This window comes from Arvicola amphibius, chromosome 9, assembly GCF_903992535.2.
Source record: "Arvicola amphibius chromosome 9, mArvAmp1.2, whole genome shotgun sequence".
Taxonomy (NCBI): Eukaryota; Metazoa; Chordata; class Mammalia; order Rodentia; family Cricetidae; genus Arvicola; species Arvicola amphibius.
Genome location: NC_052055.2, coordinates 115,236,079 through 115,357,974, shown reverse-complemented (window position 1 = coordinate 115,357,974; position 121,896 = coordinate 115,236,079). Strand labels below are relative to the sequence as shown.

The 121,896-nt window shown below is 48.0% G+C and overlaps 4 protein-coding genes across 12 annotated transcripts; 2 read left to right on the top strand and 2 right to left on the bottom strand.

Annotated features, from left to right (window-relative positions):
• Nucleotides 1–563: 563 nt before the first annotated feature.
• On the bottom strand, nucleotides 564–34,098 carry Ggt1 (gamma-glutamyltransferase 1). 7 transcript variants are annotated; one of them, XM_038342256.1, is made up of 16 exons: nucleotides 33,996–34,098; nucleotides 32,430–32,550; nucleotides 31,931–32,142; nucleotides 12,369–12,499; nucleotides 11,715–11,879; nucleotides 10,057–10,187; nucleotides 9,817–9,903; nucleotides 6,877–7,069; nucleotides 6,451–6,608; nucleotides 5,173–5,322; nucleotides 4,524–4,660; nucleotides 2,334–2,521; nucleotides 1,976–2,103; nucleotides 1,762–1,874; nucleotides 1,524–1,637; nucleotides 564–862 (listed from the first exon to the last, which is right to left on the bottom strand). In XM_038342256.1, the coding sequence occupies exons 5-16, from the start codon at nucleotides 11,873–11,875 to the stop codon at nucleotides 716–718; spliced, it is 1,707 nt and encodes a 568-aa protein (XP_038198184.1). In that variant the 5' UTR covers nucleotides 11,876–11,879; nucleotides 12,369–12,499; nucleotides 31,931–32,142; nucleotides 32,430–32,550; nucleotides 33,996–34,098; the 3' UTR covers nucleotides 564–715. The 7 variants fall into 7 exon arrangements, with proteins under 7 accessions (XP_038198184.1, XP_038198185.1, XP_038198183.1 ...); XM_038342257.1 differs by lacking the exon at nucleotides 31,931–32,142; XM_038342255.1 differs by lacking the exons at nucleotides 31,931–32,142; nucleotides 32,430–32,550.
• Nucleotides 25,345–33,665, top strand: Lrrc75b (leucine rich repeat containing 75B). The gene is made up of 4 exons (XM_038342261.1): nucleotides 25,345–25,521; nucleotides 28,347–28,475; nucleotides 29,746–29,846; nucleotides 31,667–33,665. The coding sequence occupies exons 1-4, from the start codon at nucleotides 25,345–25,347 to the stop codon at nucleotides 32,190–32,192; spliced, it is 933 nt and encodes a 310-aa protein (XP_038198189.1). The 3' UTR covers nucleotides 32,193–33,665.
• A 17,225-nt stretch (nucleotides 34,099–51,323) lies between the features above and the next one.
• Snrpd3 (small nuclear ribonucleoprotein D3 polypeptide) lies at nucleotides 51,324–67,859 on the bottom strand. The gene is made up of 4 exons (XM_038341671.2): nucleotides 67,703–67,859; nucleotides 66,447–66,593; nucleotides 53,945–54,137; nucleotides 51,324–51,530 (listed from the first exon to the last, which is right to left on the bottom strand). Exons 2-4 carry the CDS (start codon nucleotides 66,570–66,572, stop codon nucleotides 51,469–51,471), a joined length of 381 nt encoding a protein of 126 aa, XP_038197599.1. The 5' UTR covers nucleotides 66,573–66,593; nucleotides 67,703–67,859; the 3' UTR covers nucleotides 51,324–51,468.
• A 31-nt stretch (nucleotides 67,860–67,890) lies between these two features.
• Gucd1 (guanylyl cyclase domain containing 1) lies at nucleotides 67,891–79,285 on the top strand. Of its 3 annotated transcripts, none has more exons than XM_038341669.1 (6): nucleotides 67,891–68,100; nucleotides 75,835–75,919; nucleotides 76,612–76,777; nucleotides 77,870–77,961; nucleotides 78,157–78,398; nucleotides 78,961–79,285. In XM_038341669.1, exons 2-6 carry the CDS (start codon nucleotides 75,909–75,911, stop codon nucleotides 79,050–79,052), a joined length of 603 nt encoding a protein of 200 aa, XP_038197597.1. In that variant the 5' UTR covers nucleotides 67,891–68,100; nucleotides 75,835–75,908; the 3' UTR covers nucleotides 79,053–79,285. The 3 variants fall into 3 exon arrangements, with proteins under 3 accessions (XP_038197597.1, XP_038197596.1, XP_038197598.1); XM_038341668.1 differs by lacking the exon at nucleotides 67,891–68,100 and adding an exon at nucleotides 68,438–68,670; XM_038341670.1 differs by lacking the exon at nucleotides 67,891–68,100 and adding an exon at nucleotides 69,662–69,683.
• Nucleotides 79,286–121,896: the final 42,611 nt, after the last annotated feature.

Below are 121,896 nucleotides of genomic sequence, written 5' to 3'. Positions count from 1 at the left end.
TGCCTTGGTTCTCTGGTTCATCACAGCAATAGTAGCCCTGACTAAGACAAGGAGGGACATCATGCCTAACTGTGCTCCTCCGGGCCCACCCACTTTGAGCTGTGTTTTCCTTGTGGATCTGTGAGTTTCCAAGAACTTGCTGACCTGCTATTCCTTGAGAACTGGGCCTCTTGCAAGACAAGCATGGGTTTCACTCTGGGTCTGTGCTTGGGAAGTGACCTCAGCTATGGCCCTGGCCAAGCTGCCTTAGTTCTGCTCCCCTTCGGTTTTACCTCTGAAAGTGTTGGGCAACGAGAGCCCACACCGACCCTGGATGTGAAGCCATCTCATGGTTCCCACGCAGCTAAGGGGTTGCTTTATCCCAGTTAACGGCATGGTCGGGGCGCCCTCTAGTGGCTGCTACTGGGAAATGTTACTGCCTAGGATAATTTAGGATGAGGATTCCCAACTCCCAAGCACACTGGGTTAAAGGTTAAAGGTTGAGGTAGTAGGTTTTAGGATTCTGCCTAATCATTCTCCCAGCCAGATGGCTTCATTGCATAAGAAGACACTAAAGGCCAAGATATGGAAAGTCCAACCAGCAAGACTTCCCGGAGCTTGGCAGTTGGCCACATTTATTGTGCTGCTCTGTCTCACTCAGGGGCAGCACGTCTTCCAAAGTTCAACTCTTGTTCCTGATCAATATCTCGTCTCTGGTCTTGCCTCTTCTGAGCTCTCAGTAGCCAGCTGGCTCCCCGCCCTTCCTGGAGTCTGAGGCAGCTGCCCAACCATTGGCTGTTCGGACGACGGCCTGAACCACAGCAATGAAGGTGGGCGTGACCTCCATGTAGTGGTTCCGAGTCTTCAGGCCTTCAGTCACCACCTGGGGGTAAGAGGGCCAAAAGAGTCTCAACAAGGCCATGGATGTGGCCAAAACTAGACCTGTATGGTCATGGGCCTCATAAGCCCAGTTAGTGCTACTTCCAGTCAAGTGACCAGGAAGAACTGGAGAGAGGCCCCTGGGCTTCTAAGGTGCAGCACAGTTACCTCTGCCTCAGTCCAAAATGGTGATCCTTCCCTCCAGGAATCTCAGAATGAGACTGAGAGCTGTCTCCTCCGTCTCATATTCCTCTCTAGTGCTGGGATTAAAGGCGTGCACCACCACTGCCCAGTTGCTACAGCAGACTAGTGAGCTACTGGGATTAAAGGTGTGTGCGACCACTGCCTGGTCTGTGAGGCTGACCAGTGGGGCTGTTTAACTCTCTAAACTTCAGGCAGGCTTTATTTATTAAAACACAAATAAAGTATCACTACAGTAAGGTCTCCTGGGACAGGCTGTTGGGCTGTCACTGAGCAAGGGCTCAAGATGACCCACGCTGAGGGCCTGGGGACCATATGCCTTGGACAGGGGATAGTAGCCACTCTGCTCTGGTGACTCAGAAGAGGCCAAGTCCCCAGTCAAGGATGTCCTCTAATCCCACAACATGATTCTGTTTCCTCAGCTCTTGGCCCACCTAACGTCATCTCTATAGTAATCCGCCTACCTGATCAATGTCCTTCTCTGTTGTTGTGGTGTTGGGCAAAAGCTGGTTGTGCAGCCGGGGCTCCTCTACGGCTCTCTTCACGTCATAGCCAAACCACAGGTTGTTGATGATGGCCTGCAGGGAGACGGTGCCAGGAAGTCAGCACAGCCCCAGAACAAGGGCAGCCAGGAGGTCAGCACAGCCCCAGAACAAGGGCAGGGAGAGGGGGGGCAGGAAGGGCTGGGCCCGAGGCATATACCAGTGCGGTGGATGTAGTGATCTGTGTGCCTCCGGAGGCGCCCACCACCATCTGCACCTTGCCGTCCTTATCCACGATGATTGACGGACACATGGATGAAAGTGGCTGCTTCCCTGTGGTCCATAGGCGGAGACAGAGAGGCTGGTCGGTTGTCAGTCAGGGCACCAGCCCCCTCCCAACTCAAGTCCTTTATCCCAGGATTCCCACCCTGCACCTGGCTTGATGAAGTTGGCTGGTGAGGGGGACACCCCGAACTGGTTGACGAATTGGGGTGAGCTGAAGTCATCCATCTCATCATTAAACAGGATACCACTGACCCGAGAAAGGATCTTGGAGCCAAAACTGAAGATAGGGCCAGATTAGATAACCATAGACATACAACCCAGCCATTTCCCACCTGGTGCCCACCCACACCAGGCCAAGAATACTCCCTAGGAGGCCAACCCCAGGCATGCTATCAAGGGGGAGCCTCTGTTTCCCAACATGAAAGAGGGAGGCCCTGATAGGAAATAAAGATAGCCCCAACCTGCTGCCATTGTCCCAGTACTGCCCAGCAGCTGCACAGCCCCTACTAGAGATTGATGGTGCTGGTGGCAGACACAGCGCTGCCATCCTCCGAAACCACGGACAGGTGAGCAGTGCCGCCATCATCAGGAATGTAGAATTCGGGCTCGTAGTATTCGGTTGGATGAGTGGTTCCATCAGAAATCCGGGCCCGAAGCTGAGACGCATAGAACTCTGAGCTCATGTTGCGGATCACCTGCCGAGACCCCAGAGCTGGCCTGAGGAGGTTAGGAGGAAGGAGGGTGGAGGGAGTACATACAACAGGGTTGTCCCGGCAAGCCTCGAGAAGCCCCAGCCGTGGACCTGACCGCAACTTACCTCTATGCACCCGGGACAGCACCTCCTAAATCCTGTCTGACACCCTCTCCCTAACCTCCAGGTGTCTGCCCATTCCTCAAGCCTCTGAACTCTCGTCATGATCTTATATGATTTGTGCAATTATGTATGGGACTTGTGCCACATGCTCAGAGCTGAGGAATCAACAGGGAAGAGACCCACGGGTAGCAGGCAGGGAGAGTCCTGGAAATGAGAGGCCAGAAGACAGCGATGGAAAGGAGGAAGCTAAAGGCATTTTTGGTGCAAGTAGTACCTTAAAAGACCCCAGAATGAAACCTAAAAGGTCAGTGCAAAGACCCTGGGTAGCATAAAATAATGGATACAGGGTGTTGGCTGGAATGCGCCCATTCTGTAAGGTCTCATTGGTCTATAAAGTGCGACATTGGTCTTTAGACGCTTGGGGTAGAGGAGTAAGCAGGTTGGGGAACATTTCCATAGGGTCCCTCTGGTGGCCATAGAAAATACTGTGGACAACCAGACTGAAGAGAAAGATGCCACTGTGGGTGGGAGAAAAAGAATAGAGGATGTCCTTGAGTCTTTGACCTGAGTTGCCATTAGCTGGGAAATGCCAGAGGAGCAGATGCAGGGGGCAGCTAAGGACTTGCTTGCTTTGGGACACACAGCCATGACACACTGGAGAACATGGCTTGGGGAGATGGGCCCATGAACAGTTTCATATGTGAAATTTACAGGCAAAGACACAAACACAGCATGGGCACACGATGGCCAATGAAGCTTAGTAGCAAGAGAAGACGGGGAGGAAGAGGAAATGAAGGGGCTGCCAGGAAGAAAGGGACCCTTGGACCTGTAAGGTTTAGGCTAAAGGCCAATCAGGTCATTCCCCTGCAGCAGCCTTTCCCTGTCTCCCTAGCCTCGCAACTATTAACAAATCCCATATTAAGATTCTGTCTGTAGGGCTGGAGAGATGGCTCAGAGGTTAAGAGCATTGCCTGCTCTTCCAAAGGTCCTGAGTTCAATTCCCAGCAACCACATGGTGGCTCACAACCATCTATAATGGGGTCTGGTGCCCTCTTTCTGGCCTGCAGGCATACACACAGACAGAATATTGTAAACTAAATAAATAATTTTTTTAAAAAAAAGATTTTGTCTGTACATCTGTAACAGGCTCCCCAGGTATCCAGACTCCAGGAATAAGATGCTAAACCCCAGACTACATTCAGTTAAGGCTGTCCTGGCAGCTTTCTCTAGCTCCACCCACTAGCTGACTCCACGGTCCCTGTTGCTATAGTGCAAGGCCAGACACCCTACCTGCCTGTGAATCTGTAACTCTAAGGCACTCCCCAGGTCCCCAGGTTCCAGAATGGCAGGTGCCGTTCTCACTCCTCCAGTGAAAATGTACAGAGCCCAGGCAGACAGACTCTGGAACATCCTAGGGCTACCGGTATAATGGATCCATCTTAACTAACTGCACCCCTCCTCCACCTCCACCACATCATCTAAGTCCTCTCTTCCTCACCATGCAAGGTACCCTGTCCCCCTCCCCCACAACCCTAAGACATTCTTGTCCGGGCAGGTCTCTCGCATCCCACCATGCTCTCACTGGCATCAAATAAATCTTATGGCCTCACAGGTCATGGTGGCACAAGCATTGAATTCCAGTGCTCAGAAGGGGATAGCAACACACCAATTATCCATTCTCAAGTCTGCTTTCCTCAGTTTCCCCTGCACTATGAGCTCCATAAAATGGAGGTCAGGGTATAGGGTAACAAGTCTACCCTGAAATTAAACTTAGTTGTATTAATGGTTCAGAAAGCATGCATGAATCTGGAGATGGGGTGCCTTTCACCGCCCACCCAACCCCCTTTGGCAGGTCTCCCACCCACTGTGGGGTAACCCCTTACCTGAGACACATCGACAAACTTTGGGTCGCCAAGCATGGTCCTCTTGGCATAGGCAAACCGAAAGGCCTCCACAATACGGTGGTAGGTCAGTGCCTTCTCTTCAGGGGTTGCCACGCTCTTCGGAGAGAAGTTGTATCCTGAGTGGTACCCAAGCACACATTGGCAGGCAGTTGGGGCCTGGAGGGGCTCAGGGGGCTAATGCATCTCTGAGCTATGTTCCCTACACTCTGCCTTTGGAAAACAAAGACGCAGTAACCAACAGCAGTGGGCATTTGAGAAAGATGCAGCTAAGACAAGGGTATGCCAACATGGATGTGAGAGGCGCAGCTCGAGGGTCCCAAGGTCTGTAGGTTTCTGGAAGACCACTTAGACTAGCCAGAAATGCACTCTGGACAAGGCCTCTACCACCCTCTTCTTCTTCCTGAACATTTTCCCCTCTTCCAGCTACTGTTGCCCCCTCCCACCCGCTATGGGGAGCCCTGCTACCCAACACTGCCTCCAGGAGGCCACAGCCATGAGGCAGGGTGGACCCTCTGCCAGTTCACTGATGGAAAGATACAGGGCAAAGAGACCCGACAAATGCGGAGCACCAGCAGAGTGTTCCTGGAGAGTGTTCCTGCTCCTTAGCCGGGCTAGAGAGAGAGCTCACCTTTGAGGATGTTCAAGATGAGAACCAGCACCGGCCCACTGAGTGGGGCACTGGGCACATAGAGTGTCGAGTCCCCAAGGCTGATGCTAATCGGGTTCTCAATCAGCTCAGCACGGTAGTCATTCAGGTCCTCGACCGTCATAATGCCTCCTGCATGAGACAGCAGTTCAGTGGATGCGCAGTGGCACTGTCCCATGGCTGGGGACAGTTCAGTGGATATGCGGTGGCACTGTCCCATGGCTGGGGACAGCAGCTCAGTGGATGTGTGGTGGCACTGTCCCATGGCTGGGGACAGTTCAGTGGATATGCGGTAGCACTGTCCCATGACCAGGGACAGCAATTCAGTGGATGTGTAGTGGCATTGTACCATGGTTAGGGACAGGGCCATACCATGTGGGACTTGGTTTACCACTGGGCAGAATACAGGACGAAACCAAGAAATATGGTCAAGGGTATACTGTGGGGTTAGGGCTGTTTAAAAAAGGAATTTGGTCACCGCTGAGTAGAATGGCAGGTTTGGACCATAGTGAGGAGATGGTCTATACCATCAGAAGGGACCACGGGGCCATTACACTGGTCACCCTGACCATCCCTGGGAGCCCTAGACACCAATGGTGCTTCCACCTATGCCAGGCCCCACAACAGCCTCCTGATCTACCTTCTTCCGTCTCTACAGTCAGAGGGTCTTTCCCAAGCGTAGACTCTCTGCTCCTGTCCTCCTCCTTCTAGGGGGCCCTCCCTCACTAATGAACGAGCGGATGGAAGAAGATGCCAGATACTCTGAGGAACTGGTTCTAAGTAGGACTTGCGGCAGTAAATGTCAACATGTTAATTCCCCCACTTCATGAAACAGGACAAAAATAACACGGACAAGGCCACAGCCCAGCCCTCAGGCTGCCCCACCCAACGCCCCTAAGACCCTTCCTGGAAATTCTTCCTCAGACCCTGTAACCCTCCTTGAGTCAACACTTCTGTCTTCCCCTTAGCCCACACACTCTCGGCTTCATGGCCATTGCAGCTCATTTCTCACAGGTCCTCCTCCCAAAGCCTCAGTCTCTACCTCCCCTCAGCCCCAAGGGCTACTATGCCCCTCCTCTCACTCAAGTTTCCTGTGCAGCCTGGCTGCTAGGGATGAGCCAGGCGCTATGGATCCACACTGACCCTCCCCTGCCAAGTGCTCCCTGAGGGCGCAGAGGCCAACCTAGGCAGGAAGCACCTCAGAGCCTAGGCCCTACTCAGCGTTCCTGCCCACGGAGTTCCTCACTCAAGCACACTCACCAGCCTCCTGGATGTCCTTCACAATCTGGGCTGTGAGGCTCCCATTGTAGAAGGCCTGGGCGCCTTCCTTGGCCAGGATCTCCAAAGTATCGGCTAGCCTCGGCATCACCACTATCTCTCCTTCCCGAAGCACCTTCCCTTGACGGCAGAACACCTCGCTGGGGCAGAGAGGACACATGTAAGACAGCAGATGCCCGTCAGACCTCACGCCGAGCCCAGGGGGGCTATTCTCTCACTTGCCGTTTCTAGGGTTCCATCTTGCTCGGGCCACAGTCAACACTGTGACTTCTGAACCAGACTCTCAATGTGTCTTATACACACACAGTGAGAATTTTAACAACTTAACCCCACTGAATGGCAGGCTCCTGAAAGCAGAGCACACAGCTCCCCCAACCTCTCCCAGATTGGGCTACTTAGACTGCTCACCACAAGGCAGGTGTCTGCTCAATGATTTCCCGTTTACTGGCCAGGGCCATTCCCAAGCCCTTGCCCACAGGGAAGCCATGGCGGGCTAGCTCAATGCTTGGCTGGAAGAGGCGAGCCCAGGGTAGTCGCCCATGCCGTAGGTGTGCCAGCTGGTAGCCACGAATTTCACCAGGAACTGCCACTGAAAGGCCACCTAGGAACCAGGGATGAAGGGATCAGAGTTTGAAAGACAGAGGGAGACAGAGACAGAGAGACAGACAGACAGAGAGATTGGTCACTCGGACCATAATCCCTACTACTAGGAGGCAGAGGCAGACAGATTTCTGTGAGTTCAAGCCTGATCTACAGAACTAGTTCCTAGAGCAACACAAAGAAACCTGTCTCAAAAAAAAAAAAAAATTCAAAAAGGAAAATGGGGCTGGAAAGATGGCTCAGGGGTTAAGAGTACTGCCTGCTCTTCCAAAAGTTCTGAGTTCAACTCCAGTAACTACATGGTGGCTCACAACCATCTATAATGAGATCTGGTGCCCTATTCTGGCCTACAGACATACATGCAGGCAGAACACTGCATACATAATAAGTAAATCTTCAAAAAATAAATAAACAAATAAATAAATTAAATAAAAAAGGAAAATGAGTAAAGGGCCGGTGTGTAGATACTCTGTGGTAGAGTGCCTATCTGATTCTGGTTTGTGGTAGAGTGCCTATCTGATTCACATTTTAAAAAGCACCACCACCACCACCACCACCACCACCACCACCACCACCAGCACCAGCACCAGCAGCAGCACCAGCACCAGCACCAGCACCAGCACCAGCAGCAGCACCAGCACCAGCACCAGCAGCAGCAGCACCAGCAGCAGCACCAGCACCAGCAGCAGCAGCACCAGCAGCAGCACCAGCACCAGCACCAGCACCACCACCAGCAGCAGCAGCAGCAGCAGCAGCAGCAGCAGCAACAGCATCCCAGGCACTTTCCAAGGCTCCACCACTGTGCTAACATCCCCTTTCTAGGCAAAGTGAAATCTACGATCATAGCTGAGCTCCACAGGCAAGAAGTGTTGGTTAAACACTTCTTACAGGGTACAGAATGGGGAGCAGGTGACTATGCACTAAGGTCTGCTGCCCCAGATGAGTGGATGTGTCTTCCATGGGTCTATGGTTGTACTTGGGAAAACTGGACCCTCAGTCCTGTACTCAGTTCTCCCAGCCACCTGGAACTTGTCCTGGCTATGAGTAACATGGATCATCTCTGTTTCGCAGCCCGGCTTTAGGAATAGTAACCAGCACTGTAAGAGGTTTCCGTGACCCTGGTTAAACAGCAAATTCTAAGCGTCCATAAGCGTTCTCATACCCAAGAGATTTCATTGCTATACATCCTGAGTTTCTCAAGAACTGTGAAGCCAAAGATAGTTGTGAGGGGAGGAATCCAAAGAGGCCACGCAGAGGGCATCGCCCAAGAACCTTCTTCCTGGGTGCCACACCTGCCCCCACTCCTCCACCTTCTTATTCTGAAATCTACTCCAGCCCTTCTGAGTAGTAACTCCAACACTGGCTCCCACTCACCTCCCTGAGAAGTTTGAGAGTCTTCTTCCCACTTAAGCCTGCTTAGAAGAGAGAAACTCTGCTGGGTGCTGGTGGCGCATGCCTTTAATCCTAGCACTCTGGAGGCAGAGGCAGGTGGATCTCTGTGAGTTCAAGGCCAGCCTGGTCTACAAAGTGAGTTCCAGGACAGCCAGGGCTACACGGAGAAACCCTGTCACAAAAAAACAAAGGAAGGAAGGAAGGAAGGAGGGAGGGAAGGAAGGAAGGAAGGAAGGAAGGAAGGAAGGAAGGAAGGAAGGAAGGAAGGAAGAAAAGAGACTCCACCTCTACTCAAGAGAGTTGCTTCCACAAAATGACAAACAACTGAATGAATTGAATATCTACTATTAAAAACACAGGATTGCAACAGCTCAGGTCCCATCCCAGGTTCACCATCAACTAGTTGTGTGATCTCACCTGGTTTGCTTGACCTCCCTGGGCTTTACCAACCTACCTGCAGGAAAGGATAAGCATGGCATCTTCTCTCCAGCCCCAGGGGTACAGTGAAGATACAAGAGCCTCCACAACAAAAACCACCTGGCAAGGGGGCAATCCCAGTGACCCCTGGGAAGCGTGAGTAATCTCTCGGCATCCAAGAAGCCCCCAAGAATGCCGAAAAGCATGGATGCCTGCATCCCTTATACAAAGTACCCTCCTGTGTATTTGATTGCCTGGCGATTACTCATAGTCGATAATGCCCATGGAAAGGCTATGTAACTAGCTGCCTACTTAACCACATAGGGGTGTTGATAAGGAATAAGCTCTGAATGTGTTCAGTATAGAAGTAATTTTGTTGCTGGGTGGTGGTGGCACATGCCTTTAATCCCAGCACTTGGGAGGCAGAGGCAGGCGGATCTCTGTGAGTTCAAGACCAGCCTGGTCTACAAGAGGTGGTTCTAGGACAGACTTCAAAGCTACAAAGAAACCCTGTCTTGAAAAAACAAACAAACAAAAAAGAAGAAGTAATTGGGTTTTTACAAAGAGATTTGTCTGTGTGTGAATACTTGACCTGAATGTACCATGGCCTGGTGCATGACTGGGAATCAAGAAAGCGCATCAGATTCCCCTGGACTGAAGTTTACAGCCAGTGCGAGCCACCATGTGGGTACCAGGAATCAAACCCAGCTCCTCTGTGACACCAAGGGTCCACTGTGATTATCCTCTCCATGTGCACACACATAGGTGGCCCAGTGTAGAACGGAGAAGAAATGAAAGAACCTACCCCTACCCTCACGATGGTGACTAACCAATCGTTATAGGAGGGTGTCGCGGGTACCAGAGCTGTCCCCAGGCCTCAGACAGGTCCGTGTGCCCTGTGAGTGCGTACCCACGCCTGTGGCCCGCATGACGGCTTACCTTCTTCAGAGTCTTTCGAGCTGTTGAACATGTTGGTAGTGGCCAGCCTGGGAGCCACCTCACGGGCATTGATAACTTCAGCTTTCCCTATAAGAAGAAAGACATCGCCAGGCTGGGTTATCCCCAACCCCTCCTGTTAAGGGAGCCCAGCGGTCACCCAGCTATGATGCTCTAGTCCAAGTCACTCTGACTTAAGAGGGATGGACTGAGTCACCCACCCTTCTCACCCTGGATACTCACGTGTGGTGCTGTTGTAGATGGTGAAGAACAGGCCGCCTCCGATGCCCATACTGTGGGCATTAATGAGTCCCATACACAGCAGGCTTGCGATAGCTGAATCCACCACGGAGCCACCCTCCTGTAGTATGTCCCTATGGGTGGCACATAGGAAGGTGAGAACCTGAGGGCTTCCCAATCTTTCAGGACCACCCTGCCACCCTCTCTGGTCACCCTGCCCAAAGGATGACCAAAGAAGAACGAGCCTACACTAGGTCTTTCTGTTTTGAGACAGGCTCTCACAATGCCTCACACTCACTATGCTAGCCCAAGCTGGCCTCAAACCTCAGCCTCCTGAGAGGAGAGCCCAGCTGCCAAGTTTAGCTGGCCCAGTTTTTTTGCTTCCTTGCTTGTTTGCCTATTTTAATTTTTACTGAGACAGGGTTTTATTCTGAGGGCTGAGATGACAGGTAAAATTTTTGGCTTCTGGGTTTTTGAGACAGGGTTTCTCTGTGTAACCGCCCTGGTTGTCCTGGAACTCACTCTGTAGACCGGCTGGCCTCGAACTCACAGAGATCCACCTGCCTCTGCCTCCCGAGTGCTGGGATTAAAAGGCATGCGCTGCCACCACCCAGTGGCTTTTTTTCAGATTTGTTTTATCTTAGAAAGAGAGAGAGAGTGGGGGAGCGCAGGAACCCATAGAGGTCAGAGGAGGCTATCAGATCCCTTGGACTGAAGTCACAGGCAGCTGTGAGCTGCCTGATACGGGCGCAGGGGAACTAGACACTGGCTCTTTGAAAGAGCAGCACACACTCTGAATCATTGATCTACCTCTCTAGCTCCAAAGTTGGTTTTTGTTTTGTTTTGTTTTGTTCTTTTGAGAGACAGGCTCTCACTATGTAGCTCTGGAACTCACTATGTAAACCATGCTGGCCTCAAACTTGCAGAGATCCACCTGCCTCTGCCACCCAAGATTTAATCCTCCCAGGATTAAAGGCGTGTGCTACCTTGCCTAGCAAAGATTTGGTTTTTGAAGATGTAGGTTTTTTTTTTTTTCCAAGCAAACAAATATACATGATTTAATTGGAAAAAGAGGCTATTTTTATTAATAACATGTTTTTTTCTGGTTATGTCTCTAAATGGGAATTTTTACATATAATGAGGTAAAAGTCTAAAATGGGAGGAGGCTAGGGAGATGGTTTGATGACTGCTCTTCCAGAGGACCTGGGTACAATTCTCAACCCCAAGGCCGCACATCTCAGCTCACAGTTGTCTGTACTCCAGTTCCAGGGGATCCAATGCTCTCTTCTGACCTCCAAGAGCACCAGGCGTGTAAGCGGTGCATAAGCATACACTCAGGCAAAATGCTTCTACGCATAAGTATTTTTAATAAAACACACACAAAAAAAATCTAAAATGGGAATGAAATGGCAGCATTTTTCAGAGACAAAACTGAGAAGAGGACCCCAAGTTGGCTGTGGGAAAATTAATTGCCTGCCTCAGAGCTACCGTCCCTTTTCCCCTAGACAGAGGCTACCAAGAGAGTCCAAGGAAAGGCTGGGCAGCTTCCTGTCCATCAGACACTCTTGGCCTAGTTACAGATGGGGAACCCCAGTCTTGTCCAAGCCCACTAGCCACGGTCTTCCAGTGCGCCTCGCCCTAGAGCCGGCAGACTTACTTACCGTCCAATCTCTGAGCAGCGCTTGGCGTCTGTGGCCACGGCTGCCCTGGAGTACACATGGTCGGGCTTCCTAGATGTGTAGGGCAGCCAGATGCAGAGGGCAATGATGACAAATACCAGAACCACGGCCACCAGACCCAGCACCACGAACCGATTCTTCATGGCTCTGTTTCCCAGAGAGTAGTAGGGTCAGGTTCAGCGCCTTGGGAAGTCCCAGACCATCCCCCACAGGGCAGTCTAAAGTCAAACCTCAGGGACACAGCCCTGTGCCTCCTTGTAGCCTTCTAGAACATGCATGGTCTGTCCAGCCCTCAGACCTTTGGCCAGGCTATTCCTTCTGCCGGAAGCTCTGGATCCCACCTCTGCTATTGCAAATCCTATTTCTCTTCAGAGCTCATCCCTGCATGGACTTCATTCCCAGCACAGACCCTCCCAAGGAGACCTTCCAGACTCCACAGGCCTTGGATAACTGCCTACAGAAGCCAAGATGCTCCTGCCCTGAGATAAACTCCAAAAAGGAGAGGATTCACCCCATTCCTTCTGGGTCCCCTGCCCTAGCTGAGAGCCTGGCCCTGTCCACGGACCCCTAGAGTGGCCTTCCAAGGAGACCCAACAGTGCCCTGAAGTAAGTAGTGCTCCACAGGTCAGGACTCACCGTCCAGTAGGAGCTCCACACCTTCCCTAGGTGAAAAACAGCTGTGTAGACAGGCGAGAACTCCCCAACACACTGCAGAAAACTACGGTCAGTCTTCTGAGACTGCTGCAGCAGGCCACCTCTTCGGACTCCTAAAAGTCACAAAGTTATGCCTGAAATGGGCCCTGCACTTCCTGGAGGACTTGATGTGATGATCTCCTTCTGCCTCTAGCTGGTTCTCTGCCTCCCTTGAACTCTGGAGCCAAAGAGTCCTCCAGCTGCTTGCATGTACGCATGACTTCGCTCAAGCGCTACCCCGGGAAAGGGTCACGGGACAGGGCAGGGAGGTGGCTGGGCATTCATGTGTAAGCCCAGGATTTGGAAGTAAGAGCGGCACGTGAACAAAGGGATCCAAGGGTCCAGGCCCTTCCCGAGGCTGGAGCTGGTATTCACCTGCTGCGGGGCTCCTTTGTACGGCACGGCCCTCACTCCCTTGATCGCAGGGGTGTTTTGGAATGAGAACACATGTGAGCTGTTAAACTGAGCCTAATGGCTAACACCTGTAACACTAGCGCCCTGGAAGCGGAGGTGGCAGAATTGCCGGGGATTTGAGCCCAGCATAGGTTACCTAGTGAGTTTGAGGCTAGCCTGTGCTACAGCATGAGATATTATCTCCCCCAAAAAGCAGGGTGTTGGGAGAGGGCTGGAGGGATGGCTCAGTGATTAAGAGCACACACTGGCTCCTCTTCCAGAAAACCTGGGTTCCATTCCCAGCTACCGCATGGCAGTTCACTCTGATGCCGTCTTTAGGTCTCTGTGGGTACCAGGCATGCTGATAACACGTAGACAAACACGCAAGCAAAACACTCATGCGCAGAAAACAAAGTAAATAAATCTTTTAAAAAAAGTAAATAAATCTTTAAAAAAAATTGGTGTGCTTCCTAGCTATTTCCCCTGGGGATTTCCTTCCAGACACACAGAGAAGGAAAGTCCCAGCCTTACTCTGAGGCTAGGGGGAGGAAGGTAACCCCACAAGAAGAAGAAACGCACTGACAAAGTACGGGGTGCTCTTCTCCCAGGCTCCATTTCCTCCAAAGGGTGGCATCTACCAGAGAGCCTTTTCATGAAGTCCTGGGCTACCTCCCACTCTGGATATCTCTCTCTCTCTCTCTCTCTCTCTCTCTCTCTCTCTCTCTCTCTCTCTCTCTCTCTCTCTCTCTCTCTCTCTGTCTGTCCTTTTTTGCCCTTGAGTTCAGAATCAGACAGAGTATCCCATGGTCCAGGGATGGAGTTCTTGCCCCGTCCCCATACCTGAGAAGAAAATTACCAACTCCATAATAGGAGAGCTCCCGCCCTCCTCCCCCATTCCACCACACACACACATGCACACTTGGAGGGTTGAGTAACAGGATTTGATGCCTCATCTTATGTGGGAAAGCAGTTTTGCAACTCTTGAGACAGAGGGATGCCACCCTAAGTCCCCCGTACCGTCCCTTGTAGCTCTCCCTGCCTGAATCCAGGCATGGATCTGACCTGAGGTCACAGTCTCATTCCTATAATTCCTCTGGCCAGCTTGGTCCTCCAGAGGCAGCCGGAGGGTTCCTCCTATCCATCGTGGCAAGCAGGCCCTGTCCCTGTTGTCCAAGGGACAGTCTCAGCCCTTCTCTAGACCTGCTAGCTTTCTGGGCACATACCCTGAGCTCTGGGGTGAGCCTAGGTCAGGGTCGAGGATTCTTGGTGAGAAAGCCACATTGGGGGTTTCAAGGGGTCTTAGAAGCCAGGCCAGTAACACGTGGCATCATTTATTGCTGGTACAGAACACTCCCATCTATGCAGTAGGGTGGTGAACGGCCATGGCCAGTGCTCCACTCTGTGACCTCATGCAGGTCTGATCTAATTGGGGCATCTCGGGCTTTGTTTCTCCCAGGTTTGGAGCTGTAAACTAAAAGTAGTCTCAGGGCCCTGAGGTGAGCCTTCCGTGATTACATTATTACATGCTTCACCCTTGCGTGTCCACCCACCCATCCCTCTGTCCACTGAACAGCCCTAGAAGGGCACCCGGCAGGATTCCCTCTTCCAAAGAGTCTGGGGAAGGAAGTGGGCAGCCCTGACTCCTGACCATGTCCCTTCCTCATGGGACAGTGTGACAGGGAAGGCTGGCCCTGCCTCCTCTAAGCAGATGTCCCAGTCCAAGCGGAAGACACCCTGCTGGAAGCCTGGGCTTTTATTTCCCACCCTTCCACCCCAAGTTTTCTCAAAGATCCACTAAAGGAATGTGGAAGGCCAGAAGCCCCAGCTCTATTCAAATCAGTGTTGGGAGGGAAACTGAGGCACTGCTCCTCAAACCCAGAACCCTCCCTCTCTGTAACTCTGCTGGATTTCCCAGAGGCCCTGGAGGCAATGGGGACCCAAGAAAGAGGTCCTCCTTCCTCAGAAGATGGTTCTGGGATGGGGAGGAAGAGGTAAAAGGATCCACCCAGGACGTCTTGGCCATAGAACTGACTGCTCCCCCTCCCCCAGAAGCAGCCAGAACCAAGCCTGTCAGCCATGCAGAATAGCTCAGTGCTCCCAATGCTGACTTGATATCAGGATCTGAGGTTGGGCATCTCCTGAGGGCAGAGGTAGAAAAGGGTCACTAGTAGTCCAGGACCCGTGTGCTTACCAAATCCCAAGGGGCCAGAGGTCAGCTAAGGGGTGCCCAGCATCCCAGAAGGGCAGCTGGAGGCTTCTGAGTAGAGTGTGGAGTAGGGAGTCCTCTGTAAGAGGTCCAGCCAGGCCGGGAGAATGGTCAATATTGACAGCAAGACAGCAAGGAGGCGCAGCCTAGGCTTGTCACCAGGTGACTAAAGTTCACACAGCCCCAGGAGGGCCCTGGGCAGGGAGGTAGGAGGTACTAAGAGCTTGGGAAAGGGGCTCCCCTTTCTCGGATTCGGTTCCCTCCAAAGGGCAGAGGCCACCGGTGAGCCCTTCCAGAAATCCCGTCAAGACCCTCTGTGACTGTAGAGACAGACACAATGTCCTTGAAATTTTCCTGAGGCAGTGGAATAGGGGTGCCCCTTGGCACTAGACCATAGCCCAGATCTAAGAGGTCTTGCTGTACTTTACTGGTCAGTGACAGAGGTGTGTTCCTGGAAAAGAGCCTAAGGCCTCAGCGTCCAGACCGGTTCAACTACCAATAAGGAACATTAGCTCTACAGGCTCAATCAATAACAGGAACAACCTAGAAAGACAGGGCCTAGAGAAGGCCCAACCTGTTCTAAAGTCACACAACTCAGAGGGCAATCCTGCCACTGATTCCTGCCCCAAATTGCTGCATGTCCCTGACAAGCTCACCAATGAAGTTCCAACTAGACCCAGTTGTAGGTCTGTCTCAAGGGCATCCTAATCCCTCCTGGTCCTCATTGGCCAAGAGGAATAATCCCCTGACTCCAGCACTCAGTGTGGTGGACTCCCTATATCCATTAGTATACAAATCATATACCTAGAGATGCTGGTGGCTGCCATGCTGCTGGTGCTACCCCTCCAGAACTCCCCACATCACACACATGCATCCTGTACATATACATACCACACACGTGCACACATGCACACACACTAATACACACATAATGAACACACACCTACTGCACACACATATACATTACACACCAGCACACACACACACATCACACATACACCCTGAGCTGAATCTAGGCCGAGTAAAGTAGATTCCCAAGATGCAGCAGAGAAGTAGGTACAAGAAAGACAGACCAACAGCCAGACCGGAACGTCTCTGCTAATCTTGCTGGTCCACTGGAGTCTGTGGGCTGCTATGAAGTCTCAAGGCCACAGGAGTCAAACACACCCACCCACAAGAAATGAAGTTTAATAGCGGCGCATGCCTTTAACCTCAGCACGGGGCGGGGTGTGGGGGGCAGAGTCAGACTGGTCTTTGTGAGTTCATGGTCAGCCAGAGCTATGTAGAGAGATGTCTCCAAAAGAAAGAAAGAAAACAAAAGAAAATAAACAGAAGTTTAGCCGACAGCAATTTGCCTGGGAGGTCTGCAGGTCACACATGGGTCAGGACACCCCATTCCACTCTGTATGTTTATAAGGACATCTGGGTACAAGAACACAGATCTCTTTGGCCTCCCAGGCCTGTCTGTTCTCTGACAGGACACTTACTTCTCCCAAATCTAAAGCTGGAATCTGCCTGAAGTTTGCTGCCCAAACTGGTGTGGACAGCAGAGGATCAGAAAACACACTTACACACATGCCTATATCCCATTACACACTCCTATACCCCTTACACACACACACACACACACACACACACACACACACACCTATACTCTTCCAATGACTTGAAAAGTACTGCTTGCTGGGAACCTGATGAAAGAGCTTAAAACGCCTAGGCACAGACCTAGAGGTGACAGAGTAAATGGTTCATTGCACAACGGTCCCTGCCCCACCCCCAGCCCAAGCCCAGAGAGGGTCAGGCAGGACTGGAGGGCGCTGTGCGTGTGGAAGGCTGACCATCATTCCTGTCCGGACTGTCAGCCCTTCCTGGGTCTCAGCTACTTCACTCTTAATCCCAAATCCGTTTCTGGGGAACCAAGGCCCAAAGTCTTCTTCTGAGGAGTCTGCAAACCCACCCCAACACCCTTAACAACCACCCTACATCTGCAGAAGAACGAGAGGAAAGCCTGGGCAGGCCCCCTCAAGCCCGTCTGTCAGGTAAGAAATAGGGCTCTGCCTACCTGTGTGAGCCCACAGGGACCAGGGCACGGGAGCCTGCTGCCCCGTTATCCAGAAGTGTGGTACACTCCTGCTGCGCAGGTGGCTACAGGGAGGTTCTGAGAGGATCACCAGAGCCCCCAGAGTGGCATGGGAGAGCCATGGGACAGAACCAAGTCTTCATACATGCTTGAGGGGGTCCCCAAGTCTATTTTGCCCCACCTACGGTGTCCAGCAGCTCAGAGAGGGTGAGGAGGGCTTTGTGGGGGTCACACAGCAGCTGTGGCACAGCCAGACATGTGCTGCATTCAGTCCCAGTTCCACACGGTCCCACAGCAGCGGAAGACTAAGTCCCCATCCCCAGCTGTGACCCAGCTCCTCCCTTCCCTCTCCCAGCAAGCCTGGGTTGGGAGGAGGTTTTAAAGGTACAGGAGCTACTCCAGGTAGAGAGAGGGTTGGCTCCAAATCCAGTCCCTGAGGCCATGTGACCTGAAAGGGCTGTGGACAGCTCGGAGCCTGGGAGGCTCCCAAGGAGAAATCTGAGCCCAAGGGACAGGTAGACATTAAAGAAGAGAAGGGACAGCTGTGGCTTCTGTGTTCAAGTAGGGGTCACATAGAGCTGGGGTTATAACTGAAGTCCTCTGAGACCCTGCCAGATCTAAGGAGTCTTACCAGAAGGAGGCTGACCCTCTGGACCATCTGGGCCCCCGAGCGGGGGAGGGGCTGCTACTCCAAGTATTTTGGTTAACTGGATTGGAGGAAGTCTCACCACCAAGAGTCTTTCCTAATCCCTCAGTTTTCTAGGTAAAGGCAATCTGGCCAATGGGGGGTGGGGCACTTGGCAGGGGAAGTGGGGGACGGTCCATTTAAGCCCTTATAATCTCTCATTGAATGAGATGGGGTTCGTTTCCAACAGAAAGGGAAATCCCAAACCTCAAGGCCCTGGGATCTCACATTCTATAGCCTGTCCAATTTTCTTCTGTTGTCCCTCAGTTTACCCTCATTCAGTCAACTCCTTTCCCGCCATCTACTCCACATCCCTCTGAACTCTTCTTCTAAGAGGCCCCCAACCTGCTTGGGAAGAACCCAGTGCTCTCTGGATCTACACAGTGGCTCTGTAGATAATGGTGCTCCCTCTGAGCCTGACAATTGGGAGACAAGGGGAGTTCCGTAGTCCCGTAGGCCCATGGCAAAGGAGAGAAGGGACTTCTGACAGCTGTTCTTTAGGCTTCACAAGCACTTCATAGCACATACATGTATACCTGTATACCACACACACACACACACACACACACACACACACACACTACACTGATAAATGTTGGGGCTGAAAAGATGGCTCATCTTAACAGCACTGACTGACTACCCTTTCTTCTGAGGACCCACGTTCGATTCCCAGCACTAACATGGTGGCTTGCAACCATCTCTAACTCCAGTTCCAGGGGACTCTGACTCCCTCGGGCACATAGACACACACACACACACACACACACAAAACATAAAATAAAACAGAATATTTTTATTATTACTTATGTATACATGTGTATGTCTGTGTATGAGAAAGTCAGAGGGGTGTCAGTTCCCCTGAAGCTGGAGTTACAGGCAGTGTGAGCTGCCTGTTGTGGGTGTTGGGAATTGAATTTGAATTCTTAGCAAGAACAGTATGTGCTCTTACCTGAGACACTGAGATGTCTCTTTAGCTCCAAAATAATAATTTAAAAGGTTTTAAAACAAGCAAGCAAACAAACAGAAAAGGCCTGGGACTGGAGAGATAGTTCCATGGTTAAGACAGAGGCTGCTCTTCCAGAGGACCCAGGTTTGATTCCCATCACCCACATGGTGGTCCCATAACTGTAACTCTAGTCCCAGGGGATCCGACTCTCTCTCTATTCTGGTCTCTAGGAGCACCAGGCACACAAGCAGTCCGCAGGCATACATGCAAGCAAAGCACCATACACAGGAAATAAAATTAAAAAACAAACCAAACAGTGCTTTTAGCCAGGTAGGGAGGCCGGGGCCTCGGAGGGACGGACACTAGGATGGAAGCCCCAGGAAAGGATCAGGGTTAGGGTTGAGACTGGATTGACGCAGGAGGAAACCGCGAGTCTGGAGGTGGACTTAGAGTCTTCCTGCAGAGGCTCTGTGGATGGTGTGGAGACTCTTGACCTCCCGTACCCCCACACTGAACTCTAAGGTGTCAGGGCCGGAAAGAGGAGCAGCCAAGCCTACAAGCCTAGACCTTGGAAGCCAGGCCAGTCTGGACTTTGAGAGCCCTGGGAGGCTGGTGAATATATCACCATGCTGGGTAACCCATTAACCCCGGATTGCTCATTAAGACCCTTGTGGGTGCCTCTTTACTCCTTGGCTAGTTCTAGGGAACTAACTGGGCAGAGGGCAGCCATGAGAAGGGAGTGTTGGTGGGGGTACGGGTGAGGGCTCACTGACCTGTGCTCTTGGTGTACTGGTCCCCGCAGGAGGCTTTGCATGCCAGGGTAGCCTGCGGGTGTCATGCCACCATCCCCGTGCCTTTCATCTTAAAATTATTCCTTCTGTGTTGGTACCATCAGTCCATGCCTCAGGGGCCTTGGCCAGACTGGAGACTTCGGAACACAGGTAGGGAGAGACTCAGGAGTTTTTCCAGTTCCCCTGGGCAGTCTCCGTTTACCCTCTCCAGAGGATATTTTAGAGAATTGGGTTCAAAGTGGCCCCCCCAAGGCACATCCTGTTTCAAAAGGATCATCTTCTGCCACCCCATCTGAGAAAACCAAGTACATTAACTTGTGTTGTCAGTACAGGAAACCAAATGTTGGGGTTTGCAGTTCAGTGGACCGGGGAGGGGTTCTGCCCACGCCCATCCAGCAGTACAGAAACCTATCAAGGAAAGGCTGTGCCAACCACTTCCTGAAACTGGCATCTCACTGCGGCCTCCAACCACGCCCCATGTCACTGTTAGGTCCAGAAGGCTGATCACACCTGAATGCCAGGAAGCTCTGGGCAGTTAGTGAGCCCCCGGTGGGTAAGGGTTATTACAGCTGAGGTCAATAGTCTAAGCAGCAGACTCACTGTGAGTAAGCAAAACGGGTGGACCCAGATGTAAGCAGCACTTGCCCACACTCTAGAACTCCTGAGACAGGATTGCCCTCCGCGCCCCGGAAGCCGAGAACCCTGATACCATCTGGGACATTTTATGCCCCCACTTAGTAAACTGACGGAATGAAACCAGGTTCAGACCTCACACATCGTAACAACTTAATCAACTTTAGGATCATCACAGAATCTGAAAGCCTGACTTTCCAGAACCCTAGAAATGTCAGCCTGCACATCCGCCCCACTGGGGAGCTCATCATCTCCGAGAGTGGTTGGCGAGTTCTCTCCAGGTCAAGCCCTAGCTTGTCTCTTGTGATACCTTCTACAGACTACAAGAGTCAGCTCATTTTGGATGGGTCTGGTCGCAGACCCTTCTTATCATCTGAGGCCACAGATCAGAGAGGCAGGGGACACCCGTGCCCTGTGCCTACCTGGCTATAACCTCTCAGAAACACACAGACCACACTGGCTGGATCGAGGAGTCCTCAAATGGGCTCCTGTCATCCCACGGGCTGAGGAGGCAAGCTTCTGTGCTCCCCTCCCCAAGCCTGGCTTTCTGGTACCACCCAGCACTCACCTTTGATGTGAGCGGAATCTGAGCCAAGTGTGTGGTTCTCCAGAAACGTCAGCTTGTTAATACCAGGGAGCATTCAGTAGCAGTACCGGCCTGGCACCTGGTAGGTCAAGTCCAGCTCCAAATTCCAAGGGTAGAACCACAGAGACATGGGTCCTCAAGTCTCCCTGATTCAAACCTGACCTCACTGGGAGCTGGTATGGGGACCTGGGAAGCCTTTCCCTTTCTGGCCTCAGTTTCCCCTCCAGAGAGGATAGGAAACTAGAAGAGACAGACTTCAGGAGACTCAGGAGCTCTCCCAAGCCTCAGTCTTGGCCTGGCTGTGGTACTCAGATCTGAAGCCCCTTCTGTTCTGCCTGATGAACGGTTCAGATGCAAGGCACCAAGTGCCCCCTAGGGTTGTCCCACCCTCCCTGCTCAGGTGGCACTTATTGTATCACCTGGTAATTTTCTGTGGTGTCTGGAATCTCCAGGGAGTTGGGAGAGAAGCCCTGTCCTATCCAGGTCCTGGCCCTCCCATCCTATGCTGGAAAACCAACTCACTTCTGTCCCACAGTCTCCTGGACCACAAGCCAAGTACTCCTGTTCACCAGCAATCCCCTGTGACTTTGCTGACACCCAAACTGCCCCACACTTTCCATACAGACCATGCTCTGCTTACCCAGGTTCCCAGAGCTCCCTTCCTGGGCGGCAGTTCCTCTGCCTCTCTTACCTCTTGGATGCTGAGCTATTATTATATTATTCCTACAGAATCCAAGTCTGAGCCGCGGGCTGGGTCAGATGCCCAAGGTCAACATGCCTAAACCTGAGCAAGCAACTGCCCTCCTCAGACCTCTACCAGCCACAAAAGTCAGAGTCCAGCCCCTCAGAGGCCTTCGCTGGTCCCTTCCAATTGGAGCTATCTGTGACCTCCTCCAAGCCACACCTAATACCCTCCCCCCCACCGTCTCCTATGGGCCACTCCTATCACCTGGTGACACCCAGTCATAGGTTATAATGTTGCTGTCTCTCTAATGGAACTCCAGGGCTGTTCCTCTCCCACTGGAAAACTCTTCAAAGGCCCCCTTTGCCCTGCAGAGAAATTCTTGCTTTGCTCGTGCCTGCCCTGCCTTCTCTCTGCACTCAATGCTCCTGCCAGGTCATTTTACAGGCTACTACCTTGGCCCATTCTTCCTGCAGAGCCCCTACCTCAGCACTACCTTCCGGCATCTTTATTTGTGCTCAGCCCTGTTGGGTAAGCCGCCACTCCTGCTTCCTCTGCCATAGTCTGGGCAGCATTCACAGCACCCAGCCATCGATTCGGGAGGGATTGACGCTAGCTGAGGGGTGCATGGGTGGGCTCATTGTAAAGCCGTTAAGAGGCGCTAGCTAGGTGTGGCTCAAAGGTAGAAGGATGGCCGAGCATGCAAAAGACCCTGGGATCAACTATCAGCACCAAAAGAAGAAAGAATGCTACAGAGGATTCATGACTTAGAACATAAAAGCACACTTATGCAGCGCTGCCCCATGCCGGCCCCTTTTACTCATGTCTCTAATCTTAAAATGCCTTTGTAATTTCACAGACAAGGAAACTGGGGTTTGTGGAGGTTTCTGTGGCATGTTCTTCTCCCCGCCACCAAGTTCATCCCCACCAGGGAGCTCAGGGTATGCCCTTATTTAGAAACAGAGTCTTCTCAAGGTAATTGGTTAAGATGAGATCATACTGGATTCAGGTAGGCCCTAAGTGCAGTAATTAGTGGTCTTACAAAAATGGCCGTTCGAGCAGCTGCACAGGGAAGAGAGCCCTGTTTAGACGGAAGCTGAGGTCGGACAAGCCACACAGCCGTAAGGGCTGCCAGACAGCTCAGGAGAAGAGGCAAAGAGGGATCTGGCCCCATAGTCTTCAAAGGAGCATGGCTCTGCTAACATTTGGATTCCAAGCTTCCAGTCCCAGAACTTGGCTGCTTTAAGCCACTGAACTTGGTGCAACTGGTTGTAGCAACCGCAGGAAAGTAATATTCCGCCCTACGTTGTATATGGCTACACATTCAGCAAAGAGCCACCAGGGAATCTGAATCAGATATTGCCTCCTTTACCTCTGTGGCAATCCCTGCTGAAAGCAGAGAACCTGATAGCGTAAGCTCAGGGAAACTGTCTCCTTCTTCCCAGTGAAGGTTATGAGACCATTCTGTGTCCAGTTGGGGTGGCTCAGATCTGTAATCCCAGTACTTTAGAGGTGGACAGAGGAAGGTCAGGAGTTCAAGGCCCTCCTCAGTTGACGTGACTGAGACCAGCCTAGGCTAGTAAAACTGAAAAACCAAACACACCACAATCATAGTGTCCTTTATCCTGGTTACCAGGAAGCTCAGCTCAGGATGCTATGATTTCTTGCTGAGATAACAGCCTAGAGTTGGCTCTCTCTCTCTCTCTCTCTCTCTCTCTCTCTCTCTCTCTCTCTCTCTCTCTCTCTCTGTGTGTGTGTGTGTGTGTGTGTGTGTGTGTGTGCTTTCTCATTGGGTGGATGGAAAAAGAGCCCAAAGGTGGGGCTGGTTCAGTTCCATGCCCTTCTGTAGCCCTCCACCCTACTTGCTGGGTCACCCAGACCTTGGGTTCCTGTCTACTCCCAGTGGGTTACCACAGGTGTAGTTAAGGGCTTAGCGCAACCATGGTGTAACTGTTGCCAATACTTATCTTCAGGCGGCTCCCTGTTAGAGCCACACACGTCCTCATCAAGGCCTGGAGTCTGACAGTGTCCTCCTCCTCAGACTCACTGCCTCTCATTTTTTAATACCCCCATGGACTTTCATCATTCCTAGTGATGGAGATGGCAGCATTAGTTAGTCTGCCTCGCCATGAGATTTCCACAAACCTGCTGCCCAGGACAACTCCAGGAGAAGAGAGAGCCAGCAGCCTTTAGTTCAGTAAACATGGAGACTGGCGACATCCCCACTCCATAGGGGACAGCTCTGTCTATGGGGGCTCTTGTCTAAGTCAGAGTAAGCCAGAAAATAGTGCCCAAGAGACAACTCACTAGACACCCAGAGGGCAAGCAAAGGAAAGCACACCCTGGCATCCGGGGCCAGATACCAAACTCCCTCTTTTTCTGGAAAAAGTTCTTTAGGAATCTCTCGGCTAGGGAGGGTCATGGAGGAGGGGTTGGGGGGCAATTCTCTACCTGCTACAGGTACTAAGGCACTGCCCAGTATTCCTTTCAAATGTGGTACTCAACCCACCTTCCTTTCTCCTCCCCCCTGGCTCCCACCTTCATCTTCTCATACTCCAAGGTATGATACTTAGCCCTGGCTGAGCCTCCGGAAACAACGTGGTCAGGATCTGGGAGGCGTCCAGGTCTGTCTCTAGCCCCAAGGGTGCAGGGAGGAAGAGAGAGGGAGAAAGCTTACCTGGCCCCCAGATCTGGGCAATGAGTCTGAGAAGTCCCTGGGACACTTGGGCTGCTGGTCAAAGCACTGGCTTTTACACACTGTCAATTCAGCAACAGCCTTGGCTCTAGGGGAGGGCAGGCTGGGTAGTCGTGCAGGTTTGCCAGGGAGGAAACCTGTCGTGCCAAGGTGGCCCTAGGACAATACTGCTTCAGAGGAGGGGATGGGAGGCTGCTGGGGAAGAGGAAACCTAGGAGTTAGTAAAAGAGGTGACCGGGTGTCAGCAAGTGGTCAAGTAACTCCCATTCTGCTGACTTCTGGCTTGTCTTTGGGGTCTCCCTCCACCTCCAGCTTCTGATCAAGCAACGCTTGACCCCAAGGAAGGAAGAATCCTGGCAGGCATCCTTACTAAAGGCCCTGGAATGGGTCTCCCTGCACTTGTTTCAACTAGGCTTGCACGCTCGCCCAGCCGGGCATCCCAGACTCAGGCTGGACACGTTCCTTAATTAGGGGTGGGGGCGGAGTCTAGAATGCAGAGCCATAAATGCCCCCCTCCTACGTATATATAATGTGAGCTGCTAAGAACTGGATCTAGGTAGGGCCGCCAGGCTTCCGACAGAATCTATTAAGGAACCCCCCCTCTAGAACTAGAGCCAGGGACCCCCAGCACGCACCACCATCCCCTTTTGTTGGGTAGAAAAAGTACAACTAGGAACATATGACAGGGCCTAGAGCTGGGCTTAGCCTGTTCATCGCTCAGGCATGAGGGTCAGAGGAAGCCTACTATGCTCAACCTGCCCAGGCCTGTCTCTGTCCCCCTCAAAGCAGGAAATGTCATTCGAGATTTGCCAAGGCTGGAAACATCCACACAGGGTGGACAGATACACTTGCTCACAGGGGATTCCTGAAGGCGGGTGCTGGGATTGCCTAAAGCACCCTCACCCGCCTCAAGCACTCTATACAGCCGGTCACCATTCCCCCGAGTCAGTCAGCACTGATTGAGAGGTGCCAAATGCCACCTCGTCCCCAGCATTTCCCCTGGCTGCCTCAGAGAAGAACTTCTACGCCAGGTCCTTTGCGGGCGGGGCCCTGGACAGGGAAACCTCTGCCAAAGAGGAGTGATCCTGGGCTCCACGCTGGCGGCCAGTGCCTGGGCGCGCAGCCGTAGACCCGGCGCTGCCCACTCCGCGCATCCCGGGCGGGGCGCGGCCACAGATAGCCCGCCTCCCTTCCACCGTCTCGGCGCCCGCCCGCAGCAGCCATGGGGGCGCGGCTGGGGCGACGGGCAAGGGCAGCGGCCGGCTCGGATGCCCCTGCGGCAGAGGGCTCCGGGCCCGCGCCCTACGAGCGCCGGGTGCGCTGGCTGCGAGAGATCCAGTCCACGCTCCGTGAGCGGCGACCGGAGCGCGCTCGGCAGCTGCTGCGCCTCCTGCGCCAGGCGAGAGGAGCGGGATGGACCGGGTTTGGGGAGGGGGGTCAGGGCGGAGCCGGGGCTACGAGCTTTAAGGGCGGATGGGTTCCTAGCGCGCACAGTGGGTTTTGCAGATGTTTAGGTTCTTGCATGGTGGAGGGTGGGCGCAGATGAAAGGGAGGGCCAGGTGGGGCTGGGGGATTGCTTGTCAAAGATGGGGCTGGCACGTTGGGGCACTGGGATTTGAAGTCTGGTGTGTTGTGTGTGTTGAGGGACCACCAGCCTGGAGCTAAGAGCCTGCATTTGGACCTCCTCAAGAGTTGGAGTGGTGAGGGTAGGGGCATCTCATGTGGAAGGACAATGGGAAGAGCGCAGCTCCCCATCCTGCAGGAAGAAAGGAAGCACCGAATCAGAGAGAAAGGGTCCTGGGAGGCACAGACATCATGACCACCCAGACAAAGCCACGGCTCACACACCACCCATTCTAACAGGCAGCTTGAACCCCTAAGAATACACAACCACATTTGTACATGACAATACCACATCTGGGCCCCTGGGAGACACATTTGCTACCCTAGCCAGAGATCCTGAGTCCGGAGTTGCCCTAGGTGACAGGGATGCCTATTCCAGCACTTCCCCTGAGCGCATCACTTTCCATTCAGCCTCCTCGCCCCCTGCAGTAGCTGCTGCCCCCACCGTGAAGCTAAGATGCTTAGAGCTGGAGAAACCGAGAGAGGCCATGAGCCAGGACCCAGACGGAAAACTGAGAGACGGTGTCTAGGGACGTCACTTAGAGAGGACTGAGCTCTATATATCTTATCACAAGAAAGGGAGGAAGGAGGGAAGGAAGGAAGGAAGGAAGGAAGGAAGGAAGGAAGGAAGGAAGGAAGGAACCATAAACTAGGCATGGTGGTCCAGGCCTGTATTCCCAGCACTTGGGAGATGGAGGCAGGAGATCAGGAGTTCAAGGTCAACCTTAGCTACATAGCAAGTTCAGAACCAACCTATACTGAGAGGAGAGGATGAGGAAAGAGAGAGGGAGGGGGGGGAGAGAGGGAAAGAGGAGAGAGAGAGAGAGAGAGAGAGAGAGAGAGAGAGAGAGAGAGAGAGTATCTCGGAGACAATCCAGGGCCAGACACTTCCAATCCCACTCTTCTGCCACTACTGAGTGTCCTCTCTGTAGACTCAGCAGTCTGGTAAAGTAGGGCTGTCACTTTAAGAGACACTGAGCAGGCCAGTGGAAGGTAGGCTGCTGCCTGGGGCTCTGTCTGGGTCTGTCCAGACTCCAAGCCTCCTTCCTTCTGGATCCTCCCACTAGCTGGCATCTGTGGCTTGAACCATATTGAAAATACAAACAGGAGAGCAACTGCCAAGCAACACCCAGCCAGGCATATTGCCTAGAAATACAGATCACTATCTGGGATGGTGGAGCCTAAGGCACCGGCTTGCGGTTTCCCTGGAAGCATCTGGGAGTGAACCAACCTCAGAGAGCAACCTAGTCCCCTCCTTGTATCCTAGAAGTTGAGATCTGAGGCGTATCCAGGACTCTATCCTGTCCCATAACCTGCAGGAACTCTGTAATTGCGACCCATTGCGTTCCTGCTGCCCGGTCTGACTTCCTGTGTGCTCGGGACAGCACCAGGCATATCCTTCCCTGGCTAAGGGGTTAGAGGATGGCACATGGAGGTCAGGTGCTTGTAGGCCACCTGCATGTCCTCTAAAACACCCTTTGTGTGCATGCCTTTAATCTCAGTATACAGGAGGCTGAGACAGGTAGGTCTCCGAGTCCCAAACCAGCCTGGAATGTATAGCAAGTTCCCGGCCAGTCGGGCCTGTACAGTAAGGCCCTGCCTTGAAAAATAAAAGCAAATCAAGATGCTCAGCCTTCCATCAGACCTGTAGGCATAGACTGGAGAAGGCTGAGGGATGAAGGGCCAGGGCCCTGACCACGAGGTCTGGTTGAAGAAAAGAAGCCCGGGAAGTTGGGGAGGGTGTGGTGGCCAAGACCAGAGAGTCATGACTCTGCAGATTCTGTAGTTTCTGGTGGCACAGCTTAGTGCCACCCTCACCAACAGAACGAGGGGTAAAGATCACGTGTGTTTCACAGAGTGACCTGGCTAGGTCAGGAATGCATGTGGAAGGCTGGGAATCCTGAGCAAAGGTGACTAGGTATGAGGTCTGAACCTTGACAGCAGCAATGGGAGAACAGGGATCCACTTAATGAACTGGGATAGTGGGAAAGGATGCTAGGTGAGTCCTACAGGGCTGGACAGGGTATGGGCCCCCTCTGCACTCTGGAAAGGGACATAAGGCCAGCAAATGAGCAAGCTGAGTTTGAGCTGCTTTGGGGAATGTGATCTGGGGAAGAGGCTGACTCCCAGAGGAAAAAGATTTCAAGAGACCTCAGGGATAGGAGGGACACAAGGGACACAAGGGACCCAAAGGGAATGCTAGAAACATTGGCATTCAAGGCTATTAGAGGAGTAAGATATCACAAGACATGACACACCCAACAACTAGCCTTAGTGACCCAATTATCACACACACATACATACACACAAATACATATACATATATACACATACACACATATGCATATATACACATACATACACACATATATAAACATACACATCATGCACCCCCACACACATACACACGCCTCGAGGCCTTACTGTGCCCCTCCCCTCTCTAGACAGTTGACTGCCACCATATGTTGAGAAATTCCAGGAAACTGGAGGAGAGGGGATGGCTAGAAACTTGGGAACCAGCGAGGGGTGTGTCTTATGGCTGGCTGGGAGAAGGAAAGCCCTAACTCCTGTCTTACTCAACCAATACTTCACCACCCCTAGGACCTGGGCCTTGAAGGGAACCTCCTCACTGACATCCTCTACAGGAACGTGGCTTTGCTTAACCTGGTGGACCCCATCTCCCATGACTTGCTGGTGAACCTGGCCCGGGACCTGCAGTGCCCCAAGAAGGTGAGGTCAGCAGGCATAGGCCTGGGGGAACTTGGGTTCTCATGCTCGCTTAGGCCTGAGGCTAGTCTTCAAGAGTAGCTTCAGGAGCAGGTCTGAGCTGTTTTGTTGAGTCCTAAATCCGGGCTCTTAGGGAGACCTGTTTCCCACTGGTAGTGCTGCGTGCCCCACCTGAGCAGAAGACCCATAGGAACACAGAATACAGCCTGTCTTGATGCATCCACTATCAGCACCATATATCTTTGTTCCCGGGTCAGAAGAGACATGCCATCAGCTGAAGCCCCTGGTCTCTATCTTACTTGGACACCTTTGGGGGTTGGGTGTTCACTCGATCTCTTCCACTGCTACTTGGGTCACAAACAAGTCCTGTGTCGTGCTAAGTTGGAGCCTGCCACCTGCAGCCTCTACCTCCTTGGTCCCTGTTCTGACAACACCTACAGATGTCCCACTGTGAGCATGAACACAGCACTGGCCTGTAATATCTGTGGTCAGCCATGAGTCCCCAAGAATCTTAAACACTATGAACCACCCCCAACATGAAATAAGGGGTCCACTGTCAGCTCTGAGACCTACATCGGTGCTCAGCATGCTAGCCCACAGCCATCCCAGTAGCCACTTAACTGACTCTGTGTGTGTGTGTGTGTGTGTGTGTGTTTGTTGCAAGCTCTGGGGGCTACCTATAGTATAAGACTGTTCTAGGTAATGGCGCATGCTCAGTGCCAGCTGTGTGGAAAGCACACCTTGTGTGCCCCAAGCTGGGCCTCTTTAGGGATACAATTAGGGCCAAGAGAGAACCGTGTGGTCCACTAAAACATTAAGCCCCGGCCCTGTCAGCCCAGACCCAGGCCCCATGGGCACAGCACAGCTTGGAGAATGAGGGGGAGAACGTGCTGACCTGGCTCGTTCCTATTCTCTGGGACTGGCGTCTCTGGAATAGGGCTCCCTCAAGGGGCTTGGTCTGGCCTCTTCCTTGTGGCAAGTCCCCTGTGGGTGTTGAGGGTGGCAAGCTGCTGGTTGATAGCTTGAGCTACTGGCCTTAGGCCTGAGGACCAGGAACAAGGGCCCATTGTCTGGGCTTCCTCCCTCCCTCCGGGCACTGCGGGCCTCAGACTAGCCTGTCCAATTCCCAACAGGCAGCCTTTCTTGGCTGGGTGCCAGGTTTACAGCCGGGGCGGAATGGAGGGGGTTCAGTTTCATCCTCATTATGACGTGTGTGTGTGTGTGTGTGTGTGTGTGTGTGTGTGTGTGTGTGTCCTCGCCCCCATCCCTGTAGGACCATGAGCCCTGGAAGTCCTCGGATAAGATCTGTCGGCAGCTCATCTACCACCTCACTCCTCACTCCAAGAGAAAGCCCCACCGGAAAACCCAGAACAGGTAAGGAGAGCCCACACAGCCCTTGCAGTCTTTCAGGGCCTCTTTTCTGAAAGCTAAGTGTGCAGAAATCTCATTCTGTGGCTCCCTTGCTGTCATTCTACATTAAGGCTCCAGCCCTGACAACCACCGTGGTCCACAGCCCCAGATGCCCCACTGCCAAGCTGCATGCTCACAGGAGCTGCTTTCCATTTTTTTCCAGGACAGTGACACTTCCTGCCATTCCCTGGCCCCTTTATCCCCTGTCCCTTTTCAGGACCTGTGCTTCTCTTCGTCCCAGGTACTCAGGTAAAATCTTCATAAGGACAGACTCTGAGCCTCCCATTTCACACGGAGTTAGGAGAGGGAAAGGAACGTGCCCAAGGCCGTTTCCTCCCTGGTTACCCTGCAGCCCTTTGGGAGCTCATCCGCTCCAGGCTTCCTGATGCAGAGACCTCCTCGGCCTTGATAGCGTTCTCTGTGTGTGGTCCCCTTTTAGGGACCTTGATAGCGTGCTCTGTGTGTGGTCCCAGCCCAGAACCAAAGGTCTAGAACCACAGCAGGGAGTTGACCCGACCTCTATCCCCCACCCTGTTTTGTTCTTATGCCTGTGACCCAAGGTGAACCTGGAACCCACAAGACTGCTTCCTGCTCTAGCAGATGGGGCCCTGGTGATGCTCTCTCTGACCTTAGTAACCTGCCACCCAAAGCAGTCCTGTCTTCCTATAGGGCTGTGGGTAAAGGGTAGGGGAGAAAGCAAAAGTGTGCCCCGGGGCCCTGGAGGGCCCTCCCCCCCAGTCTCTAAGTGCCTCTTTCAGCTTAACTCAGGGAGGCCTCTCCTAGCAATCCCTTAGCCCACTTATCTCCTTCCTCCCCCTTCACTATCCTGGGCCTGTCCCATCTCAGGGCCCCTACACTGAGAGGACCAGAATGATCCCATATCCACTCATGGCGAAGGTTTTCATTATCCTAAAGGATGCTGCTTCTAGAGCAGCACAGGAAAGAGGGTGTAGGTCTGGGGAGCTAGAGAAATGGATTGTTCTGCAGTTAAAAGCACCAACTGGTCTCCCAAGTGACCCGGGTTCAATTTCCAGCACCCACAGGACAGTTCACAACTGTCTGTAACTTCAGTTCTAGAGGACCCAACACCCTCACACAGACATACATGCAGGCAACACACCAATGTACATAAAGTAAAATAAATCTTAAAATAAAAGTTACAAAAGTATAGGCTCAGGGATCAGAGCACCATGGTTTAGAGCCCTGGTCTCCACTTAGCAATGCACAGCCAAGGGGTCTTTTTCACTTCTTAGTTCCCTTGTAGAATGGGCCATCACTTATACACCCTTGAACTGTCATGAAAATAAATAATATTAACAGACACAAGAAGCACAACAATAATAGTCTGCATATAGACCCTTGATCATGTATGCAATCCTCACCACAACCCAAACTGAGCTCAGGAAGATTCCCAGCCTTTAGCCACCAACTTAAAAAAGGTTTCCTATTTTTATTCTTTAAGTGTATGAGGACTTTCCCTGCATGCACGTATGGGCACTGGGCATATACTTTGTGCCTGAAAGGGCCAGAGGGTGTAACTTGTAACTACAGTCACAGACAGTTGTTAAGCCATGACATGGGTCTTCTGAACTTGGGTCTTCTGAAGGAGCAGCAAATACTCTTAACAGCTGAGCCATCTCTCTAATCTCAGAAGTGGCATTTTAAGCCAGGCTTTGCCAGGTCGGAGGACCTAGGTTGCCCTTGGTGGGCAGTGGTCTATGGCTGCTGGGGTTCTGCCTGGGCCTGGGCTCTGGCTCAGTGCACCCACCTGCATCCTCTCATAGCTTCAAGAGCGGCCTCCAGAAGACTCTGCTGGCAGGGGAGACCGTGGACCTTTCTGGTATCCCGCTGTCCGCCCGGGATGTGCAGCACATAACCCGCTACCTGAGCAGCCACGGTGTTGAGCTGGTGGTCTTAGACCTGAGCTTCACGGAGCTGAGCGATGAGCTGCTGCACCTGTTGCTACCCAGCCTCTGGGCTCTGCCCCGCCTCACCCAGCTGCTGCTCAATGGCAACCGACTGACGCGGGCTGCTGCGCGCGAACTCACGGAGGCTATCAAGGACACCGCCAAGTTCCCCGTGTTGGCCTGGGTCGATCTGGGTAACAATGTGGACGTGTCTTCACTTCCCCAGCCCCTGCTGGTTGGCCTGCGGCGGCGACTCAGTCAGCACACCTCACTCCCCACCATCTATGAGGGTCTGGACTTCGAGCCTGGGGGCGGCACGGCTGGGAACACAGAGGCTGTCTCCACCTGGGGCTCTGCAGCGAATGAGCCGGGACTAGAGCCACAGAGTTGTTGTGCTAGGTGACTAACTGGTCTGCTTCATTGGTACTGACTGAAGTCTTTTAAGAATGAGGTCCTGGGGGCTCACAACGTCCCACAGAGAGACAGTACAAATACACAACTTGGGGTGAAGTGGGTGGAAGAAGGGTTTCATGGGAGACAGGCCAGCCAGCCCAGGCTAGGGCTCCACCACACCCAGCAAAGAGGGGACCCAGCACCCTCAGCCCAGACCTTCCAGGAAAGGATGCTATCGATCCCTTACCTCAGGCTTCTTCCACTGCAGACTTCAGACTGCTGAGCTCCAGGCTTACTGCAGAGGTAGGAAAACCCCACCCGCCTGGAGTGGGTGGATCACAGCCATGCTGATGTCCCTTTAGCGCTCACTGGCAGGGCGCCATGGAAACCAAGGTGTAGTGGTCATGGATTCATGGTGTGGACTCAAGGGTGCGAGGAGGCATGATGTTGGCTCAGCATTTGAGCTCTCTACGTTTGGGGGCTTCAGGGGAGCAGGCTGGGAGTCACAGACGGGCAGAGCTCTACACAGAGCCCCACAGCAAGTACAATCAGGGCCCCTCGGTGTGCGCTGGGCTAGGGACAGGGCTTCACAGAGCAAAGGCAAGGCCTCAGGGGTTCTGAGGGGGTGACTCTGGGTTTGTCTCCCGCATGGTACAGCACTGCCCACTCTCCCCAGCTCTAGTCTCTAGACTTCCTATATAGGGTAAGGAGATCTGGCTGACTCTCAGAGATGAGCTGTCGTGTTTCCTCTAGTTCTGGGGTCACACAGCATGTAAGGGGTGGAGGTGGGTCCAGCTAGCATCAGGAGTTCTCAGGGGGGCAGAACAGACCTAAGGGTCTCTCTATAGAGAGTTGCTATCTTCCTTTCTCAAATCCCTCAAGGGGATTCTCAACTAGAAACCTAATGTCTGACTGCTCTCACTACCCTGTTTAGGAGACTAGAGGTTTTAGCTCAAGCAGCAGAGAGGCAGAGCATGTGGGGAAGGGACTCAGAGAAGCCCTGGGTGGGGAAACCAGTGGCCTAAGGCCTCTGTGTAGAGCCAAGACTGTCTGGTGGCAGTGGAGGGCAACCTCAGCTTTAAGGTAAAGGCTTGGGGTTGGAGGCTCACCCTGGACCCATGTGCCCAGAGCCCACTTACTCCCCCACCTTACTGTCTGTCTCCAAGTGGACTATGGACAGTATTTAGCCCCCCCCAAAAAATCACCAGTTCCAGCACATCCCCAGATCAGTGGCCAAGAAGGGAGAGGGAGGGATTACATCAGCTCCCAGGCCTGGGACAGAGGTCCGAGGAGGAAAAGGATTTCATCTCATGCTCCACAGCTTTAGACACTGCTTACCAAGGGGCAGTGAGGAGAGCGCAGGGCCTCAGGCTTCATCTGCACTCTCGGCTTCTTTGGGCCTGGGACCCAACATCCCCCTCTCTGTTAAACAAAGCTTGCTGCCCTGGATCCTGGCACTCAGTGCTTCATCTAGAGGTACTACTCAGGCCTCCGCCCCTCCCACCCCCTGTCCCCCCGCTCCCCTCGTCACACTTGTTTTACAGACATGGCTTGGAGTTATAGAACTTTCCCTGTGCCTTACACACCCAGGACAAGGGTTTGGGCTTCCTGGAGCCAGGCAAAGCCAAGTGGGGAGTCTGGGTCAGCGGGGAAGAAAGGGAGGGCCAGCTTTGGGCCTAGTAGACTGATAGCCCCGTCACATGCTCAGGCAGCTGAGTTCTCCCTGTAATTCCTTGCTGTACGAAATAGGTGCTCAGGGGCTCCCCTGGCCTTCCTACTCTGCCCACAGCTGGTCTGAAGCCAGCCCACGAACCTTTAGGTATCACTGCGCAGTGAGATTCCTCCTAGGATGATGTGTGAGGGTCGGAGTCAGGTGTCCCCGGCAGCTTCCAGGCAAGTCCAGGTGGCAGCAGATGCCTTTTGGAGGCATGTGATACAATAGCTGAGCCAGATCCTGAGAGAGCTTAGGAGCTGTGGGCAAAGTTGGCCTTGCTGCGACGCGAATGGTCCTGGCTCGTCATGGAGTTCTCATGATTACCAGCGGCGAGATTCCATGGGCAGGGACAGAGATTTCCAGAAGTGAGGGAGGGCTGTGTCTTGTTTTTGTGTGACTGTAACAGAACATCACATCCTGGTAACTTATAAACAACAGGAGTTTACTTAGCTCATGGTTCCAAAGGCTGAGGAGTCAGATGGAAGGGCTGCATCTGGCCAGGGCTTTCTTGCTGTGTCATTGTATGGATCACAGACCAAGAGAGCGTGAAAGGAGCCCCAGTGTGACAATAAGAACTTCCCTGAATGAGGGCAGAGTCCTGCTGACCTAATCACTCTTTAAATCACATCTTCTCCCTGGTGGGCTTCAATGCATGCACTCTGAGGGAGGCGTTCAAGCCTGTAGTATGCTTCACTCAGTGGCGTGGTGGTGAGGAGAGCATCGGCCAGGAGAGAAGGAAGCAGGTGGGGCCTTGCTCTGGTGCCCACTTGGAGACATACAAACCCACCCATGGTCCAGACCCATCACTTCTATCAGGGTGGTCCATTTGGGAACTAAGTACAAACTCCTCCTTGTCCTACTGAAGCGAGGAAGGAATGGAGGTTTGAAAAGAGCCTGCCATGTGAGAGGAATGGGCCAGCATGCTGTAGTATCAATAAGTTCACCCAGACGCTTTGTGTGGTGAGGTTTGGCAAGAAATAGGCTGAAAACACATCAATCATCTATCTGTCTATCTGCTATCATCTATCATCGGTCTACTATCACCTATGTATGTATCTAATCTATTATCTATATCTATCTATCTATATCTATTATCTGTGTGTATGTATGTGTGTATGTATGTATCTAATCTATCATCTATATCTATCTATCTATCTATATCTATTACTGTGTGTGTATGTATCTAATCTATTATCTATATCTATCTATATTTATTATCTGTGTGTGTGTGTGTGTGTGTGTATGTATCTATCTAGACCTGAGAATTGGCCTCTGGCCCTGGAGCACACTTTTTCACTGCACTGAATCCCAGTTCTCATTTACTTACTTAGCCAGAGTCTTGAGATGTAGCCTACGCTGGGATTGAACTGTCAATCATCCTGCTTCCACCTTCTGAGTGCTGAAATCGCAAGCCTATGCCACTGTGTCTAGCAGGGTCTTTCTGGGACCCCAGAATCACAGGCAGAGGGTCCCTGGTGCATCCAGGTTTTCTCTGGGTGGAAAAGGAAAGCATACTTGGCCTGGGAGATTGCTGCCAATCGCCACCGCCACTACTGCCATCTCCACCAACAGAAACCTCCAGTGTTTTCTTCCCAACTGCATACTTTTTGTTTTTTGAAAACAATATTTAAAAAGCAAGCCTGTTATGAGTGGGGTGGGGCGGCACATGCCTGTAGGCCACCCTCGGCTGTATCATAAGCATCCGTAATTGCAACATAATAAAGCAAACACAGTGGGACAAGTTTAAAGCATGCAGCACAGTTTTATCGTATTTACAAATTTGTGAAAACCATGGCAGTAAATGTGTCTGTCACCCCACGCTTGCTGTGTTCCTTGCTGACTCACTTCCTTTCACCCCTACCTCTCAAAATCATTGGTCTGTTCTGCCCCATAAATTAGTTTCCAGTTTCTAGATTTAGACCAGTTCATGGGATCATACAAATGTACCACATATACACATACTATATATACATATATACTCTATAAACATATTTAAAACAGCATAATTATTTTGACACTCTCCTATAGTATTGTGTGTATCAAGAATTGCTTTTTGAATAGTATTTCATGGGTGTAACACAGCTTATCCATGAGCCTGTTGATGGATATTCGGTTGTTTCTAGGTTCTGGCTATGACAGATAAGGCTGCTATGAAAATTCATTACTAGTTGTGGCATGAGCCTTACCTTTCTCTTGTAATTTCTCAAGTAAGCACCCAGGTATGTATATTAATTAGCCTTTCATTGCTATGAGGAAATACCTACGAAAACAGCTCAGAGGAAGAGTTTATTTTGGCTTGTTATTTCAGGGGTGTCTGTCCATGTTTACTTGGCCCCTTGGCCCCATATGCTTGGGCCTGAGAGAAGGCTAAACATGTTCAAGCAAAGCTGCTCACCTTGTAGCTGCCAGAAAAGAGAGAAAGGATGAGGGTGGGCAGGAGTCAAAGATAGACGTTGGGTAACCTTTTTCTTCCAACAACTCATCCGATTCTAAACCCATTGATGAACCAGTCCACTAATAATCCAGCCAGCTCTGTAGAGCACCCCTATGAACTGAATCATCAATACACCAGCCTTAGGGGCTACTGCTCAAATCCCAACCATCTAGAGTAGAATGGCCAGGTCACACGGTTGGTGTCTCTAACACTGATTTTCAAGGTCTGTATATAATTTCAGTCTTGCCAGTAGTGTGCAGGATTTCAGGTTACTAACTGAAAACATTGATAATTATTAGTGTGGTGTGTAGGGCCGGGGCAGTACACATTCCAAGGCACACACGGGAGCGATGAAAGAACTATACAGACTTAAGTTTTCTCCTTCCTTATCTACATGGGCTCTGGTAATTGAACTCAGATTACCAGGCTTGCACAGCGAGAGCCTTTATTTACCCACTGAGCCATCTCACCGATCCTATGGTTTTTAATTGAATTTCACTATTGTCTGAGAATGCAGTGTGGCTCTGAGTGTTTGAATTGTTTGATTAGTTTTACAGCTCACCATATGGCCAATATTGGCAAGTGTGTGTTTGTAAAGAATGTATATTCCATTGCTACTGGATATAAGTATTAATTAAAGTCAGGGTGGTTGATAGTATTGTTTAAGTCTACACTATGCTTGCTGATTTTCTCCCTGTTTGTCTTCTCTGCTGAGAGGGAACACTGACGTCTCTGACTGTAATTGTGGGTTGGCCTATTTCTTACTGATGTCTTACCACTTTTTTCTTTTTATGTTATGAAGATTTATTATTGGGAGCATAAATGCTTAATTCTGCCACAGATCCTTGATTAATTTCCCTGCTATCATTATGAAAGGACTGTTATCATAATTGGGCAATAATTCCTTCTTCTGAATGTGCTTGACTGATACTAGTCACACGATGCTTAACAACCAAAGCTAGATTATTATTAGTGGCTAGGTTTTATGTCAACTTGATACAAGCTAGAGTCATTTTGGAAGAGGGAATCAGTTAAGAAAATGTGCCCACCAGATTGACCTATACACAAGACTGTGGTACATTTTGTTAATTTGTGATTGAAGGGGGTGAGCCCAGCCCATTGTGGGTGGTGCCATCCCTGGGCTGGTGGTCTTGGGTTCTATAAGAAAGCAGGCTGAGCAAGAAATGAAGAGGAAGCCAGTAAGCAGCTCCCTCCACAGCCTCTGCGTCAGCTCCTGCCTCTAGATTCCTGTCCTAACGGAGCTCTTGTCCTGACTCCTGCAGTGGTGGTGTGACGTGGAAATGAATAAACCCTTTCTTCTCCAAGTTGCTTTTGGTTGTGAAGTTTTATCACAGCAAGAGGAACCCTAATTAACACAGATAGTTTATATGCTTCTCCATCTTTTTATTTTTGTTACTTTTAAGTGTGTGTGTGTGCTATTGGATTCCTTGAAGATCTAGTTACAGGTGACTGAAACCCACCGAATGTGGGCGCTGGGAAGTGAACTCAGGTCCTCTGCAAGAGTGCTCTTAAACACTGAGGCATCTCTGGCCTCCCCAGCCTCTTTTCATCCTTTTTTTTTTTCTTTAATATGTAAAGGTTTTTCCTTACAATATATTTTGATCATATCCTTCCCCCCTTAACTCCTCCCAGATACTCTCTGCCTCCCTGCATATGTAACCTCATGTTCTTTCTTTCTGTCTTTCTAAAAACAAAAATAAAAATTTGAAACGAAAAAATTAAGTTAAAAAAAAAAAACAAAATGAAAGGCACCCTCACCAACACGCACAGTCCGTTTTGTGCTGGTCAGCTACTCCTGAGCATGCAGTCTGTCCTGGACTGTGGTTGACAGACTGACTCAGTGACACTCCGCTGGAGAAAACTATCATTTCCCAGAAGGCACCAGCTGCACATAACTTCCTGGTCGGGGTGGGCCTGTTTATCTACCTCCTTTCTCCGGGCTGAGCCTGCACAGGTCCTGTGCATGCTGTTACAGTCTCTGAGCCAATCAGTCCTGCTGGTTCTGGAAGACACTGTTTCCTTGGACTCATCCACCATTTCTGGCACCTACAGTCTCCCATTTCCTCTATACAGCTCCCTGATCCTTGATAGAAGGGTTTGGCAAAGACATCCCGCTTAGGACTGAGTGCTTCCAAGTTTCTCAGTTTCTGCACAGGGTCCCGTGGTGGGTCTCTGTGCTAATCACCATCCACTGAAAAGAGAAAGTCCTCAGACGAGGGCTGAGCAATGCCCTGATCTGTGGGTGTAATATCATGCCAATGGAAGGCACTCTAGCAGAATGACAGTAGGAGATCTCCTGGAGCACACGGCCTAGCTAGAGTAACATGTTGTTAGAAGTTACTTTATTTCTGTGTTCCTTTAGCAGAAAAAAGCAAGAGTAAATCTTCTCCTGGAGCTCATAGCCTGTCTAGTCTCAGATTCCTGGTCACTTTAGCAGGTATGGACTCCACTGAGTAGAGTGGGCCAATCAAAAAGTGGTTGGTTACTACCGTAACATTTGGGCCACTGTCGCACCAGTCAAGGGGTTTGTAGCCGGGTGATTTTTTTTTTTTTTTTTGAGATGGGGATTCTCTGCGTAGCCTTGGCCATCTTGGAACTTGCTCTGTAGACCAGGCTGGTCCTGAACTCACTGAGATCCACCTGCATCTGCCTCCTGAGTGCTGGGATTAAAGATGTGTGGCACCAACACTCAGCTATGCAGCTGGGTGATATTGATGATGACTGTTCTTTGTAGAATACCTTCCAGGACATTGATGCTTATCTCTAGGGGTGAAGCTTCTACTTAGGCATCATCTTGATTCTACCATGTTTGATGGCGCAAGTAAGGGCTATCTTCAACCCTTACCATCAGGTTGTAGAAAGTAACCAATAGCCTTGGCAATAGCTTGTAATGTCTTGGGGAGGAGGATAGGTGTCCATGGGACCCTTTTGGCCAGTGACTCAACAAGATTTAACCTATTCCTTTCACTGGAGGCTTTATTTGGCATCTAGTTGGAGCCTGGCGGTGGTGGCACACACCTTTAATTCCAGCACTCAGAAGGCAGATCTCTGTGAGTTTGAGGCCAACCTAGTCTACAGAGCAAGTTCCAGGACAGATTCCATAACTACATAGAGAAACCCTTTCTCGAAAAGCCAAAACATAAATAAATAAATAAATAAATAAAGTCTGTCTACTTGGGGCATTGTGTCCCCATTATATGGTGACTTCATTTAAATACTTTTCATATATATATATATATATATATATATATATATCTTCTACAATAATAGGTTTCCATATACATTTTCAAAAGACTTTTCATGTTAGCTGTCCTTCCCTATATTTCCTCTCTTACCCTGCCCTCTCATTCCCCTTTCCACTTAATCCTCCTAGTTTATTTCTTTATAACATTGTATTTCTTTGGAAGATGCCCCGCCTCCTGTCCATTACCAGATACCAAATCTCTGTGTTTATTCAGAGTGAAACACACACATTGAAAAGTCAACATGTAAAAGAAAACATGCAATGTTTGCTTTTTAGGTCTGGGTTACCTTACTCAGTAGGATTTTTTGTTCTAGCTCCTTCCATTTACATGCAAATTTCATTTCTTAGCAGCTGAATAATATTACACAGAGCCACATTGTCACTATCCATTCATCAATTAGTGGTCATGTAAGCTCTTTCCAATTTCTGGAGCAATGAACATGGATGACCAAGTAACTCTGTAGAAAGATGTAGGGTCCTTTGGATACATGCCCAAGAGTAGTACAGCTGGATCTTATGGTAGATTAATTCCCAACTTCCTGAGAAACCACCACACTGATTTTCACAGTGGCTGTACAAGGCTGCAGTTCCCATCAATGAATAGCTGTTCCTCTTTCCCCAAATCCTTGCCAGCATGTATTAATATTTTCTAAAATTGATCTTGACCATTCTGACCAGCCAAGATGAAATCTCAAAAGAAGCTTTAATTTACATTTCTCTAAAAGCTAACAATGTTGAACATTAAAAAGAAGTTTCTCAGTGGGCAATGGTGCCCACACACCTTTAATCCCAGAACTTGGCAGGCAGAGGTAGGTGAATCTCTTGACTTTGAGACCATACTGGTTTACAGAAAGAGTTTCTTTCAGGACATCCAGGGCTACATAGAAAAATCCTGTCTTGAAAACAGAACAAACAACAACAACAAAAACGTTTCTCAGCCATTTGTATTTTATCTTTGAGAGCTTTCTGTTTAGTTGTATATAACATTTTTAAATTGGGTTATTTATCTTGATGATTTTTTTTTAGTTCTTTATATACTGCAGGACACTAACCCTCTAGCAGATGTGCAGTTAATACTTTTTCTCCATTCTTCAGGCTGACACTTTGCTTGAATGACAGTATTTTTTGCTATACAGAAGTTTCTTCAGTTTCATAAGGCCCCATTTATTAATTGTTGGTCTTGATGCCTATGCTATTAGTGTCCTATTCGGAAAGGCTTTTTCTATGTCAATGAGTTCAAGACCATTTCCCACTTTCTCTTCTATTAGATTCAGGGTATCTGGTTCTATGTTGAGGTCCTAGATTCATTTGTAGTTGAGTTTTCTGCAGGATGAAAGATATGGATCTATTTTCATTCTTGTACAAGCAGCTCCCCAGTTTGACTAGCACTATATGTCAAAGATGCCATCTTCTCTCTGATGTGTATTTTTTTTTCTTCTTTCTCAAAACTCATGTCTGTAGGTGTGTGGAACTATGTCTAGGTCTTCAATTCTATTCCACTGATCAACGTAACTTCCTTCCTTCCTTCCTTTCTCTTTTTTCTTGCTTTCATTCTAAAGAATAGGATTATAACTGCAATCCACATAATAAATTATTTAGAAACTGATTTGCACCTGAAACTGATATCCTAGGCATGACGATACATGCAACTGATTTCATGTTAAGAACCAAACACGGGGCTTAAGTCTCTTACTTTGTAACTGCATGTTTGCTGTCGGCTAGGGCACAGGACGAGTAAGATGCACCTAGCTAGATAGACACATTTGACTTGCATTATGAAGATGTGGGGTAAACGTCAACGACATCAAAGGAGTGGGAAACAAGAGAAACTAAAGTGAACAAATGGTAAAGATTCTTGGAAGATGACTAAAGAGAAATGATTTGAAACTGCTCATGTTTGAACGCATTAGCTATTGTACAAATAAAGATGGCCTGAGCTAAGGGGCCGTCAGTCTCAAAGACAACCAGCAGTCAGACCCTTCATTCTTCGCTGACTTCACACATCTGTCCTGTGGCACAGAACCCCACTGGAGCTGGACCCCGGCGTGTCTCCATTCCTTTGTGACCCCCACTGGTCATCAGAACTACTCTATATTAGGGATCTCACAGCTGCCATTCGAACCCACCCAAAAAAGATGAGACCAGATATTTCCACCAAGAAATACTTCAAGTACCATAACTTCAAATGCATAGATCCCAGTGTGAAAACACAGGCATTGAACAACCAAGACAGTACGCCCCCTCCAGAAGCCAACAAACTCTTTTGAAATAGGTTTTGAAAAGCAATTTAGCCAAACACAAGACAAGGACTCCAAATAGCAATTATGAATATGTTCAAAGACCTTAAAGGGGAATGAATAAATGCCTTAGTGAAGATTATAAAACACAAATAATTGAACAAAATAATGAAAACAATTCAAGATATGAAAGTAAAACTTAACGAAGTATGTATGATACTTTGTGTTCTGACAAATAAAGCTTGCCTGGAGATCAGAGGGCAGAGTCCAGGCGGTGTGGGCCCATACCTTTAGTCCCAGCACTTGGGAGGAAGCAGGAAGATCAGGAGTTCAAGGCCACCCTGGCTACGCGAGATTGAACCAGTCTAAAAGAAACAGAGCCAGGCAGCTGTGGCTCACACCTTTGATCCCAGCTCTTGGGAGGTGGAGATAGGATCTCGCCCTGTCAGTCAGGATTGGTAGGGGCAGGATCCCCACCTCTCCGTCTGAGATTTCCTAGAAGTAGGAAATGACTGTGGCTGCTGTTTTGCTTCTCTGGTCTTAGATCTGGATTGGCGGGCAGAAATTGGTTTTATGTTTCTGTAACAGATCAGAGCTTTTGTTCCCAGTAAACTCAGGCACAATCATGACTAACGAAGCAAAACTGAGTCACTCTAAGAAGCACAGCGGAAATTAGAGAAGGCTGAAGCCTGTAGGCTCCCTAGGATCAGCACAGGGGTCTGCAGTATCGTTTCCATAGGTCCTTGCCAAATGGATGAATTCTCCAAAGGGCCCTTGCCATCTAAGGAGCTCCATTTGCACAACATTTATACACCACTCCCAGGGGTGACAGCATGGCTTCCTTCAGAGATGGGCTAGACTGAAGGAAAGGCTGCTGGGGCAGCAGGGAAGTACTATGGGGACCCAGGTTGGCACCAAGAGGCCATGTCCCTACCAGATAGAGGCGGGCTGGAGGAGGGGCTCACTTTTTAATTTTCTTACCACCCCGCAGAGACAGGGTTTTTCTGTGTAAGAGCCCTAGTTGTTCTAGAACTCACTTTGTAGACAAGACTGGCCTCGAATTCGGAGATCTGCCTGCCCCTGCCTCCTGAGTACTGGGATCAAGGTGTGTGCCATCACACCCCAGCTCTTACTTCTCTGTTTACATTTTATATATAGTTTATTCCTGAGCCGGGCAAGGCGGTGTGCCTGTAATCCTAGCACTGCAACTTCGAGGCCAGCCTACGCTTCATCATAAATTCTAGGCCAACCTGGGATACAGAATGCGATCCTGCCAAAAGGCTAATGATAAATACACTTAAAAAATGATGATGATGCTAGCGTGCACACGTGTGTACATGTGTCTGTGTACGTGTGTATCTGCATGCATGTGTATGCATTCATGGTTTCCAGGGAGCACACTGAGGCTTCAGGTTTGCAGGCAAACACTTTTCCCCATCTTTCTTGAGGCAGTATCTTCTGGTGTAGCCCAGGCTAGGCCTGGGACTCGAAGTTACAATCCTCCTGCCTCAGCCTTCTTAGTGAGTGCACATGCCACGGTGCTTGTGTGGAGATGAGAAGACAATCACTGAAGTGTTGGTTCTCTCTTCCAGCGTGGGTCCTGGGAATTAACTTAGGTTGTCACACTGAGCCCTCTTGCTGGCCCTACAATTTGTCCTTTAATTACGAAGAACACTATCTTCTTGCTTATGTTTCAGATGAGGAAGCTGCCATCCTTATCTTGGTCCTTGGACCTTTAACTTTTATTTCCAGGCTACTTTTACAGATTTTCCTTTTCACCACTTGTTCTGAGTTATGAAGTGCCTTTTCCTCGTGTTCTTCTGCTCGGAGTTCATTTAACTTGTTAGATCTATGGGTTTAGTTTTATATCAAGTTTGAAAAAAAATATGGCCATTTTTTAACTAATTTTTTTGTTCTCCCTTTAAGTGTTCAGTTTCTCCTTTGGGTCACTTGAAGTATCCCACAGCTCACTCTTTTTCCAGCTTTTTTTCTCTACATTTAATTTTTGGATAGCTTTAGTTGTGTCTTTTCTTCGTTACTTTGCTATTGCTGTGATAAAACACATGCCCAAGGCAACTTATAAGAAGCGTTTAATCTGGCTTTCAGATTCCGTGATAGGAAGCAATGGCCAGGAATGCTCACATCCTGATTCACAACCATGAAGCAAGGTGAGAACACTGGGGACTGAGCGAGTCTTTTCCTTCCCAAACAAGTTCCGCCAGTGAGGACAAGTGTAGAGCTATGAGCCTATGGGGTTATTCTCATTCAAACCACCACAGGCCTCTAATTCATAATCTTCCTTGCCTGCATTGGAGGTTGAACGTAGGGCTCCATGCATGCTAGGCAAGCCTCTACTGTTAGTTCTCAGGCATCTGTACTGGCCTGCCTTTGGGGTCCTGACAGGCTACATCCTCAGCTGCAGCCACTAAGAGCACCTCCTGTGCACATTCACTACGTTCCCTTTTAAACCACTTCCTGTCTCGCCCTCTCTCTTTCTGCTTCTCTGCCTGTCTCTCTGTCTCTGCTGCTCCTGTCTCCAGAGGCTGGTCTCTCCTCTCCCCTCTTCTCATTCACTTTTCCCCAGTAAAAAAACCTCTCCACCTGAGCTCTGTTGCATGGTGTCTTTCTTGCACGTGGCACTTTTTTTTTTTTAATTACAACATCTGCCATTGAAGTATATCCCCAGACCTTTGTTTCTCTCCATTTCTGAGATGCGGGTCTTATGTAACCTAGATTGGTCTTGAAATCACTGTGTACTGGAGGATGGCCTTGGTCTCCTGCTCCTTCTGCCTCATCTTCCAAGGTCCGGGATTACAAGCATGAACCGCTACACCATACCTGACTCTGACTTCTTGGAGACAAAATGCTATTACTAAGTCAGTCTTAGAACTTTTGAACTCCCTGTATTAGCTACCTGCATAAATGGGATTACAGGTCTGAGCAGCCAAGTCTTTTATTTTTTATTTTATCTTTTATTTCCTGTGAAGTGAGTTATCTGCTGTTAAACACACCCAGAAATTCAATTTGGGGCTTTATCTCTCCTCCTCCTCTTCAACCACCTTCCTTTAGAACTTTCTACTTAGTATTTATTTACATTTATTTTATGTGTATAAATATTGTGTACCATATGCACAGTGTTTCTGAAGACCAGAAGAGGGTGCTCGATTCCCTGGAACTGGAGTTACTTATGGTTAGGAGACGCCGTGTGCTGGAACCTGAACCTGGGTCCTCTACAAGTGCATACGCACTCATACTGCCGAGCCATCTCTCCGACTCCTCTATTTAACTATTTGAATATATGGAATGCAGTTGTAACAATTCTATTAATGCCATTCTCGCTAATGGAACATCCGTATCAGCTCGGACATCTTTTGATTACTCATTGATTTTACGTTCCTGTCTTCTGCATGCCTACCAATATTTGAGTGGATGCCAAGATGCTGGTTAGTTTTATATTCTTATAACATCCTCTTAGCCTTATTCTGCTATTCACATTTTTGAAATTGTTTGGTTTTGAGCTAGAGCCTCATTCCAGCTCAAGCAGACCTGGCAATTATTCTGGAACCAGTATGGCCTATAGCTCATCTTGATGCTGCAGGCACATATCACCACACCCAGCTCTAGGATATACTTAATTGGCTTGGAAAAACAGTTTGAAATTTTCAAGTCTTGTTTTTATGACTTGTTTGGCAGGTCCACAGCAGTGCTTGTCCAGGCTGATTGTTCCTCACTTATGAGACAAGACCTTCCTGGGCACTGATAATTAGTCTGTTTTGTTTGTCTTTCAAATGTAACACCCTCTTTATTTTTCAGTTACTGAAATCAGTCAGATGTTAAATAATTTAATTTCAAGGTGTTACTTATACACGTAAACTACATGTAATAGTGTAACCTTTTACTTCAAAAAGGATGAAATAGTATATTAACTTTCTTGCATACATACTGTCCATAACACTGTCTTTGTGTGTGTGTGTGGGGGGGGTGATATGTACACATGTGTAGGTGTTCTTTACTTATGGCTCTCTGCTTTAATTTCCTTGAGATAAAGTCTCTCACTGAACCTGGTGCTAGGCTTGTGCCAGCAAATCCCTGTCTGCCCCTACAATATGGTGTCAGAGACTTACATGGCCATGCCTAGCTTTTTACAACGTGCTGGGCATCTGAACTCAGGGCTTCATTTGTGTGAAGTAAGCATTTTCACCTACAAAGTCATTTTCCCAACTCTGTGAAGCATTCTAAGGACTCTGTTGTTGCTTTTATGAAAGGACGTTTGGAAGAACAACCATAGTGGTGCCACTCAAAAGTCACATCATGTCACCAGACATTATTGTCCTTACAATTCAACTCAAATTTAAGTGTTAACTTTAGTACAAAGACACTACACCCAAATTGGGGCTGGAGAGACGGCTTGGCAGTTATTGGCACTTGCTGCTCTTCAGCACCATCCCTGACTCCGACTCTAGGAGATCGGATGCCCTTGTTTGACTTCCATGACACCGAGCATGCACACAGTGCACCTACATACATTGAAGAAAAACACTCATACACATAAAATATATAAACCTAAAAAAAATCCTGAGAAAATAAACTCCATAATAAACAACAACAAAACAACAAAATTTACATATTTGAATATAATATATTGTGATTTCATGTGAGTACCTTTTAAGCTGGGTGGTGGTAGCACACGCCTTTAATCCAATTACTTGGGAGGTAGACAGGCAGATGATCTCTGTGAGTTCGAGCCAGCCTGGTCTACAAAGCAAGTTCCAGGACAAAAACAGTCTCAAAAAACCAAAAAAAAAAAAAAAAAATCCCAAAACAAAACAAAAAAATCTTTTAAAAATGGGAAACAGTAAACTAAAAAAAAACTTTTATTGACAATATTGAATGTTAAATGTCAGCTGGGGTGGGTTTGCGACAGCTCAATGGGTAAGAGGACACAAACCCGATGGCCTGAGTTTGACCCCTGAGAGTTGTCCTCTGACCTCCACATGTACCCCATGGCTACACCTCCACCTCCACTCAATAATGAAAAATAAAACTAGTAAGACTGGCTTTTTAAAAAACATTTCCTTGCCTGTGGACATGGTTATCCTCCTCAATAACTGAGGCTGTCACAAAGAACCCTGACTGTGTTTTAGTTTTCCCTGTGACCTCTTTTTTTTTTTCCATTCTATGAATGTATGCTTTTGATATTTTGGGTTCTTGAGAGTGTTGCTCTCAGGATCAGCAGCTCCCTAATGATTGCAAAACACTGTGCCTGCCAGTGTGTTTTTCATACACGAACCAGTCAGTCCTAGACCCCTGTCCCCCCTTTATCTCACGTGTACATAAAGCCCAGGGCCAATAACTTGAGAGTTTCAGACTAGTCCTGCTAGCCAGAGCCCACTGAGATTAAACTTGTCTCACGCAGAAGCAGAAAACACCATGGAGGCCCTGAGCCATACTCTCCCCTTGTCCCCTTTGCTTCTTAACTCCACCTTGGTGCGTCTCCAGACGAGCTGACTTTTCCAGAAAAATCCCCTACCTGTTAAATGATTCAAGACTGATTGACTGGAGATTCAGAATTTGTCAGATCCAGAACCAAGTTACCTATCTTTATCTTTTGTCTACTTAATAGCCACCTACCACCCACCTCTGTGTGTGGCCTCCACACACAGGTAAAATCAGGTAAAATCTTCCAGAATGTATTGCTAGACCACGGGCCTTCAACAACTCACAAGCCAAGCATGCCATCAGACAGCATGAGATCTAGAGCAAGACTTTCCAGCTCACTGTAGCGTTTCCTCTGTCATGTGATGGCCAGAACCTTTACCATAGCCTCAGGGTGATTCACAGATTAATAGAAATGGGTTAAGATGTAAGAATTAAAAATATGCATAAGCTATTGGCCAAACAGTGTTGTAATAGTTTGTGTGATTATTCGTGTCTGGGAAATGAACGAACAGTCTCTGTCTACATGTTGGCCTTTTGAGAGGATGAGTTACTGCTTTATGGTGTCATCTTTCATTCTTTAAAAACAAAACAAAAAAAACCCACTTATTTTTATTTTTTTGAGACAGGGTGTCACTATTTATCCCTGGCTGGCCTGGAATGCCATACACAGACCAGGCTGACCTCAGGCTCAGAGCGATTTGCCTGCCTCTGTCTTTCAGGTGCAATTAAAGGCATGTGCCACCACATCTGGTCTAAACCTGACCATGTTCCCTAGCAAATTTGTCTATCCCAAGAAAGCCGTAAGACACTGCAGGGAGGCAGTGTCTCAATGGCAGAGCACTTCCTTAGCACATGTAAGGATCTGTATTCAATTCCTAGCACTCAGCCAGACCACCCTACAGATAATCTTTTTCCCACTACTACCACACACACACACACACACACGTAACATATATATATATATATATATATATATATATACATACATATTAGTAATTGTTAATAACCCCACAGATTACTAATGCTTGTCAGGCAAGCTAAAATCTCTAACAAGGGACTCCCAAACCCAAAAGGGTAGAAAAACTTACATGATGAGATAAAAGCATCAGACACATTAGTATCTCCAAAGAGAAGACAGGGAACCATCGCCCTCAAACCAACACTTCAGAACATTCAGAAAACAAACTTGCAGTAATCATTTTTCCTGAAGACTGACAAATGAGCTGCTAGATGATTCAGTGGCAAAGGTGCTTGCTGCCAAGCCCAAACACCCCGTTTGACCCTCCCAGAATCCAAGTTGCCCCTGGACTGTCACAGGCTTGCAGATTAACAAATAAAGCAAGAAAGGTTTCCCAGAAAAGGGCAGGTTCCACTCCGAGTTCATCAGGGCTTGCACAATACGTGCACACTAGTCAAGGCATGTACATGGGGACACTTCAGAACACCTGCAAAATTACCAAACATCAATGCCTTCAAAATCCTGAAGTGTTGTATAGTGATGTCCTCAGAGATAAAAACATTCTTTTTACTTGGAAGCTCAAGACATGGGGTATTTGAAAGGGAAACAGAACCCTCCATCCTGCAGGAAGTTCCTGAAGCTCAGGAACTGAACAACCTAAGGGGATTCAGGAAATCCCTGAAAGGGATTCACCATGCTTCATCCTCCCTAAGCACATAAAAGCAGAAAGGACCTCTGCCATACTTGTCTAAGCTGAGCTGCCTAGGGGAGCCTCCGGCCAGCCCAGGTGAGCCGCCTACAGGTATGCAGTGCACTCCAGGGTTTATGAGCTGGCACCCATGCTGGGGTGAGCTCTGGTGGTGCACCTGTCATTTTCTGCTCCTGTAAGAAACCCTTCACCTCTATTCCTGTAAATATCCCTAATAAAATCCACTGGCTCACCAAGTTGAACTCTACTATCTGAACTTTGGTCTGTTGTTGGTTCCCTACGTGGAATGGGTAGATGCTTGCTCATACCTTCTTGGAACAGTCATTCAATATGATGAAAAATTGGCTCCAGTGGGAGCCTTGTCTGTTTGGATGCTCACCTTCCTGGACATGGGGGGAGCGGGGAGGACGACCTTGGACTTCCCATAGGGTAGGGAACCCTGAATGCTCTTTGGCCTGGAGAGGTAGTGGGGGTGGAGGGCGGGAGGTGGAAACTTTTAATTAAAAGAAAAAATATATATATATAAATAAATTGGCTCCAACTTCACATAAGTAGCCCCCAAAGTACAAAATAATAAACCAAGAGGAAGAACCTATACAGAAAAGAGGAGCTAAGCTAAGAAAGGGTATAGCAAGAACCTGGGACAACACCATTAAGGCAAACCAGTTCAGACTGGACAGATAAACTGATAGCAGATAACTCTTTGAGTTAGAAATAGAAACTTAAACCAAGATAAGTATTGGCGAGGATATTATTACTCCTAGGGAAAGTCCTTTAGTAATCTAGTCCATGGCTCACGGTAAAACTGTAAGCAATCACGAACTAACAACAAATATGGCAGTAGCAGAATTACCAGGAATCCAAGACAGTGTAGAAAACTGGGACAGCAAGGAATAAGCAGATACACATTTGAGAGAAATCAGTTGTGAGTTAAATCAGAAAAAAAAAGAGACAGAATTGCTTCCTGTTCTCAAGGTAAACCCCGATACCCCAAGTTTGATTCCCAGGAGGGTAGAAGAATCAACTCCTAAGAGTTGTCCTAACTTCCACAAGTGTTGGCATGCAACCTTAACAATAATTAAGCATATAAAAAACCCCACAATATTTCTAACTTTTAATATACCTTTAAAAAAATTTTGGGAAGGGTATCTAACCCAGGCTGGCCTGGAACTAAGTAGCAAGCCCTCGGCCTCTCAAGTGCTGGCACAACCTCAAAGAAGTGGTTTCCAACACCAAGTAGGGATCCTGTTAGAAATGCAGACTCACTCTGGCCGTCTGCAGCCTCCATGGAGTTCTACAGACGTAATGGCTAGGGCGAATTCTAGGTTTGCTTTTAGCTGGGCATGGTGGCGCAGACGTTCAGTCATGGCACTCCGGAAGCAGATGGAGTGCATCTCTCAATCTGAGGCCACTTGGTCTACATGACAAGCAGGACAACCTAGCCAGAAAGACTACATAGAGAGAACCCATCTCAACTGTCCCCCCCACCCACTCCCACCTATTTTGCAACCCTTATTCTGAGGGTAGAAGGCACTGCTGCTGGCGTGTAAGGATATTACTATTTCACCACATAAACAGCTAGTGACTATGTTCATCAATACATTATTCAATTAATACAATCAATTATTAAAGCTGACATTGAACTAAATGAAAATGAAAATTGTTAAGGTGGTTGGCTGCAGCTGTGTGGTAAAGAAATACGGCCAACATACATAGATTAAAAATCTTAGGCACAGGATCTCAAAAAGTACTACAAATGTAAGAAGTGAACAAAGAAAAAGAAACAAAAACTGACCCTTCCTCCTGAGTTTTTGTATAGACTCCATCCAGATGAGTCCCCTGGCAACACTTTCTTCCCAATAGTTGAATGATTCAGGCTGTTTTCCCAACCCGCGTTCTGTCAAATACTCACTTTGCATATCTTATCCTCCCTTGTTATCCTCGTCATGTTAATAATTAATGTGCTAATCAATCCCAAGATGCTAACTACACTGTGTGGAGCCAGTAGAACAGCCACAGTCAGGGGTCCCCAGGAGCCTCCAGATTATTTTTAGTATCAGAAGACTGTCCTCAAACGCTGCGGGGCTAGGGTGTGAGACATCTACACAGGTCAGGTTGATGGCGGTTCACAAAGAGTAAAGTGCCACACGGAGTGCCCGTGCCAAAGAAAACAGTTACGGGATCGACTGGGTTAGCCTTTTCTTGGCTCAAATGGGAACTGGCCTCAAACAGTTCTTATCAATAACTGTCCATTTGAAAAGTACCTGTGCATTGTCCCAGCGCGTGTCCGAGGGTGTCCAGATTTTAACCTGCTGCCAATGCAAACTACAGATCGAACAGAGAGTTCTTATTTCCTTAAAAGACAAAACAACCCTCACAGAAACAAACCACAAAGAAACCAATTTTATTAAGCTTAACAGTTTTCTCGGTACAAAGAGAAATATCAAAAGAAAACCTATGACATTATGCACATGTAACCCCCCCAATAACCTAACAGAGTTAAGGACAATGTTCTCTTCAACTGAGAAAGTTATCTTCGCTTCTGGAAGATGTTTCCACGCCCCATTCCACGTCCTCTTCCTCTTGCAGCCACTGAAAGGAAAGAGAGAGATCAGAGTGGTTGGGAATGCTCACGACATGGCAGAGCCTGGCGTCAGCTCTGGGAGGGACTGCAAAGGGCACCTGAACCAACATTACCCTAATCATTACCAGTCATGGGGGCGGGGGAGGAAGAGGAGTGGACGTTGGCACTGACACCTGGTAGCAGGGTGGTAGGTAGTGCTGACAGTAGTTTACGTACAGTAGAAAAGACACACTCTCAGGGCTGGCCCACGGGGGGTGGGGAGGGGGGGCGGGACACCTCCATTACAGGTGCATTCGATTCGCTTTGGAAGGGAAGGGACATATACCCGTGTGTACGAACACAGAAAAAGACAGGAAAACCTCAAGTATTCTTCACGTACTACCCACTACTTTGTTTCTTGAGGCAAAGGCTCTCACTGGCCTCGAGCTTGACATGTAGGCTAGACTGGCTGGCTAGAATGCCCAGGGATCCACCTTGGTCTTGTCAGTGCTGGGGTTACAAGCAGGTGTCGCCATGCATGGACTGAACTCAGGTAGTCATACTGTATGGCAAGCTCTTTACCCACTGAGCTATATACCCTGGCTCTCAATTTGCTTTTGAAACTCTTAAACACATATACTTAAGTGCTAGCATCTGTTAATACCGGGTAAGGGGTTTTATTATTGAGTTTTTCTGCATGAAGAAATGCTTAATAACAAAAACAAACTAACACTATCCATAAAAATGCACAGGACTCCCACTCTGGAACCCAAAGTGCCCAGGAGTCTGATGGGAACCTACACACCTGCTGATAGGGACCAGAGCCAGGGCTGGGAAAAGCACAGGTGCCTAGAGCAACTGTCAGCAGGGTTGAGAAGCTCGCTGCCTGGGTGACAACATTTGACTGGCAAAGATGGGACAGCTAGCGTCACTGTAACAGTAAGAGCAGCCCTCCTGGCGGCAAAGGAAAAAAACTTCTCTCTCACTCTTTTGTATTTATTCATCTCTGTGTGTATTTTGTGCTTGTAGAGGTCAGAGGACAACTTCTGTCAGGCTTACATGACAACCACCTTTATCCTCAAGCCATCACTGGTCCCAAGATTTTCTTATCAGCTTTTTTAGAATTCTTAAAACAAACCCAAACCCCAAACCATTCTATCTTTAAACACAGACGCTACCTCAGATATAAAACATGTAAAATACACTGAGGACCCAAGGCCTTTTATACATCAAATCTTTTCCCAACACCAATGTATTTCCTTAGGACTATGCTTTTGTACCTAATAATGTGGCAGAACTTTTCAGGAACCCAAATATAAACCATAATTAGGCTAGCCTCCAAGAGCAGCTTAGCAGTCACTGGGGGACAGTGTGGTTCACTGTTGGTATGTGTCACAGGAGGGATTTAATGTCAAGTCTAAAGCCCACGGTGGAGGGGGAACCGACTCTGACCAGTTGTCCGCTCAACACCACACCGTCCCCTACCCCACAAATAAGCTAATTCACGCGATTTCAAAAAGTAACAAAAAGAGTCAGGCAGTGGAAGTACACGCCTTTAATCCCAGCACTCAGGAGGCAGAGGCAGGTTCTCTGTGAGTTCAAGGCCAGCCTGGTCTACAGGACAGCCAAGCTACACAGAGAAACCCTGTCTCAGAAAACAAAACCATCAATCTGTTGTTGTGGCTATGAGGCTAACACTGTGAGTGATCCTGTCCTAGCTGCACACTCTTTGGGAGGTGAGAACCGCAAAGAAAGTAGATGGAAGAGAGAAACTCCAGGGAAGCAGCTTTCAGGAACTATCACCCATGTTGAACTTGGGTTCCCAGTGAAGCTGCAAGGCCAGCTGTACTACTAAACAACCCCAAGAGCTCACTGGTTCATCAAGACAGACTTGAGTGGAACTCTGGTTTGTTGTTCCCCTTTCTATCTTGGGTAGTTGAGGGGTGTGGGATATATCACATACAACTCTAGGAATGCAACGGTACTGTTTCAGGTGTCACTCCCCATCCTCACTAGACCAGAGCAAGCTGCCTAGCCCCTCCTGGATAGAATTCCTGAAAAGGAAGGACCTTCACTATAGGACTATTTCACTTAAGACAGGGCTCTCTCTGCCTGCCTCTTCAGGGTCTTGCTATATAGCTCAGGATGGCCTTTTCACCCCAGTCTCTTGAGTGCTGGGATAAGTGTGAAGGAATCTGTATTTTTTTTTCCCTAAGGAGAAATTAGGGATTTTACTAACTCTGTGATAGGATCAAGTAAGGCAAGAAAGATAATGGGGGAAGGCTCCCATTACCAAGGATTTCTCAAGCCTGGGAGTAGGACAGGATGGGGTATAACGTCATGTGTGGAGAGCAGTGCAGTTACATTCACCCCTGTCCCCGGTAGGGTTTTTCCCTAAAAGAAACAGGGTAAGGATTCTGCAGCCAATCCCAGAAGCACCTACCTTGGGCCTTCAGGATAGCAGCTTTCCCTCGGCCAGCTCCGGAGCCTTGGTTCTTATTTTTCATGCTCTTTAACATTGGTGCATTTTTCAGCATGTCAGGCAATATCAGAAATCGGATCTTGCTGCCACGGATGTATACTTGTTCCAGCTGTGCCACTCGGCCATCTCTGTAGGTGACTGTGATGTTAGACATCTGGAAGGGAATCACCAGCTTAGTTGTAAAGGTCACAGCACTGAAGCACACAAAGCCAAGGAGCTTTAATTGGAGTAAGTTTAGAAACACAAAAGCCTGACACCAGCATAAAAAAGTCAGACAAGGGAGGCTGGAGAGATGGCTCAGTGGTTAAGAGCACTGGCTGCTCTTCCAGAAGTCATGAGTTCAATTCCCAGCAACCACATGGTGGCTTCACAACCATCTGTAATGAGATCTGGTGCCCTCTTCTGCCATGTGGGCATACATGGAGACAGAATATTGTATACATATAAAAAAAAAGTCAGACAAGGGGCTGGAGAAATGGCTCAGCAGTTAAGAGTACTGCGTGCTCCTGTAAGAGGACCTGGGTTCAATTCCCCGCATTCACATGGCAGCTCACACTGTCTGTTATTCCAGGTGCAGGGTGCAGGGGACCCATGGTACCAGACACATATGTGGTACGCACTTGTACACACACACACACACACACACACACACACACACACACACACACACACACACACAGGCAAAAGCAAAATACCCACACATATAAACTAGAATAAATAAATCTAAAAAAAAAAAAAAGCCAGACAAAGCTGTGAAACAGCACATCAATGGCTGGCACTTCCCTGTGCACCAGGGACTGTGGTATTCACAGAACGTCAAGTTATGAGTTCTCCCAATTTTACAGATTACAGCCAAACAAAACCATGTCAAACAGCCAATATGCAGGAGACACCAGGCTTGAACCACTGAGCTCAGACGCAGCCCAGCTTGCACTGCTTCCCGGGTAGGCTGTGAGTGACAGTGACAGTCTTTCTAACTTCATGCCAAACTGCAGCCTCTCATGGACCTGCTGGCACTGCAGCCGGAAAGGTACCTTCACAGTATGCACCAGATTTAATTCTCTTAGTAGATATTAGGAGGCAGATGAAGACTGGGAGCGAGGAGCTCGAGAAGGAAGGCGGCAGCAGCACCGCCCGGGTGCTCCACCAAGCCACAGCACCTGCACAGCAGAGGAAGACTCAAAGCATGCAGGGCTGAAGCAGCACATCGCACGCACTGAGGACACATCAGAGTCGGGAGACCACTCGGGTTTGTGGACGGAGAATGGCTAACAGCTATGCAGTACTTTGGGAGGACCCATGTGTCAGCATGAGAGGTGTATGAAGAATGGGAAGGAGGAGTCGCTATGAATCCAGTCATGGGGACCAAGGGAAAAGGAAAGTGACACAAACCTGCCAGCACCAAATTCAACAGGTGCCACGTTCACAACTGCCCAATTGCTCTGAGCAGAAAAGAACTACACTTTACTAGAATGCAAAAGATGTGCCATCTCCCAGACTTCTTTTTAAAACTTCTCGACTGCACACTGAGCACACCTCCCTACCCGTTCCCTCCTTTCTTTCTCTGCCTCTTCTCCCTGCCCTGGCCCCCCTCCAAAACGTCACTTCTTTCATTTCTCATGTACTCACAATTCTATGTGAATACAAAATTTAGGAACCACAAATGAGAAAAAAAATCTGTCTAAGACTAGGTTAATTTGCTAAATGCTCATCTTCAACTGCACCATCCCCCAGGACTCTGTCTTCTCTAAATGTCTTACACTCTCCTGCTCTTTCTAAATGGCCAGGTGGTCTCTGCTGGAATACCAACAGTGAAAACCAAAACCAAAACACATCAATACTGAGGCTGTCCCTGCTTTATCTGAGCAACAGGAATGGTTTCTAGGATTTCAAACCACTGTTCTTGTTCTACATTCAAGGCCAAGAGGGCCCCCAGTTTCCCACCAATCAGGAGCAGGCTTCCTACCGCCATTTCCTTAAAATTCTCACGTTCCTAAGTCCCTTGCCAGTTTTCCTGGACACACTTGAGCCTCTGCTACCACAAAGTAGTTATGGTTGGCTCACACAATCAGAGAACCTGGATTCCACTAACTTCAATTCCAGACATACTTGTGACTCTATAGAAGATACCGAAGTGGCCTGATGATCTCCAGTGAAATCTAGCTTTGCCATCTTGCAGAGGTGTAACCCTGAGCACATCTTTAGAAATTTCTGAGCCCCACTTCCCTCCCTCCCCTACTAAGGAATACAATACAACAAAGTCAACATCTCCTGAGCATGAATACAGACAGGCAAGCAAATGACAATGACCCCCAGATAACTGACTTCATACCACGAGACCTATGGGAGACAGAACCAACCTGTCAGAGGCAGATCTGTCCCCGAAGGCCCACACCTGTACTCACCCCTATCCTTCCCCACACAAAGTCACACTGGCCTCATGTTCCATTCCCTACCTGAAAATGTGACAGACTACCTTCCTGGAACTGTTAAAAAACCAAATTAAACAAGCAAAGTATGTCTAAATGTTATCTCAGTCACCTAGGACACAACAAACCCAATAATGTTCACCTAATCTGAGTTAGGATGTCTATTTGGGGTATGTACGATTGCTAAGCCTAATCTCCCTCCCTCCTCAAGCACCTCCCCACTGTGCCTTGAGAATCTCCATGAGACTGTCACACATATCCAAAAAGACATAAAACTAGGTACTTCTACTAATGTCCTATGAGGGGCTCTCAATGTCACCAACAAATACTCTAACACCGAATACTCTTACTCGCTCTAAATGCGTTCCTGTCCTGCTGATGAACAAATGGTAGCACAGTCCCAGGAGGGCCCGTGTTTGCATTAAGCCAAAAGCATCATCTTTTAAGCAACAGGTTTATTACTAATTACATTTAAAAATACTTAAACCGATTTATTTTATTCAAGCATATTGTGTGGGTAACTACAAAGCCAGGGGCAATGAGGCTAAGATCACCCCACTGATAGGAACCCAACATGGGTCCTCTGGAAGAACAAGTGCTCTTAACTCCTGAGCCATTTTCCAGGCACAACACTTGTGTTTTACTGAAAGTCAGGCAGGAACTTAAGAGTTTATGATTTTCCTAAAGAGCCACAGTAAATAACACAGACTAGATGTTCAAGTGAAATGCCATCTGCGGACCAGGACGGAGAGAACATGATGAAGGCTTGTGAAGCAATGCGGGAGTGTGTAATACTTGCCCATGGTTCTGGCCTCATAAATCCTTTGTTAGGGACAGTCACCAAAAGCTGAATTTCCTCTTTCCTCAGTTGGTAGGGAACTCTAATTCCGGTCTGTCTTTCTGCTCTGGAGTTGTCTGTAAAGTAACTTCCCATGACCTTCATTTGTAGAAAGAGTTATGCCTGGGCTAGAGTCAGTAGTATATCATCTGCCTACCACGTGCAAGGCCCTGCCTGGGTTCCATCCCTGGTACTGAGGGAAACACTGAGGACACAGAAGCCCTGTCTACGTACTTAGCCCATTAGCATGAGTTCATACTCCTTTGCTGTTGTCGTCCAAATCATTCTTTTACATGGCAATCCATGGGTAGTCAGTTCTGCCTATTCAATTAAGCTTCCATAAAGCCCGAAGGGACGTGCTTTGGAGAACTTCCAGAGAGCTGAACAAGGCAAGTTTTCAGAGGGTGGCGCATCGTGAAGAAGCACTGAAAAGTGAGTCCCTGCCCCAGGCCTTGCTTGACACATCTGTATCCTCTGTCCTACCCTCTACAAGAAACCTGTAAATGCACTTCCCTGAATTCTGTGAGCTGCTTAAACAAAGGATGATGAGACCTAAGGAGAGTATAGTAGGAACACCGACTTATTCCCGGTCAATCAGAAGCACAGTTTAATTAAAACAAACTGGGGCTTTCACTGGTGTCTAAGGAGAGGACAGTCTTGAGGACTGAGACCTCAACCAGTGACAGTCCCTGCAGCATCAGAACTGAGCTAAATGAGGGAGCACCCAACTACCATTGCTGAACAACTGACTTCTTTCTCAGCATGTGGGGATACTTTCTTGCATCAGTGCCCACTTTTTTCGTTGTTATCTTTTCAAGGCAAGGTTTCTCTTCCTGGCTGTCCTGGAACTTGTTCTGTAGAACAGGTTGGCCTTGAACTCAGAGAGATTCACCTGCCTTTGCCTCCCGAGTGCTGGGATTAAAGGTGTGCGCCACCACTGTCCGGCGTGACCCATTTTGAAAGAACAGGGGACATTGAGTCTCAGAGGTGGGTCCTTCTTTTCTGTATGGGCCACAACTGTCAAACTGTAAACATGCTAAAAGAATACACCCACGTTGGATATTCATTCAATTGCCACCAATGTTTACTACACATGAGAGTGCTTCAAACCTCCTCTATCTTAGGGAAATACACAAAAATGTTACAGAGCAAAGGAGTACAAAAAAAACCACAACTCCTTGAAAAATAGCTCATATAGCCTAAACTTTTTCTTGTTTCCCCTCAAGCTAAAGAGCTTATGTTTATCTACAAACTTAATCGCACAGCCACAAATGGTGCCATCTACCTGTGGTCCCAGTGACTGGGAAACTGAGGCAAGATGATTCCAAGTTTCAGGCTGGCCTGGCCCACACAGCAAAACTGTCTCAAAAAAAAAAAAAAAAAAAAAAAAAAAAAAAAAAAAAAAAGGCCGGGCGATGGTGGCGCACGCCTTTAATCCCAGCACTCGGGAGGCAGAGGCAGGCGGATCTCTGTGAGTTCGAGACCAGCCTGGTCTACAAGAGCTAGTTCCAGGACAGGCTCTAAAGCCACAGAGAAACCCTGTCTCGAAAAACACCAAAAAAAAAAAAAAAAAAAAACCCATACAACTTTCCTGGTATCAGTTACATGCAGTGTTTTGCTTTTTCAAGATGACCTAATCCCGTATAAGTTTCTTGTAGGCTATAATGTTTTAAGAGAACAATTCCATGCAGATCATTTATCTAGAGGCGTTTGTCACAGCCAAGCAGACAGAACAAACAGCGTCCTTGTGATCCCCAAAGCAGCATTTTAGCTTCTGTAGAACCTGCTTACTCTATTGCATTTTCCCACTCAAATTTCTAAGAATTTTATCTCTTGATGTATGATGAAAGAGGTTTGACTATTATTCTCTTCTTAGATTATATTTACTGACATTATGATAACAAACTGAACACATGCTCATCATTTTCTCTTCAGTCTCATTATGGTGCTTTGGATAGCCTCAAATAGTCCTCCCGCCTCAGTGTCCGAGAAAATAATAAAAAATAACGACATGAGCTGCTGAGACCTTGCCTAGCAGGAGTGAAACCCTAGCACCACACAAAGCCAGCCATGATGAGTGTCACTGTGATTTTGTTCAGATAACTACAGGACCGAGAAGAGCTGTTCCTCTATAACATACTGGTATTATTTTTTTAAATAAACAAAAGTGAATAAAATTTGACTTTTAGAAACTTTAGCTGCTCTGTCAACTTTGGAAAAGTATCCCGGTTTAAAGTGTTAACAGCCACATGGATCTAGAAATGTTAAACATAATTTTTCTCCATTTGTGTAAAAGTAACATACTGTATTACTTAATTACCTATATAAGGTCTTTTCTACAGTTGATTATAGAAACTAATATTCTATAGATAATGAAAAACAAAACAGGCACGTTAGCACACACCTGTAATCCCAGCACATTAGCACACACCTGTAATCCCAGCACTCGGGATGTAGAGATGGTGTCTGTGGTGTGAGTATGACTTTCAAAGTCTGCTATATTGCGAATTTAATTATAATTAATTTAGCTCTAGTAACAGAAATACTGGTTTTCAGAGTTTTCCCTACTAAAATTGGCACTGAAAGGGACACATGACAACACAACTCCATCATTTGAACTGGCAGCAGAACTGCTGTAGACTGACAGTTGGACCGAGTCACTTCCAGGAAGACATACTAACCAGCAGCACAGTGAAGACCCCTTCAGCAGACTAACTTGTTTTCCAAAGGTGGGTTATTAGTGCGATCTATAAGGAATAATCAGCACATTATCAATAAGGTCATTTTTTGTTGTTGTCGTTTCCGAGACAGAGTTTCTCTGTAGCTTTGGAGCCTGTCTGGAAACCTAGCTCTTATAGATCGGCTGGCCTAGGACTCACAGAGATCTACCTGCCTCCTGGGATTAAAGGCGTGCACTACCACTGCCCTGCTAAGCTCCTTATTTTTGTATGTTAAATGTCCACACACACACACACACACACACACACACACCTTTCCTCATCCATTTTATGACTATATTCACTTTTAACTGGAAATTAATACTGACATTGTCTTAGGGTTTCTGTGCTGCAAAGATACACCATGACCACAGCAAATCTTACAAGGAAAACATCTTTAATAATTTACTTTTAGTGTATATACACTGAGTATTTTGTCTGCATGTTATGTCTGTGTGACGGTGTTAGATCCCCTGGAACAGGAGGTACAGACAGCTGTGAGCTGCCATGTGGGTGCTGGGAATTGGACCCAGGTCCTCTGGAAGAGAAGCAGTGCTCTTAACTGCTGAGCCATCTCTCCAGCCCCACAAGGAAAACATTTAATTGGGGTGGCTCACTCAATTTCAGAGATTCAGTTCAATTTTCACCATGGCAGGGAGGCATGGTGCAGGCAGGCAACATGTGGACTGGAGAAGTAGCTCAGAGTCCTACAACTTGCAGGCAACAGGAAGTCAATTGAGACACTGGGTGGTATCCTGACCATAGGATACCTCAAAGCCTACCCCACCAAGGCCATACTCACTCCAACAAAGCCATACCTCTTAGTAGGGCTACTCCCTATAAGATTATGGGGGCCAATTACATCCAACTATCACATTGTAAAAACTATACACACACACACACACATATATAAATAAAATACAGCAACACTTCATTGTGAAAAATTATACACTGTCCTTGGTATTAGCATCCTAGAATATAGTTTAGAATAGATCATACAGTAAAAATTATAAAGCTGGTCATGATGGTACACACTTATAATCATAAAACCCCTGGAAGGCTGCTGTAGGAAGTCTTACAGCTTGTGGTTACCCACCTACTGGGGCGTGGCCTCTTATGCCATATAAGCCAAAGTAGAGCATGCTTCTGCTCTTTTTGCTCTCTTTCTGGCTGCTGGATTTGGTTTCTGGTCTCCGTTCAAGCGGAGGATTCTGATTTGTGAGTCTACCCCTAAATAAACAACCATCTGTTTCTCAATTCTGCGCTAGTGTGGGATTTCTTTTAAGCGTCCTTCTTCAGGAGGCGGAGATAGAAAAGTCAATAAATTTAAGGACAGCCTTGGGTTTGAAGAGATGAAAAAAAAAAACCACCCCCACCCCACAAAAACAAACAAAAAAAAGGACAGAGAGATGACTCAGCACTTTGGGCTCTTTCAGAGCACTAGTGTTCAGGAGACTCAAAGCTTCATCTTAAAGCTTTTAGAGTTCTAGGGCTGGAGAGATGGCTCAGGGGTTAAGAGCACTGGCTGTTCTTCCAGAGGTCCTGAGTTCAATTACCAGTAATCACATTGTGACTCACAACCATCTGTAGTGAGAGCTGGTGCCCTCTTCTGGCTTGTAGGCATACATGCAGGCAGAATAATGTATACTAATATAAATAAAATTTTAAAATATTTTAAAAAGCTTTTAGAGTTTATTTTTTTCTTTAAAAATTGCATGTATCTGTGTATATATGTGCACATGTTTACATGCCACAGGTATGTATGTGGTGGTCAGAATCAGTTCCCTCCCTCTACATACTTTCGAATGACACAAACATGGTACAAACTATGCTAAAACAACCAAGTTCTGTATGTGGGGCTCAGTAGTACAATGCTTCCTTAGCAAGTGTCAAGGCTCTCAGGAGCCTAAAAGAGGCAGATTTTTACATAGTGATTGATGTTGGTAAGAACATCATTAAAACAAAAGGATTTGTTTACTCATTTAATGTGTATGCATGCACGTGCATCACAAGTGTGCAGGTGCCCTCAGAGGCCAGAAGGACATTAGATCCCCTGGAACTGGAAGCAGACAGATGATAGTGAACTGCCATGTGGGTGCTGAGAATTGAACCCAGGTCTTCTTAAAGAGCAACCAGTGTTCCCAACCTCTGATCCATCTCTTCAGCACCCAAGAATATCATTTAATAGGATATACTATATCTGAATGCCAGAGAAATTTGTACCTCATGCATCTCACGCCTGAATGTACCTTTATTAAAAGCACAGGAATTCAGGTTTACAGTCTAAGTACCAGTCGCTTGGTTTTCTAATTAAGTTCGGCGGCACCATGGCCCATTTCTTTACTTCGAAGCTACCATATAAAGGTACAGGCATAGCTAAGTAGAGGGAACACTTGCTGGATTCTAGTGCTAGCACTGCAAAAAGAATATCCTATTACATTATTTTTCTAAGCCATATTCATTTAAATACACACAGTTAAAGAAGTCTATGTCAATACACTGAGGTAAGGAAGTGGTTATGACAGAATCCTTGCAGCTTCCCAATCTGTTCAGTTTTGTGTCGTTGTTTTGAGACAAGGTGTCACAAAGTCCAGGCTTGCCTTGAATTTGTGGCGATTCCTCTGCCTCAGATTTCCTGAGTGCTGGATTACAGCTGTGTATGCAGAGAAGGTGTCTGGAGGACGTCCTCATTTCTAAAGGACTGTGGACCAGGAAGGAGACAGCAGGGGAACCTGCAGGAGTCACCACAATCCCAGAGATGCACGAGTGAAGTGTTCAGCTGGGGCTTGCTCTACACAGCAATGTGCTCAGGCTCTGGTCAACCTTAATGAAGTTCCCTCATCATGCGTCGGATATGGGCAGTATTATGGGCTAGATTGTGTTCCTGCAAAATTAGGAACATCATGAAGTCCTAATCCCAGTAACCTCAGACTGCAGCCAATGTTTACCAGACTCTACAAGGAAATCAAAATGAGCATTCATTGTGTTATCACTGATTACTGGAGGGGATAAGAGGGCCAGGGAGACACAAAGCTCACACACAAGACACACATACTTTCCAAGTTGCAACCTGATAATACCAAGATCTGTGACTGTACCATGTGGGCTGCACTTCTGAGAATGTCACAGTCATCTAGTCAGACAAATTCCTATTACAGTTGCTGTCTGAGACCCTATGCCTCAGTGGAATTATTTAAATAAAGCACCATAACAAAGACATTAACAGTCACTACCCAAATCTTTCACTCCACTCACAAAACTAGATGCCCTAAAACAAAGACGTCTTAATTGACAGGGCTGGACCCATGAAAGTGACACTTCCCAAAAGCAGACAGGTCAAGATCTTGACAGCACTAAGTTGGCTACACCTCCCAGAAAATTCCTGTGGAAGGCAACCAAGCAGTACAGGACTTCAAAGAGTCTTGACAGTTGGGTGGCGTAGCTCCTGCCTGTAATTACAGAACTGATGATGAGGCAGGAGGATCAAGTGTTTAAGGTCAACTTGGGCTCTTTATATAAAGAGAGCTTGTCTCAAAAGCAAAACCCCAAACTGGAAAAGGGAATTAGCAGGAGATTACTTAACCTATCATGCCTGAAGCAGTGGGTTCCATTCCCAGCAGAGGGGAAACAGTGGCACACAACACACCACCCAACTCTTGTTTTAGTTTGCTTTCTATTGCTGTAATAAACACCCCAGCCAGAAACAACATGGCATCCACATCCCGATCACAGTTCATCACTGAAAAAGGAAAAGGAAGGGACCGAAGCTGGCAGACACTGAAACAGAGACCACGGAGGAATGCTGCTTACTGGCTCATGCTCAGCTATCTTTTATACACACGATGCATGCATGCATTGTTGTTGCTGCTGTTATGAGTCTTCTATGTAGCCCTGATTGTCCTCTTGCCCCTGCCTCCAAGTGTTGGGATTAAAGGCATGCACCACTATGCTCAGTCTTCAGCTACCTTCCTTACATCTCCCAGAAACAACTGCCTAGGAGTAGCATAGCCCATAATAGGCTGGGCCCTTCCATGCAATCACTAATCAGGAAAATGCCCCAGACTTGCCTATAGGATCATCTGATGGAGGCATTTTCATAATTGAGGTTCCCCTTTCCAAGAAAGACTACTCTAGCTCGTGAAAAATTGACAAAAAAAAAAAAAACCTAATCAGCACAGTCACAGTAGTTTAAATGAAAAGTATCCTCCAGTTGCAGGTGTTTGCATGCTTGGCCCCCAGTTGGTGGTGAGCTGGGTTTTTTTTTGGGGGGGGGGTTAGAGGATGCAGCCTTGCTGAAGGAAGAATGTCACTAGGGGCAGGTTTTGCAATTACCACCCCCCAACACTTCCAGGTTGCACTTATTGCTTCGAGCTTTCTTCTTCTTCTTTTTTTTTTTTGATTTTTATTGAGCGCTACATTTTTCTCTGCTCCCCTCCCTGCCTTTCTCTTCCCCTTCAACCCTCTCCCAAGGTCCCCATGCTCCCAATTTACTCAGGAGATCTTGCCTTTTTCTACTTCCCATGTAGATTAGATCCATGTATGTCTCTCTTAGGGTCCCGCTGTTGACTAGGTTCTCTGGGACTGTGATTTGTAGGCTGGTTTTCTATGCTTTATGTTTTTTAAAATTTTTTATGATTTATTTATCTTTATTTTATGTGCACTGGTGTGAAGGTGTCAGATCCCCTGTAACTGGATTTTTCAGACAGTTGTGCGCTGCCATGTGGGTGCTGGGAATTGAATCCGGGTCCTCTGGAAGAGCAGTCAGTGCTCTTAACCACTGAGCCATTTCTCCAGCCCCCTATGTTTTATGTTTTAAAACCACTTATGAGTGAGTACATGTGATAGTTGTCTTTCTGGGTCTGGGTTACCTCACTCAAAATGATGTTTTCTAGCTCCATCCATTTGCCTGCAAATTTCAAGATGTCGTTTTTTTTCCTGCTGTGTAGTACTCCATTGCTTCGAGCTTTCTATTGAAAATATAAGTGCTCAGCTTTCTGCTTCTGTTACTTTTTTCCTCTGGAAACTGTGAGCCAAACTAAACTTCTCACAGGTGTGATCCTAAATAGAACTTCACCCTCAAACCTTTTCTTTTCCCCACATGGAATATAGTAACAGGCACCATATATTCCAAGAGTTATAACACACAAAGCACTGAGCCAGCCCCTGCAAACACACAAGTCATCTGATCTCTGTAACAACTGCAAGCTATGGGTATTAGACCTGGAGCAGCCTTGGATATTACCTTTCCCCTACTTCAGAAGGCAACAGGCTGGGTGGAGTATATGGAGCTACAGCCTCCAGCTGACATTCTGTAGATCTACCACGGATTGCATTCCCTCTGAGGTACTCCCCCAACAGGCTGCCAATGACTGACCACAGTAGAAACACCAGAGCTAATCCATCTCTGCCTCCTGAAATTCCTCTCACGTAGATGAAACTTCCTCAACATTAAGCTACAGTCTGAGGCTCTTTTTGCTCCATCGGCCTTCCTTTCCCTGGACTGAAAAGCTTTGATGGTTAATACTATCAACTTGGTGGATTCAGAATTACTGAAGGGACAAGAAACGTCTCTGTGGATTTTCAGATTAGGCTAAGGTGAGGATATCCAACTTAATGTGAATAAAAAGTGGAAACCAGGCTAAGCATAGGGACTTGTCTGTTTCCTATCGGCAGAGTCAATGTGACCAGATGCCTTCTCAAATCCCTGCCACCATGACTTCCTCAGGGACAGACTGTATCCTCAATCAATATAAATCCTATCCTTCCTTAAGTTGCTTTTGCCAGGTATTTGATCAAAGAAACAAGAATAGTAACTAATTACTTATGTACCCCTGCTCTCTCACCGTTATTCTTCATTGCCACTTCCCCAATAAGTCTCCTGGGTATTGAATTGTCCTTGGCATTCAGCAGCACAAGATTAGCCCAAAATAACTCCATCTTAACTTTATAGAGAGAACAATTGATGGTTTGGCTCAATTTGATTCTGAAGCTCAAGCTCTTAGCAGGAAAAACAAACAAAACCCCACACACCAAAACGTGGCAGTTACATCAGATAAGACTTTCTGCAAGAAAAAAAAGCACACACAATAAGCTTTAGACTCTGTAAATTATGAATCGTGATGGAAAACGGACACTGGCCCTTGAGCCTGACTCTCCTGTAAGAAGCGCCACTTCTTTCCAGCAGGAGGAAACAGTTAAATCAAACTTGCTGCTTTAGAGACAGCACCTTGACCTCAGCCTCCCACATGCTGGGATCCACCTGCTAATACGGTTATGAGGCTGTCACATGCCTTTTCTGCCCCAAGCCTGAGTCTGTATTGACATACAAACAATTGTGGAGACTTCAAGAGTGTCCGGCACACAATAAGCATCCAGTAAGCTGTTGGATGAGAACAACCTCATCAAGACTCCCAAATGTCTTTTTATCCCCCAGGATAGACGCCACAGTTCCTTCACAACCCCACTGCAAAGCAAGGTACCTGGCAGTTCATGTTGTCCTCTGCTTCAATGAGCTTCCCTCGATAGACCTCTCCAGTGTTGGTCTCACACGTCACAATGTGGCCCTCAGCCTCGTGCAAGACTTTAATTGGCACACCGATAGACATCTTGGCAGGATTCTTCCTGTGCTATAGCGAAAGAGGGACAACAGTTACCTTTCAGAGCATAAGGACTGGCACCCCACAAGCTCTGCAAATGTGTCAGCTGTGTTTCCTGTGGAAGGCACCACCATGGCAAGCACACGCAGCACGCGAGGTGGGGAAGGACGGTTGGCTGGACGGAGGAAGCTAGTGGGAATGAAGAGTGTTCCTTTCTATTACCAAACACGTGTCCCTTTATAGTCACCAAACTAGGATATGGACCCGAGGTGTAAATAATCACTGGCTCCCATTCAGTTATTCAAACAAAACGTAAATTTAAAAAAAAGGCCCCAGTCACACTAGTAATATCCCAAGTGCCCAGCAACCACATTTGGCCAAAAGCTACAGTGCCTTATAGTACAGACCCAAACCCAGAGAAACTAGCGGAGCGGAGGTTGTGATTTCCAATTCGGCTTTGCCGCCTCACTAAGGTGGGGACAAAGAATGAAGGCGCCACAATAGTGATACAAACAGGAAAATGCTCATGAGACCATCAGGACAAACGTTCGACTTTATCTCAATAAAAGGCAGAGACTATCCACACGGCTTCTATAATTCTGATTGAGCACATCACCTATGTTCACGTTGTCTATAAGGATGCTTAAACGCCAGTCTCTCTTGGTGAGAAAGCACGGCTCTCAACCTGAGCAGCGTGGACTTTATGGCGAAAGCGGCGGCGAAATACAGCAGGGCGAGAGCCAAAAGCTTAAAAAAAATAGCAGCATCTACAAAGTGGATCGAACATAGAGCTTCTGCAGCAGAGCAAACTGTTATAACTTCTGCAGCAGCGTCGAGAGCATGAGAGGGCCAGCGCCGGGACGAGAGTGGAGGCAGGGATGCAAAGGACGTTGAAAACGATGATCCAGAGGGAAAGGCGGTCATTTGTAAGAAATAGCTGCTTCCAACGTAAAAAAAAATCGGTGACTCGGAAAGGCTCAGAACGCGCAGGCTATGCGTAAATCAGTTAACAGTTCCAAGCGCCAGCAAGACTGTTTGGATCGGCCTGGGCTTCTTCCCCTCCACTCTGCCCCGCTGAGCTCCTCGGCAGGGTCCCTTCCTGCCCCTAACCCTCTAGGGGAGCCTCGCCCTCCTCTTACCCGTCAGTCGCCTCTCCCCACCAAGAAACTGCAGGCTCCTTTTCGGTTCTGGAAAAAACGTTAGAAAGCGAAGGCGTGAAGCGAGGGAATGGCGGGCCCCGGATACCCAGAATACCACGCGCTCCCAGAATGCCGTGCGCAGGGCTCCTCCTTTTCCTGCTTTCTCCTTACTCCACCGGCCGGGAAACGAGGGCTTCTAGCACTATTGTTCCGGCACTGGAGAGGACCCGGGGACGGTCGGAAACACCAATCCTCGAGCCCAGAAAGGAACATGGGGACGCGCACTTACGCAGTACAAGGACGGACTGGGCGGGATCGAGGCTTGAGTCCAGTGCGCTGGGGCGACAGGAAGTGCGGCTTGAACTAGGAAGTTAAGCTTTGGATCTGGTCGCCATCAGGTAAGGGGCGCACCGAGTATGGGGAACTCTCTTTATTCATGGTATGGATAACACCTAAGGGGAGTCAGGAAAGGATTCCCTGGAGTTCCGATGAGACACTGCGAGGGGCCGGGGCTAAACCCTGAGGCTACAATGGAGCAAGCCAACGGAGGGAGTTTAGGGAGAAGCTCACGTCGCTACGGAAGGGCCTTGGGGGAGGGGCTCGCGAGGGGCGGGGCTTCCGGGGAAGGGGCGGCCCCACGGGGTCTTCTCTTTATGAAAGAGAAGTGGGCGGAAGGGAAGAGGCGCGGCCTAGGCAAAGGGCGGGTTTCCAGATCCCAGTCCTGGAAGGGACGAGGCGTGGCTTGAGGTGGCCTAGCCCCCGCCTATCGGTCTCCGAACCGCGGAGGCGGCGGCGGCGGCGGCGGCGGCGGCGGCGTTGGCGGCGGCCGATCTCTCCCTACACTGGCCGCACTTGCTGCCCATCAGAAGTCGCAGCTGCCATCAGCTCCAGGCCGGGGCCATGGGCGCCCTGCGCCACCCGGGTCATGAGGACGGAGGCAGAGGCAGCGGGGCAGCCGCTCGAGCCCGGTCAGTGCCTCTCAAAAGGGCCTTGCCCTCACCGGGGAAACAGAGGGGGGGGGACTCCGCCCTAGAGCTGGGTAGGGTCTGGCCGGGCGACCTTGGGCCTTCTTCTGCTTCATCAGTAGCCCAGCCCTGGAAGGCTTCTGGTGTCTATTTCCTTCTCCGCTCCCGTCCCTTCCTCGGGGGGGGCGACTTCTGGTTGTTTCTGAGTCTTCAGGGGCTGGAACCTCGGGGACTTCTGAGAGCCAGTCAAGTTGCAAAGTCCAAAGGGGCAAAAGGTACTACCACCTTCCCAGAAAACGACTAGTCCTGCTTTGAACCCCATGTTGCCGTGATCGTTGTTCCCAGGGGGAACTGTGGAGGAAAGCCCGTGGGGCTCGGAAGGGGGAAATAACGGCCTGAAGAGCCCTCAGCAAAAGGGTAAGGGCTTTTTCTCTGACTTCCCAAAGGCAGTCTTACTACTGTTCTCTGGTTCCCTCCGCCCTGAGGAAACCCGGGCCCCTTTGCTTGCTCAAGAAGTGGGGAAACCTAGCAGTCATGGTGGAGCTCTGCATAAGGCGCAAAAGTTGATATTAATAAACTGTTCCTGCGAGGTGCCATCTCATGGGAGGGACCGAGGTGTTTGGGATCTAAACCCTTTAGTGTCAGTTGGAGAGTAATAGCACGTTCAAGGAGTGATTCCTTCCGGTTGTAGCCTGGAGCAGGACTTAGACCTATCCTGGGATTTACATTTTTACTCCTCCACTTATCTGTGAACTTGGACGGGATCGTTTCCCTTTCTTAGCCTCGGCAGATAGTGGCTCACTTGTGCAGGGCACCGAGAGGTAGATAGAGCGGTAAAGTGTTTATAGACGATGGAGCATTAGTTTTCATAAATCCCGCGGAAGCAGGCTGCTGCTGTCATTTGTACTTTTTAAGTTGAGCAGGCTGAGGCTGAGAAGGATAAAGCGACCCGGGAGAGTTGACAGCCTTCCTTCTCTCGTGACAGCAGGCCGACCACAGCAGACCCTAGCTCTCAGGTAGGGTCAGGTCGTGTCTTGTCTTTAGGCGTCGATATCAGCAGCAGTCTTGGGCTCTGGATGCTAAAGCTGTTATCTGGACAAATGCCAAGACCTCGCCTACACTTATCACCTACTTCCAGAAAACATCTGGCCTGTGCCAAGATCAGGATAGCCAAGCAGGAGTGTTTGCCGCATGAGGCCTCCGAATCTAGGGGTTTTAAGGTTGAGTGAGTCTCTTAGGACCCTGAAGAGCAACTGTCCTAGCCCACATTTTCTCAGTGTAAGAGAAGGCATGGCCCAACTCATTAGAGCCAGAGCGTAGGCCACGGAATGAGGAGGGAGTATCCAACAGAGGGTTGTGATCTGGAAGCCTAGGACTCATGGGCACTGTAGAGACATGTAGGCATTTGAAGGGGTAGAGCTTTAGACAAACAGACTTATTCAACAGCGTATCTGAATGCCAGCTCTGCCAGCTCTGCCAGCTGTGGGTAAAGGCTGGGAAGAGGCAAATGCAACCCTGGCCCTACCTGCCTGTTACAGTTGACAGGCTGACTAGGGAAAAAGCAGATGCCCTCTCTATGAGCAGGTTGTGGAGTAGGAGGGGGGGGGGAGCAGAGCATTTGGGTGTCAGAGATGAGAATGCCACATTCCAGATCATTGGTTAGATAAAAACAAAAGCTGGGTGGAAATCAGCCTGAGTAGATCAGAGCAAAAAGGCCATTTAAAGCCTCAGTGAGGGTTCTGGAAAGGGAAGACACCATCTTGATAGCACCACACCCTGCAAAGAGTTTTCCACTAGCATATTGTGGGAGAACTGTTTTAGAATAGGAGTCTCTGGAGACCGAGGTTTACATCACCTTAGTTTGCCCAGAGCCTATCACACAGTTTCCTCAGTGTGACTTTTTTCTTTCCCTTTTGTTTTTTTAAATTTGTAGCACTGTGGATTGAACCTAGGTCGCTGACAATGCTACACCTCCTGACTCAAGTATAATTAATGATGGGTTATTTACGAAGCATCAGATACTAGGCAAGGAAACAGCAAACAAGACCAGCAAGTTCCCTGGTGTCTTAGTCCATTTGCACAACCGAATGATTTATAAACAATAGGAATTTATTTTCTCATAGTTCTGGAGGCTGAGAATTCTTAAGATGAGGGTGCTGGTAAGTTCAGTACAAGATCCATCTGTTCCTTATAGACAACTCTCTAGATATGCCCACATGACAGGAAGAAAGGGGGAGACCTTGCATAGCAGAATATCAGAAGGACAAAAAGAAAAAGGCCTATGACTATTAGCTTTTTTCCCCTCCCTCCCTTCCTTCCTTCCTTCCTTCCTTCCTTCCCTCCCTCCCTCCCTCCCTCTCTCCGTCTCCTTTCTTAGATTTCCTTTATAAAATGTTACAGGTCTTGAGTGTTTTGTCTGTGTGTATGTCCACTCAGGGGCTAGAATAGGCTGTCAGAACCCCTTGAACTGGAGTTACAGACAGCTGTAAGCCTCTGTATGTGCCTGGAACTAAACTGTGCCTGGGTCTTTTGCAAAAGCATCAAGTACTTTTTAGTGGCTGAGCCATCTCCAGCTTTTTAGTTTTAATTGTCAGCCTGACATAATGGATAACCATGTGGGAAGGGAGTCTTAGTAAGGAATTGTCTAGGTCAGATTGGCCTGTCAGTCTGCCTGAGGGGTTTTCTTAAAGGGTTTAATGAACTGGGAAGACTCACCCTAAATGCAGGCAGCTCTGTTTCTTGAGCTGGGCCCAGACTGATAGGAAGTGGGGAAGAGACACGCAGAGGCATGCGTGTATTCTTCCCATCTGCTCCTGATTTTGGATGTGGTATGACTGGCTGTCTCCTATGAGTGTGACTCCCCAGACATGATGATGTAACCTGAAGTTGTGACCTAAATTAAACCCTTTCCCCCAAAGTTACTTTTGTCAAGGCGGAAAGACACAGCCTAAGTTATTTTTCCTGACCCTTTGTAAGGCACAGATTCAGAGTCCTCATGACTGAATTGCTTCCCTAAAGACCCAACTTCTTATTTAAATATTTATTTTGTGTATATGAGTGTTTTGCTTGTGGGTTTGTCTGTGTACCCTGTGTGTACCCTGGCAGAAGGTGGATGTTGGAGACCCCCTAGAACTGGAGTTATACCTGGTTGTGAGCCACCATGTAGGTGCTGGAAACTGAACCTGGTTCCACTGGGAGAGCAGCCAGTACTCATAATTGCTAAGCCATCCTTCTAGCCCCTCAAGACCTGTTGTGCCCGCACCACAGGACGCCCAGACAAGACTACCACAGAGCCGGTATCTGATACAAACACACTGGGGTTTATTGATTACAAGTTACCTAACTCAGACGTAATCTAACACACTGCTGCAGGGGGAGGGGGAGAATGGCCCCGAGGCTTCAGGGTAAGGGATTTTAAAGGGAAAAGCAGGTAGAATGGCACAGGCCTTGGCATTCTGGGATCGGGTAAAAGTAACTTCTGAATTCGTTGGTTAGGATATAGGGGAGTTTTAAAACAGTGACTGTCAGCAGACAAGAATTTAAAATAGCGGTTCATCAGATCCGTACAGGGACATTTGAGGCAATCAGATGCTGTCTGGACGCCCTGGTGGGTCACTTTGACCAGGGTAGGCAGTTTATTGGGAATGTTTGACTTTGCTGGGCTGCATTCTTCACCCCTAGTTAGGTCCTGTCTAAAATGGAGTTCTTTCTAAAAATGGAGTTTGTTCTGCTCCTTCAGCCCCAACAACTTCTTACCACCATCACTGTGGGGTTTATGTTTTAATGTGAGTTTTGGTTATGAGGGATGAAAACTCAAGTATCACTGTTCTTCGGGAAGCTCAAGACTTAGTGAGGTGACAGCAACTTTTTGGGTTACTTTTGCTAAGCACCAAGTGAAACAAGCTGCGGCTGCGCTCTATGCACCGCCGTACCGTTCGTGAGCCGGACAGGGGGCTGGAGATTGAAACACACAAAGACTCACAGAGACAGCACAGACAGAGACACACCTCTAGTCACTGGTAAAAGAAGCCCTTATTGAATAGCTCCACAGAGGCTTAGATACCCAACACAGTCAGGTGGACCAATGGGTGAAAACCTCATCCCCTGATCCTCAATCAAGGCCAAAGCAACACGTGCTCGGGAAGCAGAGCTGGACACAGCTTTCGGTAGCTCAAATCAGAAGGCCAAGTAAAGGTCACTAGCAGGGGAGAGCAGCTGGAGGCCAGGACTCCAAATGGTCCCAACAAGAAGCAGGCTCTCAGGAAGAAACACCCTTCTCAGCCATCAAATGCAGTCAGAAAAAAGCCCTGAGAGTCTTGAACCGAGGCTGAAATGCTAAGAACAGTAGAGAGAAAAGAGTTCCAGACCGAGGGTGACACATGTGCAGATGGCTCCAGCACAGTTGAGACTGCAGGCTTCATAGGACAACCGAACAGGTGAAGCTGAAGTGAGTCTGGCGGACCCAGGTTGAGGCGGGACCCGCAGGCTTTTGTAGAAGGCTGGAGAGTATAGTGATTGCCCAGAGGAAGCCCTGGGTTCCATCCCCACCACATAAAACTAGGCATGGTGGCACATGTCTGTAATCCCTTAGGAGGTGGAGGTAGAAGGATCAGAAGTTCAATGTCACCTTTGGCTACTTATCAAGTTTGAGGACGCCCCAGGCCTTCTAAGACCCTGTTACAAAACAAAAGGTACATATTGGGGGCAGTGAGAATGTCATTTATTATCACGTTTTCACACATTTTGTGTATGTGTGTTGTTATATGCGTGTGTGCATAAATCCAAGACTGACATCAGGTATCTTCATGACCATCTGCACCTTACATGTTGAGGCAGGGTTTCTTACTCAGTTTTGAGTTCGCTGTTTCTGCTAGTCTGGCTAGCCAACTTGCTCTGGGGATTTCCTATCAGTCTGCTTGCTGGGATTACAGGTGGTCGTGGGTACTACGGATCTGAACTCAGGTCCTCCACGCTGAGCTCTTTATCCACTGAGCCATCTGCCCATCCCAAGGACATTGTTTGTCATAGGGTTTTTCTGTGTAGCCCTGGCAGTCCAGGAACTTTCTCTGTAGACCAAGCTGGCCTCAAACTCTGAGAGATCCCGCCAGCCTCTGCTTCCCAATTGCTGGGATTAAAGGTGTGTGCCAACACACACAGCTCCATCTCAAGTACTTTAAAGATTAGAAACTGTAGATGAAATGCCCCTGGCTGCTGTGTGTGGGGACAGGTGAGAGAATAGGTTTGGGAAGGGGACAGGCAAGACTGAATTTACAAAATGGCAAAAGGAAAGACTTAGGTTCAGAGGTGCCTGGGGTAAAGGGATGAAGGGCATGAAGCCTCATCTTTGCCTGGCCCAGCGCAGGTGGTCCATGTGATTTCCTACGAAAGCATTATGCCTATTGTTGCTCTATTGTGGCATTCTGTGAGCTGCCTCAGTGGTGGCCCATTTCAGAGGAGGAAGCAGACACAGAAATGTCAGGTGGCCTGTTTGACACCTGACATCCTGCCTCCCACAGGCACACCTGGAGGTGAATGGCCAGGAACAATCGTGAGTCTCTGTCCAGCAGGCTACAGATAAGTTTAAGGGCTGCATTCTGTGACCTTCAGCGTGAACTCAGGCTTAAAGGATTACCAGGGGGATTACTGGAGAGATAGGGACTGGCCTGCCTGGGGTTAGGGAAAGCCATAGAAATAGTGGTATTTCAACCAGTGCCTGAAGACGTGGGAGAGCAAGAGGTTTAAACTCAGACACCAGGTCAGAAGAGCCAGGACAAAGTCTCTGGCTAGTGAATGTCACGCCTGCCTAAAACACAGGCAGAGGGAGTGATGGGAAAGAGGCTGACCTGGTAGGTGAGCTCCTGGGCTGACTTTCTGCAGAGCTAGACACCTGGCCCAGGGGAGATCCCAGAAATCCTCAAAGGAGAATGCAAGTGGACTGGGTTTTCATGTGCCAAGTAAGTGAAGTGGTGACCAGTACAGAGAAGTCCCTCCTGGTTCCTTAAACTATGTTTCCCTCCCTCTCTCTCCCTCCTGTGTGGTGTGTGTGTGTGTGTGTGTGTGTGAGAGAGAGAGAGAGAGAGAGAGAGAGAGAGAGAGAGAGAGAGAGAGAGAGAGAGAGAGAACATGTAGGCCTCATTCTATAGCCCAGACTGGCCTTAGAGTCCTCCTGTCTTAGCCTCCAAGTCTTGGGATTGTAAGTTTGTGCCACCATACGCAGCTAGACTGAACTTTGTGCATGTTCACGAGCTAAGCTGCTGCAGGTCACATGCCAGCTCATCCTCCCCTCAGGGCCTCAGTTCAGTGCATACTGTTCTGCAGCTGTGTTGTGTTCTTTGAGGCCTACCTATTGTTTTTCCACCTGAGCTGTTGGTTGTCTGTTTCTCTGTTTGTCCTTGCTGTGCACTGGGACAGGACCTTGCTGAGCTACTTGTTACATGTGCCAGGCTCTTGGAAAATAGTTTTTAATCTGTTGACCAAATCAGACCAAGCCCTCTACTTCAGGAATAGCAAAACTCAGCCCAGTGAGAGGAAGCTAGGCCGCTCCTCCAGTCAGCCAATGGCACCAGAATGCCTAGGTGTGGCGCTTCTGTTCCTCTCCGCAGCCCGGAACACAGACTGAGAGGTTTGTCCAGGGTCAATACTAGCTAGATTCTGGAGGAGCAGTCTAGTTACCAAGCTTGTGTGACAGTTCCCTCTTCCTAGCTGTGGTCTTCCCCTGTTGCTCCTTCTGGAAACTTTAGAGCCAGGACCCCTTGGGACACAGCTGCAAGGGGCAGCGCTGTAGAAGAGTTGAGGTCCAGGGGTGGGTGTCAGTTCATGAGAAGCCAAAAGCATCTAGGAAATGTGTGCAAAGACCTGTGTGTGTGTGTGTGTGTGTGTGTGTGTGTTCCCCCCGAAAGTGAGGGGTCCCGGCAGATGCTGATGCGGTGGGGAGTGGGCCCCAGTGATGTGAAAGAACCTGCGCATGCTGAGGCAGCAGCTGGTCCTGTTCTGCTGTACACACGGGAGGGTTCTGAGTAGGTCTGACTGGCTGTGTTGATGTGTAGGGAGAGTTCTGGTGGTATAAGTCTAACAGAGTTTCAGTGGAGGCTCTAGTGGTGTTTCTAGTGGGGGCAGATCCGGTGGGCACTGTGCAGAGAGCATGAGACTTCTCTTGTTCCTTTGCAGGGGACTTTGTACAGCTGCCTGTGCCCATCATCCAGCAACTATACCATTGGGACTGTGGCCTGGCCTGCTCCAGGATGGTGCTTCAGTGAGTGTCCACACTTGCTGTGGCTCGGGGATGAAACAGGAAGTAACCTGGATGGGATCTAATATCTGCATGGGTTGGCTTTGTTTGAAGCTTTAAAAGACTCAGATTCCATCTGGGCCCTGTCATAGTTTAAATATGAACAGAACGGTGACACCTGGGAGCTCGGGGTGATCAAGGAATTCACAGGTGTTCGGGTTGGGCACTTACTGCATCTTCTACCCCTCTGATATCAGGCTACCAGGATGCTATATAAATAATAGAACCTTGATAGTCTGAACCAGAAAGGACCAATACCGTCACCTTGCACAATCTGGAGACCCAGATCAGTTCTCCTGTGTCTATCTTGCATACTTAGAGTTCTGGAAAAGATGGAGCATAATAAAATGTTTAGTGCCTGAAATTTTGAAAACCACTTCTGTGATCCAAGGGCTTCTTAGATATGCAATCAGAACCTTCCCCAAGTTCACATAGCCCATAAGAGATGGAAGAACCAAAACCCAGGCCGTTCACTGTGGGGCCAGACAGTGTCCCAGGCTACTGATCCCTAAAGTTACCATGGTGGTTTCATGATAAAGGACAGAGACCTCCGAGGCTCAGAAGTGCCGGCAGTGCCTGTGGCACTCATATTGGAGGGTGACTTGGTCTAGCTTTGCCTCAAAAACAAGCTAATCTCTTTGCCCTCTTGCCTTCAGGTACCTGGGCCAGCTAGACGATGGGGAGTTTGAAAATGCCCTGCATGAGCTGCAGCTGACCAGGAGCATCTGGACCATCGACCTGGCCTACCTAATGCGCCACTTTGGTGTGAGACACCGCTTCTGTACCCAGACTCTGGGTGTTGACAAGGGCTACAAGAACCAGGTAAGCAGCTACCCTCTGGGCCCTCTTCACACAGAAAACCAGAGGTATAGGCCGCCCAGTTATCCCAGAAGAGAGAAGGGTCAAAGCCCGGACACTTGAGCAAATGCATGGGTGTAGAGAGACAAATGGCAGTGGCAGACTACAGACAGGTGACTCTGAGATCTAGGCTCCATGGAACATTTGCACATTGAGTCCTGGCCTTCTGCATCTTTCTCTGTGTGGCATAGGACAGGTCGAAGGCTGTGGAGTCGTACTCTGATTTACACGACTATCATTGGCTTGTTTTCTTCGTTCTCACCAGGGTAATTGGTATTCTGGAAGAAAAACATGTATTGTCTGTCTATCTGCTTTTCTGTCGGTTTTTATTCCCTCTAAAAAAAATAATGCAGATAATGCCATTGTAAATGGCTATGCCAACACACCGGTGTATTCCATTCCCTTGCAAAGCCAGAGCCAGTCTTACCTGCCCTTGAGGCGATCTTGGCCTAAGCACCAAGTTTTGGCAGGGTCGTCTCTGCTGGCCTTGTTGGCAGAGGGGCTGTCACATGGTAGCCAGTGGCAGTCAGCCTAATTCTTCTTTGAGTCTTCCATGCCAGGTAAAGAAGGCTACTAAATCTTAAGACAGAAAAAGGAACCTGAGAACAGAATGTCTTTGGCCTGCCTCCTGGGGCTCTGGTCACGTGAGGTCCTAGCACCAAGCAGAGTCTGTTTCGTAAATCATGCCTGGCTACCCTGGGCTGTGACTGAGCCATCCTGGCCGGGGTTGGAAGGGCAGCCTTGCCCTCCTTGATCCTTTGCTTTAGGCTACTGCTCACGTCTATCAGAGAGCGGCCTGACCAGTCCTCCTCAGGGAGCTCGTCCAAATCTGCTCTCTCAGCTCCTGAGCATCCTTTTCGCCCTCTGCGTGGCCCTGCCCACACTCCAGCCAGGGACAGCCACAGCCTTCTTCCTAGGCAAGCTGGGTAGAGCCACCTGCCTGTTGGTAGGGCCCCCAACCCCTCATGCTGCTATTCTGTAACCTGCTCTTTCCCTCATCTGAATGGGGAGTGTGCATCCCGGACGGGTGACCACTCCAGTCTGCCCTTGCTTCAGTCCTTCTACAGGAAGCACTTTGACACTGAGGAGACCCGGGTGAACCAGCTCTTTGCACAAGCCAAGGCCTGCAAGGTGCGCGTGGAGAAATGGTAAGCCTCCTCACCCAGCTTTCCTGGGTCACAGTGACAAGCCAGGACATGACCACTTGCAGGGGGCTCAGGGTAGAGGGCAGACAAGTCAAGGACGTATCTTAACACTGGGGATGGGTACAAACTTGGGGACATCAATTTGGAAGGTGGGGACAAGGGCCCACTGCACTGGCCAACCTCCCTCCTGGCCCACAGCACAGTGAGTGTGCAGGACATCCAAGCACACCTGGCGCAGGGCCACGTGGCCATCGTGTTGGTGAACTCCGGGGTACTGCACTGTGACCTGTGCTCCAGCCCCGTCAAGTATTGCTGCTTCACTCCCAGTGGCCACCGCTGCTTCTGCCGTACCCCCGACTACCAGGGCCACTTCATCGTTCTGCGTGGCTACAACAGGGCTACTGGTTGCATCTTCTATAACAACCCGGCCTATGCTGATCGTGAGTCCTGGGGGCAGGTGGGCCAGGGTGGCTTGTGTTAACACAAACTTCCTCCTTTTCAGACTGGTGTGGCCCATGTCTCTCTCTCCAAAGCCTGTGCCCCTCTGGGGTTTTGCTGTCAGGGCTTGCCTTCTGGTCATACAAACAAATCTGCCCCTGTCCTGGTCTCCAGCCTCCTCTCCTCACACACTACCAGCTTGATTCTACTGCTCGGGTCCCCACTGATAGCTTGTGTTCCATGGGCTGTAGCCAGCACACAAACTAAATAATATGCCAGACTGCCCGCTGTCCTCAGGCCGTGGCGTGGAGAAGGACTGCCCTGACCATCTGTGTGTCTTGAGACATTTAACATACTTTTTCTTCTCTCTGGGCCTCACTTTCTCTGTCTACTAAACTGGGAAGGTGTCAAAAGAAAGAACTAACTCAAGAAGGCCAGAATAGGCAAGAAAGGTTTCCTAGGGTTGGAAGGCTTAAGCCAGGAGGTGGCAAGACAGGTAGAACACAAACCCCATGAAGTCACCCACTGACCCGGCTCTGTCTTTCTTTTTCCCACACCTGGCAGGAATGTGCAGCACCAGCACCAGTAACTTCGAGGAGGCCAGAACCAGCTATGGCACAGATGAGGATATCCTCTTTGTCTACCTGGACAGCTGACAGCAGGAGCCTGGCATGCCAGGCCCTCAGAACCTGAGTCCTACCTGAGCCAGACCCACTCAGGATTCCTACACCCGGGGTTGCTGGGACTGCTTGACAAAGCCTCTGAGAACTCTGTGACTGCTTTGTCCACCAGTGTCATTATGCCACTTATCCCAAACACCTTCTGTTGCTGGAGACAACCCAAGAGCGTCTAAGGGGAGTATCTTGGGGAATATCTCTCGAGACCTTAAGTCTGACTCCAGCTGTGCTCAGAGGAAGGCCTCAAGTCTGACTCACAAGGAGAGAGGCAGGGACCTGAGAGAGAAGCTTGTTTGGGGAAAGCAATCCAATTCCAGGCTGGGCTCTAGGCCATGGTGGATGGCCTCACTGCTCTCTCCTGCCTCCAATGGACTCGGGTCTCTGGGACTGGTCACGAGGCCTTGTTACCATGCAGCATAAGCATACCTCATGGCCACTCTGAGCCCTCTGACCCCTGGGATGCTGACAGCTTCTTAGCTTCTAGGTACCCTCCTGTAGAACAGAAAGTCTTTAGGGGTGGGCAGGGCTGAATGGATGGCAGCAGAGAGAATGTTCCAGGAAGAGGGCTCTGACAAGAGACTCCCCAGAGAGCCTCTCCATTCACGAGGCCTCCTGACACCAACTTGACTTCCCACAGCAGCATCTGCCCTCTAAGTCTGGGAGCTTTCGAGGGTGGGTGCTAGAGGGCCTGTGTGCCTAACACAGCAGCAGCTTCCCATCCACCCCAGTGTTCACACTGGGAGAATTGCACCGAATACTGGATCTCTTCCATCTTGAAAGGCAATGCCAATGTCACGTAGCACGGCAGGTAGCATCAGCTAGAGCTGGGTTGTCTTTTCTTTGTTGTTGTTCTTTTTTTTTTTTTTTTTGTTTTTCGAGACAGGGTTTCTCTGCAGCTTTTTTAGAGCCTGTCCTGGAACTAGCTCTTGTAGACCAGGCTGGCCTCGAACTCACAGAGATCCGCCTGCCTCTGCCTCCCGAGTGCTGGGATTAATTTGTTGTTGTTCTTGGTAGCAAGAATGTCGTTTTATTGAGACAGTTTCCACTGTGTGGGGAGTAAGACTATAATAGATACAGGTACTTTGAAACCACTAGCACTTCTTTATGGGCAGATAGGCCAGTCCAGGTCTTTCTTGACAAGATGACCGGCGTGGCCTGGCCAGCAGTCTGAGTGGGGAAGCTGCACCAAAGACACGAGCGAATGGGCCGTTCCTAAAGAGACTCGGAAGCCCGCTCCTCATGGTACCCCAACAGCCTCTCGCCGTCCCCATGCTCCAGGGGCCTTGGTCTTTGAGTGCTCAAGGCATGCCGTGGCAGGAGCTGCTTCTCCTACCACCAGCTGGCCCTCATGGGAGTTTGAGGGACAGAGTTGGTCTGTGTTTACAAGGGCAGTCAGACCAGTCTCTCATTATTTCTCAGTATGAAGGGAGATGCTGTTGGCTGGGCAGCCTCTGGGTATCAGAGACCAGCACTGGTTTCAGTCTGGTCTCACTCCCGTTGCCTTAATGCTGAGTAACCCAGGGCCCCAAGGAACTCTGGCTCCAAGCTCAGGAGCACCACATAGCAGCTCTGGGTATGGGTGTCCTCAGAAGAGGTTCAGATATAACTGTTGAGACGAGCAGATAGGAGGAAGTAAAGCCTTCACGACTGGATGGGATGAGGCATGGCCCACGGGCTCATGGGTACTCATGGGAGGTGGCTTCCATAGAAGGGACCTTCCATAGAAGGTGGATATCTTTTTTTTTCACAAATACTTTATTAATACAACATACATAAACTATAAAGGAATAAGAGGTTTAAATATCTGCATTGTAACGAACAGGCAGCAGTTCAACGCCAGGGTGGAGAGAAGGTGGCTATCTTAGCCATCTAGGACATTTAAAATGCTCGGCCGCTGGACCAGGATAATGGCTTCTCAGGGCAAGTCACCAGTCTATAAGAACAACCCAAGAGCTGCTGTCTTCAAAATCACCTGCCTGAGGAGGCTCACAGAGGCGGGGTCACAAGGCACTCTGTGGTATATTGCACTAGTCACGAAAGCCTTGGCATCAGAGACTTGCCCACAGCATGTGACACCCACAGCTTCTCAGCTTCTCATGCGGCCCACTGTCGACTTTGAGGCCACATGGGAACTGTAGACGGTGTTGCTCACTCTAGCCACAGGAGGGTGAGAGGGATCTTTTGCATAGCAGAGGATTTTATACATAAATATATTTTGCTTGTAATGAGCCATTCTCAATAAATATTCTCGCTGTATGGTGGTAGTCCCCTTTGTCCAGCTGTTGTGAAGCCGTGTTAACCTGCAGAGTTCCTGCCTCCCCGATCGTCGCTGTGACTGCTCAGCGCGGGGTCCACAGGATGCCGTATCTAGTCTTAACTGGCACTGGAGTTTCGTTTTCTGCCTTCGTCAAGGCCTCAACCGAGTCTTGATGCTGGACAAGGATAGACGGTACCTATCCATTTCAGAACCCAGACTGGCTCTAGGAGATAGGACATTTTGGCCAGGTAAGGGAGCTGGTCATCTCTATGAGGGGGCAGAGGGGCTCAATGGGAGGACTCCAGCTGTTTCCTTTGCTCCAGCCTGCAGCCAGATAATAGGTCCTCTAGGCTTTTGACTGATACCGACAGAATTCACTGTCTTCAGACTGAGTGAGAGAGTCACTGGTCCAGTTCCTTACAGCAGTCAAGGAGAAGCTGCTGTCTCCTCTGTCCCCCTGCTTTACCGCCAGCAGCTAAAAATGTAGGCCCAGTACCTTCCTGACCTCCAGTGTCTCACTGCCTGTCTTCATGGTCCTTTTCATGGCTTCTCTACACATCAGCTCCCGCTGAGCAACACTCACACCGGAGCTGTCGAGCAAGCCCAGGGTGACCACCTAAGGATCCAGCAACCCTAATGCTCCCTTTAAAATGCTTTAATCCTCTGTAGTCAAGAGTTTTGCTGATTGGAGCTTCCAACAGAGGGAAGCTAGAGGTGCCTCTGAGCATTTGGGGTTTACTGTGTCCCTGACACAGTGACCAGCTATTCTCCTTCAAAGCTGACTGGATAGTTCTTTTAAAAAGAATTTATTGCTGGGCAGTGGTGGCACATGCCTTAATTCCAGCACTTCGGAGACAGACACAGGCAGATTTCTGTGAGTTTGAGGCTAGCCTGGTCTACAGAGCAAGTTCCAGGACAGCCAGGACTGTTACACATAGAAACCCTGTCTCGGGGGGGGGGGGGGGAAGGACGTTATTTTATTTTATGGGTGTAGATAGAAGTTTCCTTCCTGCCTGGTCCCACAGCTGTTCAGTTCCTAGGAAACATACAGAGGCTTATATTAATTACAAACTGTTTGGCCTATTGCTCAGCCTTGTTACTAAACAAATTAACCTATAATTCTTGTCTACGTTTAGTCACGTGGCTTGTCACCTGTTCTCAGAAAGGCATTCTCCTCTTGCTTCCTCTACCTCTGGCTGGCGAATATGTCTCTGCCTTTCCTCATCCCAGAATTCTAGTCTGGTGGCCCCACCTATACTTCCTGCCTGGCTACTGGCCAATCAGCGTTTTATTAAACCAGTATGAGAGACAAATCTTTACAGGGTGCAAGAGCATTCTCCCATAGCATATGGGGATTCCGTCGGCATGTGTGTCTGTACACCATGCACATAATGTGACCAAGGAGGCCAGAAGAGGGCATAGGACCGTCTGGAACTGGAGTTAAAGATGGTGGTGAGCCACCGTATATGAGTACTGGGAGCTAAGCCTGGGACCTCTGCAAGAGCAACTCATGCTCTTAACTGCTGATCCAACCCTCCAGCCCCAGATACTAATTAAAATAGAGTACTTTGCCGGATGTGCTGGCATATGCTGGTAGTTGCAGTGCGGGGGCGGAGGCAAGAGGGTGAGTAGAAAGGCCAGCCTTAAGGTGATTCTCTTTTTGTTTTCTAAGACAAGGATTCTAAACAGCCCTGGCTGTCCTGGAACTAACTAGCTCTGTAGACCAGGCTGGCCTCAAACTCACAGAGATCCGCCTGCCTCTGCCTCCCGAGTGCTGGAATTAAAGGTGTGCGCCACCACCAAGAATAAGCTTAAGATGATTCTTGAAAGGCATGTTAGTAAAATGGAAGTGGTCTATTCGAGAGTATAGCTACCTGGGTCCAGGTGGTTATCTCAGCTTTACATGGAAAAAAAATGGGCAGCTAGCCTTTTAGGGGAGAACATAGCCATTCTTAAAACCACAGGCTCTATGGGGGACCTTAACACAGTTTCTGCTGGTTTACTGATGATTGTCCAACTAAGCCGAACCATGGTGGTGTCCACCAGCTATGGTTGTTTATTCAGAACCAGCCACACCAAACAGAAAGTGGATAAGTCACTGCCCTGTAGGCGGCCCGTGGAGTAGCTCTGGACATAGTATTTCACTTGATTGACCTTATCTCCTAAGTCTTGGGCTCTTGCCAGTGCCTCCTTTGGTTTGCCACTTCAAAAACCTCAACTGGTATTTAATTTATTTTTATTTTATATTTTAAGGTTTTTGTTTGTTTGGGGGGTTTTTGTTTTGTTTTGGTTTTTTTATTGTTGTTTTGGGGTTTGGGGTTTTTTTTTTTTTGTTTGTTTGTTTTTTTGAGACAGGGTTTCTGTGTGTAGCCCTGACTGTCCTGGAACTCACAGAGATCCGCTTGCCTCTACCTCCTAAGTGCTGGGATTAAAGGTGAGCGCTACCACTGCCTGAGTAATTTTTTCCTCTTTAATTGTATATGTATGGATGTTTTGTCTGCATGTGTGTCTGTGCATCACTTGTGTGCTTGCTAACTGGAGGCCAGACGAGAGTGTCAAGTGTCCTGGAACCAGAGTTAGAGACAGATTGAGCTGCTGTGTGGGACCTCTGAAAGAGCAGCCAGTGCTCTTAACCACTGAACCATCTCTCCAGCTCCTCAAAGGGTATTTAAAGACTCTTCTATTTGGGTTTGTGAGTTGGGTAAATTGTGACTGTGATCTGCTTGTCTGAGACACATAAATATATAGATGCCCATCCTAAGAACGTGTTTTCTTTGAGCCAACTGGAATGAGGCTGTGGATATAGTGTGCATGACCTGGATCCTGTCTGTCATTGTGTTGGCCGTGACAGCACATCCACTGTTGTGAGCTGGACATAACAATGCTGGGACTGTCACAGCAGGCCAGGCTTGTGCTTGCTTGGCCAGTTCTCTTGCAAGAAAGAGTTCACCTTGTCCAGGGCATTAACCCTAAGTGGCTCCAATGTAGGCAGTTATTCTTGGCTGCCACTCGAAGGGTGCCGTTCTGTGGGATAGAGGTTATAAAGCATCAAGCAGACTATAATAGCTCCAATATGCAGAGTCCAAGGAAGGACTGGCCTTCATTTTTTGGTGATGGTGGAAGATTCAAGAGTAAACAGTCTGGGTTATAGCTATAGCCTCTTTGGAACTGCATGTCACTGGTGACTCTTTTCTATGATCTTGTACTCCAGTTTGATCAGCCAACTCTGAGAGTACCATGAGGGCTTTGAACGGATGAGGGATCTGATTTTGACTTTCAGAGCCATTCGTAGTCTGCCAGTGGTGTGCCTCTGTTACAAAGTCACTCCACGGTGGCTGACAGTCAAGGTGCCCATGCTTCCTGCCAGCTGTAAGCATCTGGCACTGTTGAATGCTAGAATGGCTTCCTCAAAAATCAACTCAATATGTTTGGCTTCCTCAACCAAGAATGGTTTAATAGAGTCATGAGACCTTATGATATTGAGAGTCTTGTTTGGGAGACATCAGACCTGGTCTTCTATTCATGCTTAAGGATCCTGGTGTCCCAGACATAGAGTTTAACAACCTCATTTTTACACATATTAACTTGCAAGTAAGACAAAAGCTCCTAGCTCTTCAGGGTTCCTGAATGTTTGAACTTTTTAATATAGTGAATTCCATCTCCTGAACTATATCCTGAAGATAGACTCTGAGGGACACAGAAACAGGACCAGGTTCAGCCTTTAAAATGTCCATGTGTGCTTCTTTGGTCATAGCTATACAAAAGGACAGATGAATGAATGAGTAACTGAATTCTGATGTAGCAGAATGATTAAGGGATTATTCAAATGTAAAATAAGCAGATTCGTAGAAATAGTTTTGAGACCAACTTTTTGTGATGTAGGAAAATGCTTACATTTTACTGTGAAACAATGGGATGACAGCATTATAGACATTTGGATCCAGTTACATTAAAATAGGTACTAAAAAGACTGAAGAGATTTATGCCAGGACATTAGTTATGAGTTATCTCTGAGGGAGTAGAGATGAATTTTTTTCTTCTCATTTTTTTCTCACTTTCCAAATCCTCTGTGAAATGCTATTTCTGACAAGAGGCTTTCTCTTTGATTGCCCAGTCCCCATCTGTGACTTCATTTGTTCACTAGATGTACCCTGGAGCTAACTGTGCACCGGGCACTAGAGGAGAAAGAATCCAGGAGTCAGAGCAGACGCCCAGCTCTCAGCTTACAGACACCATAGCACAGGACCCTTGGCTCATCCTGGACCAGTGACTGGCCAAAAAGGCTTCCCCAGCAGGTAACTGTCCATGTGGGCAGGTGCTAGCACTTGGATGGAGGGAGAGCAACAGACTCATTGCCCCTGGATGCTCTGGGAAATGAGCGTGTGTATGAAGGAGGGACGTGAAGCCTGGACCAGCGTCCCCTCTACACTGGGGATAAGGCTGCTGTTCTGGCTGCAGTCTTTGGAGGAGAAAAGAAAAGGCAAAACTTTGTGTTTCCCTGTTTGTATGGGGAAGAAGAATCAGTCCTTCAAAATCCTGTCTCCTCTGTCTCAGGTGCTCAGGTGACTTCAGGACTGGGGCCCTTTGCAAAGAGGAAAGAACTATAAAGTGGCATTGATAATTTCTTCCTCAATTTGTGCTAAGCTGGGCATGGTGGCCTTTGATCCCAGCTGCTGGGAGGCAGAGGCAGATGAATCTCTGAGAGTTTGAGGCCAGCCTGGTCTACAGAACAAATTCTAGGCCCACCATGGCTACATACTGAGACTCTGTCTTTAAACTAAAAAAAAAAAAAAAAAAAAAATTGGTAAAATATTGTCAAACTGAGATAACTTTGGTCTAATTCTTGATCTACAAATCTACAAGATTGACCAAGTTTGGCCCAAAGCAAACTCCAATCATAGTGAACGGTACCCTAGCTTGATGTGTAAACAAACTGTAATCTAAGGTAAATACCCTGGTAAACAAGCAACTAAATGTCAGCCAACTGCCGTAGTCAAGCTTTGGCCAGTCATGAGTTGACAACTAACCAGATCGTACCGTGAAAGGCAAATTCTACATCACAGTTTGTCTATATATGGTGAATGCTGATTGCAGCCAGACAGGTTATTAGAAAAGGGTCTTTCCCCCGCCCCACATGTGTGTGTGCGTGTGCGTGTGCGTGTGTGTAGCATAATTATGATGCAAGGGATTTCAGGGCTAGCTGACACTTGCTATGTAGATCAGACACTGGCCTTGAACTCAGAGATCACCTGCCTCAACCTCCTGCATGCTGGAATTAAAGGTGGGTGCCACCACCCCAGCCATCTAATTTTCTGTTAAGATTTTATTTTATGTGTATGAGTAGCTTGCCTGCATATGTGTCGGTGAACTGCGTGCATGCAGGGCTTGTAAAAGTCGAAGAGGGCATTGGATCCCCTCGAACTGGAGTTACCAATGGTTGTCAGCCACTGTGTGGGTGCTGGCAACCCAACCCTGGTCCCCAAGAGTAGTTCTCTTAACTGCTGCTCATCTCCCCAGCTCATCCCCATCTTAGTTTATGAGATAACATCTCTCGCTGACCTATGACCTCATCAATTCAGCTAGACTGGCCAGCCAGCCGTCAGTCATCCAGCCTGCTTCCCTAGTATAGAGACATCAGGTGTGGTACCATGCCTGGCTTTTACACGCTGCTGGGGGATCTTACTCAAATCCTCATGCCTGGGTAGTAAGCTTTGCTGATGACTGGCTTTGTTGGTTATTTTGAAGGACAAACTTGGTCTCATTAATTCCCTCTGCTGAGGGTGTTTGTGCACATGGAGGCCAGAGTTCAACCACGTGATTCTCCAGGGTGCCTTCCATACTTTTATTTTTTGAGACAAAGTTTCAAAATAGCTCAAAGTCTCACTGAGTGGCTTAGGCTAGGCTAGGAAGACCCAGGGTCTCCCAGGGTCTCCCTGTCTCTACCTCCCCACAGGCGGGGAAAGATCTAACACACACTGAGGTCCGAGGGCCGCTGTCCCTGCAGCGCAGGAGGGTTAAGGACACTGCAAACGTGGTCAGGCCGTTCCACTGGACATTGTCATCCGAGGTGCTGCCTAGGGACGCCTATCCCCAGCATGGGGTTGTTCACACAAGTTAACTCCTGGGCAACGAGGTTGCCTGTACTTTTGGGCCAAAACCCCGCTCCCAAACAATGACATAGTGACTTATTAGTTTTGAATGCTCAACCTAGCTTACACACATTTCTGGCTCACTCTTAACTTTTAACCCGTTTCTCCTTATCTGCCTTTTGCCTCAGGGCTTTTTACCTTTGTTTCTGTATAACTTTCATTACTTCTGTCTGACAGGCAGGAGGCCACCTGCTTCTTGCCCCGGGCGTGTCCTTGTTCTCGCCTCTTTTCCTCTCTGGAGCCTAGGTTTCTCCTATTTTTTCTGCTTAGCCTTTCCCCTGCATAGTTACCGGTTGACGGGCTCTTTGTTAGGCAGGTGAAACAAACACTACATCTCTTTACATAATTAGACGCGCAGCCTTACCTGGCTAACAAACACAGTGGGGTAAAAACAAAAGTAACCTTTACACAGTTAAAGTGATACTCTATTCTGCAGCATAAACAAAAGTAACACACCTTTACACAGTTAAAGTGATACTCTATTCTGCAGCATAAACAAAAGTAACGCACCTTTACACAGTTAAAGTGATACTCTATTCTGCAGCATAAACAAAAGTAACACACCTTTACACAGTTAAAGTGATACTCTATTCTGCAGCATAAACAAAAGTAACGCACCTTTACACAGTTAAAGTGATACTCTATTCTGCAGCATAAACAAAAGTAACACACCTTTACACAGTTAAAGTGATACTCTATTCTGCAGCATAAACAAAAGTAACTCACCTTTACACAGTAATAGTCTGCAACATAAACAAAAGTAACACACCTTTACACAGTTAAAGTAATAGTCTGCAACATAAACAAAAGTAACACACCTTTACACAGTAATAGTCTGCAACATAAACAAAAGTAACACACCTTTACACAGTTAAAGTAATAGTCTGCAACATAAACAAAAGTAACACACCTTTACACAGTAATAGTCTGCAACATAAACAAAAGTAACACACCTTTACACAGTTAAAGTGATACTCTATTTTGCAGCATAAACAAATATAACAGTCTTTGCCTAGTTAAAACAATATTCCACAGCTGTTGCCTTCAGACAAGGAACAGGAAGGGTGGGACTACAAAGCACCGCCTCCCACCCCTGACTCTCTGGTCAACCATGGTCTGAGACTCAGCCCTCAACCCCTGAGCTGCGCCTTCTGCACCTGAGGTTGGTGTAAGGGGCGCAGCCCACACAGGCACTGCGCTGGGCTGGCAGTGGCCAGGGGCCTTCACGGACCATCTGGTCTCTCTCACCACCATGCTAAAGCATAAAGCAGGACGGTCACGTGGCTCCATTATACAAATCCTAGGCAGAGAACTGAGAGACCTAATCGTAAGTCAGGGTCAAAACTGAAGTGGGACCCACGAGAAAATGGACAGAAATAAAAGACAGCAAAAGACTTAGCAGAAGGAATTTTCTGTCGTAACGCTGGGGCTGGTTAGGCAAACCTGAGACCCACAGGGAGGGCCATCAGGAAGGGCAAGCTGGGACACTCATGTTGGAGAATATTACTTTCAGGTGTGTGACTTTTGTTTATGCTGCATTTGTTTAACCCTGTGAGGCTGTGTTCCTGTGCCTGTCTAAAACACCTGATGTCCCTAATAAAGAGGTAAACGGCCAGTAGCAAGGCAGGAGCAAAGATAGGTGGGCCTGGCAGGCAGAGAGTATAAATAGGAGAACCAAGATCCAAGAAATAAGAGCAACAAGAGAACGAGAGTAGGAGGAAACTAGGGACCAGCCACCCTGCTACACAGCCAGCCAAAAATAAAGTAGTAAAGAAAGGTATACAGAAGAAGAGGAAGATAAAAACCCAGAGGCAAAACAAAGGGTAGTTGGGATGAATTAAGAAAAGCTGGCAAGAAACAAGCTAAGGCGGGGCATTCATAAGTAGTAATAAGCCTCCATGTGAGTGTGATTTATTTGGGAGCTGGGTGGTGGTCCCTCAAAAAGCCAAAAGAGCAAAAACAACACACAGTACTCTGGGGCACTGGCTGGTGACTGCCCTCATATAGATGCTTATGGTGGCATCCGTCATGCCACGGGCACCCACTTCTGTTTTTTTCCCCTGGGAAATAGAGTCGTTGATATCTTTAAACCAAATCAAATGAATAGAATTCCAGAGACCCAGAACCTAAGAGGAAAACTCATCCCTTAAGATTCTGTTCTTTGGGCCGGGCCGTGGTGGCGCATGCCTTTAATCCCAGCACTCAGGAGGCAGAGGCAGGCGGATCTCTGAGTTCGAGGCCAGCCTGATCTACAAAGAGCTAGTTCCAGGACAGGCACTAAAACTACAGAGAAACCTTGTCTCGAAAAAAAAAAAAAAAAGAGAAAAAAAAGAAGATTTTGCTTTTGGCATCAGAGTCTGTAGCAGTTAGACCCAGCCAGAGGCAGAACTCGTGGGGTAGATGTTAGGAGACGTTACAAGGATGTGAAGGGAGTGAAGGTGGGGCTGGCCAGGTGTGTCTGGCTGAGATGTCTTCTGGTTGGTTTGATTAAAAAACAAAAACAATAAAAGTAAACCACCAATAGCTAGGCAAGAGACGATAGACTGGAGGGATTTCCAGGGAGAGAGGAAGGAAGGCTGGGAAGAAGAATTAGTTGTGGCAGGAGACACCAGTGAGGTGCAGAACAAATCACACATACAGAATGGAAAAGATATACATACATATATATATATATATAGCCACATGGCAGAACATAGAAGTTACAAGAGCTAGTTGGGAACGAGCCCAACCTAAGGCCGAGCTTTCATAATAAGTATCTGTGTCATTATTTGCGGGCTGACAGTGCAAGGAACGTTTGTTCCACTACAGCTGGGCAAGTCTCAAAGCTCCAGGGAGGGCTGTCAGGGAGGCAGCTTGAACCTCTCCCGGAGGACTGGAACCGCTGTCTATACACAATTTCTTCCTCCCCACAGAAGCCACGGGGATTCCCATCCAGGTTTGATGCCGTGATCTCACTCAATCTTCTGGCTATAAACTTTAATGGCATTTGTAAAATACCTTTGCACAAAGCTATCTGTGCTTGTTATGGCTGATAATCAACTTGGGAGATTTAGAATGACACGGAGATAAGCCTCCCTGCAAACCTTCGTGAAAATGTCTAAATGGGGCAACTGGGGTCATGGACTATCTCCTTCCTTCTGTGGGCACAAGGGAGCCAGCTGCCAAACTCCTGCCATCATGGTATTGCTGCTACCCTGGACTTTGTCCAGGAACCATGAGCAGCTCCCCACCTCCTGCCTTAAGTGTCTCTATCACAGATATTTCTGTGACAGCAAAGAGAAACTATCACGCAGAGCACGGGGGCACACACCTATAGTCCCAGCTAAGCAAGGATGACTAAGACAAATTCCAGACCAGCCCGGACAACCTGCTGAGAGCAAGGTCGTCTCAACCGTCCTGAATCTTTCTCATGCTCATCTAGGTCTGTGCCTAACTAAAGAGTTTGGGAACACTAGCCAAAGTGGGGATACATGAAAAGAGCATGCCACCTGCTCACAGCTATGCTGCGCCCCCTGGTTGGTTCTGTTGTCAACGTGGCACACCTAGGAAGAGGGAACCTCCATGGAAGAATTGCCTCCCTCAGATGGGCGTGTCTGTGGGGTTTTTTCTTAATTGCTAATTGATAGAGGAAGGCCCACTGTGGGTGGTGCCACTGCTGGACAGGTGGGCTTGGGCTACACAAAAAAAGGAACAGAGCAATCCATGGGCAGCTAGCCAGTGAGCAATATTCCTCCATGGTCTCCGCTTCAGTTCCTGCCTCCAGGTTCCTGCCTCCAGGTTCCTGCCTCCAGGTTCCTGCCTCCAGGTTCCTGCCTCCAGGTTCCTGCCTCCTGCGCCTGTCCTGGATCCCCTCCATGATGGGCTGTAATCTACATATGAGATAAACCTTTTCCGCCCCCTCATTTCTTTTGGTCGGTGTTTTATCATTATATCAGCAAGACCAAACCAGAACACCTTGGTCTGCGCCTCTTCCATCTGCTCTCCACGAGCACACGGTCTCCAAAACTGCCCCTCGAGAAGCTGGCACCTCAACACTGGAGCAGCCTGTGGGTCTAATTTCAAATCCACCAGCTTAAGCAACAGCGAGGGATTGCCTAACTTGAGGTAGAATCTCTATAACAAATGAAAGACTTCAAGTGTATAATACAGTTACACTTAATAAATTTCCAAGGTTGTTGAACCATCCCCAGAATATTTCTAGCACCCTAAAAGAAAACCAGTCGATCCACTTGCTGCTTGGACATTTCAGGGGAGGGGTTGAGACAGTGTTTCTCTGTAGCTTTGGAGCCTGTCCTAGAACTAGCTGTTGTAGACCAGGCTGGCCTCAAACTCACAAAGACTGACTCTGCCTCCCGAGTGCTGGGATTAAAGACATGTGCCACCACCGCCCGGCTTGCTGCTTGGACATTTAGAACCCCACCAATGTACTTTAAAAGTCACCCATTGGGGCCTGAGATGTCCTATACCTAACTGGCCTTAGGCAGGTAGGGACTGGAACCTTCATAATGGTGGGGTTGTAGCTGAGCTTCAGCAAGCTCCCAGATACATATCTCAAATCTGCCTATCTTCTGAAACACACACACACACTGGACATAGTTAGATCCCAGAGCTAGGGAGGCAAAGGCACGTCGATCTCTTTGAATTCAAGGCCAGCCTTGTACAAGTTCCAAACCAGCCAGGGATACCCAGTGATACTCTGTCTCAAAACACACAAATCCCAAACGAAACCAACTGAAAACGCACACACTACCTTACGTGGCACCATATCTTGCCACTAGGGGACAGCCATGGGGCAGAAACTATATTCATCATGCTGATGGACAGGGTTATTTCAGACAGTAATAAAGACAAGTAATTGCCTTATGACCTCAGCATGGATGCCAGATGACTCACACAGCCCAGCCCAGTTGACTGTGGCCTTTCAGTCCAGGAGGTGTGGTCAGGCCTAAGGCAGGATGAAGGAGAGGGGCATGAGCTCACACCGGCACCCCTGGGAAGGCTTGTGTCTCCAGGAAGGGTCTAAAGAGAAACCCCTCGGCTTGCTGCTCCCAGAGATACTTGGTAAAGAGCTGGCCACGTTCATGGCTCCAACTTCTGACTGAAATGGAATCCTGCCTTCACCCTAGCTGCCCAAGAAGAGGACAGGGAGGTCAGACCTTCTCATGGGCAGTACCTTGTCTGTCCAATGAGAATCCGAGTCTCTGGAATACAACCAATGACTCGCTCTCAGGTCAAGATGGGGAACAGAGCCCAGAGTCCACATCTGGGCTCCTCCAGTCACACATGGCAAAGCCATTCAGTCACACAGAAGGGGGCATGAATTTTCTCTGTGAACTGCTGGAGGCCAGTGTAACAAACCTTGCAGTCAGGAGCCCTTCCTGGGGTCCTGGCCTTTGGCCGCCACTGTCTCATTCCAGCAGGGCAGGCACTGCACTCTCAGACTGCTGACCATAGGCAGCGTTGGAGGCTGTCCTAAGGCCTAGGGACAGAGAGGTTTGTCCAAGGGAACCGAGTAAGGAGGAGTCAGAACCAGGCAGAGATCCCTATGACCTGGTTCCCACTGTTGTCTCAATGCCTAGACTGGAGCCTGGTCGCAGGCAGAACCAGACAGGCACATTTATCTCGTGACAAGTGCAAATGCCTGGAAAGGAAAAAGGATCACAGAAGCCAACCCACTGTTTTCTCTAGACAGATGAAATTGAGATTAATCTGTGTGAGGGCGCCTAGAGTCTAAATCAAATGAAAGGGGAATTTATTGATAGCCCCTGCTCGGGCATCATCCCACCTGGGGATCCTCCCCAGCCAGCAGAGACTCCATCCCATTCCCCGCCTCACTGCCAACCTCCCTCATCCTCCATGGTATAAGCCACTCTAAGTCCCCTTTTAGTACATACAGATTCCTTCTATCAGGTCTAGTCCCCCAGAGGATCCCAGAATCTGTGACAATCTAATGCTGCCTCGCGTGGTCATCATCAGTACAGAAAGAAGAAAGATGGGGACCCATTTGATCCCCATTTGGGCAGCAAGATGGCCGCCCATGAAGACTTTACACCCCAGCCATTGTCTCCCAATTACACACAAGGGAGCAGAGGAGAGTCAGTGCCCCCTTCCTAGGTACCCAACAGGCAGGCACAGGTTGTGGAGCAGACCCCGCCCAGAGGAAGTAGGTGGAACAGGGGAGATGAGGCCCAGCCCCTGGAAGGTTCATGAACAAACCTTTGGTTCCCTCTCCAGAAGTGTGGTAGTGTTCCTGTGAATTAAGTGCAAGGCTAAAATGAACCTCTAGGTGGCAGCACCAGGACAGTCTTTCCAGATCACCCAGCCAGCCCAAGAGAAGTAGGGTGTCAATGGCAGTGGAGAAGTGATTGGTAATGAATGCCTGGGTTCCTATCCTGGGCTGGCCACAATGGCTCGTTGTTAAGAGAGGCTCATGAGGAAACAAATATAGACTTCCCAGCTAGACTCATTGGAAGCTCAGCCCAGCCACTGCCTTCAGAGACTGGTGGCCATACCTCAAACCTGAAAGCAGGGTTGAGCATAGTGACCCACACTTTTAATCCCAATACTTGGGAGACTGAGATAGCAGGACTCCCAGTGTGAGGCTAGCCCGGGCTGTATATCAAGTTTCAGGCTATCCTGGGCTATATAGTGGAACTCTGTCTTAAAACCTACTAACACATCTGTTTGTCCTTGCTTACATAATAGCATCTTTCTGGGTAGGTCATCTACTGGCAGAGTCCACACAACCATGGTCTCCATTGAGAGTCAGACCTACTTCAATAAGACCACACCTCCCGATAGTGCCACTCCCTTTGGGGGACATTCTCTTTCAAGTCACCATGCCCTACAAATGTGAGGACCTGAGTTCGATTCCCAGCACCCACATAAAATGATAAGCTGTGGTGGCACATGCTTGTAATCCCAGTGCTTGGGGGGCAGAGGCAGGAGGATTCCTGGGAGCTGCTGGCCAGTCAGCATAGCTGAATTAGTAAGCCTTGGACCTAGTGAGAGACCCTGCCTCTCAAAACAGAGTGGGAACGCTAGGGAATAGCGCTAGAAGTTGGCGACTGGTCTCCATACCTCTGTGCACAGGTACACACGTGCACACTCCTCCTTCCTTCCACACATGCACACCAACCCTAGAACACCCTTACACGCCTCACAAGAGCAACTCTTTTGTGTGCTTACTAATGAACTAAAATGCTTCATTTAAATGAGAACATAGATCTACTCTAGTCTGTTGTGGGCTAGATCTTGTACCTTGAGAAGCTGCTTGAGATGAGATGCGGGGTTTACTGAACAGTGCCCTTAAAATCATCTGTCAGCAACACAAACGGAACATTTTAAGAAAGCCCCACCGAGCATCCCACCATCTTTTTTTTTTTTTTTTTGGTTTTTCGAGACAGGGTTTCTCTGTGGCTTTGGAGCCTGTCCTGGAACTAGCTCTTGTAGATCAGGCTGGCCTCGAACTCAGAGATCCGCCTGCCTCTGCCTCCCGAGTGCTGGGATTAAAGGCGTGCGCCACCACCGCCCGGCTTGCATCCCACCATCTTAAACCACCCATCTTCATTTTTTTCACTCCCTATGACTATTTTGCCATAGTGCCAAAAAAAAAAAGTCAGAGTTCTGACTATACACAGCTGGGAAACATCATTTTCTTTCTCAAAGACTTTTGTCACCATGCTATGTTCTCGTCATGGTGATTCACTTGGTGGCACCAACCCATAGAAGCAATGGGAGAAGGTTCACTGAACTCTGACATTTCTGCGACTTCCAGCCTTTCTATTATGAATGCTACCGCGAACACCTCACACACAACCTGGTACTCTTTGATATCACTTCCTCAGCTCACGGTTCTAGAAACACTGTTAAAGGACATGTCCCACGAAGTACACCGTCCCCCCAGAGACCACTGTAGCTTTCCCAGACACTCTTACCGCACCCTGGAAGCTGGGGACAGGGCAATTCTTGGCCAACTGATGATGTGTTGTGGTCTACCCAGCATGGGCAACCAGAGATCACCTTGCCAATGGATAGTTGCTTGTGTTCAAATCACCATTAACACCCTGCTATATTCTGCAATGAAGCAGATTTTCGCTCTTTATTCAATAGTACCCCCGGGACCCGGAGCCGACCTCCAGCTACTGGGGAGTTGCATTCTGAGGTTGTTAGGGCCTGCCTTGTGAAACCTGAATGTGGAGGGATGCCTCTCTCAAGAAAGGAACAACTTGCTTCAAGGAAAAGGTAAAAATAGATGTTACATTTGACATTTACAGGAGATGGAATAAAATTTCACTAAGAGAGGCAAGTGTGGGCCGACAGAGAAATCAAACCAGATTTCCTTCCATGGGCCCCCACTCCTTTGAGATAGAACCTGGGGATCAGATTTCCTTCCATGGGCCCCCACTCCTTTGAGATAGAACCTGGGCATCAGGACCACAGAACAGAAGCCTGCATGTTAGCCACAGACATCCATCCAGCTTAGGGAGAATTTTGAAGACTGTAATGTTAGAATCCAGCCTCTGCTGGGTCCTCCTCCCATATGCCGATCGGCATCCTACTGGGTCACTGTTTGTGATTCCAGAGCTAGCCCACTGCCTGGTGCCACCACTCACAGGAGCCACATTCTGTTCCCCACTCCATCCCCTGCTCCCTCTCCAAGAGCCAGGCTGTGAACCTTCCTCAGCCTCTGCTAAGTGGGCTCTGATTCTCTTCAGGGACCCTGTTGTGCTCTCTCTAGTGTTGGGGTCTGAAGCCTCCCTGGAGATCCAGCATCACTGATGCCCCTCTGTCTGTCCATGCTGTCAATAACTCTAGTAAACTCCAATAGACCATTGCCCCATCCTCTTGAAACACCCATCCCTTCCAAAACCTAACTCCAGTGCTATGTGCAGGAATTAATCCTAGGGAAAGCAGATGGATAGCGTAACTCTCCAACCCCACCTCCAGTCGGTACGTAGAGATAATTGTCCATTTCCCTTCCAGGGAACCTATAGCCATGAACATTTTTTTTTAGATTTATTTATTAATTATGTATATAGCATTCTACTTGCATGTGTCCCTGCAGGCCAGGAGAGGGCACCAGATCTTATTACAGATGGTTGTGAGCCATCATGTGGTTGCTGGGAATTGACCTCAGAACCTCTAGAACAGTCAGCGCTCTTAACCTCTGAGCCATCTCTCCAGCCCCGTGAACATGGTTGTTTGGTTTTTGTTTTTCAAGACAGGGTTTCTCTGTGTAATAGTCCTGGCTCTCTTGTAACTTGCTCTGTAGACCAGGCTGGCCTCAAACTCACAGAGATCCGCCTGCCTCTGCCTCCTGAGTGCTGCTGATTAAAAGTGTGTGCCACCACCACCTGGCCCCTACAGGCAGGTTTTCACTTTGCTGGCCACCCCAAAGAAAGGAGGGAGCCCGAAGGAGCAGGGACATCTCATGCTGAACAACTGTACTTCTTGAGAAATCAATTTCAAGCTCGGCCATTATATCGAGTTCATTTTTCTCCTCCAAATGTCCACCACCCCTGACTCATCACCTGAGAACTGGCATTTACCAAACAAAAGAAAACTAAACGTCCTCCTTGTCCCGGGACTCTTCCTGGCACACTCAGGATCAATCTCTGATGCTGAAAAGAAGTGTTACTGCTTGCTACCTACATGCAACTGTCCCTGATAGTTCTGGTATTCCTCTCTGCATTTATAGTTACTGTTAGCACACAGGCATTTATCCTGGCCTGCTCTCAGGGACCTAGCGGGACTCGTCATCAACAGCAGCCAAGATGCGAGGAGCTACCCCAGTCACCAAGTAGAGCAACTCTCCCTACGCAGATGCTCTATATCCCCTCATAAAAGCCCCTCCTGTCCCTCCCTCTCTTTTTCTTCTGAGCTCATTCAGAGCCACCCCTCCCCCCAATAAGCCTCCCACCTGAGCTCTTTTGTATGGTGTGAATTTGTGGCACCTCTTGGCTCTAACCCACCACTCTGGCTATAACCAAAGCAACTTGAGGGTTTGTTTGGTTGACACTTCCACATCGTTGTTCATTAGAGAAGGAAGTTAGGGCAGAAACTCACTCAAACAGGGCAGGACCCTGGAGGCAGGAGCTGATGGAGGGGTGCTGCTTACTGGCTTGCTCCCCATGGCTTGCTCAGCCTGCTTTCTTATAAAACCCAGGACCACCAGCCCAGGGATGGCACCACCCACATTGGGCCCTCCCCCCATCAATCACTAGTTAAGAAAACGCCCAACAGGTTTTCCTACAGCCTGGCCTTATGGGGGCATTCTCAGCTGAGGCTCCCTCCTCGGATGTCCTTAGATTGTGTCACACGGACATGATATCAGCCAACACAGCCGACCCCTCGTCACCTTGTCACACAAACACATCACTGTTGAGACACAACCCTTCCTTTTTTGTTCATCCCTGAGATCTCACGTTAGAAATATAAGTAACTTTAAAAATCACACAGTCTTTAAAAATCCAAACACATTAAAAAATTCAGTCTCTTTAAAGGACCCAATCTCTTTTAAAATCCAAAGTCTCTGCAAATTCAAAACCGAATTAACTACTTTCTAACTTCAGGAGGGAAGAAGTTTGGGAAGTTCAGGGCACAGACAGTCACAATCAAAGCAAAACCAAACACTAAAAGTATAACTAACTCAATGTCCAATACCTGGGATTCACTCCTGCTTTTCTGTGCTCCTTCTAGGAGCTTGGGTTCCTTCTCCAGCTCTGCCCCCTGCAGCACACACAGCTTGTCCTCCAGGCTCTGGATGTTGCCACTCCTCTGCTGCTGCTGTTCTTGGTGGCCATCCCACGGTGCTGGGATCTGCTGCAGCCAGGCTGTGCTCTCACCTATCGCCTCTCATAGGCTCTCCTCATGGGGTCAGCCCTCAGCGTCTACGCATGACCCCTTCGGTCCTGAGTAGTCTTCACCTGCCACTGAGGCTGCATCTTCACCAGTGGGCTCTTACAGTGCCAGGCCTCAGTTGCTTTCCATGACCCCTTCATGCCTTCCAAACCACTATCACCTGGGTGACTCGTACACTCACAAGTCCAGCTGCCAGCCCGAGGTACAATCTTGGCCTTCTCTGGAACAGGCATCTGTGTTCTGACTCTGCGGAAACACTGAAACCGAAAATTTCAGTTCAACGATGCTGGTCTCTTCTGAATCATTGCTAATTTCTCAGCTCCAGATGGCCAGCAGCCAGCAGCCAGCATCCCAGCAAAGCAAAGGTTCACTTCAGTAGCTTTGGTGTTGTGTTGATCACAGGTGAATCTTCAGACCCAGCTATCCAGAACCACAGAATCTTAATTTAAAATAACCAATGACCCTGATCGAGTCTTTCAGCTTCCCTCTGAAACACCCAGCCAGGCCTCCATCTTCCGCAGTGCCTCAACGTTCTTATCTTCAAAGATACAACAGAAGAGCTCACCAAACACTGAACATGCAATGGCTTTTTTTGCACCAAATTCCAAAGTCCTTCCACAGTCCTCCCCAAAACAACACGGTCAGGTCTGCCACAACCACACCCCATTTTCCTTGTCTTAGCCAGGGTTTCTATCGCTGTGACGAAACTCCATGACCAAAGTAACTTGGGGAGGAAAGGGTTGATCTGGCTTAAACTTCCATATCACGTTTGTCATTGAAGGGAGTCAGGACAGGAGCTGATGCAGAGGTCATGGAGGGGTGCTGTTTACTGGCTTGCTCAACCTGCTTTTTTATAGAACCCAAGACCATCAGCCCAGGGGTGGCCCCACCTGCAATCACTAATCAAGAAATTACAGGCTTGCCTGCAGCCTGATATTATTTTACAGAGGTATTTCTCAGTCGAGGCTCTCTCCTCTCAGACGGCTTTAGCTTGTGTCAAGTTGACATAAAACTACCCAGCACGCTCTAATTGCTGCTGGGTCGTTTGAGTTTTTCTTTTCGATTCAGAAGACTGGGGTCCATTTCTGTGCTAGCTCAGCAAACCCTTGCCTTTCTTCAGTCACACCAAGTCTCAGTATACGTCTGTCTCAGTCCCTCTCTTTGTATGGGGGATCAAACCAAGGACTCGGACCTGGCAGGAACCCCTCCAATACTGGGCCACACCCCCAGGGCCTGATTTTGTAAGGCAGGATCTCCTTATGCTACCCAAGCTGACCTCAACTCAGGATCGCCAGTCTCTGTCTTCTGATTGTTGAGATTACAGGCAAGCACCCCTACATCAGGTTTTAGGTGTATAGCCCTTTTTTTAAAAATTAAATTTCTAAGGAAATTTCAGTTCAAAGAATTAGTTTCACTATAATGTTTTTCAAACAAAATTTCCTGTTGTCATTTCTCTCCCTCCCATTATTGCCTAACCCGGCTGCCCTTCCACCGCCAGGGGCCTCAGTTCTTTTCATTCACAGATGGCTTTTTTGCCCGCTCCCTATTTCTCAACCCGTCACTGCACTCTGGAGCCTCCTACCTATGGATCTAGTTTCAGTCTCTGCTCTCCCTCACAATCCTTCATTTACGTATATGCTGTGATGGATACATTACCAATGTGACAGAATCCCGTATTGCCTAGGAGACTGATATAGATATGAATTTGCATTGGTATAGATTTTAAGGTCAATTTTGTTATATGTATATGTATTTCTGATCTTGATTAAGCTATTGTGATTGTAGTTCATTTTAAAAACTGTAATGTATAATTAGGAAATATAGGTTGTTAATGGATAATCATTGATAATAGTTAAGCTTGTAGTCATGTTATTAGATTTTCTAGATATGTAGAGATATATTTCAGTTAGAAATTCTTCATATCTTTCAAAGACTGCAGAATATGGCATTTAATGTTTTAATAACTTAGGGTTTTTCATGACAATGAGACACATCTGCTCCTGGCAGCACCAGTCTACTTCGAGAGGAAGATGGGCATCGAAGAGGCTACTTATGGAGTTTGTTAGCCATTTGGGCAAGAAACTGCTCTTGGCTGGACTGTTCCATAAACTGGACACAAAGAACCGCAGAGAGAGGACTGCTGAACTTGCCTAAAGGTGAGATGGCCTTTTGGGGTTCTTGATTCATGAAAGAGTCTGCGAGACGTTCTGCAGGACACAGCAGAAAGTGACTGAACTGTCTTTGGAATTTCCTGCTTCATGAAAAAGTCTGCTGGACACTATGGGCCTGAAGGCTGAAGATGGATGCCCCAACGGTACAGAGGAACTTTGGGTGACTGTCTAGGCAGCGAGTTGTCTCTGTCATTTCTAGAGTTTGAAAGTTGCATATGACTTGTTTACTTAGGTAATATTATATCCTTCTGGAGTCTTTGATGGAGTTGAAGAATAAATAGATAGTTATAGCTTTCCTTAGTTATGATAAAAGATAAAATAGATCTAAATATTGTAACTGTAATTCTTGCTTGATAACTGTTTTGTTACATGTAATTTTACTATGTTAAAGCCTTTCTTTTTTGTTTAAACAGAAAAAGGGGAAATGATGGAGGAGAGTTATCTGTCTATGTTTCTTTCATTGGTTAATTAATAAAGAAAACTGCCTTGGCCCTTTAAGAGAACAGAAAATTAGGTAGGCGGAGTAGACAGAACAGAATTGTGGGAACAAGGAAGTAGAGTGGGGGAGACGCTTCAGGCATTCGCCATAGTGAGTCTCCATGCTGCTCCTCTCCGAGATGGACGCAGGTTAAGATCTCTCCTGGTAAGCCACACCTCGTGGTGCTACCCAGATTACTAAATATGGGTTAAAGCAAGATATGAGAAATAGCCAATAAGAGGCTACAGATAATGGGCCAGGCAGTGTTTAAAAGAATACAGTTTCCGTGTAATTATTTTGGGTAAAGCTAGCCAGCGGCGGGTGGCGGGACGCAGCCCCGCCGCTTCACACTACAGGAGACAATATGGAGCTTCAAGTCAGCCTCTGGGAAAGTCTGTTAGGGATTATTTTGTATTATGAGCAGGACCTCCTCTGGGTAGGGTACCCTGGACTGTGTAGAATGGAGACAGGGAGCTGAGAGCGGGAATGTATGCACCTCTGTTCCCTCTGACTGTAGCTGGGATGTGTAAGTCGCCCCAAACCTGAGCTGCTGTGACTTCCGTCACAGTGATAGACTGTGCCTCCATCTGTGAGTGGAAATAAAACTTTCCTCTCACATTGCTTCCGTTGGGGTATTTTATCTCAGTAACAGAAATGAGAAACTAAGACACAGACACCGAAGGTTAGGATCCCCACGCGAGGAAGGCAATACAAGTCTCATTTGAGACACACTTATGCATATGACCCTTTCCAGTTTGATCCATTTCCTGCAAATTCCATCTCTCTTTACAGCTGATATTCCATTGTGTATGGATGGCCCAGTTTCATTATCCAGTCTTCTATTGGTGGACATCTGGGCGGGGTCCTGGCTATTGTGAACAGAGCAGCAAGGAACCGCGCTGTGTCTCCGAGGTAGGCTAGAGAATCCTTTGGGTACCAACAATGACATTGCTGGGCTCCATGGTAGTTCTACTTTTCATTTCCTGGGGGAATTATCTCATTGATTTCCATAGTGGTTACACTGATTCATACTCCCACCAGCAGTGAACAAGAACCCCACTTCCCCAAGTCCCACTACCTTTTCTGTCATTTCTTTATCCTATCTACTCAGGGGGGTGGGGGAGATGGAATCTCTAAGGGGTTTCCATTTGAATTTCGCTGATGGATAAGGCTAATTAACATTTTCAAAAATATTGGCCATTTGTGTTTCTTCTTTTGAGAGCTGTCTGTTCATTCCATTAGCCACTTATTGATTGGCAGGTATGTGTGTACACACACACACACACACACACACACACACACACATCCTAGAATTAACTCCTTATCTGAAGCATATGTGGCAAAGACTTTTTTTTTTCTTGTTCAAGAGGCTGTCTGGGGGCTGGACAGATGACTCAGTGGTTAAGAGCACTGGCTGCTCTTCCAGAGGTCCTAAGTTCAATTCCCAGCAATCACATGGTGACTCACAACCACCTGTAATGAGATCTGGCACCCTCTTCTGGCCTGCAGACAGACATGCAGGCAGGACACTGTATACATAATAAACTTAAAAAAAAAAAGGCTGTCTGTTCATTCTGCTGATAGTTCCCTTCCCATTGATCTGCAGAAACTTTTTAACTTCATGCACCCCATTTGTTGATTTTTAGGCCTATGTCCCGTGCTGTTGGCATTCTCCGGAATGTTCTCACCTATACCTGTAATTTCCAGGTCATTCCTTATGCTCATTGCTTCTTTCCCCCTTTCTTGTGCACACCCCTGGTTCAGCATTTCAGGTTTTAAATGAAGGCTTATTAGTTTTAAAAGGATTGGCCTAATGGGCAGTTCGTTTCATAGGTGTGCTATGTTATGTCAGCTCAGGATTAGTCAGCTTGCAAAAGTACATGATGTAATAAGAGCAGGTTTAGTGTCCGGCTGGGGTTTGGGTTTTAGAAGTGACAGAGTAACTAACGTTTCCCAAATACAGTGCCTGTTGTGGTACCAGGTGTGGGACCCAGCCACGACATTCTCAGTAGAGGCCTGAGTCTCAGTAGTTTGCCCTAAGGCAGTACCCACTTGCAAGAAAGACCACGAACTGAGACCACCAAGGCACCACCCAGGAACAGACCATCCAAAGGCAATTCCTAACGTTCCAACCATTGTAGACAGGATCACCTGCCAGCACACACCCATCACTTTTCATCAGGACACCCCTAAACAGATATTAGCAAATCAGGGGTCCTGAACCTTAGAAACCCCTCACCCCAACCTCTGCTGTTATAAAAACCCCACCCCATCTGAGCTCGGGGCTCTCTGATCATGCCAATGCATTGAGCACACGGAGAGTCCAAGTTTGAACTTGAATAAGAATAAAGGCTCTTTGCTTTTACATACAGGACTTGGTCTCCTGGCCAACCAGGATTGGGGGGACTCCTCAATCTGGGCGTAACATCAGGCAGGCAAGCCCCAAAGCTCGTGAAACAGATGCTGTCCGTACTCATTTCTCAGCTAAGGAAGAGAAGCTGGGGCTTGCACTCTCCTTCCGGCCCCAGGAAACCGTGGTCCTAAACCTGCTCCGGAATAAGCATGTCACCATTGGTGCTGGCAGCCCAAGCAGGCAGTAGATGCTGCCAGCCACAGTCTCCAAGGCAGACAAAGCTCCCCAGAGACTCTTCACTGCAAATGGATGAGCTGTTTTAAGACAACCATGAAAGGAAAACAAAGCCGCTGAAAACAAAAATGTCCTTGGTAACCATTAGCTCTTGACTTTCAGAGCATCAAGAGTGACTCAAGCATCTCCAGGGAGTAAAGCCTCCCATGCTGATTCCATTTCTCGTTGTCCTGTGTTCCGATTTCCATTTGAACGACTTCTTTCCTGTCCAAATAAATATTCCAGTATAAATTTCCAAGGGAGGGTTAAAATAGAGGTTGGGAGAGGTCAGAGTAGGATTCTGTTCAAGCTAGCCCTGTGTGTGTGTGCAAGATTTGGGCATGGGGAAAGAGTGTGTGTGTGTGTGTGTGTGTGTGTTTGCGGTGTTATATCTGTTGCTGCTTGTCTGCCGCATACCCCTGCATTTGAAATTCTTCTGTGGCAGCTTCTACAGCTTTCCAGTCAGACTGAATTTCCTGAATGAGCAGCGGAGATTTTTTTTTTTAAGGTTTATGTATTAAGCATACAATGTACTGCTGGCAAGGAAGGCACCAGGTCTCATTACATTACAGATGGTTGTGAGCCACCATGTGGTTGCTGGGAATCGAACTCGGGACCTCTCTGAGATTTTTTCCTCTGCTGTATGCCTTAAGGCCAGAAGAGGGCACCAGACCTCGTTACAGATGGTTGTGAGCCACCATGTGGTTGCTGGGAATTGAACTCAGAACCTTTGGAAGAGCAGGCAATGCTCTTAACCGCTGAGCCATCTCTCCAGTCCCGCGGAGAAGATTTTTTTGAAGAGGCCTGCTACATTCAAGAATCCCAACCCAGGGCTGGGAGTGTGGCTTGGAAGTAGAATGTGGCCTCAGCGTGTGGGAAGCCTGTCAGAGCCAAAACTAGAAAGACAAACCTCTCCTGCTCTCTGTCATTTATCAGACAAAGAGGAACTGGGGGCATCTTGGCTTGAAAGCCATCGGCAAAGGCCTTTGGCCTGCACAGAAGTCAGGCTCGGGCGTGAAGGATGCCTCAGTGATAGTGAACTGGGAGTCTACAGCGGGACGCGGCCTACTTCGCCGGGTCAAGGGAGGGAGAGTGATCAGTGAGCAAGTCCGTGTTTGGAATTACTGAGCTTGAAGTGCCTGCAGCCAGCACAGAGGAGAGGGAGGTGGCTCCAGGAAGCATTTCCGAACCAGAATCAGGGCTAGGCTGAGCCTGAGGGCTGAGCTAGCTGTGATGACAAAGAGGGGCCAGAGAGAACGTGGGCACACAGGATGGAGGCGTAGAACTCCAACATCAAAGGTGGGCCCTACACCCATTTACCCCTCAGAAGGCTGACTTTCCGTGGTGATTCCCAGAGCCTTGTCATTTGCTGTTCACCCTCGGGCCAGCTTCATGCCTGCTGCTGGGTGGGTGCTGGGTGGGCGCTGGGTGGGTACTGGGTGGGCGCTGGCTTGATGGGTGCAAGTGTAAACGTTTACCCAAATTTGTGCTTAATCATCAGCCGCTAGAGGACTATTTCCCTTCTACCACAGAGACCACAGGTCAGGCAGCAGCTACCTCCTGGGGCCTGATACATGCCCAGGCCTGGGGTAAAGCCCCAGGGGCACAGTTCATAGCCCAGGGCCAGGAAGGCCTTACCATCTAAAGGCAAAACGATTATGAAATACCAAGAACACATCAAAAATAACCTGACAGGCGTTACCTAATAATGATATTTCTCTCCTACTTGAAGCCGCTCTCTTAAAGACATTTCTTTCAAAATCACAGCCCTGTCAGCCCAAGCCCCCTGTCTCCACCCCCTGCCAGGAGCTCTCCCTGACAGCTGTGAGCTGGGCTCCGCCCCTGACAATCAGCCTGCTTTTCAAACAGGCAAGGCTCCCTTTCCTCTGCAGGTTAGAAATAGCTGTGGTGCCCACACCTGGCCTCCCCTCACTGTGACTGCCTCAGAGAGTCCTCCCACCCTCGGGTGGAGGGGCTCCTCTTGTGGGTCTCAGTCCCTGGGAAGGGTGGAAACAGTCCCACAGCTTCCCGGGAGCTACACGCTGAGGACATGTGGACACCCGAGTCACAGGGAGGAAAGGGGGGGAGGCTGTGTGTGTGGTTTCCCAAAGGCTATGGGCTCAGGAGCCAGGCTGCCCTTCCAGAGCGTCCTGTGGTCTCAGTCCAGGAAGATGGCAGGTGCAGCAAGCCCAGCTTGCGGGTGGACATCTGTCTCTACCGCACCCCACAGCGTCTGCCTTCTGAGCACCACTGTCCTGCTGTGCTAATCTCCCCTTCTGTCCTGAGTTCCCTGTGAGTCCATAGCTGTCCCCACCTCTGTCTTCCTGAAACTGTGCACTAGATCATTCCCAGCTCCCTCCCAGCAGACAGTCAATCCTTTAGGCCTGAGGGGAGAGGGGGGCAGACTGCTCCATATTGCCTTTGGGCACACCAAAGGCTGACTTGGGGAGATGCTGTGGGGGCCCTGTAGCAGGTTGAATATGTGTGTCGTCCACCCCAAAGTCACATATTGAAATCCTATCCTTCAAGGGGCCTTTGGATGTAATTTAGCGGCATGAGTATTTTGGCTCTCACAAATGCTGTTTGTGAAGGAGAATTCATTTATTAACTATTATTCTATCACTAGTCTCTGACCTGCCCTGTTCCAAGCTGCTCTGCCCCTCAGTTTCACCTTATAAACCGGGATCACGGATCAGCTGCACACAGCACGTGGAGATTATCCTTCTCAGTAGGGAAACACGTAACGCGCAAACGCCAACAGAGACCCCTTCCTGAGCATGGACAGTTTCCCCGAGACAGACAGAATGCCCCCGAGATGCGGCCACTGCCTCCCTTTCACTGGTAGGGCTCTGTGTCTCTCCTACCGCCAAGACAGAAGTAGAATACTTACAGAGGCTCATTTGGGCTTTGGAGGCGGGACGTTTCTCATGGGTGTATTGCTCTGCCTCACACACCGAGCGGCTTGAAAATCTTCTAGTTTTGAGTGGGAACCAGACAGAAGAAGGCTCTGCCATAGGCCCAGGCTGATGTACAGGCTGCTCTTCCACTTGGGACATATGAGCCACAGATGCAGTGGCGTTTGAAGTATCAGCGGCAGACAGGGTTGTGCGGGGATCAGAGGAAGCCCTGGGCCAGTGAAGTCCTAAGTGAATGTGCCTTGTTGACCTGGGTTGACCTGGGTTGACCTGGGTTGACCTGGGTTGACCTGGGCGTTAAGGACAAGAGCCTCATCCCTAGGGGACTGAGGGGGTCCAAGTCACAGGACCCCAGGGTTTTCCAATCCCTGGCAGACACCCTTCAAGGGGGAAACTTAAACATTGTAAGTTAACTATGATGAGTCCTTGTTCTTGACTTCAGACGATTCTAGCCCCATAGCTCAACTGGAGATTATATCTCAGAGCTCATTCTTTCTTTCCCTTTGCTTTTTTTTTTTTTTAAAAAATCTAACAATGCTAGCACTATCCAGTCAATATCATTGAAGTTCTTAATTTTCCAGAAATATCTAAAAGCTTTTAATATAGAATAATTAAATCCCTTGTCTGTCACAAGTGGTGAATCAGGAGTCACAAGTCATTTTTCTTGTATAATTCATTAAAGAGTTCACCGTGCAGACAAGGTCTGCTCTGTTCCCAGGAGAAACTTTTGCTGCCATAGGCATAGTCAAATTAGAGTCAGTTCCCCCCCAAAAAACTACTGGGTCTAATAGAAATATTGATCCTTACAATTCTATCCCTTAAGGACCACTCTTGGTATCAAAAAATCTGAATCAAGGTTCTCCGGAGGAGCAGAATCAATAATTGTGTGTGTGTGTGTGTGTGTGTGTGTACATGGGCTTGTGCATACTTGTGTGTGCTAGATTAGTTCACACAGTACAGGCTGGGTAGTCTAACAATGGCTGCTTTTACATCAGAAAAGCAAAGATGCTGGTAGCTGCTTTGTTCCCTAAGTTGCCTTACTAGCCCCAGTCTGGTGCAGCAGGCCCAGAGCATCCCTGGTGAGTCATTGATATTCAGTGTTGGAAAGTCAAAGAAGCTGGCATTGGAGGGCAGGATGCCACTAGAGGAGGCCCGCAGCAGTGATGGACTTACTCTAAATGGAGACAAGAATGCATAGGCATACATTACTTTTCTCTTGGACCTCTTTCTATCCGGCCACCCTCTGGGAGGTTCTCATGGACAGAGTGGGTTTCCGTTCTTCAAAATTAATCCTCTCTGGAAATGCCCTCATGGATCTGCCTAGACATTTGTCTCATAGATGCCTCTAAACACCGCCAAGTTCACAATCAAACCAAACACACATTAGTGCGCAAGTAAAAAACCTAAGTTATTTTGAAGGGTTCCTTATACTCTCTGGTTACAGTTTACTCCGTGGTTACAATTCCTTTGCTTTTCAAAGTTCTACACGGACTCTTGCATCCACCTCTCTATTTCTAGTGCTCTCATTTAGGCTTTTCTCGCATCTCACTGCGGCCATTGCTGCAGGCCAGGAGACCCCACTTCCAGTCATTTACCCTGCTTAGTCTCTGCTCAGAACATGCATTAGTCAACAGCTACGAGACAGTTCAAGTACTAACTACACGGAGTATTATTCACATCTCTAGCTCCCCAGTGGAACCTAAGTAGCCCCCAATTAGATGACCTTGTCCTCTTTAAGTATTGTACCTGGTTGCCTATGACTGTATGTTAAATATGTGTCTTAGTCAGGGTTTCTATTGCTGTGATGAAACACCATGACCAAAAGCAACTTAGGGAGGAAAGGGTTGATTTGGCTTACACTTCCACATCATAGTTCATCATCTAAGGAGCACAGGGCAGGAACTCAAGCAGGGCACTAACCTGGAGACAAGAGCTGATGCAGAGGTTACGGAGGGGAACTGCTTATTGGCTTCATTTCCTTGGCTTGCTCAGCCTGCTTTCTTATAGCACCGGGACCAGCAGCCCAGAGGTGGCCCCACCCATAGTGGTCTGGGCCCTCCCCTGTCAATCACGAGAAAATGCCCTACAGGCTCGCCTACAGCTCTGCTTTCTGGAATCACTTTCTCAGTTGAGGTTCCCTCCATAGCGTGTGTCAGGCTGACATAAAAACAAGCTCACTATGCATAAAGGAATCTCACCAAGTGGATCAATAAACACCAAGGACCAAGCCATTCGGAAGAGGGGATATGAAATGTGACATATGAAAGAAACACAGGACACTCACTGTCCTCTGGGAACTTCCGCTCTTATTGGAGAGACAAGCTGAGGATGACAATGTGTTACATACCCAGAGACATAGATTCTCAACCCTGGAGGCTCTCAGAGAGGACTGAGGTGAGTCTAAGGGGGACTGGCGGAGGCTCCACAGAGGAGACAAGATTTAGTCCACGAGAACGAGTGGAATCCGAGAGAGCAGCAGCTAAACAGCAGGACGCTTCAGATGTAAACGGCACCAAGTGCCAAGCACCTATACTGACCTAAGGAGAAAGGGGGGGGGGGGTCGGCCTAATGGGAATGGAAGATTATATTGGGGGATCCACTGGAAGAGTGAGAGAGGGCCAGATAACAGACAACTTTCTCTAAAAGTCAGGAAGAATGAGCTTTCCCCAAATAAGGAAGCAGTCACTTGTTTGAATATTATAACACGTCAAACTGATATATTTGAAAAAGAACACAAGAATTTCAACTTATAAAGCTAAGACAATTAAATGGTGATTTGATGTAGAAACAGCTAGACAATCCCTTATTCAAAGTGACTAGAAGCATTTCAAGCTTGAAACTTTTAATTTTTCTTTTAATTCCAAAAGAAAAGTGATCTTGGAGTATTTCCCCCACACCTCTAAGGTGAAAAAGTCTATGATCAGAAGTGCTTCCAAGTATGAAATTTCCTGAACCCCACTGCCCTGTTGAGTTGGATTGCAAATCTGTAGATTAGAGACAGCCAACATGGACAGGTTTCCCTTTTAACGCATAAGGAAAATGTGCACAGAACCATTAACTAAACAAAGTCCCACAGCTACCCACTGGGGCACAAAGAACTGCTGACCCTGGTGATCCAACAGAAGAGAACGGTACACAAATGATTCCGGGACATGGTGGCCACTGAGGATTGAATCCAGGGCCTTGTGTCGGACAAGTGCACTGCCATGAGCTGCACCTTTATTTTTGTTTGAGGTGGGTCTTGTTAGGTTGCCTAGGCTGAATTTCAATTCATCATGTAGCCCAGGTTGGCTTTGACCTTACTGCCCTTCTACCTTAGCCTCACAAACAACTGGGGTTACTTGTATATGCCACCAATTATCTACAAATAATTTGTTTAAAAATCAATGTGTCTGACTTTACAACAAATCTATGACCACGATGGGAGTGTTATGATAGGAAAATTCACTGGAAGACAAACTTAAAAACAGGAGCGATTGCTTCCTAGCGAATGCAGCCTCCCCGTTAACACAGTGGTGTAGAGATGGGATGCCGCGATGAAGTCGGCCATTCTGACACAGAGAAAGGTGGGAAGGGACAGAATGCACGATGTTTCAAAGGCAGAGTGACAGTAACAGGCTGAAAGGAAGAACAAAGGAAGCAACTGTAGTGTTTGAATATGGGCAAGTCAAGTGTTTCGTAGGAGGAAGATAAATTCATTTTAAAGTACACCGAGTTTAATATAAACTCTATTCCAGGGGAATATAATAAGCCTCAATGGTAAGAGTCAGAAATGAGTCTTTTAAAACTGTCAGCTGGCAGAGTTGAGTCGTATATAAAGAAAAAACTTGAAAATACTTTAATTATACCTTGTGCCAATTGGATGGTATTTTTCTATATTTTTCCTTTCTTCTCCTCCCGATCTCTGTTAGCAGTTCTGATTTGCATATTCCTTTCCACGGAAAAGAGATATGCTTAGGAAGTAACAAGCTGAAGTTGAAACATGCAAGAATTTATCCAAGAGTGATTACCCAAAATGCATTTTGACTTTTCTGGAACTTTGAGTTGCTTTTAGAGTTGACCTATAGTCAAAAAAGAAATCCAATTCTAAGGCCTGTGGCATGGCTCAGTGGCTAAAGGTACTTGCCACCAAGCCTGGTGACCTAGTTTGAGCCCTAGAACACACACACACAAAATAACAAAATTAACAAAATACAGGGTTCAGTCTTGGAGCATCAGAAATCATCCCTAGGGCTGAGTTCGGCTGTGATGTTCTAAGCCTGGAAGCCGACCTTCTGTAGTGTTAATGGGTTCTCACAGTCCATCCTCAGGAATCCAGGAGAGGGGGTCAGGAGCTCTCGCACAGTGGTGGGGTGGGTGAAGAGGCTGTGGGAGTCTGGGGTCCCTATCTGGGATGGGGGCATGAGCAAGTATGGGGCATAGGTTATAATGCAGGTCACCTGGGTGGGTGAGGCTGGTGGGAAGAGTCTGGGGTCCCAATATGAAGAGGAAGGGCCTGCCAGCAGGTAAGGGATATGTGGTCCTTAGGCAGGCCATGGGATGCAAGGGTGGTGATGTGGGATTCCCCTCTGTATGCTATAAATGTGTTATTACCTTTGGTTAATAAAGAAGCTGCTTAGGCCTATGGCAGTGCAGAATAGAAAGAGGCAGAAATTCCAAACAAAGATAGAGGAGAAAAGAAGGCAAAGCCAGGGAGATGCCCTGTAGCTGCTGAAGGAGACAGACGACCTGAAACTGTACCGTAATTTCACGAGCCTCATGGTAAAATATAAAATAATAGAAATGGGTTAATTTAAGATATAAGGGTTAGTTAATAAGAAGCCCGAGCTAATAGGCCAAACAGTGTTTCAATTAATATAGTTTCTCTGTGATTATTTTGGGCTAAGCGGCCGGGAATGAACAAGCAGCCTCTCACTACAGGCTGGCATTGGCTGTATGAGTCTGGTGTCCCTGCCTGGAGAGAACAGGTCAAAGGAGCCGGAGTGGAGTTCAGTACATGTGATCCTCAGTAGGGGTTAGGGGAGCACAAGGCAAGAGATCCTCAAGCAAGCACAGGGTGGGCGGAATTGGTGGGAGTCTAGGGTCCATTCCAGGAGAGATACCACAGTGGACCACAGGGGTGGGTGTGGTTGGTGGTAGCAATCTCGGGTCCCTGCCTGGAGACGAACACTAGGAGTTACTAAGTGGAGGACTTGAGAGCCGGGTGGGGCTGCAGGCAGCACAGGATTTCCAGGTGAATTTGTCCCTCCTCTGTGGCTCTCTGCTCCTTCCTGGACTGTGGTTCACCAGTGCCAGCTACAGGGATTAGCCTGGAGGTGAGCAGGTTGCCTTATACTGTCTGATCACAGATAGGAGCCAACCCTGCCACTGTGCCTCTCCTGTTCCTTTCCCAAGTTGCTCCCATAAGTAATTCTATTAGCATCACTAAAATTAGCTCACATACATATGAGTGTACTCAAAGCTACTGAACTGTATACCTAAAAATGGTTAAAATGGTAAATTTTATGATATGTACTTCTATATCTATACAAACCCAAAATATTTCAATGGACAAAGGGGTAGGAGAAAAAAATAGCATAGATTAGGCTTTTAATGTATTCCTCAGAGTTTCTGCAAGCTTGAAGTCGAAGATCTAATGATCAGTGCCCATTTCCTGCTTCAGGGAGGAGGCTTTTGTCCTCCAATGGCATAAACAACCTTCATATGGCTTCTTTTATAAAGGCGCTAATATCACTGGAGTCTCAGCCACCTAGACTTAGCCACTCAGCTCCCAAAGATAAGTGGGTAGAGCAATCAACGATAAAATAAGAAAAAGAGGTTGAATCTTCCAGTAGCCACACTGGGCAGACAAGCTGGAAAGACAGCGGCTGCCTCACTACACAGAAAAAAAAAAGGCACACAGGCAAAACTGGAGGGGTCCCTGTAGCTCAGGGAGTCCCACAGTATGGAGGATTGCATCTCTGGAGGGATCCCCGTAGCTCAGAGAGCCCATAGTACAGAGGATTGCATCTCTGGAGGGATCCCCGTAGCTCAGAGAGCCCACAGTATGGAGGATTGCATCTCTGGAGGCAACTTTTGAGTGGTGCCAAAGAAATTTCTGCTGCTTCAGATATAATTTCCAGTCTCAGGGGTTGAATAACTACTGGATTCTTGGACCATCTGTTCATAGGCAGCCATTGTTGGATTAACTGGACCACAGCCTGTAAGTCATTCTAATAAATTGCCTTTACACACACACACACACACACACACACACACACACACACACACACACAGAGGTAGAGAGAGAGAGAGACAGACAGATAGAGAATCAGTTGATTAATCTAGTTCCTGAAAAGCATAGCACCAGCAAAAATTTTGTACTAAACGAACTTCAGAGGACCCTGCAACCACTTCCATTTTGACCAGAGGGACAGCACATTCATGGTCTAACAGAGAAATTCTCTGAGTGGTTGGTGCTAAGCCTGTGATTGGTCCAAATGTAAGTCTTGATGACTCTGGTTAATACTAAGAAGCCAGGTCCAGATTGGTGCAAAACACAAGCCCCAGGGACTGATTGGTACTAAGAGACAAGGCTGTGATTGGTCTAAACAAACAAACTAACTAATGGTCGTGTTGATACAGCCATCCCTTCCTGAGCTGTAATTAGTCTGCTTAGGCTAGCTCAGTGAGTCAGCTGGGAGATACTCTTGGGTTACCCGATGACAGGCTTCTCCCCAGAGAGCATTTCCCGTCTCTCCTCAGTAGTGTGAGCTGAGCTGATGACACGGAGGAAGCAGCCACAGCCACAGATGACTTGTGGCAGTAGACAAGTGGGCTCCTGGTGGCGGCCGACACATCAGACCCAACTGACCCTGGCAAGCACCCTGAAGAGTCCCTACGACGGAAGCGGTCATCTGACCCAATACCTGACAGATGAAGAAACAGATTCATGGTTTCAGAGCAGCTGCGCCAGGAAGGAAAAGGGCAGTGGGAGTAGAGAAAGGGAAGGGAGAGCCTAAGGAAGGAGAAAAAGATGAAGGGCGTCAAGAAAAGAAACTGTAGGCATTTGTCGGAAGAGTTCCAGTAAGCTGTTATGTTTCCAAGGCCAACGGTTTCAAAGAACCCAGACTGAGAGCTGTAACACAGGTCCCTGCCAAGAGCCCAAGGCACGAGAACTGGAACCCTAGAGGATGCTGCTTGCAGTAACTTCAGCCTGCTGACTCTCCCTGCTCACTAAATCGGCCAGAGTCCAGCACGTGAAGAGCTTCTTGCTGTTGTAATGTCTAACGTGCTGGAGCAGAAACTGTGCACCAGCTGGTGATTGACAGGACTCTCTTTTGAATTTGTATGGTCTCCTTGATTTGGAGAATGATGATACTTTGGGTCTTATTAAAAGAAGCTGCCAGGCCGGGCGGTGGTGGCGCACGCCTTTAATCCCAGCACTTGGGAGGCAGAGGCAGGCGGATCTCTGAGTTCGAGGCCAGCCTGGTCTACAAGAGCTAGTTCCAGGACAGGCTCTAGAAACTACAGGGAAACCCTGTCTCGAAAAACCAAAAAAAAAAAAAAAAAAAAAAAAAAAAAAAAAGAAGCTGCCAGCCAGGCAGTGGTGGTGCACACCTTTAATCCCAGCACTGGGGAGTCAGAGGCAGGCAGATCTCTGTGAGTTCAAGGCCACCTGGTCTACAAAGTGAGTTCCAGGACATCCAGGGCCATTAAACAAAGAAACCCTGTCTTGAAAAACAAAACAAACAAACCAAAAAAGAAGCTGTTTTAATTTTTTCTTTAAAGTTTCTACTTTAACTACTCTCACTTGCCTTTCTATTATCTGGCTTTCTATGGTATGGCTTAAAAATTCAGTTAACGCACCTTCTCCACCATGAGAGACTTGAGGAAGAAAGTTAGCTTGAGGAAACACAGGGTTTTGGGGTATCAAAACAGTTCCCAGAGAACTTACCTCCCATTGAAAGAAAGGGTCCCACTCTTTAAAATCCCACTCTTGGGGTCAACTTCTGAGTATTCAGGATAGAGAAGAGTCAATTCCTAGTCTCAGAAGACCCAAACACGTTTTCGTTGCTGCTGACTGACTGGCTTGGATGGTAATGTGGTTTCATTTACAATGTCTGGAGCAAGGCACGGCAGCCACCTCTTCGTGCTTGAGGACAGCCTCTGAGAGTTTATTTACCTCCTAAATATTTGTATGTCTTCATTATTTAGAGATTGGAGCTTTGTCTTTCTTCATATGACTCCATTGTATGGAGCACCAAAAATGATATTTTGAGTCAGTATAAAGGTTAGCTCATTTCTCTTTGGAAGGCTCCAGAGTTCAGTGAGAGCTATGGATTCAGTCTGTTGAACAAATAAATCCAGTATCTATGCAGAAGGTTGGGTTCAATGACCTCTGTGTAGTCCCTATCACATAGCCAGTATTGTCTTCTGAGGTCTAAAAAGCCGTTTCCAGACGGTCTGACAGATCTGATTTGCTGGAAACAAAACAACAGCATCAGGTACTTGTAGGTAACTCTGGGCGTGGGGTCAGAGACTTGCAGGCATCAGAGCAGTGGGGATTTTTTTTTTTTTTTTTTTTTTTTTTTTTTTTTTGGTTTTTCGAGACAGGGTTTCCCTGTAGTTTCTAGAGCCTGTCCTGGAACTAGCTCTTGTAGACCAGGCTGGCCTCGAACTCAGAGATCCGCCTGCCTCTGCCTCCCGAGTGCTGGGATTAAAGGCATGTGCCACCACTGCCCGGTGAGCAGTGGGGATTTAAACCCAAGGTTTAAAGAGTTACATTGGGGGTTGTCAGAGTGTGTGGTCTGATATTTCCCTAGCGGGCTAGCAGTCAGCCAGCGTCTGTCCTTTTGTTCCATCAGGATTCAAGACGTAATATTGTTCAAATATGGTGATCTGTTGCCCAAATATATTCTCTCTCTCTCTCTCTCTCTCTCTCTCTCTCTCTCTCTCTCTGTGTGTGTGTGTGTGTGTGTGTGTGTGTGTAAAGGCAATTTATTAGAATGACTTACAGCTGTGGTCCAGTTAATCCAACAATGGCTGCCTATGAACAGATGGTCCAAGCCACTTTTAGCCACTCCTAACAACTGGCTGCCAAGGCCAGGGCATTCATCTGGGAGGGCCATTGAGTGCTTGGGTGACCTAATCGTTTTGAATCATAAACTATCGGTGAGAGGCTCTTACCTAGGAACTGCCAGGGACTCCGGCAGCTGCTTGTTGTTAATGTAGACACCGTCTAAATGCCTTTTATAGGGCAAGAGTGGACATTAATTGATGTTTGAGAGCTTTAAAAGCAGTTTGATGTTCCGTGGTCCAGATTAGGCACTTGAGATCTGTTCCTAATGAGAGCCGTTGTTACAAGTCTGTAATTATGAACCCATACTCTGTAATAGCCCACCGTCCGCAGCAGTTTTAGCTACTGGTGGGCCTTAGGCTCTTGAATGCCGGAATCACCCGTTTCCAGGTAGCTTCTAGGCTAAGCTTGCTGTAGCTGAAACCACTCATTTCTTACAGATTTACACTTGTAGGGGAATCCTTTGTGTATCTATATTCAGCGAGGGAGTTAAGAGTCGGGATGGTATTTTCAGGCCAAATTCTCAAGTCAAATTGGTAATTAGCAAGTTGCACTGGGTCAGAGTCGCAGACCAAAAAGAATCCACCCAAGTTCAACAGAGTCAAGTCAGTTTACTGAGTACATAGCAGCAAGGCCAATGACGGGAAAGTGACCTGCTGGTAGACAGTGAGCTGCGGAGGCTTTAATTTAAGAGCTATCCTCTTCTCAGTGAGAGTTCGCGCCCACGTGATGCCCATCATGCAAATGAAGGCAGTCCTGATTGGCCAATGTTTGACTCTGGGTGGGGGATGATTTGCAGGGCTATAGCTCTGTGGTATTAGGTTATGGTTAATTTGATGGTCCGCGTCCAGTCCCGTGATCCTCTATTCATCCTTTGGGCAGGGAGGAACCAGTATTTTCTGGTATCATTGGGCGTGTTTTCTGGACCAGGGTGCACTGTGGAAAGTCCTTAATAGACACCCATTTCTTCTTTGGTCTCTCCATAGTGGTTTTCTTTCCACACAAGTGACCTATCTGCATGTTCTAGGAGAGTTTCCTGTTTAACCTGTAACATTTAAAAACCATCAGTACTTCTCAATAAATGGCGGGCAAGTCTTTAAATACCTGGGGAAGGATTGCCCAGAAGTATTGGAAGATGAGTTTTTAAAACTTTACTTTGAAGGGTGAAAGGTCTGCTCATTTGGAATAATAGTTTGGGGTGGGGGACAGCTCATTGTCAAGAGCACTGGCTGCTCTTCCAGAAGACCTGACTTCTATTTCCTCAGCAACCACATGGTGGCTCACAACTAGCTGTAATGCCAGTCCCAGGGGATCTGATGTCCTCTCTGGCCTCAGCAGACACTGCACACAAGTGATGCACAGAGACACACATGCAAGCAAAACACCCATACACATATAAAAATGAAGGAAAAATTTTTTAGGTAATTTGGGCTTACTTTTAAGTGGAGTGCAAAAGAAGATGTCTTTGCCACCAAACACAGTAAACTATTTGAATTTTGGAAGCAAGCCTATTTAAAACTTTGTGTGTGTGTGTGTGTGTGTGTGTGTCTGAGAGAGAGAGAGAGAGAGAGAGAGAAAGAGAGAGAGAGAGCGCACGAGCAGGCACGCACAGGGGGCTGGCCTTGAACTCAGAAATCCGTCTGCCTCTGATGCTGAGTGCTGGGGTTAAAGGCGTGTGCCACCACTACCCAGCTAAATCATTGAGAATTTTACGTAATGTATTTCAATGATATTCACACCCTCCCTAACTCCTCTCAGGCCCACAAACCCTACCCATGTAACTTCTTTTATTATTGAAAAAATTAATATGATATAGTCAATCATGATTTTCCCTTCCCCCATATTTGTCTAGATGCTCCCTACTTCCCTACCCACTCAATTTTATGTTCTTCCTCTCTTTCTAAAAACAAAAACAAAAACAACAGCCAAAAAACAAGAAACACAACAAAACCACAAAAGTTAAAAAAACTAAATAAACAAGCAAAAGACTAATAAAAAAAAAAAGCCAAAACTAAGTCCACAAAAATACTACTGAGTTCATTTTCTATTGGCCAATACTCCCTCACTAGCAAAGGAAACAACTTTCTGACAGATCACTGATAGTACGGGAGCTAAAACCAACAATTAATAAATGGGACCTTATAAAACCAAAAAGCTTCTGTTCTGCAGTGGGAAAAGAGCTTTACCAATTATACAGTCTGAGAAAGGATTAGTATCTAAAATACATAAGGAACTAAAAAAAAAAAAACAAAAAACAGAAACCCCAGAAATCCTGAACAGCAAGGAAACAAAGAAGCCAACGGAAAAAATGGGGTAGAGAAGTAAGCAGAGAGTTCTCAAAGGAGGAAACACACATCTTTAGCCCCTAGGGAAATGCAAACGACAGCTGTTATGAGATTTCATCCTACCCCAGTCAGGATGCTCAAAATTAAATTAAGTGACAATGTGCATTTTGGCTGCTTTGTCAAAATAAGGTGTCCACTGGTTTATGAACTAATGAGTCTTCAACTAGATTCCATTGATTAATCTACTTGTTTTTATGACAACCCCATGTTGTTCTTGCTACTATAGCTTGCAGTCTGGGTTAGGGATACCTCCAGTGGATTCTTCTTCTTCTGTATTGTTTTAGCCATGCTGGCTATGTGTTTGCATATGAAGTTTAATGCTTTGCTTGCAATTTTTGTGAGAAATTATATGGGAATTTCAGTGAGGACTGCATCCAATCTGCAGACTGCTTTTTGTAGGATGGCCATTCTACAAACTTAATCCTACTAATCCCTGAGCATGGGAGATCCTTCCATCTTTAGTTTCTTTCTTAGATGTCTTAAAGTTTTTATTATGCAAGTTTTTCACTTACTTGGTTAGAGTCATACAAAGCTTTTTTTTTTTATTTTGTTTTGTTTTGAGGCTCCTGTGAAAGCTATTGTCTCCCTAATGTTTTCCTCAGTATATCTGTCATTTGTTTATAGGAAGGTTACTGATTTTTGCCTGTTAATTTTATATCCTGTTACTTTGCTGAGGTGTAGGAGATTCTTGGTTGACTTTTTTTTTTTTTAGGGTCTTTTGGTTTAAAATCATATTATCTACAAATAAAGATACTTTGACTTCTTCTGTTCTTATTTATATCTTCTTGATCTCCTTCAGTTGTCTGATAGTACTTTATTGAATAGATGTGGAGAGAGTGGGCAACCTTGTCTTGTTCTCAATTTTAGTAGAAATACTTGGAGTTTCCTTCCATTTAGGTTGACTTTTGCTGCGGGCTTACTGTAGATTGTCTTTATGATGTTGAGGTACGTTCTTGCATCCCTTGTCTCACCAAGACTTTTATCGTGGAGGGCTCCTGGGTTATCTCACCAAGACTTTTATCGTGGAGGGCTCCTGGGTTATCTCACCAAGACTTTTATCGTGGAGGGCTCCTGGGTTATGTCAAGGACCTTTTCTGCCTCTCATGAGATGACCTTGTGGTTTTGGTCTGTGTATGTGCTGTATCACATGTATTGATTTAATACGGCGAATCATCTCTACAGCTCTGAGATGAAGGCGACTTGCTCATGGTGGATAGTCTTTTTAAGAGCTCTTAAACGGTGTTTGCAAATATGTTACGATTCTTTTAAATTTTTTTTTATAATGTTGGCCTGTAATATTCTTTTTTGTTAGGTCTTTTTGTGGTTTTGGTATGGGGTACTAGTGGCTTCATAAAAAGAATTAAGAAATGTTCCTTCATTTTCTTTTTTGCAGGATAATTTGACTAGTATTAGCATTAATTCTTCTGTGTAGGTCTAGTAGAATTCTAGGTTGAATTGATCTGACCTTAGGCCTTTCTTGGTGGCGAGATGTTTAATTACTGCTTATATTTCACCAAGTGTTATGGGTCTGTTTAAATTGCTTATTTGGTCTTGATTTATCTTTGGTAAGTCATATATATTATATATAAATTATAAATAATATATTATATAAATAATACATATTATATATAAATAATTAAAGATTATTTATCTATGTTTATATTTTGTGTACATTGGTGTTTTGCCTGCAGATCTGTCTGTATGAGGGCTTCTGATACCATGGAACAGGAGCAGAGACAGTTGTGAGATACCATGTGGGTGTTGGGAATTGAACCTGGGTCCTCTGGAAGAGCTGCCAGTGCTCTTAACCACTGAGCCAACCTCCAGCCTCTCCACCTGTGTTCTTAAAGAACCTAGGACTACTAGCCCAGGGATGGCACCACCCACCATGGACTGGGCCCTCCCCCATTAGTTACTAATTAAGAAAATGTCCTACAGACATTTTAAAGATAGATCTTATGGGGGCATTTTCTTAATTGAGGTTCCCTCCTCTCAGATGACTTTAACTTGTATCATTTTGACATGACACTGGTGAGCACAAGAATCTACAAAAATCAACACTAGATACATTTAAAATAAAAAACTCCAAAAAACCAAAAAAAAAAACCAAAAAAACAAAACAGAACAAAAACTATACCAATTGGAGTTTGCTGGGTTTGTACTTCGGAAAAAGACTCTTCAGAAAGAGTTGTGTATTCAGGACCTTGGGGCTATGATTTAGCCAGAGTCAGCAGTCAAATTTTCCCACAGCTCAGTGGAAAGTCTCTGACCTCCATCAAAACAGTGGCTTTCCTCCAGAGTTAATCTATTAAAACATAGTGCAGACTGCAGAGGACCAGCACAAAGGTGCTCTGTCAGGGACTGGAATCTAAGCCGGTTTGGTAGATCAATTTTTTTTCCCTAACTAAGATGCTAAGCATCTCAAACTGCTTGTTTGCTTGCTTTATTTATTTACTTGTCTACCTATTTGCTTATTTATGTTGCTGTGCCAATGATGCACCAAGACTGGAGTCTGTTGTCAACCTAACAATCAAAGAAGAAAAATTTAGACTTCATACTGTTTTTCCCACAGGGACAATGATGCAGTTAGTAATTGTCACAGACTATTCCCAAGCTCCTGCTCTCATGTGTGGGTGCCTAGGCTCTAGTCAGTAGGGATAAGGTTATGAACATGGATTCTAGAGGTGTTGTGGTCACAAGTTTTAGTTGACTGAATCAGGAGGAGTCTGATTCCAGGATAGCCTGGGCTAAGTAACAAGAGATCCCATCTCAAATAAAACCAGGAAAGGGTGTGGGTGCCTCTGCAAAAGATACAAATAACTTGGATTTTAAAGTTTGTGGTAGGGGCTGAAACCAACAAAGCATTCATCTGTTAATGTAGCTGCCCACAGTTGAAATGGGAACAGGAAATATACATGTATTCACATATCCCTAATACCTTTTCTTTTTCTGAGGCCAAATTCTCTAATTTGAATCACAAGCTGGGCATAATGGGGAGGGCTTTAATCCCAGCACTTGGAAGGCAGAGGCAAGAGCATTTCTGTGAGTTCAAGAATGTTCTGGTCTACACAGAGAGACCCTGTCTCCAAAAAAAAAATCCCAATAAAAAATATTTTGAATTACCTTTTTTCTTAAATTAGACACTATTATAATTCACCCATTTTTCTTTATAAGAAAATTGTGTTTGTGTATGTATATAACTGACACACTAAAATAGCATATAAATATGGGGCAGCAGGTAATATTCTGGTGCACGTATGTATTACATAATCTTAACTCAGGGCAAAGACATTTCTCTTTTTATTTCCCACTTCCTGGTAATAAAAATATCGGAGTTAAGCACAAAGAGTAGAAGGAAGGGGTCTCTTATTGAAGGAGGGTTAGAGCCCTACAAGGACAGGGCTCTGGGGAGCAGAAGAAGAGAGAAGAGGGAGGGATCTCAGTGTGGACAGAAGAGGAGAAGCCACCAGGTGAGACAAGGACACACGGAGAGTTGAGGGGCAGCGTCCACCACACCCTCGGTGGGCTCGAGAGTCTCGCCCAGGCCGGCAGATGCGCATGCTCTGCTGGGTCTGTGTATTTCCACAGCTGCGACTCAAGAGCTTATCTTCCAAGAGAGTCTTTGGATGGAACCCAATGGGAGTCCAGGCTTTGGGAGAGTCTCATTGCAGCAGATGGGCCAGGGCGGCCAGCAAGACTGTTGCCTTTGGCTGAGAGCACCATCCCGGAAGTGGATGTCTTGTGAGTAGACCCCAGCAGGCTCGGCCAATAGGCCTGACTGAGTTGGGCAGCCAGCTTCTAGACGGCTCCCCCTCTTCTCTGCCTTCCTGTGCTCCTTAGAGCTCAGTGCTGTTGGTTGCTTGGAGCATCCACAAGTGCCTGGCGCTCAGGCTCAGAGGGCCTGGGTTCTGGTTGCTGTGCAGTTGCTGATTCCCCCAGGATCTTGCTCCCTTGTGGCCAA

Excerpts from the sequence above, each read along its gene's own strand:
- Snrpd3 (XM_038341671.2), bottom strand. The coding sequence starts at position 66,572 with ATGTCTATCGGTGTGCCAATTAAAGTCTTGCACGAGGCTGAGGGCCAC. Across the intron at positions 54,138-66,446 it reads AGGACAACATGAACTGCCAG|ATGTCTAACATCACAGTCAC; the intron begins GTACCTTGCTTT and ends ATTCCCTTCCAG. Across the intron at positions 51,531-53,944 it reads TGCTATCCTGAAGGCCCAAG|TGGCTGCAAGAGGAAGAGGA; the intron begins GTAGGTGCTTCT and ends CTTTCCTTTCAG.
- Gucd1 (XM_038341668.1), top strand. The coding sequence starts at position 68,628 with ATGAGGACGGAGGCAGAGGCAGCGGGGCAGCCGCTCGAGCCCG. Across the intron at positions 77,962-78,156 it reads AAGGTGCGCGTGGAGAAATG|CACAGTGAGTGTGCAGGACA; the intron begins GTAAGCCTCCTC and ends CCTGGCCCACAG. Across the intron at positions 78,399-78,960 it reads CAACCCGGCCTATGCTGATC|GAATGTGCAGCACCAGCACC; the intron begins GTGAGTCCTGGG and ends CACACCTGGCAG.
- Lrrc75b (XM_038342261.1), top strand. The coding sequence starts at position 25,345 with ATGGGGGCGCGGCTGGGGCGACGGGCAAGGGCAGCGGCCGGCTCGGAT. Across the intron at positions 28,476-29,745 it reads ACCTGCAGTGCCCCAAGAAG|GACCATGAGCCCTGGAAGTC; the intron begins GTGAGGTCAGCA and ends CCATCCCTGTAG. Across the intron at positions 29,847-31,666 it reads CACCGGAAAACCCAGAACAG|CTTCAAGAGCGGCCTCCAGA; the intron begins GTAAGGAGAGCC and ends ATCCTCTCATAG.
- Ggt1 (XM_038342256.1), bottom strand. The coding sequence starts at position 11,875 with ATGAAGAATCGGTTCGTGGTGCTGGGTCTGGTGGCCGTGGTTCTGGTA. Across the intron at positions 1,875-1,975 it reads AGCCAACTTCATCAAGCCAG|GGAAGCAGCCACTTTCATCC; the intron begins GTGCAGGGTGGG and ends TATGGACCACAG. Across the intron at positions 1,638-1,761 it reads TCACTACATCCACCGCACTG|GCCATCATCAACAACCTGTG; the intron begins GTATATGCCTCG and ends GTCTCCCTGCAG.